General features: G+C 38.2%; 2 protein-coding genes and 1 pseudogene across 4 annotated transcripts; 2 read left to right on the top strand and 1 right to left on the bottom strand.

Moving 5' to 3' along the window:
* On the top strand, positions 4,190-8,199 carry LOC102174397 (transmembrane protein 202-like). Of its 2 annotated transcripts, XM_013966917.2 has the most exons (5): positions 4,215-4,283; positions 4,870-5,119; positions 5,729-5,875; positions 6,422-6,553; positions 7,441-8,199. In XM_013966917.2, the coding sequence occupies exons 1-5, from the start codon at positions 4,263-4,265 to the stop codon at positions 7,662-7,664; spliced, it is 774 nt and encodes a 257-aa protein (XP_013822371.1). In that variant the 5' UTR covers positions 4,215-4,262; the 3' UTR covers positions 7,665-8,199. The 2 variants fall into 2 exon arrangements, with proteins under 2 accessions (XP_013822372.1, XP_013822371.1); XM_013966918.2 differs by lacking the exon at positions 5,729-5,875 and having other exon boundaries at positions 4,190-4,283.
* Positions 30,163-131,638, top strand: ARIH1 (ariadne RBR E3 ubiquitin protein ligase 1). Of its 2 annotated transcripts, XM_018054681.1 has the most exons (15): positions 30,194-30,857; positions 57,427-57,494; positions 75,178-75,245; positions 93,548-93,692; positions 101,184-101,276; positions 101,780-101,835; positions 110,173-110,239; positions 111,526-111,632; positions 114,131-114,173; positions 114,689-114,760; positions 117,438-117,568; positions 121,022-121,079; positions 125,794-126,054; positions 127,220-127,332; positions 128,300-131,638. In XM_018054681.1, the coding sequence occupies exons 1-15, from the start codon at positions 30,827-30,829 to the stop codon at positions 128,382-128,384; spliced, it is 1,398 nt and encodes a 465-aa protein (XP_017910170.1). In that variant the 5' UTR covers positions 30,194-30,826; the 3' UTR covers positions 128,385-131,638. The 2 variants fall into 2 exon arrangements, with proteins under 2 accessions (XP_017910169.1, XP_017910170.1); XM_018054680.1 differs by lacking the exon at positions 57,427-57,494 and having other exon boundaries at positions 30,163-30,857.
* LOC102174663 lies at positions 40,660-42,972 on the bottom strand (annotated as a pseudogene).

The raw sequence follows: 135,836 nt of genomic DNA, 5'->3' as shown, positions 1-135,836 counted from the left end.
TAACTGCTCAGCCGCCAGAGAATTCCCAGACTTTCAGTGAGCCTATGCTTCTAGACTGTGAGCTTCACAAGCGGTTCTCAGTTCCCTCTTGGGTGCAATAGGCTGATCTGAACGGGCTGAAGTTGGGAATTCCACTTCTCTCACAGGTCAAAACAGGCTGGAGTTTGACATTTCCTTTCCCCTAGATTGATTAAACTCTGATAAAACCCCAGGAGTTTAGGCTCTGATCAGATAGTTTCTCCTCAGGGAAGTCCTTGTTAAGAAGAACAGAATGCTCTGGTACTTTTTTTTTAATGTATTTATTTTTAAATTGAATAATTGCTTTGCAGAATTTTTTGGTTTCTGCCAAATATCAATACAAATCAGCCATAGGTATATATATATGTCTTCTCCCTCTTGAACCTCCCTCTCATCTCCCTCCCCACCCCACCCCCCTAGGTTGTTACAGATCCTCTGAGTTCCCTGAGTTATACAGCAAATTCTCATTGGCTGTCTTTTTTACATATGGTAATGTAAGTTTCCATGTTACTCTCTCTATACATCTCACCCTCTTCTTCCTCCCCCCAACCCTGCATGTCCATAAGTCTGTTCTCTCTGTCTGTTTCTCCATTGCTGCCCTGCAAATAAATTCATCAGTACCATCTTTCTAGATTCCATATATATGCATTAGTGTATGATATTTACCTTTCTCTTTCTGACTTACTTCACACTGTGTAATAGGCTCTAGGTTCATCCACCTCATTAGAACTGACTCAGTTGAGTTACTTTTTATGGCTGAGTAATTTTCCATTGTATATATGTACCACAGCTTCTTTATCCATTCAGCTGTTGATGGACATCTAGGTTGCTTCCATGTCCTAGCTATTGTTAAATAGTGCTTCAGTGAACATTGGGGTACATGTGTCTTTTTCAGTTTTGGTTTCCTCAAGGTATATGCCTTGTAGTGGAATTGCTGGGTCATATGGTGGTTTTATTCCTAGTTTTTTTTAAGGAATCTCCATACTGTCTTCCATAGTGGCTGTATCAATTTAAATGGTTCCTTTTCCTCCCTCATGGGCCAGAAGTATGGGATTCTCTAATATTCACTGCAAGAACCTGGTTAAGTTTCTGGAGGTAAAAGTCACTGAAGTGTGAGGACTTCTCTATGACTGGGTCCCATTGTCTATTTTTTCTTTCTTTACTCATGGTTAATGATTTATTACAAAGGATAATAAAGGACAGGAATGGATAGCCAGATGAAAAGTTACCCTAAGGCGAGGTCCCGAGAATAGGGGTTTCTGTCCCTGTGGACTTCGGAGTGCATCACCCTCCCAGTATGTGGGTATGTTTTTTTAATTGATGTATAGTTGACTTACAACATTATATAGATTTCAGATGTACAACATGATGATTCACATTTTTAAAGTTCATAGTTATTTAAAAATGTTGGCTATATTTCCTGGCTATATTGCCGTGCACTATATCCCTGTACCTTATTTACTTTATACATTATAGTGTGTAAGGGGGCCATAGTTCTTAATCTGTCAGACTTGTGCACACTGAACCTTCCAGCGCAGATTTTCCTATTCTGGTACTAATTTCTGCAGACGTTTCTGTTCTAGTAAGTTTTAATTTCCTATTTTTGCCTTTCTGGCTCTCCAGTTCTGCAGGCTCACAGTTTGCTTTGGGATCTAAGAAGAGTTGTTGATTTTTTTCAGTTGTTATAATGGAGTGACAACTTCCAAGCTCCTTGCATGCCAGACAGGAAACCAGAAGTCTACTCTTTCTCTTTTACCTTTCTAATTTTCAATCAATCAAGAAACATCACCTATGGACTTCCCTGGCAGTCCAGTGGTTAAGACTCTGTGCTTCCCCTGCAGGGGACAAGGGTTCCATCCCTGATCAGGAAATGAAGATCCTGCATGCCACGTGGTGCGGCCAAAAAAGAATAATATTTTTTAAAAAGAAACAGCACCTAATCATTATGATGTTCCAAGCACTGATGTTGAGCATACACAGCTGAATAGGCTGTGTCCCTGCTGCTGAAGGAGGTTGTAGACCAGTAAGACCAATTGTGAAACTATATGATGAAGGTTACGAAAGGACAAGTACAACGTGCTGTAGGAGCACAAATTCTGGGATTGAGGGCTGAGTTCAGAGAAGGCTCCTCTCAAAAGTTAAGAGTAGAATGACTTTTTAAATTTATTTTAAAATTTTTTATTGAAGCATAGTTTCTTTAAAATATTGTATTACTTTCTACTGTACAGTAAAGTTGGAGAAGGCAATGGATTTCTGGAGAATCCCATGGACAGAGGAGCCTGGTAGGCTGCAGTCCATGGGGTCGCAAAGAGTTGGACATGACTGAGCGACTTCACTTTCACTTTTCACTTTGGTGCATTGGAGAAGGAAATGGCAACCCACTCCAGTGTTCTTGCCTGGAGAATCCCAGGGACAGGGGAGCCTGGTGGACTGCCATCTCTGGGGTCGTACAGAGTCGGACACGACTGAAGCGACTTAGCAGCAGCAGCAGTACAGTAAAGTGAATGTGTACATATAGCCCCTCTTTTTTTGGATTTCCTTTCCATTCTAGGTCACCACAGAGCACTGAGTAGAGTTCCCTGTGCTGTATAATAGGTTCTTATTAGTTATCTACTTTATAAGACAAGAATGACTCTTGACTAAAGTTAATAAAGATAGGTTGGAAAGTGTGTTAGGTACCATGTGCAAGGTAGATAACATTTGCGCCAAGTGCAAATGAAGGACCATGTTGGGTTAGGAAACTGCAAGAAGAATAAAATGATTTGGAGCACAAGGTGAGAAGGAAGGAGAGAATGAGCCTAGACATCACTAGCTTTTTTTGCTCCGTGGCATTAAGGACCATGTCCAGCAGGAAACAGATGGTTTTGCTCAAACTGAGTCTAAAAGACTTAAGGGATTATTTACAAGGACCCCTAGGACTGAAAAATATTTTGGAAAACCATCAGCGAGAAGAGTCATTACCACCCCTAAGACTGATCATGTAAATGAAAGGAACACGTGACCAGAATAGAAAAGGGTAACCCTATGGAGAGGACTAGCCTAACAGGAACTCTCCTTAGGGAAAGGGACATGGACAACCCTCATAGTACTCTGTTAAGGAGAGAAGCAGTGAAAAAACACATTGATCTCTACACCTCTGATCTTCTGCCCATGCCCGCCATTGGTCAATCTTCATCAGAGGCTGCATGGAAAGAAAAGCCCAAATTGGTCAGCTCCTTGAACAATGATGGAGAGCGGATCTGGAGGGGCATGTGGAAGATCTCCAACAAATCACTGCACCTCCCAGTACCTGACATAATACCTCACACAAATGAGCGATTGGATGACTGAATGAGGTTGAATAGTGAGCAGAAACTCCATCTGGTTGGGTTTCACTGATTCATGCTAACATAATTTTACTTCATAGCAGTGGGGAACAATCAGAGAATTTAAGCAAAAGAGAGACACAATCAGATTTGCATTAACAACACCAATCTTGGTAAATCTGTGGAGAATAAACTGAAGGAGAGCAAACCCAGGCACAAGGCCATTGCAGAAATCCAGGACTGACATGACCTATCCTAAAGAAGTGGAAACAAAAATACAGGGTGGGCTTGAGAACATTAAAGAGATAGAACTGGCAGAACACATTGTGACTGACAGGTGGGAGGTAATAAAAGGGTATGGGGGTCTTCCCTAGTGTGGTGCAGTGGCTAAGACTCTGAGTTCCCAATGCCGGGGACCCAGTTTCAAACCCTGGTCAAGGAACTAGATTCTTCATGCCGCAACTAAGATCCCACATGCTGCCAATGAAGGCTGAAGATCCTGCGTGCTGCAACTAAGATCCTGTGCAGCCAAACAGAAAGAAGAAGAAGAAGAAATATTTTAAAGAAGAAAGGAGTACAGGATGGGGGTTCAGGATGGAAAGAGGATGACTCTGTTTCTTAAAGACCTCTTAGGTGTTGATGTGTCTGTGAGAAATCTGGGGTCAGCGTGCAGATTGCTGTAGGAGTCTGGAGTTCAACAGAGATCTGGGCGGGAGTCTTGGACTGGATCAGATCTGGCAGATGAGACAGAGACCCAGTACCCATGCTTTGTGTTCTGACTCCTGCTGCTTCTGTCCCCCAGGTGGGGGAGGGGTGGGGAAGGGTGTTGGGAGGGGGTTAAGTTCTATGGCAGTTGACTAGAGCAGTGAGCCAGAAGCCAGGATGGAGAGAAGAGAAGGAAATGAAACGGCCTTCCAGAGCATTTACAACATCAGCAGAATGAGCTACCCAACCTACAGGGTGTGTGTGTGTCTGCCTGCGTGCTGAGTTGTGTCTGACTGATTGTGACCCCATGGACTGTAGCCCACCAGGCTCTTCTGTCTATGGGATTTTCTAGGCAATAATACTGGGATGGGTTGCCATTACAGGGTGGGGATAGCCTTTTGTGAGCCAGGTAGGGATTGACGTCCTTTCCGAGGCAGCAGCTTGTGTGTGTCATGGGGCAAGTGTCGAGGTAGGAGAGGCAAAACTCACTCCATTTTTTAAAAACTGGAGAGAGGTGAAACGGAATATTTTTTTAAATTAACACAGTATTGAATGGGGGATTTTTGCTGAAACAAATGCCTGTAGCAGGCGATTTGTTAGGGAAGGGAATGTTGAAACGTCTCCAGTCAATAAAGTTCAGGTCAGGAAAGATGTATTAATACACCTCGGGTCAATAAGTTGTTAACATTGAAAAACTGTTGTGGGAGGCTTGGGGTCAGAAGTGTGGAGGGAAGACGACTTCCCCCCAGCACAAGTGAGGGCTTGACTTTTCTGCGGATGGAGATGGAGACGCCTGGGTTGAGATTCCTTCCGTGATGTCTTCCTCCCTTCCACAACGCAGCCAATTCTGCCCCGCTCGCACCGCTTTTCCTCCATACCGCCCTACCTGCGCCGGCTCCTGCAGAAAAGCCGCAGCAGCGTTCGCCATCTTTGTGCTTGCTCATCGGGCTTCACCTGCGTCTTGCTGCTCTGCTTGTCCCCTTTACACTGGGTGCAGTTCGTGGTGCTGAAGGACAGGCAGAAGCTCTTGGCGGGGCTCTGGACCTTATGCCACCATGATCTCTGCTGGGGCAACACTTCGAAGGCCCCCTGTGAGTGCTTTCCAGATTCCAGCCCCCTCCTTTGGCACACCCACCCTGTCAGATCCCCCCACCGCTCACCACTCTGTTTTCTCCTGGCAACCCTGACCCACACCCCCTCACTGATTCACAAGCATGTATGGACAGCGCCTGCAAGCAGGGCGCTGCGTGAGTTTGCCTCATCCATGCTTCCTCAATGACTTAAAAGCCAAAGCCCCTTTATTATTGGAAGCTAATGCCTACTGACCTTTGCACTCACAACTTCCCTCAGAAAAAGAAATATTGGTCATTCTATGCCTTCATATGAGAGTTACTTCATAACATGCCTCCTAAGGTTATGGTTCTAATTTCAGCTTTTCCCTCCTTGTGGAGTAAATTACTTCTTTCCTCGTGAAAGGAATTCCATATGTCAATGAGGAGGTCGAAAGAGGGTCCTCATGGGTGCCTGTGAAGCACCCCCCCCAACTTGGGGGCTCCTTACTCTGACTCCATTGCATGTAAGACAAGCCCTGATTCCATCGTCCTTTGGTCCTCACCCCTTCCCAAGACCCTGTTCAGCCTTCTGTAAGGCAGGTGTCCTTCACTCCAGTCAAGCCTCTCCTTTTCCCCTTCCCCTGGCAGACTACCTCCAATTCTCCAGGGCCTTCTTCCTCATCTCTGCCTTCACCATCCTCATTATTATTATATGGCTCAGCATCTCTCTCACCAAAGGGACAGGAGACAAAACCTGCATAGATCTGGGCATATCCATCTTCTGTTTCATTTCAGGTACAACACGATGAGGTTGGAAAAGTTTGTCCCTAGAGTCCTTGTATTTCTTCCGCTCCCAGTGCCATCTCCCCTTCTTTTATCAAGTCGTTCCCAGCCTTACATGATACTGCTATCATAAGACCCTTATCTCTTCCCAAAGGAAAGACAGTTTTCAATAAACTTTTACTCCAGACAGGGCTATTACCTCTGAAAGAGGGGACCCAGAAAAGATGATGCTTAATCCAATGGAAACATTTCTAAGGGTTATCTGTGGGACCATAGGAGAGATAAAGGCTGGAGGCCCTTCTGGCACCTGGAAAATTACCATGTAGCAACTTGCTATTTATTCTGTCTATATTATCTATAGGCTCCACCTTGACAACTTTACTCCAGTCAAAGCAGAAGGCCTTTGCCAAATGGGTCTTCCCATGACCACTACCATGTAATAGGTCTCCATGGCATAATTGAGGCCATTGAGGGTGACAGCAAGTGCAAAGAGAGGGAAGAGGGTGGAGGCAGAAGGAGGGCTATCATAGGTAGTAATAGCTTTCATTCTGATCCCAGGCGCCTGCCTACTCTCCTGCCTCATCTTTTTCCTGGTGCAAGTGAAACTGTACAGTAAGAATGTCTTGGAACCCCATTTCCTGATAGTCTACCATGTCAATTGGTTGGGCAGTATCTTCTACATGGTGCTTGGTGAGTTAAAGCTCTTGTTAGATAGGGAAGGCACAGAAAATGCAATTTTACGTGATTGCTCTTCTATCTCCTCTTCCCTTTCTTTGGGTTGTTTGTTTGGTATATTAAAATCTCATAACTTGGAAGGATTCTACAAGTGTCATTTTCATGTCAATGAATAATCCTAAAGCAAGAGCTTCCAATTTATCCAAAGCTTTTTTTTCAAAAATGATCCTGGACCCTGAACAGATGTATTCGGGAAGTAGAGAAGGTAAAGATATAACTGGGCTGTTCATAGTTCTTCTCTTTCAGAAGCTAGTCCCTTAGTCCCCCTCTCCCTTTGTCCTATCAAATAAACTTTATGGATCTTTATGGATCTCCAGAATAAAGCAGAGCAATAACACTGGAGTTTGCCTGTGCGACACTTCTCCTATAATCTTTCTCAGCCACCTACTTATCTTTATTAACTGCAACAGTAGTCTCCAAACCATTGCCTCACACACTCTCTCTTCATAAGACCCTTTTTAGCAAACATTCCAAACAGGTATATGTTTGTTTATAAAATATGCACACATATTACATTACTAATATAGTCATTACATTGTAAAATACACTCAAAAACAATTTAAACATTATTTGTTAAAAATATAAAAATGAATTATTGTTTTCTTCCTGTGCCCCAGTAAGCTGGTTTGCATACCGCTGGAAAACATTGTGTTACAGAAAAACTGGGGCTAATGTTTTGAATTCCAAGCCCCTGAAGATAATGAACAGGATGTTCAGAAATGTGTTATTAATCAAATCCCATTATAATTAAGTCAGTGTTACTCTTCAGGGGTGTTTGATGACTTGAGATTTTATCTATTACTCATCCACAGTGCTGACCTTGACCTTTTCTTTTTCTCTAGGGTTCCTCTCTGTACTCAATCACTTAAGTTCTCGAGTTCCTCCTCCAGATCAAAACCTCCTCGTGATCCCTATAACAAGGATAAGGGTAGGAAATATAGCCACAGTGAAATCGAGTCTGTCTGAGGGAAGAGACTCAGGTGTTTCTTCAGGGGTGAGTAAGGCACCAGAAAGACAGTCAAGTTCAGTGGTACAATCAAGGGCCCGAGCACAAGCCGAAACATAGAGCCAGAGACACACACAGGGCCAGAGGCAGGAAGTGAGTCGGTAATATGGGATGGATTAATAGTTCAGGCAAGGCCAGCTACTGAGGCAGAACCAGCTGGCACAGCAGAGCAGAGAACACAGCAGCAACTGTGAATAGGCCAGGCAATGGACCTGACATTGTTGAAAAGAAAATGAAGACCAGGGTGATGAAGACAGACTCAGCTGAGAAAAATGATGATAACAAGACAAAAAGAAGTTAATCTTCGATCCAGGGTAGTAGAGGGCAGAGAAAGAATAAAAACAAAACAAAACCCTGCAGTGAGATTTCCCTTCAGAGCTGAAGAAGTTTGGTTGATTCTGTTTGAAGAGGAGTAGGAGTATCAGAGGTAATTCTGAGAGGAGAGTAGGGTGCCTGTTGAACCGCCCCCCCCCCACCCCGCCCACTAGATTATGCTTCACCCACTAAAGAGGTTGATATTATGCATGAAAGAGAGTCATTTGTATGGTATAGGTCAAAGATGCCAACAACCTACAAATCTCAAATAAAGCTTACTAAAAAAGTTTCCATGTAGTGCTGTATTCTGTGACTAGGAAAGGCTGCAAAAGATGGAGCACCCAATCCTCTAAAGCCTTTCCAGATTTCCATGACCACAAAATGGAACATCTCCGCAGAACGGAAAGAGCAATGCGTTCGGAAATCCAAACTCTCATTTTGGGACCTCCCTCCCCTAATGAGCTAGGCTGACTTTTGGCAAATATTTAACTTTCTTTCGCCTTGACCTGCAAGGCTCTGAAATGTCTAGTGCTATTTTGGCCATAAATGGTGGCTAATAGAGAAATGATTCCTGTTGGTACATACAACCCCAGGTTATTTTAGTAAGTAACTTTCTAGTCAGAGTAATTAAATTTAGTTTTCTACCTCCAAGGCTACTTTTGGCTAGTCACTTCTTATTTTTATTCAGATAGCTCATTTTAAAAAAAATGTAGGTGATGCCCATGTTTTTTTGACTATTTTCAGAAACTGGAAAGGAAATAAAAAGATAAAAGCAAAAGGAAAACAGACTCTGAAAGAGAGTATACTATCTAGACTCGGAATTTCAGAGAGAGTTTAAATGGTTTTGCAGAGGGGCTGTGGCCTTCAAAACCAGAAGCTAGTTTTTTTGGTTTGCAATGTGAGTAGTTCACCATGAAAAACTCACTCTTAACTCCTTTGGTCGATATTTTTACTGCTTCTGCCTGCCAGTATCTTTTGTGCATGCTCACTCGTGTCTGAGTCTTTGTGATCCTACAGACTGTAACTCACCAACCTCCTCTGTCCATGGGATTTCCCAGGCAAGAATATTGAAGTGAGTTGCCATTTTCTTCTCCAGGGGATCTTCCCAACCCAGGGATCAAACCTGTGTCTCCTGCATCTCCTGCATTGCAGGAGGATTCTTTACCATTTGAGTCACTGGGGAAGCGTGCATCTCTTATTAGCTAAATTCTATGGCCTTCAATTTCACCATTTAAATATGACCTCATTGTAAAGCAATTATCCTCCAATTTTTAAAAATGACCCCTATTTTCATACTTTTATCTGAAAAACAATATGTGTCTGGACACCAAAGCAACTGATGAAACAAATTTAACTCTAGCAAAAAAGGGGGCCTTAACAAATAGTATCACCATTCCACATAGTTTACTTTCTAGAACATTAGATAAGGGACCAGGATTGAGAATAAAGGGTGAAAAAGGGTAGGGAGTATTAAAAGTATTCCAGTATTCTTTCTGGAAAATAGGAATTAGCAGATGTCCATATGAAAGAACAGACTCTCTGTGAGGACAGTTAAAATTTTAGTCATACCTTAATTTAGATTACTTCGATCGATTAGATAATTACATAGCCAAATACTACTAAGCGGATGTTTTGATGGTTGAGAAAAATCATAGAGAACATTTAGAGATACCAAGGGAACATTTCATGCAACGATGGGCACAATAAAGGACAGAAATGGTATGAACCTAAAAGAAGCAGAAGAGATTAAGAAGCGGCAAGAATACATAGACGAACTATACAGAAAAGATCTTCAGGATCCAGATAACTGCGATGGTGTGATCACTCACCTAGAGCCAGACATCCTGGAATGCGAAGTCAAGTGGGCCTTAGGAAGCATCACTACCAACAAAGCTAGAGGAGGTGAAGGAATTCCAGCTGACCTATTTCAGATCCTAAAACAGGATGCTGTTTTAGTGCTGCACTCGATATACCAGCAAATTTGGAAACCTCAGCAGTGGCCACAGGACTGGAAAAGGTCAGTTTTCATTCTAACCTCAAAGAAAGGCAATGCCAAAGAAAGTTCAAACTTCTGCACAATTGCACTCATCTCACACGCTAGCAAAGTAACACTCAAAGTTTTCCAAGCCATGCTTCAACAGTACATGAACCAAGAACTTCCAGATGGAAGTTCAAGTTGGATTTAGAAAAGGCAGAGGAACCAGAGATCAAATTGCCAACATCCATTGGATCATAGAAAAAGCAAGAAAATTCCAGAAAAACATCTATTTCTGCTTTATTGACTATGCCAAAGCCTTTGACAATGTGGATCACACAAACTGGACAATTCTTAAAGAGATGGGAAAACCAGACCACCTTACCTGCCTCCTGAGGAATCTGTATGCAGGTCAAGAAGCAGCAGTTAAAACTAGACATTGAACAATGGACGGGTTCCAAATTGGAAAGGAGTACGACAAGGCTGTATAGTGTCACCCTCCTTATTTAACTTATATGCAGAGTACCTTATGCGAAATGCCAGGCTGGATGAAGCAGAAGCTGGAATCAAGATTGCGGCAAGAAAAGTCAATAACTTCAGATATGCAAATAACACCACCCTTATGCAGAAAGCAAAGAAGAACTAAAGAGTCTCTTGATGAAAGTGAAAGATGAGTGAAAAATCTGGCTTAAAACTCAACATTCAGAAAACTAAGATCATGGCATGCGGTGCCATCACTTCATGGCAAATAGATGGGGAAACAGTGGAAACAGTGACAGACTTTTATTTTCTTGGGCTCCAAAATTACTGCAGGTGGTGACTGCAGCCATGAAATTAAAAGACACTTACTCCTTGGAAGAAGAGTTATGGCCAACCTAGACAGCATATATATATATATTTTATAAAATATATATATTTTATATATATATAAAAGCCTCTTGATGAAAGTGAAAGAGGAGAGTGAAAAAGTTGGCTTAAAGCTCAACATTCAGAAAACGAAGATCATGGCATCTGGTCCCATCACTTCATGGGACATAGATAGGGAAACAGTGGAAACAGTGTCAGACTTTATTTTTGGGGGCTCCAAAATGACCGCAGATGGTGACTGCAGCCATGAAATTAAAATACGCTTACTCCTTGGAAGAAAAGTTATGACCAACCTAGATAGTATATTCAAAAGCAGAGACATTACTTTGCCGACTAAGGTCCGTCTAGTCAAGGCTATGGTTTTTCCTGTGGTCATGTATGGATGTGAGAGTTGGACTGTGAAGAAGGCTGAGCGCCGAAGAATTGCGTGTGAACTGTGGTGTTGGAGAAGACTCTTGAGAGTCCCCTGGACTGCAAGGAGATCCAACCAGTCCATTCTGAAGGAGATCAACCCTGGGATTTCTTTGGAAGGAATGATGCTAAAGCTGAAGCTCCAGTACTTTGGACACCTCATGTGAAGAGTTGACTCATTGGAAAAGACTCTGATGCTGGGAGGGATTGGGGGCAGGAGGAGAAGGGGATGACAGAGGATGAGATGGCTGGATGGCATCACGGACTCGATGGACATGAGTCTGAGTGACCTCCGGGAGATGGTGATGGACAGGGAGGCCTGGTGTGCTGTGATTCATGGGGTCGCAAAGAGTCGGACATGACTGAGCGACTGAACTGAACTGATATATATATATATATAAAATATATATAACTGACTATGTGTGTATATATATATATATATATATTTTTTAAAGGATTCTTTTCCCATGTAGTCCATAATGGAGTATTGAGTATAGTTCCTTGTGCTATACTGTAGGTCTTTATTAGTTGTCTATTTCATATATATTTGGTAGTGTGTATATGTCAGTCCCAATCTTCCAATTTATCCCTCCACCTGCCCCCACTACTTATAATTTTTTAAAGCCAATCTAGCACAATTTCCTGGTCAAGTATTTAGGAATCCCTGCATCAGATCTTTTTTAAGACACTTTAAATTTACAAGTGGTCAGCAGAGTGGACAGAGCATTGCACTAGAAATTAGGCAATTGCAGTTCTAGTGCCAGTTCTGCTGTTGGTCACTTTGGTACTGGGCAGGTCAGGTTATTCTGTTGAGCCTCTGTTTTTCCTTCTGTAAAATCAGGACTTGTAAAATCCCTTCCAGCTCTACATCCAGTCAGTTCTACTTGTCTGGACATTCTGAGGAACCAAAAGCAAATTGTAAAGATTCTAATTCCCAATGCTCTCTGCTGTTTATGAGAGATTATGCATATGAAGATTATGTATAAACCCATTGTAGAAGAAAAGTTCTATCTAGACGAGGTCTGTAGAACTCTTAGGAGTGCTGCTATTGTTATGGTAACTTTGAACCATAGTGGAAAAAATGGTGACAAAATGCCATAAACTCTTGGAGAAAAGCCTCTTTGTTTACCAGTGGTAAACAAGTATGCCTGCAGCTACCTACCATTCTGAAGTTGTTTTGGCTCTGACTGCAAGACAAACTTTTTGGCCTCCAACTGTTCACTAAGACTTTAAGGCTCACAATTCCAACATAGCCCAGATCTCGAAAGAGATTTGGGTCCATCATTTACTTAAAATTCTCCTATGACCCCATTTCCTTCTGCTTATCTTGCTCTAACTCACTCATACTAGTTTGTTTCCCTCCTAGCCCATGCCCTCTTCTCTTTTTCCAGCCTCGACACACAAATTCAATTTCTTTGCCTCCTTATTCTACAATTTTTCAGTCACACTCCTGATGATCATGTGATCATTTTAAAACTTTATTTACACTGAATAATACTATTATTAGTGTGTGTGTGAAGTCGCTCAGTCGTGTCCGACTCTTTGTGACCCCGTGGACTGTAGCCCGCCAGGCTCCTCTGTCCTTGGGATTCTCCAGGCAAGAATACTGGAGTGGGTTGCCATTTCCTTCTCCAGGGGATCTTCCCACCCCAGGGATCAAACCCGGGTCTCCTGCATTGCAGGCAGACACTTTATCCTCTGAGCCATCAGGGAAGCCCACTAGTATTAGATAAATTAGAACCAGACATGGAACAATGGACTGGTTCAAAATTGGGACAGGAGTAGGTCAAGGCTATATGTTGTCACCCTGCTTATTTATTTAACTTGTATGCAGAGTACATAATGTGAAATGCAAGGCTCAGTGACACACAAGCTGGAATCAAGATTGCCGGGAGAAATGTCAACACCTTAGATATGCAGATGATACCAATTTATGGCAGAAAGTGAAGAGGAACTAGAGAGCCTCTTGATGAAGGTGAAAGAAGAGAGTGAAAAAGCTGGCTTAAAACTCAACATTTAAAAAACTAAGATCATGGCATCTGGTTCCATCACTTCATGGCAAGTAGATGGGGAAAAAAATGGAAACAGTGACAGATTTTATTTTCTTGGGCTCCAAAATCACTGTGGATGGTGACTGCAGCCATGAAATTAAAAGATGCTTGCTCCTTGGAAGAAAAGGTATGACAAACCTGGACAGTGTATTAAAAAGCAGGGACATCAGTTGGATGGTTGGATGGTATCACCGACTTAAAGGACAACAGCAAACTTTGGGAGATAGTGAAGAACAGGGAAGCCTGGGTGCTGTAGTCCATGGGGTTGCAAGGAGATGGACATGATTTAGCAACTGAACAACAACAAAACTAGTAATATCACTACGGGCCAATCATAACTTTTCTGATTTTCTTATTCATAAAGAGATTGATGTAGAGATAACTAGTATCTCGTTTCACAACATCCTGTGATCCTATTGTGTGAAAAATATATTTTTAGTTTTTTTTCTGACATGGATATGCTTTGGAATTTCATCCTTCTCGCCCATATTTTCATATTTATCATAACACTGGCTTACACACTAACAGTGAAATACAGGTTTATGTTCTAGTTCTGTAAAACAAAATTAAGAAAACTTCAGAAAATTTCACATCACATTCCTATTTTTAGATCTGATTTCTCCGTGATGGCATAAGATATTTAAACATGGAAAATGATTGCAGTTTTGCCCGGGAAATCAAATGTTTATTTGGTATATACCATATATTTTCCATAGCTATAATAATTGTTAATTAGATATTGACCTTTGAAAGAGCAATCTATTCCATTATCATTTTTTGCTGATTCCATTTTCCTGTTTATTTCTTGAATTTGTTTTCCCTTATACTTATCACCCTGATTAGGTTTACTTTTAAGAATTAAAGTTGAATTAGGAATTTGGATAACTCCAAAAATAAAAGTTCTTATTCCTTTGAGCTGATATATATTAAGAGGATCAGCAAGGGTGGGGGTGGGAAGAGAGAGAGAAAAAGTAAGAGACAGAGAGGGAGAGCAGAGGGGGATAAAAGTATGTCTGTATGCTGTTTTGCACCTGTGTACAAGGTGGCTCACTTTCACTTTCCTACTTACACAGACTGAGAGCAGGTCCTTCAATCTCTATGAGTCTTTAATCCTTCCATAAGAATTAAAGTGTATTTGCTTTCTACCTTTTATGTTCTTTGGAAAATTTTTTTACCTACCATTACAGTTATTTTGGTGTTTTTGTGTCTTTTTTTGTTGTTGTTGAAATATCAGTAGTAGAAAAGGGGAAATTAAATTTTAAAAAGTTACCAGTTATACATACCTATTGTAGAAGTATAAGAAAATATAGGTAAATTAGAAAAGAAAAAAACCTCTTTACCTGAAAAGGGATGGTTGTACAACTCTGTAAATGTATTTAAAATCCTTTAATTGTACACTTAAAATGTGTGGATCTTATGATTAGTAAATGAACACTTAGTAAAGTTTTAGAAATTCCTCTGAGTCACTCATGTGAATCTGCACACAGGACACAGGACCATCCTTTAACCATGCTTTGCAGCTGCCTTTTCTTCCCAATTCAGCTGCATAGCATGACCATCTTTCCAGATCAGTTCATAGTTTCCTATTATATAATTTTAAATGGTAGCATGGCTTTTAAAAAAGGGCTCTCCCAGTGGCTCAGCAGTAAAGAATTTACCTGCAGGAGATGCGGGTTTGATCCCTGGGTGGGGAAGATCCCTTGGAGGAGGGCATGGCAACCTATCCTGGTATCCTTGACTGGAAAATCCCTTGGACAGCAGAGCCTGGAGGGCTACAGCCCATAGGGTCATAAGGAGTTGGACACGACTTAAGTGACTGAGCACACACACAGCACATGATTTATAATTTGTTTAACTAATGCATTCCTTGAACATTTGGCAGCTAGATTTTGGTATAAATTTCCTTAGGTTAGTTTGCTAGAATTATTTCTACTGCTGGATAAAGGGTATGCTCATTTTAAGATTTTTCATACTTATAAATTGCCCTCTAGAAAAGCTATACTCCTACAAAGTATCATTCTATCTCTGTTTCTCTCCCATCAAAATCAGTATTGTCTCTTCCATTCTGACGTGAAAATGAAATGTTGTTATTAATTTCTATCTCAATGACTAATAAAGTTAACCTTTTTGAATCATTTATTGGACATTTGTATTTCATTTTATGTCAGTCCATTCCTCAAACACACTAGTATGTGTATAGATGCATGTTTCTCAATAATTTATGTGAGATTTATATACATTAAAGATAAATAATGCTTTGTCAGGTATATCAAATATTTTTCTAGTTTGTATTTTTTATTTAGGATGTTGCTTTCACAGAAGGAAACTTCTAATTATATAGTCAAAACTATTAATCTTTTGCTTTATAGATATTGTTGTTGGTCCTAATTTTGTAAGGTTTTTCTCACTCTCAGATGATTAAATATTCACCAATATTTCTTCTGCTAATAGTTTTCTTTCATTATACTTAGATATTTAATTTGTCTGGATTTTATTTTGATATATGACATAGAGTAAGGATCTAATTTAGCAGAGAGAATGAATAGGAAAAATTAAGTTGGGAGCTTTATCTTATTTATTGTATGCCTTCTAAGTGTTGAAAACTGTGTTAAATATGTGGTTTGGTTTAGTCACTAGTCGTGTCTGACTCTTTACGACCCCATGGACTGTAGCCCACCAGGCTCCTCTGCCCATGGGGTTCTCCAGGCAAGAATACTGAAGTGGGTTGCCACTGCCTTCTCTAGGTGTTAAATATGTAGTTTACAGTAATAACGGCTTCCCTGGTGGCTCAGGGAAGCTTCTGCCTGCAATGTGGGAGACCTGGGTTCGATCCCTGGGTCAGAGATCCCCTGGAGAAGGAAATGGCAACCCACTCCAGTATTCTTGCCTGGAGAACCCCATGGACGGAGGGGTCTGGTGGGCTACAGTCCACGGGGTCGCAAAGAGTCGGACGTGACTGAGCAACTTAACTTTCAACTTTTACAGTAATAAACATGACAAGATTAGTCTCTGCCCAACCGTCTAACTTGGGCCTTCCCTGGTAGCTCAGTCGGTAAAGAATCTGCCTGCAGTGGACGAGACTCAGGTTTGATCCCTGGGTTGGAAGATCCGCTGGAGAAGGGAACGGCTACCCACTCCAGTATTCTTGCCTAGAGAATTCCATGGGCAGAGGAGTCTGGTGGGCTACAGTACATGGGGTCCCAAAGGATTGGACAATGACTGAGTGACTAATATTAACTATGTAATTTACCAACTCAGAGAGAAGACAAATATTATACAGATTTGATGACTGCTATAAAAAAGTGCTAAGTTCTGAGGCAGTGTATAGTATGTGTGTGTCAGTCACTCATTCGTGTCCAACTCTTGTGACTCCATGGACTGCAGACCTCCAGGCTCCTCTGTTCATGGGATTTTTCAGGCAAGGATACTGGAGTGGGTTGCCATTTCCTTCTCCAGGGGATCTTCCTGACTCAGGGATCAAATCCTGCATTACAGGCAGATTCTTTACCCTTTGAGCTACCAGGGAAGCTACTAGAGTGTAGTAGGTAGACTAACCAATTTTTCGATACCTAATAAACTGTTGATTATATAAAAAAAGAGACATTTTGATTAGAGTAAAGGGCTTCCCTTGTGGCTCACAGGGTAAAGAATCTGCCTGCAATGTGGGAGACCTGGGTTTGAACCCTGGGTGGGAAGATCTCCTGGCATAGAAAAGGGCAACCCACTCCAGTATTCTTGCCTGGAGAATCCCCATGGACAGAGAAGCCTGGTGGGCTATAGTCCATGGGGTCGCAAAGAGTTGAACACCACTGAGTGACTAAGCACAAAGGAAAGTTCAGTTTAAAACAATGACAAACCCATGATCTCAGAGTATCTGTGGGTCAAAATCTGGGTGTGACTTAGCTGGGTCCTAGGTCTCAGGATCTCTCACAAGGATTATACAAGGTGTTGACCTTGAACCCAATTGGGATTTCATTCCAATCCCAAAGAAAGGCAATGCCAAAGAATGCTCAAACTATAGCACAATTGCACTCATCTCACACGCTAGTAAAATAATGCTCAAAATTCTCCAAGCCAGGCCTCAGCAGTACGTGAACTGTGAACTTCCAGATGTTCAAGCTGGATTTAGAAAAGGCAGAGGAACCAAAGATCAAATTGCCAACATCTGATGGATCATCAAAAAAGCAAGAATTCCAGAAAAACATCTGCCTTATTGACTATGCCAAAGCCTTTGACTGTGTGGATCACAACAAACTGCGGAAAATTCTTCAAAGATGGGAATACCAGACCACCTGACCTGCCTCCTGAGAAACCTGTATGCAGGTCAGGAAGCAACAGTTAGAACTGGACTTGGAACAACGGTCATGGAACCAACAGACTGGTTCCATATCAGGAAAGGAATATGTCAAGGCTGTGTATTGTCACCCTACTTATTTGACTTATATGCAGAGTACATTATGTGAAATGCTGGGCTGGATGAAGCAGAAGCTGGAATTGCCGGGAGAAATGTCAAGAACCTCAGATATGCAAATGACACCACTCTTATGCAGAAAGCAAAGAAGAACTACAGTCTCTTGTTGAAAGCGAAAGACTGAGAGTGAAAAAGCTGGCTTAAAACTCAACATTCAGAAAACTAAGATCATGGCATCTGGTCCCATCACTTCATGGCAAATAGATGGAGAAACAGTAGAAACAGTGACAGACTTTATTTTTTGGGCTCCAAAATTACTGCAGGTGGTGACTGCAGCCATGAAATTAAAGGACATTTGTTTCTTGTAAGAAAAATTATGACCAGCCTAGACAGCATATTAAAAAGCAGAGATGTTACTTTGCTAACAAAAGTCTGTCTCGTCAAAGCTATTGTTTTTCCAATAGTCATGTATGGGTGTGAGAGTTGGACTATAAAGAAAGCTGAGTGCAGAAGAATTGATGCTTTTGAATTGTGGTGTTGGAGAAGACTCTTGAGAGTCCCTTGGACTGCAAGGAGATCAAAGCAGTCCATCCTAAAGGAAATCAGTCCTGAATATTCATTGGAAGGATTGATGCTACAGCTGAAACTCCAATACTTTGGCCACCTGATGTGAAGAGCTGACTCATTTGAAAAGACCCTGATGCTGGGAGGGTTTGAGGGCAGGAGAAGGGGACGACAGAGGATGAGATGGTTGGATGGCATCACCAACTCAATGGACATGGGTTTGGGTGGACTCTGGGAGTTGGTGATGGACAGGGAGGCCTAGTGTGCTGCGGTTCATGAGGTCGCAAAGAGTCGAACACAACTGAACAAATGAACTGAACTGAACTGATACACTATGAATTTTCTGGTTGGTATATACTTCCTGCCTATATAAAAATTAATATTATTGTGATTTAGTTATTCACCGAGGATTAATTACATTTTGCACAGGAAAAGTTGAAGATGATTAGGATGGGCTGAAGTTGAAATAATTTATAAACTTGAGTTTCTCTTTCAAACATATCATGGTTATAGCTTCAAATTGTTTTCCATTTTCTTCTTCCCTTCCCAACACACATACTACATTGTGAATATACTCTTTGGGCAGTCAAGCAATGTGGTAGCTCTGAACTTAGCCACACAAGTACTCACACACAAATACACACAATCATCTTATTATTCAAATCCAATGTTGTGAGCTTTATTTTTAACTCAGGAAATTCAATTTTTAAATTATATTTAATCTTTGGCAGATACCAAAAATCTGAAACTGGAATTTGACTGTCAATATTAGACTTTGAAAGTGATAGCCTTAGCTAAGTGCATATATTTTCATCATGGACAACATTGCCTCCAAGAGGACAGAAATTGGTTCTTTGGTGCATGTGTGTGTGAAAAAAATACTCTTTTTAAGTATGAAGTATAGGTCTAATACATTACATAAATAGATATATAGTATTTCTGTGGTTTTAAAATTTCATGAGGGAAATGTTTAGGATTAAAAGGTATGAAAAGTTTCCTTCAGTTCAGTTCAGTTCAGTTCAGTTCAGTCGCTCAGTCGTGTCTGACTCTTTGCAACTCCATGAATCGCAGCACGCCAGGCCTCCCTGTCCATCACCATCTCCCAGAGTTCACTCAGACTCATGTCCATCGAGTCTGTGATGCCATCCAGCCATCTCATCCTGGGTCGTCCCCTTCTCCTCCTGCCCCCAATCCCTCCCAGCATCAGAGTCTTTTCCAATGAGTCAACTCTTCGCATGAGGTGTCCAAAGTACTGGAGTTTCAGCTTTAGCATCATTCTTTCCAAAGAAATCCCAGGGTTGATCTCCTTCAGAATGGACTGGTTGGATCTCCTTGCAGTCCAAGGGACCCTCAAGAGTCTTCTCCAACACCACAGTTCAAACGCATCAATTCTTCGGCGCTCAGCCTTCTTCACAGTCCAACTCTCACATCCATACATGACCACAGGAAAAACCATAGCCTTGACTAGACGGACCTTAGTCAGCAAAGTAATGTCTCTGCTTTTGAATATACTATCTAGGTTGGTCATAACTTTTCTTCCAAGGAGTAAGCGTCTTTTAATTTCATGGCTGCAGTCACCATCTGCAGTGATTTTGGAGCCCAGAAAAATAAAGTCTGACACTGTTTCCACTGTTTCCCCATCTATTTCCCATGAAGCGATGGGACCAGATGCCATGATCTTTGTTTTCTGAATGTTGAGCTTTAAGACAACTTTTTTGCTCTCCTCTTTCACTTTCATCAAGAGGCTTTTTAGCTCCTCTTCACTTTCTGCCATAAGGGTGGTGTCATCTGCATATCTGACGTTATTGATATTTCTCCCAGCAATCTTGATTCCAGCTTGTGTTTCTTCCAGTCCAGCGTTTCTCATGATGTACTCTGCATATAAGTTAAATAAGCAAGGTGACAATATACAGCCTTGACGTACTCCTTTTCCTATTTGGAACCAGTCTGTTGTTCCATGTCCACTTCTAACTGTTGCTTCCTGACCTGCATACAGATTCCTCAAGATGCAGGTTAGATGGTCTGGTATTCCCATCTCTCTCAGAATTTTCCACAGTTTATTGTGATCCACACAGTCAAAGGCTTTGGCATAGTCAATAAAGCAGAAATAGATGTTTTTCTGGAACTCTCTTGCTTTTTCAATGATCCAGCGGATGCTGGCAATTTGATCTCTGGTTCATCTGCCTTTTCTAAAATCAGCTTGAACATCAGGGAGTTCACGGTTCACATAATGCTGAAGTCTGGCTTGGAGAATTTTGAGCATTACTTTACTAGCATGTGAGATGAGTGCAATTGTGCGGTAGTTTGAGCATTCTTTGGCATTGCCTTTCTTTGGAATTGGAATAAAAACTGACCTTTTCCAGTCCTGTGGCCACTGCTGAGTTTTCCAAATTTGCTGGCATATTGAGTGCAGCACTTTCACAGCATCATCTTTCAGGATTTGAAATAGCTCAACTGGAATTCCATCACCTCCACTAGCTTTGTTCGTAGTGATGCTTTCTAAGGCCCACTTGACTTCACATTCCAAGATGTCTTAAGGGATGATAATGAAGAAAGATAGTTGAGAAACACTACCTTAGTGCTAAGCTTAGCAGATAAGCTGCCATGTATGAAGTTTTCCAGTAAGTATCATTTCCCATATTAGACTGTAAGCTTCTTAGGGATAAGAAATGTAAACTGATTCGTGTTTTCAATAATGTCTAACACAATGGTTTATATCCAGTGGCATTCAGTAAATGTGTATTTAATTGAACTAGCATGGAACACATCTTCCCCTCCTTGAACCCAGCCTATTGCCCAATAGAATCCAAATGTGATGATCAAAATGAGTTTAATAAAATGAGGAACCTGACATAGTCTCACAAAAAGCTAGGAAAATAATGAGAAGCTTTGTTAAAAGAGTAAAATGTCTTCAAAGTAGCATAACAGGAATAGCATAATCTCTGGAAGTGGAGGAATTGAGGCTTTGATTTCTAGCTCTCCCATTTGCAAGCTATGGACTTTAGACATGTCACCTGTGGAGGAAGCGGGGAGAGGATGAAAAAGACTGAGAAAAGGGAAAATAATATAAGAAGGGTGCAGAGAAGGGACAAGAACATTGTCCAAACAGGCCATGATTCAAATATGCCATGTTATTTCAGACTTGTATGTATAGATGACACTCCTCCTTTCCAGAGCATCATTTATTTTTTCTCCAATTCTTAGCTCAGGCCACACCTCCCCTAGGAAGCCTTCTTTGACACTTCGTCTGCTTCCCACACTAATATGCCTTATCCTCTCGCTACCCTAACATTCAGATCATACATCATTACAGTACTTACCATGTTATAATGTAATTAGTGGTTTACACATTTCCCTCACTACTCCAGCTTTATCTTCTTATTCTCAACATCTAGCCCATTGCCTGAGATACTGCTAGTGAACAATTGTCTTGTTGAAGTACCTAATAAAAATACAAGCATATAAAGAGTACAGCAACATTTTTCAATAATTTGACAAATGAATAACGATCTATACTTTTCAAAGGACAACTGCTTTAAAATTGACTGAATAATTTTCTTTGTATATTCTCAGGTCTAAAACAAAACATTGTAAGTCTCCTATGTCCAATGATGATATTGTAAAGAGTTAAGTCAGGTAATCCTTATAATGCAAGGGGGAAAATCCTATTATTCTTCCTTTTTTTTTAAATGGGAAGACAGGCTCTTAAGTGGTTAAGTAACTAACTTGCCTAAGGTCGTATACTTAATGGGGCTTCCGAATCTGGAGCTTATGGGGCTGTCACACAATAGTGCATCTTAAAGTTAGCTGAGTAAAATTTACTCTTGTAAAACATCTGTTTGACCCTCTTTACCTGCAACCTCCCACATACAATCATCTAGAAGAAAATAGACTCATAATTCATATATGCTGTTGTTTATTGTTCACAGAAAATTGTCTGTGTATACCCAGTTTTGCTTTATGAAAAAATGTACTAATCATTAACATGGGGTAACCCTTTGGGACTATACTATTTTAATAACATTTAGAGACAATGTTATTATTTTAATTATTAATGACCTTTCAAACTCTTTAAAATGAGAACTTGTTCAGTGCTTCAGCATTTGAGTGTGTCAAAACACACAACCAATATACTAAACTGTCTTCTCATGAAAGCAAAATGTGAAGCAGCTCATAAAGAATTCTGGACATAAAGTCATGTATCACAAGCCCTCCATTATTATTTTACTGATGATGTCTGTGCGGGTACAGTCAGGAAGACCAAATTGAAAAACCGGTTCTTGGCACATTGCAACATAACTCTAACGAGTGGCATCTGGTTCCTGGAGCTGGAAGAGGTGACTATGTCTTTTAAATCACGGTATTATTTCAAACAAAACAAATGAAAAACAAACAAACAACAACAACAACAAAACCCAAGAGAGAGACAAAAAAATACAGAAGAGACAAAAGAAAATTGTTTATTCCGGAATGCTTTGGAGCCAGGTGGGCCTGTCAGATGCTACTATTTCAGGTTCCCTCAGTTACTCCAATCTTCAGCCCCTTAAGGCTTTTCCATTTGTTCCTTGCTACAGTCCTTCACCCATTCATGAATAGGCAGCATTGTATCAGTTGTGTCCAATGTGCTGAATTCCAACATCAATCCTGTCTTGCCATGAACTATTAGAAGCTGAGGTACCCCTGGGGGTGTGAGAAGTGGGTTGGGCATTTGCACTAGAGAAACCCTAGATGAGGGGTGCCATGGAGAACATGCACATCAGGTCCCCTCCTCCTCTTGCAAACACACCTTCAAGTTTTCATGGAGACCTAGAAGAATTAACAGGTAACCCCTTGGAAGGAAAGTTATGACCAACCTAGACAGCATATTAAAAAGCAGAGACACTACTTTGTCAACAAAGGTCCGTCTAGTGAAGGCTATGGTTTTTCCAGTGGTCATGTATGGATGTGAGAGTTGGACTATAAAGAAAGCTGAGTGCAGAAGAATTGATGCTTTTGAACTGTGGTGTTGGAGAAGACTCTTGAGAGTCCGGTGGACTGCAAGGAGATCCAACCAGTCCATCCTAAAGGAGATCAGTCCTGGGTGTTTATTGGAAGGCCTGATATTGAAGCTGAAACTCCAATACTTTGGCCACCTGATGAGAAGAGCTGACTCATTTGAAAAGATCCTGATGCTGGGAAAGATTGAGGGCAAGAGGAGAAGGGGAAACAGAGGATGAGATGGTTGGCTGGCATCACCAACTCAATGGACATGGGTTTGGGTGGACTATGGGAGTTGGTGATGGACAGGGAGGGCTGGTGTGCTGCGGTTCATGAGGTCGCAGAGTCGGACACAACTGAGCTACTGAACTGAACACTAATCTTGATATAATGTCAGCAAGATTCAGTCAACACATTTTGAGGTAAGAAGGCAATGTCTATTGGTTTTTAGCTTTGTTGTTGTTTAGTTGCTGAGTGGTGTCCAACTCTTTTGCGACCTCATGGACTGTGTAGCCTGCCAGGGTCGTCTGTCCATGGGAATTCTCGGGCGAGAATGTTGGAGTGGGTTGCCATATCCTTTTCTAGGGGATCTTCCCGACTTAGGTTTAAATTAATTCATTCCAACATGATCAAAAGCTTGGAAGTATGTCAGTAACGGGTGGTACATAGTAGTCTTGAAGCATATGGGTTAGTTGGGGGCAGAGTGATTGAAAAGGATGTCATGCAGAGGAAATAAGTATATGTGTGTGCTAAATCGCTTTAGTTGTGTCTGACTCTGCCCTATGGAATGTAGCCTGCCAGTCTCCTCCATGGGATTCTCCAGGCAAGATTACTGGAGTTGTCATGCCCTCCTCCAGGGTTGGGGAGGGGGAGCTGAGAGGGGGGGATATCTTCCTGATCCACAGATTGAACACGTGACTCTTGCGTCTCCTGTGAAAGTGAAGTTGCTCAGCTGTGTTCGACTCTTTGCGACCCCGTGGACTGTAGTCCTACCAGGCTCCTCCGTCCATTAGATTCTCCAGGCAAGAGTACTGGAGTGGGTTGCCATTTCCTTCTCCAGGAGATCTTCCCAACCCAGGGATTGAACCTGGGTCTCCCACATTGGAGGCAGACACTTTAACCTCTGAGCCACCAGGAAGCCCTGCGTCTCCTGTACTGCAGGCAAATTCTTTACCATTGTACCACCTGGGACGGAGAAGGCAGTGGCACCCCACTCCAGTACTCTTGCCTGGAAAATCCTATGGATGGAGGAGCCTGGTGGGCCGCAGTCCATGGGGTCACTAAGAGTCGGACATGACTGAGCGACTTCACTTTCACTTTTCACTTTCATGCATTGGAGAGGGAAATGGCAACCCACTCCAGTGTTCTTGCCTGGAGAATCCCAGCAACGGGGGAGCCTGGTGGGCTGCTGTCTATGGGGTCGCACAGAGTCGGACACGACTGAAGCAACTTAGCAGCAGCAGCAGCAGCAGTACCACCTGGGAAGCCACTGCTGTCTTAGAACAACTCAGTTTAGTGACTTCTGCCTTTGTAAACTCCTTAGCACTTAACATTTGTGCCATTCTTGTTTTGTCATAGTTACCATTTTTATCATTAAACTTTGCTTTAAATTTGTCTCTTTCCCTTAAACAATGATTTCTTAGGTGTTCTCAGGGTTCTTCCTTTTCAAGTTCTGTAGAATGATTAGGTCCTTTGCACTGAATAGTCACAAATAACTATTGTTTGACCAAAAAAAGTGCCATGTATTTTAAAACATTTTATTAAAAACAGTAAGACTGTATCTGCAAGATTAAAGTGAGACTATTTTAACTGAGGATAACACATCTGTTTATTCACTATTCCATTTTTATGAACTGTTTCCAGGGGGAAAAAACATTGTATACTGTCAATGGTTATGCTGCCAGTCTGGACAAGTAGGCTTGATAGCAATTACTCCATTACAACAAATACAAAGACATATTTTAGAAAAAGGAATAAGATCTTATTACAATTACTGAGAATCGTGTAGAAAAAACAGAGGACTTGGACTCTGAAATTTTGGCTATGAAAGCGCTGGTGAGACTTGGCAAATTACTTTTTGTCTCTTTCCTTACCAATAAAATTAAGAATCTCAACTTCTAGATGCAAACTATTTCATTTAGAATGGATAAACAGCACAGTCTATTGTATAACACAGGGAACTATGTTCAGTCTCCTGGGATGAACCATATGGAAAATATTGTTTAAAAAGAATGGATATGTGTGTAAAACTGAATCACTTTGCTGTTAACAGCAGAGATTGGCATAACATTATAAATCAACTATGCTTCAATTAAAAAAAGAATCCCAGCTTCATGAAATCATAAGGAATAAATTTAAAATATACATGCACTCACTCTAGCATACAGTAGACAATAATATATTTGCTCACGTTTTGCCCATTCATTCAAATGCATCCACAAGGCAACACAATAGATACAGTAAATCAGAGAAGCCCTTCTTTTGCAAATTTTGTTATAAAAACAGTTTATTCATCAAATGATTAAATATTAGGACAAACATATGTTCACTTCTGGGGTGGTGGTGATCATTTGCTATTTTTTTGCTGTAATAAGTACATAATTAGGTGAAATACATGTGTCTTGCAATCATGGGAAACACAGACATTTGTACATTGTAAATTTGTCTAATTGCAGGAGGGCGTGCATGTATTCTCCTCCTAGATCATCATTATCTTATCACACATTGTAGATAGTTACTTGCATAAAATCTCTGGTTCAATAATAAAATCACTAATTCTGTATGCTAGAAGAAAAAGATAAGGTAGAGAGTATATCTTAGGGTGTTGCAGTCAGAAATATCAGGTTCCATTTTTGGTTATCACTATTTCTTCCAGACTTCTAATGAGGCATACAACCTCAATTTCTCTAAGCCACCTTATATTATTTACCACATAGAACTGGTATGATAAGATCTACCTCTCAACAATGGTGTAACATTTAATTGTTGCTTGTAATAAAATACGAAGTACACAGATGGTGTTAAAGAAATGCCAAGTATTCAATTCGCTTATTAGAATCTCTTTGCATTTTTGCTAAAATTGAATTTTAAATTAAATTTATATTAAAATTTCATTTTCTTACCTCCTGCCTGGTAAAACACAGAAACAAAACATTAAAAAAAAGGGGCAAAAAATGGTACATGATAAATGGCTATTTCCATTTAGTTTTAGAAACAGTGTTTTGATTAAATCATACAAGAATTTTGGGGGAGGTGAGATTCCAATTTGTGTGAGATTTCCCAGTTTTCGCACTGAAAATCCTACATCCCAGGAAACTCCCATTTTGCGCCAACAGGGACAGTTGGTCACTCTAGTGCCCTGCCATTGCTAGGGGTTTTTCCATAGCTTACAGCTCTATTATCTGCCCTTTGAAAAAGTCCAGTGCTATTTTAATTTCTATTTATCTGAAAAGCACTTGCATATTTTTCCTGCTGGAATTTAGTTCATAACTATTTGGTATGCATATAAATATTTTTGGAGTTTTACACCATGAGTAGGATTTAATAAATATATACTAAAAAAAAAAGGACATTGGGACAATGTGAATACCTAATTATAAAACAATTATTCTATTAGCACCAAGGAAATATTAACTTGCCCATGTTTTTTTCAAGGAACTTGTTTAACCTCTTGTTTACAGACTCTTATACTTCTACCCAGTAATCACCATACCTGAGAAAGCAATGACACAGGCAATACCTTTAAGATCAAGTCACTTAAAAAAACATTGTATGTGGGTCATCCCTTGGCCAATTTGGGGCCAGAGAGAAGTTGTTATACTGGTTTGCTTTAATAGCGCTATATAATAACCTGATTCTAAGATACTTTTAAAAATGTCAATGGAGTATTGATGAAAATCTCATTATACCCATGAATAGGAGACCCCAAAATTCAGAAGCACCATGATTTTGACCAAAAAGGAGTCATCAAACTGCAGAAACAGTTTCTGAGAAAAAAGCATGCCAATTTTCTTCCTTGGAAAACAAGGATGACATAGGCCATATACATTCAGGTAAAATCAAAATAAAATCAGCTACAAGGTTATAAATCCAATTTATAGGTTTTTTCTCCCAAAGATGCAAGGTGACTTACAACACTTTTAAAAGTTCTAATTTTGTGAACATATAACTATGTGCCAGGCACTGTGTCAAGTGTTTTAAATATATTATTCCATTTGATACTTACAAATAATTCTATCAGAATAGGGAATTATCCTCCAAAGTGAAGCTTGGGCTTCCCTGGAGGCTCAGATGGTAAAGACTTTGCCTACAATGTAGAAGATGTGGGTTCAATCCCTGGGTTGGGAATATCCCCTGGAGAAGGAAATGGCAACCCACTCCAGTATTTTCACCTGGAGAATTCCACGGACAGAGCTTGGCAGGCTACAGACCTTGGGATCGCAGAGTAGGACAGGACTGAGCGACTAACTTCAAAGTGAAGCTCACAGAGGTTTAGTAATTTGCTCAAAGTTACAGACAGCAACTGGAGGGGCAGAGGTAAATTCTGCTCTATTCCTTCCTATGCTGCTTCTCAACATTGTTGATATAAAGACTGGTGAAATTCTATCTAGCCCTACCTCCTCTTGACCTTCAGTCTTGTATATTAGTATGTGGAACTGCCTTCTCAGTATCTCTACCTCAATGTCTAACAAGCAAATCCTTTTTAACTTGTTTTAGTAAACACCACCATTCACCCACTTGCTCAAACCCCAAATTTAGGAGGCATCCTCATCCTTTATCAACCTCACAGTCAGGCCATCAGCAAATCTGTTGGCTCCACTTTCAAATTACACATGACTCTGACCACTTATCAGCCCCACTGTCACAACTCTAGCCTAAGCTGTTACCATTATTCACCTCAACTTCTGAGATGACCTCCTAATTGGTCTCTGCTTTCATAGTCTATTCTCCAAAAAGCATCGTTATTTTTTTTTAAAAAGAGAGCATATTATTTCATTCTGTTTAAAATCCTTTAATGATTTCCATTGTAATAATGTAAACTTCTTAAGATACCCTACGAGGTCCTGCTGGGCCTCTACCTTGATTTGTCGTCTCTGACTTGATCCTTTAACATTCGATTTTTGCTCAGTATGCTTGTCACAGAGGTCCTTATGATTCCAAATTTCTGTGATGTAAAGTCATGTACTTTGGCAGATTTGGAAGGGCAGGGTTGGGGATTTGAAAAAAACTGGTGAAGATTTCAGAGTTGCCTAGAGTGGCAGAACAATTTAGAAAAATTTAACAGGGCTGCTGGGTGGTGTGGTAGATGACTGGAATTTAATAACAGAATGTATGTGATCATGGAAATTTCTCCAGTAGTGGTCAGCTGCTCCATATCAAAGGGGAGGATATGGATAGTAGGGTTCAGTCAAGATAGGAGTGGATGAAAAGAAAGATGGGGTAAAGGAGTTTAGGGTACTGTCAAGCTTTGCTGAAATTTTCTCTGTAGATGTGTAAGAACAGGGATGGGTGGAGAGAAGGGTTGCTAGTATACTTAGGTTGCTCCAGGTGTGGCAACTACCTAGAACTGCTAAAATAAAAACAAGAAAGGACCATGACACAAAATGTAAGTTTTAATTTGCAAATCCTTGGATTATTTTAGGAAATCTTATTATTAAAAACTTAACAAAATGGACAAATTGATAACGCTTATTTCCATTATAAAGGTATTTTTCACTTTTCAAAATCAGATTCCAATGGGAAACTGTTGAAAGGTAAGATTTATCAGTAAATTAGGGATCCAGACTTAAAAATTTTTCCAACCTGGGCCAGTCCTTCAAGTTATCCCAAGAGGAAGTTTTCTCGTGCCTCTTCTTCCTTCAGAATATTTCTCTGGCTTTTCTGTCCTATTTACAAAGATTTACGTCTACTAGAATGGCATAAAATACTCTTCCTCTCTTGTTCACAACTTGATATTTTGTCATTTACCCTCCTTGCATTTTAAGCTCCCCAAACTAAACTATTTTATGCCTACTGTGCGCTCGCTTTTGTTATTTTCTCAGGCTAGATCATCTTCCCTACCGTCTCTGTTAAACTCCTGGCCATCTATCAACTCTCAGCTCACATATTTCCAGATGGGAGACAGGCATTATCTCTCTGCTTTATTTGGTCCCTGTATCTATTTCTAGTATTGTCTGCATTGTATTATCTTACAACCCATTTTATATATAATGCTGCATATAATACATATTATGCATTTTAAATTATTTTTGATTGCTACTTAAGGTCACCCAGGTGCTAAAACATAGGACAAATGTTCCGTGGTCTTCAAGTCTCTTTCCTTTTCAGTCTCAGGTATAAAATGGGTACTGTGGCTCCATGAAGATAAGAAATATGTATGTAAAAATCTTACACAGTACTCAATTAAGGCAAGCCATGACTTGCCTTAAATAAAGTGCTTGAACCTGAGTTCAGGAAACGCTAAATGACGTCACTGTAGGCGACTTAAAAATCACAGTCCGGAGAGTATACAATCTAATTACTTAAAACGGGGTTCACCAGCAACACAGCTTAGAGGTTCTGCATAAAACAGACTCCACTGAGTAGCCCAGGCTACAGGAACAGTAGCTCCACAGCCGAGATATTCTTGGAATCACTCCCAGGCCGGCGGGAAGGGTCTCTCTGGCCCTGGGGGAAGGCCGCCATCCCCAAAGGATTGCGCGAGAAGCTGGATCTTCATGGCCTGCGGAAAAATCCACCACCTGGGCGGACCAGGCCCCTCTCGCTCTCGGCGACCAATGGCCACAGGCTCCTCCAGTACTCTGTTCGCTGCTGAGGGCCCAAACAGCGACGGCAGCCGGAACCCAGCATGCGATTCCCGCGGCGCCGCGCTCCCAGGGCAAACCGAGGCCGTGGGGTCTCCCCGCACTCCACGCAGGGGCGGCGGGGCGGGGCGCGATGACGTCAAGAGCGGTGACGCGCGACGCAGCGCGACGCGGTGACGCACGCCCCTTTGTTGGCTCAGTAGCGGTAGCAGCGGCCGTGGAGGTGGCGCTGGGGACTGTTTTCTCTCGGAGGCCTGAGCGGAGCCGCGTCTGATTGAGGCGGGCGGCAAGCGGCCCCCTCGCTCCCTCCCTCCCTCCTCCGCGCCCTCCCCGCCGCCGCTAGCCGCCAACCGCCAACCGCCGCGCCCGGGGAGGAGCCGCGGCCCGCGGGGCCGGAGCCAGGCCTGCGTCCGGACATCAGCCGGAGCCGGAGCGAGAGCCGGGGCCTCGGCGTCCCCGCCCTCTCCCCGCCTCAGGGCCAGCGTCCGCCGGGCCTCCGCGCGTCGCGCCATGGACTCGGACGAGGGCTACAACTACGAGTTCGACGAGGACGAAGAGTGCAGCGAGGAGGACAGCGGCGCCGAGGAGGAGGAGGACGAGGACGACGATGAGCCGGACGATGATAACCTGGATCTGGGCGAGGTGGAGCTGGTGGAGCCGGGGCTGGGCGTCGGCGGGGAGCGGGACGGACTGCTGTGCGGGGAGACGGGCGGCGGCGGCGGCAGCGCTCTGGGGCCCGGAGGTGGCGGCGGCGGCGGCGGCGGCGGCGGCGGGCCGGGGCATGAGCAGGAGGAGGATTACCGCTACGAGGTGCTCACGGCCGAGCAGATTCTGCAACACATGGTGGAATGTATCCGGGAGGTCAACGAGGTCATCCAGGTGAGTGTGGCCCCCGCGCCAGCTTGACCGAGCCGGACCCGGGAGCGGATTCGGGCGGTCCGCGCGGCCCGGAGGGGCAGGCCAGGGCCTGGTGCGCAGCCTAGCCTGGTGCCTCCCGGCCCTGTCTCTTCTGCTGGGGATAGAGCAGACATTCGCCGGGTGTGGGGAGGTGCGCTAGGGGCGGTGCTTTCCAGGTCCTGCTATGGCGGAGGCCTCCGGCCGCCTCAGACTTATTTTGCGGGCAATTGCTGCGGGTCCCTGGGCCCGGTGTCCTTCTTCTGGCCTCAGTAGAGCTTACAAGGGGCGGGGCGGGATGGGAGGTGGAGGAGATCTGGGCCCCTAAGACGGCTTCCCCGGCTTTCAGTCTCACTTGAGCACTTTTGGAAGGGGTTAGTAGGCCTGAGGGCTTGCTTGGTGTACAGTTGCCCCAAGTGGGCACCAGTTAATAAAGAAATGGATCTGCTTGGCAGTCTTAAGTGCCTACTTAAAAGTGGGGGAAGGGAACTGTTTCTTGGGAGAGGTGCTGATGGATCTTCTTTTCTAATGGTGAGGCTTCTGCTTGTATCTTTTTTAACGTTTGCTGTTCGTTTGGGTTTTAACTGCTACTCTTCTCAGTTGTAGCATACTTGAAGCTGTTGGCATAGTTGCTGCAACTTGCATACCCAGCCTTTGCAGCTCAAACAACAGCAAAGCGCAGTGTTATTGTGTAATATTGAACAAGACTCTTATTGTGAGTTAGCAAGTTAGAGACTTTCTGCTTCTGGACTCGTTTCTCTGATAATTTGTATTTCATTGTCGGTAAGTAGGACTCGGTTTAAATTGATAACCTCACCTCATCTAATCTTGTGGGTCATATTTTGCCTTTTGAGCTTTAGAAAATCAAAAGTTTCAGTTTATTTGGAGAAAAATGAGGGGGTCATGGGTACGACTGCAGAATAAAAATGGAGTCTTGATTCAATATAATCCTTAGAAAACACTAGTTTCATGGAAGTAAACTGTATAGGTGAGCAGCAGGTGACGATAGCCTTCTGGTATGTTATTTTTTTTTCTTCCCCCTCTTAAAATTGGTTGACTAATATTCGCTGGTAAATAAGCAGTATGTCACTGCGTGCTTGTTGAGCTTGCATGATTAATAGATTGTCTTTATTAATTTTTTATAGTATTTAGTAAAAAAGACACTTTCTTTTGAAAATGAAACCATCTATTTAGGCCTGTTTGAAGATAGTGTTTAAATAATAGTTTAAAAAAAAACTGTGATACTTAGTGCTATTACTAAACAGTGGAAATCTCAAACTTTCGTATAGATAATGTAGTCTGAAGAGGAAATTGAAGGGTTGTAAAAGAAAGATAAGTTTTATAGCTCTTTCTGATCTACAGATACAGTATTTAAGGTCTTAGGTCACTAAATGGAGAATTTTTTTTTTTTTGAGGAAAGTTGAATTTACAGTGAAACCTTGAATTCCCTTTTCATTTATTTATTTTATAAAGTATATAGTAAATCTGTATTGAATCTGATGCTTTCACACCTATCACCTGGCTTATTCGAATGTTTAATTACCTTTTAAAATTTATAGATGTTTATTACCCAACTTCTTCTAGCATGTTTTCATGTAGTTAAATCTCCTTCAGCTTTTTCAGCTCTTAGGTGTGTCCTCAATCACTGCGGCCAAACCCTACAAATTCTTTATGTCACTTCTGGAACAGAGATGTAGCTAATGCATGTGACATCATTTTTTCTTTGTTAGTTTAGAGGAAGAGAAATAAACATGGATAAACTGAACTAAGAACTACAAAATACTAGAGAATTTTTTTAGGTGTCTTACTTTAACCATGTTTTCATGCTGGATTTTTGAAACAACTCTTTTTTTTTCCTAGTTTACTACTTGTTAAGGGTGCTCTTAAGTAGGACTGCTGAAATGACTATCTTTTCCTTTGTTAAAAGTTCATATTTAGAAAGATCAGTAGATCAAAGGATAGGATTTACCCCAGATCTTCTTTCTCACATGGTATACACTGGGCAAATGATGCACTAAACTAGGGTTTGGTTATGTTATAGATTATTTATGTTAATAGATTTAAACTTAAGTTATACAGGTAACACATTACATTGTAAGAAAAAAACTGATGAGGTGAGGGGGAAGAAAAGATAAAATAATTATTTTGCCTGCTACTGAGAGAGATACACTAATTGTTCCAGATCTGTGGATGAGGTATACATGTTTAGAAAAAATGATAATTACAGAATAAAACTAAGTTCTTTTTATGTTTTTAGTAGGAAAAAAGCAGGTTGCAAAAACAGAGGGAAGGTCAACAACTTTCTCATGTCAATAAGTAACTATTTTTCAAGTGCTTACACAATTACAGATCTAAACTAATTTAGTCAATCTGTTGTTATTGGTCTTCCTTTTTATTGTCTAGTTTTCATCTTTTATAAACCTCACTAGGAATATTCTTACAGATAAATGTCTGGATGTTTTATTTTGTTAGGATAAATTGCTGAGCCAAACTTGTGCTTATTTTCAGCCATTTAATAAATACTGGCACGCTGCTTTCAGCAAGGTTATACTAGTTTTCCCTCCATGGTCCTTGATTGGTCATCATTTTTTAAATTTGTGTGTTTTTTTTTTTTTGAACTAATGAGGTTGAATTTTTAAAGAGTTTTTTGGGCAGTGGTATTTCTTTCGTAAATTGCCCTTTGCTTTTGCTCATTTTACCTCTTTTTGGGATGTTTATCTTTTTATAGATTTATGAGATCAGTTTATATTCATAGAGCCTTTAAACATCAGTTGTACAGGTTCTTCAATTAAATCTAATGTTGGTTTAATATATAGTAAGTTTTAAGTAAATTGAAAAGTGTTTTATTAACTTAGTTCACATCGGGGAGCTTGCTGTTAATTCTAAAAAATTTAAATTCCCTTCTTTCTGGTACTACTTTTCAATATGAATCATATATGTTAGTGAATTTGAAAATAAATGTGCGGGAGAAAAAGATTGAATGTAAAAACATTTGCCAAGTTAATTGAGTCTTCCCTGGGGGAATTTGATTACTTTTTCTGGGCAACAACAGATTAATAGTGTTATTTGTAGATAACTGCTGGTTAGTTCTAGTCTTCAATCGAGTTAACATTTTTTCTTTTAGAAAGCTCTTGGTTTTCTGGCTCTCTGTAACTTTTGTTTGTTTAATTTGATCTTCTTTTATTTAAACTATTTGTGGCTACTTACCTTTTGATCTTTAAGATCAGGGGTTTTCTGTAACATATCTTAAGGGTAGAGAAGTGCTTAAAGTCCTTTATTTACCTAGCTATATTTAACTAGCATTGTTAATATAAGGTGGTTAATAATGTTACAGTGGGTATCTAATGTAGTTGTCTAAACATCTAAGTAATTTATTAAACTAACACTACATAACTCTGGAATTCAAGGATGTTTTAATGTGCTGTTTTTTGTTTCCACAGCATTCTTTAGCAAATGTTGATTGTGCCTTGTGTGTGTGCTGGTCACTATAGAGGACATGATTCTTGCCTAAGAAGCACATAGAGGTGGGGAACATAGAGATTCTTGGGCTCAATTCCCAGAGATGGTTATCCATTAGTCAAGTCTAAATTGGAGCCTAAGCATCTTATATTTTTAGCCAGTCCAGTGATAGTTCTGAACGACTGGAATGTTCATAGTTCACCCAGTGTCATGATTTTGACTCAGGGAGAATGAGTAAGAAGGGCAAGTAACTCTTAGGAATACCACATTTAAAGGATATGCTGAGGAAGAGGCTCATGGAACTGTTGGATGTGAGTGATCAGAGAGCAAGCAAAGGAGAAGTGGGTGGGCTTCTTGCTATTAGAAGATTTATTATTCTTAATAACCTGTTTTAAAAGACAACAAATTTTCTGTTGGCTTGTTGATATGAAGTCTTTAATATTTTGCCCATTTTTAATTTAAAATATTTGAGATGCTTCTAAACTGAGGTTTCATGCATAAATTAGAGGCAGTATAGTCCAGTGTATTGTGTATTGGTTCAGGAGTCAGGTCTGCTGCTGCTGCTAAGTCACTTCAGTCACGTCTGACTCTGTGTGACCCCATAGACGGCAGCCCACCAGGCTCCCCCATCCCTGGGATTCTCAAGGCAAGAACACTGGAGTGGGTTGCCATTTCCTTCTCCAATGTATGAAAGTGAAAAGTGAAAGGGAAGTCGCTCCGTCGTGTCCGACTCTTTGCAACCCCATGGACTGCAGCCTACCAGGCTCCTCCATCCATGGGATTTTCCAGGCAAGAGTACTGGAGTGGGGTGCCATCGCCTTCTCCGGAGTCAGGTCTAGTCACTGCTTCTCCTAACTGGCAAGTTAATTTTTACGTCATAGAACCTTCAGTTTTTGTCTGCTTCTCCCCTCCCTCCCCCACCTTTTTTTTGTTCTGGGAAGTTAAAACAGGACTGTTGAACTACTAGATTGGTCTTTTTTACGTTAATGCTTAATTTTTCTAATATCCTTTTAAAAAAACTTCAGTGAATTGGAGGTCCTCCTTGTTTCAATGAAATTGAACTCAAGTGGGCATATCAAGATAAATTTAGATTGGTTAACTGGGTTGGGAGGGATTTTGTGTGTGTGTGTGTTGAAGCCATTGAGGTGTTTGGTGTAGTTTATTCTTCTTGAACTTTTTATTTTCCCTCCAGCTGATCTCCTTGAGTTACAAGCTTTAAGTTACGTTCTTTTTGAATCACTTATGGCATTAGTCATGAATCAGGAACTGTGGGGGTGGGATCCAGCAGTCTGTTTTAACAAGCATTCCAGGTGATGCTGATGCTAACTAAAGTTTGAGAGCTACTGGTCTAGTTGAGATTTAACAGCAATGTTTCTCCATGTGTAATGACTAGTGATGAATTACTATAGAGTGGGTTAATGATGGAAGGCAAATTGTTTAAGAAACTAATAAAAGGAAAATTTCAAGAGCCTGAACGGTTACTAGGAGAGAGAGCTAGTCTAGCTAAAGAGAGAGCCTACAAATAACAATTAACTAGGCTACTCGTGGAGGGGATTTGTTATCATTACTGTTATTCTTCAGATTAGAGTGGTCTATACGCAGTTATTTCAAACATGCAAGCCAAACCAGTGACAATCTCATATTCTAGGTTGGAACATTTGGGTTTTCTTCACCCTTTCTCACTCCCCGGCTTTTTTATTTTTATTTTTTAAAAATAAAAGTAGTTGAGAGAGTTTCTTTATTTGATACCCGGGAAGGGATATAAGGAATTGAATACTGTAAATGCAGTTGCTCGGTACTGTTCAGAATGTTGAAGAAAATGTGAGACTTACTCTTAAGGAGTTCATGGTCTCTGAATTTCTACTCTTAAAGCTGTTAGATCAGTGCTAAATGGATTGTAATAGATATTCATGGAAGAGATCTGTGAGTTTTATCTGGAAGATGTCTAGGATTTAGGTGGATAGAAGAGAGGGATAGGAAGCCATTCTAAGAAATTGAAATAAGAATGAGGAAGCTGTGTCCCAGTGATGGTGAGGTCACCTCAGGTAAAACAGTTTGTTAATTATAAGTGATAATATTGTAAAAGCTGGGAGGTTTGATACTCTGAACAAAGATAGGCAGAAGTCACCAGATCAGATTACTTTCTTGTGGGTTTGTGTGTGGCAGCTATATGTATTATTTTTAGCCCTGTATTTTCCTCAAAGCTTAGTGGCTTAAAAACAGCACACATTTATTATCTCACACTTTCTGTGGGTCACGATTCTGACTTCAACTTAGTTGGGTGCCTCTGTTTCAAGGTCTCTTATAAGGCTGCAACTCAACACACTGGCTAGATTGCAGTTATCAGGGTTTGACTAGAGGAAGATCCCCTTGCGAGCTCACTCATGTGACTCTTGGCAGGCCTCAGGATTTTTCACTGGCTCTTTTTTGGCCAGTTCCCTGCCATGTGGGCTTCACTGAAAAGTGACTTATGACACAGTAGCTTCTTTCCTTTGGGGCAGGGGGTTTCAGATAGAGAACCCCCCAGATGGAAGCCACACTCTTGTAACACCATCTCAGAAATGGCATCCTATCTCTTTGCGGTACTCTACCTGTTTTAAGTGAGGAGCTTAAGAGGAAGGGGTTACACAAAAGTGTGAAGATGAGGAGGTAGATCCTGGGGCCATTTGAGAGGCTGCTTACTATGATACATATAATCTGGCTCAGTTAAGAGACGAATGAGAACTATAGTATAATGCTTACTGTCCAGTCAATTTATATACTAATGGCAGTGTATAGTAATTTGGATTTTTTAGTTCAGAATAACTGTAAATTATTTGTGTTTGGCTTTGCAAAATATTATATCTTTAAATGATAAGTATTCCTAATTACCTTCAGTGGCTGAGATTGAAAGAATAGTTTGCAGCTTCTTGGAATTATTAATAACTGGCAGGAATCTGAGATTCTCCAGTCTGTTGGTTTTTTTTTTTTTTAACTCGCTACATAGTGGAATCACCTGGGAATTTTTTCATCACATTTAGAATTTTGAGATAATTGTAGAGTCAAATGCTGTTGCAAGAAATAATGCACAGAGATCCCCTATATCCTTTATTGATTTTTCTATGATGATAACATCTTGCAGAACTAGTATATAGTATAATCAGTATATTGATAACTGATGCAGTTTATTCATTCAGACTTCTTTATATTGGGACTCATAACCCAAGGCTAAGCAAGTGAATTTCTAGGAGTTTGGACCAGACATCATTAAACAGAAGTTTTCCCTGGTTTATTTTAATGTACAGCCAGGGTTGAAAGCAAAGTTATTGTTCTTGTCCAGTGTCTTTAATAATCCTCTCTTTGTAACATTCCAGTCTGCTTAATTATGAGTAAATGACAATAAACTAGTTTGTGATACAGCTCATTCTAACTCTTGATTTTTGAGAAAACAAAACAAAACACGGAATTAAACTGTTTACACCTTAACTTTGGTCCATTGTTCCTAGGGTGGCCCTTTGTTATTTTTAGTTGTTTTCTTTTAAAAAAAAAAAAAATTCATTCATTGGCTGCACTGGGTCTTCGTTGCTGCCCTCAGACTTTGTCTAGTTGCGGTGCAGGAGCTGCTCATCGCGGTGGCATCTCTCGTTGCAGAGCTCCCGCTCTAGGGTACAAGCACTTACTTGCCAGGTGGCATATGAAATCTGCCCTGCATTGGCAAGCAGATTCTTAAACCACTGGACCACCAGGGAAGTCCAGTTGTTTTCTTAACAGTTTTTGTTTGGAAGCATGAAGGAAAAACTTTTTCTTGAAGTTAATCAGTCCTCTTTTCTTTGTCTCTTCTATGACAGTGAACCGGTATCTCTGATTATGCATGTTGCCTACTTCTCTAAGTTTCAATTATACATTGCCTTTACTAGGTATAATATCACAGGCCCATAACTTTGTTAAGATCTTGGCTATTTATACGGTTCATCTTTTAATATTGATACTATATCAATATCAGGTTGATACTGATATCAGTAACCTTTGGTTAGTATGTAACCTTACAAATAGATTAATTATTCCCTTTAACTGATGGGATAAATAGAAGAATGAGTGGTTAGACTGACATTTGGTGATCACTTACTAGGTGAGAGAATAATCTGTAATCTGAGGCTGCTTCTAACCTGGGATCACTGAATCCTTTGGGACCCATGAGATGGTAGTGGCAGTCCTTGCCTTATTTTATTTTCAGTGTTTAAAAAAGCCTACTGTGTTTAAAACAAAGTAAATCAAAACTGCCCAAGCTAATTAAAATGTGGTCCAGTGTTGGATCTTCAGTTCCAAAAGAATGGGCATGTCTTATAGCATCAGTAGATTTCTACAGTCATGTATTTTAAGTTTCTGAAATGAAGTCGCACCCTACTATGGTCCTTCCCCACCCACACTGTTTTGTCCTGAAAAACTTGAGCCAAAGAATAGGTTTAATCAGATAAGTGAGAAGATACAAAAACAAAGGAAAACAGTCCAACGAAACTGTTGTTCAGTAGCTAAGATTCTTTGCAAGCCCATGGACTGCAGCACGGCAGGCTTCCCTGTCCTTCACCGTCTCCTGGAGTTTGCCCAGACTCATGTCCATTGACTCAGAGATGCTATCCAACCATCTTGAATGATACCTCATTTCTTAATCTTGGTCTGTGGTAGATGTCAGTTGGTGTTTGAATTAAATTAATGGGTAGTTTGGTATCTTAGAAGGCAGTTTTAAAGGGTCTTATTGAGCTAGCATCTGCTCTGGCAGATTAACGTTTCAGAGGCCCTACTTTTTGTTTTTTAAAAATGAGAATACTAGTATTAAGGTTAAATACTGTATTGGGAGCTTTTTCATGTAACTTTTTTTCCTTTATGTAAACTTGCTGGATAGCACTTTTCCCTTTTTCTTATGTTCCATTTAAAAGAAGTGTCACAAGTGACCTTATGCACTTAATACATTTTGGCAAAAATTACAGCGGATAATGAAGTATTAGGTAACATTTCCTTATTACTAAGACATTTGTTTAGACAATGCTAAGAATAGCTATAATCCCAGACACTTCTCCCCAGACTTGCTTTGCTATCTGCTTTGAAACTGTCATAGTTCTAATTCAAATATTAACTGATTCCAATTACATATTATATTCTTTCTCAGTCACAATTGTATAGTTTTTTAGGGATTAAGTATATGCTAGAGACTGAGAAGTATTTTCTGATTTTCTTAGCAAGTATAAGTAAAAACCTCTTATGTGGACTCATTGAAATCTGTGACATTTTGGACAGGTCTCTGAAACCCATTTAAAAACAAATTTATTGCCTTTTCTCTTTAAGGCTGTTCTTCCTTTGATTTATTTACTAATCAACCATTCTTGGCATTTGAAAGTCAGTGATTCTTTTCTGCCCCAGCATTTCCTGTATCCAATTAGCCCTGATGAAGTTACTCTGAAATTTGTTATTCCTCTCCTTTTAACTAAATAGGAAACACATATTTTCTTTTTTTTTTTTTTTTGCTTTTACAATATCTTTTATTGGTAAAGATGGATATGAACTAATCAACAGTTCAACTAAAGTCTGTAAAGGGTTTTTGTAGAAATGAATTCAATTTCTCATAATAAATAAATCCACATTCTGTACAGTTAGAAAAACTGATGGTGGCAAAATAGAAAGATAATAAATCTCACATTCAGAATGAAATAATTAAATCAAAGAGTGTTAAACATATTTTTGGAGTTGCCTCATTAGGGAGTCATGTAATGGGCTCCACTCCCATTCAAGGTCTCACAAATGGGTACTAGAATAATGCTGACTCTAAAGCCTTCTCCTCTAATAATCTCATCTGGTTCCGTTTTTTATTACTATGAAACAAAACCCCTTTCACATGAAGAAATAAGTGTAGATTCATTCAGATGGAATCGTTCATTTAGATCTTTTGGTGTCCTAACGATTCAAACTGATATGAAGCCTATAATCCTATAGGCTGACACTCAGAAAGATGAACCATTTTTCCTACTTCTGTAAATGTCCAAGGAATTGACAAATCAACACCTAGAAAAAAGCAAGGCATAATTCATCAGCACCAAGGAGAAATGATCTTCAGATGGAGCAGGTCTGTTAAGAGTCCTGATATCTCTGTGTTGATGAACAGGTTCTAATCTCCCCAGAGGAAAAATCCAATGCCTAAGGTTAACACCTTTAGACAAAAGGTAAAGCTCAGCAAGCGACTTGATTCTGCATGTTCATTCATCCACACTTAAAAAAAAGTTAATTTCAAGGTTCTGGCACTCCACTCTGTTAAACAGTTTTTTTTTTTTTTTTTGTTTTTGGAGGAGGAGGTTTCAGCTTAGACTGTCTTCTTTCACTACTTCATTATTTGTTAAAGTGGGAAATAGCAACTTTATTACTAGTAATTTTTCAGCTACCATTCCAAAAGCTGTACTCAGTCACATACAACAGTTTACATTTACATGACCCTCTAGTAATAGTTAAAACTGCTCGAAGGTGGCCGTTACAAAATCCTGCTTGTCTTTCTTGCTTATCAAATATGACTAAACTGTTGGTGACTGGAACTCAAGTCACATAACAGTCAACCACATTGCTGGATCCATGACCTACATCTCGGATTTGGCTAAACAGGCACACACAGCTACACCTGCTCCAGCTCTGCAGTGAGACACAGATCCAACAAGCTCTCACCTATTCAGCACTGGATCAAATGCTTCCACTGTATTTAGATATGCATTGCCATTATGACCACCAACTGCAAAGATTTTGCCCATCACTGTTTCGATCCCCACTCCACCCCTGGGAGTGGTAAGGGCTGCTACGTAATCCCATTTGTTGCTTTGAGGGTCATACCGCTCAACAGAACTCAGAGAATTATCATCAAAACAACCAACAACGTATAAGCAACCATGGAGCTCACTAACTATATTGCCTGCTCTTCGCTGACCCATCTGTCTTAACTTCTATCCACTTACTGAGATGTGGATCATACCTCCCCACACTAGACAGAGAAGCTACTCCATCATTGCCACCTACTGCATAAACATGGTTCACGAGAGCCATGGAGCCAGCACCTGCCAGGGGAGTATTCACTGGTGCCACTGTACGCCACTGATCAGATTCTATGTCGTATCTCTCCACATCGTTGAAGCAGGTGCTGTCATCTAACCCTCCAGTGGCATAAATTGGGCCTCCCAAGGAAGCCAGGGCAATTTCTCACCTCTTTGTGTTCATTGATGCCTTCATCATCCATTTATTAGTGAGAGGATCAAACATCTCCATGCTACCTAAATGTTCATTGCCATCATGTCCACCCACTGCATACACTTTACCTTCCACTGAGATTACATCCATGTCGCCTTCGACTGTTCATTTCTGGTCCAAAGAACCAACTGTTTTTGTTAGCATTCAATACTGTGGAAGGGGTCACCTGATCCACCTCCACCACCTACACAAAACAGCACTCCAGCAGTATGCTTCCTTGGGGTAGTCCGCACAGAGTATTCCAAGTCAGGTACTGCTCTGCTACTCAAGTGAAGGTGGGAATTTCTTGCTTCATCTAATAAATCTCTACATTTTAGATTTTGTTGGACAATCTGTTCTTTTGCCACAACACCCATGAGAAAGTCAACTGGCAACAGCGGCAAACGAACCTGTGCAAGTGTTTCATCCAGCCATTGGGGATGATGTTGAGGATTGGCAAGAAGCCACTTGATGGCAGCACTGTAGACCTGCTTTTCATTCTCAGTGTTGAGGTCACTGGAGGACAAAAGCTTATGGAGATGCTGAGGTGACACACTTAGGAAGTCTTCACACTCCACCACTTCAGTAAAATGCTCACAGGCATACTGATCCGCCGTGTCCATTAGGTCTATTCACTTGTGACTTTCTGCAAAGGCTCTTAGCACCAGGCAGCTGGAGGGATGAAAATGTAACTTCGTGTATTCACAACAAGCTCTAGCCACCAGTTCATCCTGTAGAATACAGGCTGCATATAAGAGAGGCTGGACATTGTCAACCGTCAAAGTGAGCCGTGAAGAATAGACAAACTTTACCAAGTCTTCTACTGCATCACTGTCAAAGTCTCTTATTTCAATCAGTGTTTGCTTGGCTTCAGCCATTTCAGAGAGAAACATGGCTTTGAAGTAGGAAATAACGCAAGCCAATGCCAGTTTGTGACAGGAGATTAGCTTTGAGCCAACCTTCAGTGTGACATCACAGTTCTCCATTTTCATAAAACTGAAGAAGAGAACCATGAAAATCTTTCCAAGCTTCATTTGCTTCAAAGAGAAAGGAGTCTTCTCCATCACCAAGTGAAGATCTGTTCTTTATTTGCTGTTGTCTTTTCCCTTTTGTGAAGCAATTCCTAGCCTGTTTGCATTCACAGCTTCTGAAGCCATTTGCAACACTCCTCTTTTAATACAATTCTCTTCTGAAACATCCCATTTATTCTTTTGTAAAGGATGGGGTGAAGGCAGAAGGTAGATGCCGTCCACCAAACTTCACATAGTTTTCGAAAACTACTCAAATGCTGCTGTCGTTTGCTCAGTCCTCGGCTGGTTCCCTCTGCTCGGTTCCCCACCCCCGCCCCTGTCCCCGGCCTCGCCAAGGATGCAGCCGCGCTGCCAGGTTCCTGCAGCCGCGGACCCATACTTTCTATCATATGTCTAGCCTAGATGCTTTAATATGGTGTTCGTGGCTTCCTCACCTTGATTTCTGGTAATTTTTTCATTCTTACTTGCTGCTGTTTCTAATTTCCTCACCATTCCCAATTGCACTACTTGTACTTTCTTACTATATAAATGCACATTTATGTTTCCCTGTTTTTGTTCATGCTGATCCCTCTTTTTGTGGTTGCTCTTTCTCTCTCTCTTTTTTACACTGTTTTATTTTTGGTAGCGCTGGGTTTGGTTGCTCTGGGTCTTCGTTGCTTCAGTCGTTGCGATGAGTAGGGGCTACTGTTCGTTGCCATGCACGGGCTTGTCATTGCAGTGGCTTCTTGTTTCACAGGCTCTAGGTGCAGGGGCTTCAGTAGTTGCAACATGCAGGCCCAGTAGTTGCGGCTTGAAGGCTGTAGAGCAATGACTCAGTAGCTACGCCACAGGGGCTTAGTTGCTCCAAGGCATGAGAAGTCTTCCCAGACTGGATATAGAACCCATGTCCCCTGGGTTGGCTGCTGTTGCTGTCCAGTCACTCAGTCGTGTCCAGCTCTTTGTGACCTTGTGGACTGTAGCCCATCAGGCTCCTTTGTCCACGGGCTTCTTCAGGCGAGAATACTGGGGTGGGTTGCCATGCCCTTCTTCATGGGATTTCCCCGACCCAGGGATCAAACCTGGGTCTCCTATATTGCATTGGCAGGCAGATTCTTATCCACTATTCCACCAGGGAAGTCTTCTTTCTAACTGCCTGATATCCTTCTACTCGTACCCTGCTCAGATATTACATACCTCTTACCAGGTCCCTCCTCCCTGCCATCGCTGCTCTTTCACCTGTGTTTGCGTAGCCCTTTATATGGATAATACAGGAGGCTGTAATATGGCCATCCCAATGCCTAAGTCACTAGCTGGCTCTGAGGGTTTTGAAAGTAAGAGCCAAGTCTTCGTCCACAGCATATGTCACACTAATAGCCGTAGCAGAAACTCAGTGAACACATGTTCTTTGAAGTTTTTCCCTTAGATTTTTAGTTCCTTGGTTTCCTTATCTGTAAACCAAAGAGAGCCGGACACGATTTTCTTCTGGCACTAATAAATTATTTTATGATTTCCAGATAATACTTCAGTAGTAGTATAAGGTGACAAGAAAAAAGTGTTTGAATTCCAAGAATGCAAGCTTTTTAAAACCTTTGAATATACAGCGACTCTTTCAGATTTTACTTTATTTGCATGTAGTTCTCTGGCACTTACATGAATTGAGAGCTACGTTAAAAACAACTGAGTCACTCTAATGCAGTAGTTCTCAAAGTGTGGTCCATGAGAGGAAAACTTTTTAGGACGTTATTTGTCTGTTAACATGCTGGGATTTGTCCTGATAGTGCAGAAGCAATGGACGGTTATGTAAAACCATGGGAACCTTAGCACAGATCAAGTCAGAGGCACTAATTATACGAGTACTAGTCATTTTATTTTTCACTGCCACACATTCATTAAAAAATGTTCATTTCACTTATTGTTCTGGGTGAAGCAGTAAAAATTATTAGTAGTATTGTATCTTATCCCTTAAGTACACAGTTTCTTAAGTACACATGTCTTATGTGGCACTTCTGCATACTCACGTACAGAGGTTGTCTTGAAGAAAAACATTTGTGCGTTTGATTGGTTTCTGAGCTGAACAAGGTGCTTGATGGAACACCAATTTTACTTGGAAAAAATGACAAACTGATTATTCAGACAAATAGCAAATAAACATATGGTAACTATTTCTCCAAATACACCTGTTATTTTAAAAAAACTGCTTATAGTATTTGTTGCCAGTGAGAAATATTTAAAGTTTTTAAGTGCAAATTAGAATTTTGGAAAACATATCTGCCACTGTGAGACTGAGGCTGACAATATCCTGGTGATGAGATCCTGTATAATATATCAACATTTGGAAGATCTGCTTTTAACATAATGAAGCAGTATTTTTCAAATGACTAATTTTCCAGAGATCAATTGTGATATTTTACAGTCATACATTGGTAAATGATCCATTCAAAGTACAAGATATGAAAAGAGTAAGAAAAGTTCTTTGATATGATTTCAGATTCTATTTTACAGCTAGCCTGTAAGAAACTACCACCTTTTGAGTGTTGGTGTAATATAAAAAAAATCCACAGTTATCTGCAAAGGCTATAAAAGTTCTCCTGCCTTTTCCAACTCTACGTGTCTTTGTGAGACTCTTTTTTTTTTAAAACAAAACAATATATTTGAGGATTGAATATAGAAGCAGATATGAGAATCCAACTGTTCTCTATTTACCCATATATTAAAGAGACTTAAGCAGTGCACTTTTTCTGTCTGTTGTTTTAGAACATACAATTTATTTTAATAAAAATGGGCTATATATTAACATAATGGGGTTAATTCTGTTATTTTTAATGAATTAATAAATATTAAAAAATTCTGTTTTGATATCTAACATAAATGCTGATAGTTATGATTCACATGAACAAAACTCTTTGGCGCCTTCAGTAGTGTTAAAGTTTAAAAAGGGTTCTGAAGCCAAACAGATTGAGAGTTGCTGCTTTGATATTCTGAAATATTTCTGAATCACTAAGGAAACATAGTATTGGCTTGCAAACAGGAGATATGACTAACCAATATATGACTAACCACGCTATGTGTTTACTTTAAATTAGTAATGGGTTATATATGACAGGTTAGGAATTACTGCTGATTAATCAGAAACATACATAAGCTATGTTAGATGCTGTGCTAATATGTGACAAATACTAGACATGTGAATCATAAAATATGACTAGTTCTGTAAAGATGTTTGGAAATGGAATGGGATGTTCAGTTTTTTCAAGGAATAGCTAGTAGAGATATCACCTGACATATTCCATTAATTTGTTTATATTCTGGCTTCTGACACTGAAATGAAAGCTCTGTGAGAGCAGTGGCTTGGTTTTATTCATTGCAGTAGTCCTGGTGCCCGGAATAGTACCTGATGCACTGAGTGCTGAGTCGCTTTAGTCGTGTCCGACTCTGTGCGACCCAGTGGATTGTAGCTTGCCAGGCTCCTCTGTCCTTGGGATTTTCCAGGCAAGAATACTGGGAGTGGATTGCCATGCCTTTCTCCAGGGGATCCTCCCAACGCAGAGATCGAACCTGGGTTGCTTATATCTCTTGCATTGGCAGGTGGGTTCTTTACCACTCTGCCACCTGGAAAGCCCACCTGACACACAGTAGTCACTTAGTAAACATTTTTTGTGTAAACACTTTTATTTTACCCCCCGTTGTTCAGTATTTTGCTATGTATATAATTCTAGATTGGTAGTTTTCTTTCAACACTTTAAAGATTCCATTGTTTTCTGGCTTCTATTGTTTGTGGTAGTAGGAGGAAGCTAAAGTGAAAGTGAAGTCGCTCAGTCGTGTTTGACTCTTTGCAGCCCCGTGGACTGTAGCCTACCAGGCTTCTCTGTCCATGGGATTCTCCAGGCAAGAATACTGGAGTGGGTTACCATTTCCTTCTCCAGGGGATCTTCCCGACCCAGGAGTTGAACCCAGGTCTCCCGCATTGGAGGCAGACGCTTTAACCTCTGAGCCACCAGGGAAGCCCAGGAGGAAGCTAAGGAACTTTTTAATCTGGGTGTTTGTAATATTTTTGACTTTGTGTCTAGTTGTGGTTTTCTTTATGTTTATTTTGCTTTGTGTTTTCAGATCCTTTTGAATCTTTGGGGGTGATGTCTTATGTGTTTCGGAAATTCTCAGTTTTGCCTTTATCCCGTTTCCTCCAGGTGCATATATATTAGAGCTTGTTATTATGTTCCATATGTGTTCGATGCTCTTTTGTGTATCTTATATCCTTTTTTCTCTGTGCTTCAATTTGATTGATTTCTACTGATTCGTTGTCTGAGTCTCTACATCTGTCTTCTCCTTTGTCTGATTTGTTATTAAACACCCCTCAATTATTTCAGGTACTATATTCTGGAGTTTCCATTTAATTCTTTTATACTGATGCTGATTTTCTAGTGATATTTTTCTTTTTCATTTGTGTTACATCTTCTGCATTATATTCTCCAGCATAGTAAGAATTTATTACTTGAAGTTTTGTTAGCTAACTTCCAACATCTGAATTATGTTAGTCTCCACATACTATTTTGTTCTCAGTCACGTGTTCTTGTCATTTGACATATTTTGCTTACATGCCAGTACCTCTATATAAAAGTATTTAAAGATTCTGAATGATGATTGATTCCTCCAGAGAGGGTTTTTATTTTTCTTTCCGCTTGACAGTGAGGGTGGCGAGTGGCTGTCTTAATCCAGTAAGGTTGAGTTCTAGCCCTGTTCAGTTCTAGTCTGTCTCTTAGCTGCCATTGGCTTTTTTTTTTTTTCCCCTTCAACTAAGAACTGATATTTTTTCAGCAGTCCCTCTCCTAAGGGCTCCCAAACTTTATTTCATTCCCAGACTGCTGGAAGCACCAATCTGTCTTTCAGAGGCTCTAGATTTTTAGTCTTGGCCCTGTGTGATCCCAGGATTCAGTAAATGTTCTGAGTGGAAGACCAGCCATTCCTCTACCCCTTCAAGTCTCAGTAGTAGCTTAATTTTGTTGTTGTAATAAGTTAACACAAAGTTAGTGACTCATTATTTTACAGTTGAGAAAGTCAGAAGTTCAAAGTGAATCTCACTGGGCTAGAATCAAGGAGTTGGCAGGCTGTGTTCCTTCTGGAGGTCCTAGGGGAGAATCTGTTCCCTTGACAGTTTCACTACTAGAGGCTGCCTGCATTCCTTGACTTATGGCTTCTTAACTCTAACCTTCAAAGTCAGAAAAGCATAGCATCTTCAGTACTTTTCTCCACTTTTGCCTCCTCCTTCTTTTAAAAAGACCCTTTGATTACGTTGAGTTGACCTGGAAAAGCTCTAAGTCAGCTAATTAGCCCCTTTAGTTACGTCTGTAACAGTAATTCCTCTCTGCCATGTATTATAAATTCGTGGGTTCCAAATATTAGGATGTGAACATCTCCAGGTGGGGAAACTACTTTTCTGCCTGTCAGTAGCATCCTTCTGTGGTAGATTATCAGTATTCTGCTTTGCTCCCAGAATTCTCAAGTGCCTCCAGGTAAAAACCCCTGAAGTTGTAAAATTACCAACTTCTTCAGTTTTTGTTGCCTTCACACCTCTCTGCTGTTTTCAGACATGATTTTGGGACATTATCCAGCTTTTCTGGTTCTGGATGGGGATGGTTGTTTACATCTTAACTATATCCTACCTGAGAATGGAATAATAAATATTTTTTAAAATTAGTCAATATCCTTAGTCTATCAGATCTGTCTTGGAGATTTTTGAAGCTTGCTTTCCATGGGTGCATACAGCCACACTGTGGGCTTTTGAACTTCAATTCCAGCTAGCAAGTATGACAATTTAAAGATTGGAGTAAGGGAATGTTTGAGATTTGGGAAATTAACAGGATAGAGGGGGAGAAAGATCTAATTTACCCATTTTTATGTAAGGAAAGATTTGTAAACATAGAAGTGGTAATAATTGCTGATATTTATGAACTATGCTAGGTGTTTTCATTCATGTTTATTAGTTTATTACAAAGTCCCAAGAAAGTAGCATTATCTCCATTATATAGATGAGTAAATTGAAGTTAGAGAAGCTGAGAAATTATTTTCTCAGGGAATCTCAGAGTTTCTCTGTTACAGACTGGTGGAGGACATTGAAACTGGGTCTTTTTGACTTAAGATAGAAATTCTTTCTGCTATACCAAACTTTTTCAGACCTTAGTTGGACTTTATGACTGAGTCAAATCCTCATACTTAAGTTTTCTTTGCTGGAAACTTTATAGTACTAAAGTAATCTTTTATTTTAGCTAATTGACTAATTTTAAATGTCTCTTGTGTTTGTTATCTATTGCTGCATAACACATTATGTAGCACTAAGGGTTTAGAACAGCAAACATTTATTATAGTTTTAGGTTGCTTAGCGGGGTGATTCTGGGTCAGGGTCTCTGATTAGGTTGTAGTCGTCCTGTCAGCCTAGGATGCATTTATCTGAAAGCTTGGTTTGTATTAAAGAACTGCTTTCAAGAGGACTCACTCACATAGTTGTTGGTAGGAGACTAGTTCTTTATCACATGGGCCTTTTCACTGGGCTACTTTAGTGTCCTTGCTACAAGTTAGCTGACTTCCAACTAGACCAAGTAGTCCAAGGAACCTAGACAGATACAGTAAATGTTTTCACGGTTTAGCCTTACTTTGTGATGTCTGCATTGTCCTATGGTTATACAGGGCTTCCCTGGTGACTCAGTAGTAAAGAATTTGCCTACCAAGCAGGAGACCTGGGTTCAATCCCTGGGTCCAAAAGGTCTCCCAGAGAAAGAAATGGCAGCCCACTCCAATGTTTCTGCCTTGGAAATCCCATGGACATAGGAGCCTGGCAGGCTGCAGTCCATGGGGTCACAGAAGTGTCATGACATGACCTAGTGACTAAACAGCAGCAGTTGATTACAAGTCAGACCTATTCACTGTGGGAGGGAACTGCACATCCCGGAGGGCAAAGATCACTGGGGGCCATCTTGGAAGCTGGCCTGCCACACATACTATGTGAAAAGGAAGGGAAAGATACAGGATTGTGGTTATGACACTTTATTTTATTAGTTCCAGGATCATGAGATTAAAAAAAATTTTTTTACATTATGCTTAGTAAATAACAAAAAGGGAACTTGAAAGCTCCCCAAACTGGGTGTATATATAAAGTTCTTAAGTACATAATAATTACTTTGTCTATTTAATTAATATTTCTTATCTTATAAAACTCATACCTTATCTAAGACTAGAGTCTGACCGACCTACATTACTGTGTGACCTTAGACTAACTTTGTTTATAGTCTGAACCTGCCCTTGCAAAAGGAAAGGTTTGGACATGATTTCTAAAGCTCCTTTCTAGGTATAAAATTCAGGTGACAAAAGATAAGTAGTGTGAATGCTTTCAAGATAGGAAGCTGAAAGACCAAAGCCTCCTTTCCATCTGATCTAATGGCCCTGTCTATCTTGAAATTGGTCCTCTTGGATTTTATAACACTATTCCTAAAAACATTATACATCTTCCTGTCATCATGTTCTGCCAAATCTGTACTGAACTTTTATGTTCATGTGCTTCCCCTTGGTGTGCTTGGGCAGTCGGTGTACAAAGATGATTGGAGAACACTTTCCCTTCCAGGGCGCCTAGTCTAGGAAAGGCAAACACATAAATAAATCCTTGACTGTAAAGGCAGTAACTAGGACCCATAATGCCTGCTTTTATCCACGTGTAGCTTAATCTCAGTTATTCCTGTTTCTTGATTTGCTCTGGCCTGGTTTTCATAGTTGAGTACCTTAGTGTATTGCCATTACCCAGAAATCCCACACCTACCAGTTTGTCTTTTGAGCTGTTATTTTTACACCAGGTCAACCCTTGATGTGTTTTCACTTTTGTTGTAGTTAGACCGCTCTTTGCTGCTTGGTTAAGGAAAGCCTTGCCTTCTGAAGACAGTAGCTGGTTTTTAGGAAAGAAGAAAAGTAGTCCTTTGGATAAGTCTTGCTAGAAGATATTAGAAGTTATTAGAAGGTTCTCATTGGCAACATCAGAAAAATTAAAAGAATGAAAAGGGTGGTATTGATGGAAAATAGGGCCTTATCAGTGTGGTATGATTACCACAGATTTTTTAGGAAATGCTGAATGTCTCCTTTTTTTCTGAGTGGTCATCCTGTTCAATTTTATGACTGTCAAAAATGTCCATACTTGGTCTGTTTATGGCCTGAGAAAGTACACTGTATCTTTACCAATCTTGATAGGCAGTGGGAGTGGGACAGGAAATGGTGCTTAGGAGGAACCTACTAAGCCTAGGGCTTCTTGAGCCTAGAGGGTTCCATTAACTAGGTTACCAGAGGATGAAGATTAGGATAAAAGATTCTTAGCCAGATAGATCAGACTTCTCATAATTTGACATTTATCTACTTTACACATCATTTCTTCACACTCATCTTGACACAACAAAATAATAGTCCCTGTGAAATGATAGTCCCTGTGAAATTTTCCTTTGTGACTGTCTTTTTTCCTTTGAAATGCTTTTCCCCTAATAAACTCATTAATACTTCAAGACTCACCTTAAACATCTTTTCATCTTTGAGTCTTTCCCTTTGAGTGGGTCTCAGAATTTTGTATATATAATACTATTATTTTAAAAATAATCTGTTATTCTCTTCCTAATGGAATTTGAAAATCCTTGGTCAGTGTGTTAACTTTGGTATTCTCATTGACTCCCACATTTCCTGAAACATGGCTAATAAACATGGATTTGAAGAGTCAAAATTAAATGTGAATGAGTTTTATTATTGATAAAAAGAAGACTTGCCCCTATGTTTTTCCTTTATGAATGGTTCACATTCCTCTTCTGTTGACTTCATTGAATTAAATCTTCTCTCATTCTCTAATATAGTTTCCATTTTTTTGTTTTGAACCAGTTGTTAAGGGAATATTAGTCATCACAACAGTTCTCTGAAGTAGATGGTATTTTTACTACTTTATGGATAAGGAAACTGAGACTTAGAGGAATTAAGTAGCTTGCCCAGGCTTTGATGGTTGGGCTCGGAACTCAGTATTTTACATCATTAAATATAAATAAAACGTATATGACTGCTCTTGTCTTACGTGCTGGGTATTTTCTGTTTGTCTCTCCAGATCTGCTCTACCTTTCTCTCTCCAACTCTCTGTGCCCCAGGAGACTAACTTGTACAGTCAGTGGGCTGTTTTATGACTTTAGTGCTGTTGCTTATGAATCCAAATAAATAATAAACCAGTGTGGGGATAGAGGCAGAAGTCTACTATGTACCCCATTTAAACTTTGCATCCTACATATGTACCATCTTCAAGAAAATTTCAAGCCAAAATTGGTATTTATAACATTTACTACTTTCCATTCTGATTTAAGCATTAAAAACAAAGTTTTAACACTAAAAATTGATGTATGTTATAGAATGCACACATGTATAATGTAAACTTTATTTGGATTTATATATGAAATTGCAAACTGAGACCAGTAGTCCGCAAAGTCTGCATTCTCCTGACAGAAACATTGAGAGGTTCTAGGTGAATAGCGTTGTGAAATTGTTATCAATGCACTAGATAACAAATGCTTCATATATTTAAAGGGATATTAGCTGATTTGACTTATTTCGTTCAATGAGAAAATGTTTCTTTTGTGAAGTTCTTAGAGGACCGTATTACTGATAACGCAGTTTAAAGTCAAATCTAAGCATGTCTTTATCTTTCAACCTTCTGTTCTTATAAAACAAAAACTTAGAGTGAGCCTCATTGTTATTTAATATGAAAGTAATAGTCCTTTGAAAAGAAAATATGTATGTGTATGTATATATAATTTTACTTAACCAGTCTGACTTTTAAAATATAATCATTACATTTCATTGGCCCTAAACATTTTGTTTATTTTGTATTACTATAATCATCTCAACTCACATTGCATTAATATAGTTACACTGGGTCCTCGGAATATATGAGTATCTGTAGCTTGATTTATAATGTTGCATTCCACTCAACTATAAAGCTGAAAGGGTGAGACTAGCACTTTAAAATTTACAAAAATCCTCTAGTCATCCTTACAAATGAAAGTATAATATATAAACAATAGTTAAAGAATGAAGGATGACAGTAAACTTGTCAGGTATTTGATATCAAAGTCAACACACTTTTTGATTCATGTAGAGTAAGATTAATAAGAATGAAGAAGATCTTAAAGGTTATGCTGGCCACCAAGTAAGTGCACTGTCTCCCTGTTAAGTGATCCCTGAGCCTATTCTTAAATGCCTACCATGACTTAAACCCCCCACAGCTGCTCTAGAAGTAAGCGCATTTCATATTTGAACAGCTCTGATTTTGAATTTTTCCATATGTTAATATCTGTTTCTTTGTAGCTTTTTTCTTGAACCTACCTGATTCTAACCCTTTCTCATGATAGCCTTTCTGTAATTTTTAAAGAGTTATTTAACATATTGGAGATTACCAATGCGTTAAACTATATTTAGGCTAATATTTTTGTGTGTGTGCAGAATCTAGAATAAAGCTTCTGCTTCACTTTTTAAAAAAAATTTGTTTTAATTGAAGGATAAATGCTTTACAGAATTTTGTTATTTTCTGTCAAACCTCAGCATGAATCAGCCGTAGGTATACATGTATCCCCTCCCTTTTGAACCCCTTCCCATCTCCCTCCCCACCCCACCCCTCTAGGTTGATACAGAGCCCCTGTTTTGAGTTTCCTGAGCCATACAGCAAATTCCTATTGGCTATCTATTTTACAGATGGTAATGTAAGTTTCCACATTACTCTTTGCATACATCTCACCCTCTCCTCTCCCCATGTCTGTAAGTCTATTTTCTATGTCTGTTTCTCCTTTGCTGCCCTGTAAATGGATTCTTCAGTACCATTTTTCTAGATTACATATATATGCATTAGAGTATGATATTTATCTTTCTCTTGCTGACTTCACTCTGTATAATAGATTCTAGGTTCGTCCACCTCATTAGAACTGATTCACGCTCTGTATGATAGATTCTAGGTTTGTCTACCTCATTAGAACTGATTCAGTTGCATTCTTTTTATGACTGAGTAGTATTCCATTGTGTATATGTACCACAACTACTTTATCCATTCATCTGTCAGTGGACATCTAGGTTGCTTCCATGTTCTAGCTGTTGTAAAGAGTACTGCAGTGAACAGTGGAATGCATGGGTCTTTTTCAGTTTTGGTTTCCTCAGGGTATATGCCTAGGAGTAGGATTGCTGGGTCATAGGGTGGTTTTATTCCTAGTCTTTTAAGGAATCTCCATACCGTCTTCCATAGTGGCTGTATCAATTTACATTCCCACCAACAGTGCAAGAGCATTCTCTTTTCTCTACACTCTCTCCAGCATGTATTGTTTGTAGACTTTTTGATGAGGTCCTTCTGACCAGTGTGATGTGATATCTCATTGTAGTTTTGATTTGCATTTCTCTGATAATGAGCGGTGTCGAGCATCTTTTCATGTGTTTGTTAGCCATCTGTATGTCTTCTTTGGAGAAATGTCTGTTTGGATCTTTTTCCTACTTTTTAATTGGGTTGTTTGTTTTTCTGGTATTGAGTTGTATGAGCTGCTTATGTATTTTGGGAATTAATCCTTTGTCAGTTGTTTCATTTGCTATTATTTTCTCCCATTTTGAGGATTGTCTTTTCACCTTGCTTATAGTGTCCTTTGCTGTGCTTCACTTTTTATGGATTGTTAAAGATTGTTATGAACTGGTATTTTGGATTCAGACCGGTCTGTGTCTGCTCAAAGTTACAGAAAGTAGGATGCTGCTGCAGCGCTTACGCATCCTGTTCTGTTAAATAAATGCCAGGCAAAGCAGAAGCAGATGTTTCTTCATACTCTCATTGCAGACATTGGCAAATTTTGCATAACAAGTGAATAGCTAACTCATCCTGATGTTACTCTTTTATTAATAGTCACTGTTGATGTTATATATTCTTTCCTTTAAGGGAAAAGGAGTTATAAGATTTGCTGACAGCCAAAATCTCATTCAGAAAAATGAAGCAGCCATACTTAGGTTTAGAACACAGATATCAGTTTGCATTTTGACCTGTTCAGTGACTGTCTTCCAACAAAGAATAGACAGTTCTTCAACATTATACACATTTTGCTAATTAGAAATCTCTTGGAGAATCTCACTGCCATTCATTTTCAACTAGCATCAGGTATTTTGGGAAAGTGTGTCTGGATATTTCAACTCTTGTTTAAACAGAATGTGGCCTTCCCTGGTGGCTCAGTGGTAAAGAATCCTTTTGCCAATGCAGGAGACATGGGTTTAGTCCCTGAGTCAGGAAGATCTGGAGAAGGAAATGGCACTCCAACATTCTTGCCTGGAAAATCTTATGGACAGAGGAGTCTGGTGGGCTGCAGTCCATGAGGTCACAAAAGAGTTAGACACGGCTTAGCAACTAAACAACAACTACTATAATATTTCCTCTGACTCTGCATTTATATAAAAGCAGTTGCTGGACAGTATTAACTGGTTGACTCTGTTTAAAATGTTTTCTACTGCCCTTTTCTACGCTTCTGAATCAGTTTAAGTGAAGACTATTATGAAATTGTGACAGAAATTTCTTATCTTTGTTAATCAGGGTTTTCTTCATTCTGTGTAACCAAAGCAAAATACAGAAATAAGTTGCATGTGTAGCCTCTGATTAAAAAAAATTTTTTTAAACAGTTTTAGTATTCTCAGACTGTTACGTTTTTTAAGGATTAGACTGTCATTTTTTTGTTTGACTGTGCATATATTTTCTTGGCTCAAAATTCAAAAAGTACAAAAGATAAAAAAGAAAATTTCCTGCCTCAATATCTTAACTACCTGATTCCCTCCCTCAGAGCTAACCACTACTATTATTATCTTTATTCTTAGTACTTTTCTTTTAAAAGTAGAACTCCCACAGTTCTCCTAACCTGATTTTTATCCTCCTTTTAATATCCTAAATATGATTATTTTATGGATTCCAAAAATAATGCTTTGGTTTAATTGAGAAAGGTATATAAGTTGAGTACTTGATTGATTTTTTACCTAATATTTTTTTAGCTACACTGTTCTGGGGGACTACAGATACTGGACAGTTGTTTTAAGGTGGTTTGTATAAATAAATTATAATACAATGACATGTCCAGCAGTAGAATTACAGGAATAAAAAAGGAATGTTTAGTGATATTTCCTGGAAAGTACCGACAGGTGGAAGTGGGTCTGAAGCTGGGTTTTGAAAAATGAATAGTAACTTAGGCAGATGGGATTGGAGATGGAATTCCAGACAGAGGAGGAAGAGCAATAGAATGTACAAAAGGTAGAAGCTGTTACTGGTCTAGATTGTTGAATGAACAGTAAGGATTGGGAAGTAGTGTGGTGAGAGCTGGAGATAGACAGGTTACGCATTTTGTGAAAGGTTTTAGCATAGTGCTAAATTAGATGAGGCCAGCTGAAACAACTGTAAACTATTAATATAGGATTAGTTGGCAGTATAGGGAGTGAATGAGAACAGGGTGACATTAGGAAGCAGGGAGAGTAGTGAGAAATGTATTATAATCTGGGCAAGAAATACATGATGAGGTTATGAAAGCGGGAATGGAGAGGTGGAAGAGGTATTCAGGTGTTAGGAGGTAGCATCAGTGAGAACTGAATTGTTTTATTAGGGGACAAAATAGTTCAGTGGTTAAGACTTTGACATTGTATAGAACTTAGTTCTGGCTTTTTTTTTTTTTTACCTTTTACAGCTCTGTGACTTTGTATCAGTTATATAATTTTAATCAATTTCTTTCCTCATCTATTATAATGTAGTTGAAGCTTTAAGCAGCCTGCATTTAACTTTCTGAATTAATAGTTCCTTTCCATTTTCCCAGTAAAGCAGGCTTATTTGATGTTCATGGCAAGCTCTCAGCTTATTAATCTTCCGAGATAAGTAAAACTAAATGATGAAATTAACCAGTTGCATGGGACTCATCATACTATATGATGCCATTTATATGAAGTGTCCAGAATAGGCAGGTCCTTGGAGACAAAAAACAGGCTGGTTGGGGAAAGAGGAGAACAGGGAGTGACTGCTAGTGAGTATGGGGTTTGTTTTGGGGATGATGAAATGTTCTAAAATTGATGGTTAACACATCTATGTGTCACAACTCTGAATGTAATCAAAACCATTGACTCACATTCTTTGAATTTTATGGTGTATGGATTTGAGGTAACAGGAAAACTCCACATCACTTTTAAAAATACAGTTGATAGTTTTGTGTGTATTTACTGTATCTTAGAAATTGGCCTAAATGGCACTAACACATTGTTTTAAGTCACCCAAGTAATCTAGGTGTGGTGTGAGCAAACATTTTTACATAGTTACGAAAATACACAATAATAAAATGCTGAAATATGACTTTCATTCAATGATTCCCACTAATAAACTTGAATCACACAGGCCTTGGCACTACAGTAGAAATTTTTGTGTGTAATAATTGCCATTTTAATATTTCATAGAAAGTCTTTGGACGTGATAGCTTCTTGTGTGTTAAAGAGCAACCTTTATTCAAAGAAATTGTGTGGCGTGGTTACAGAAATACCTGCTGTATCTGCAACTGCTGATGGTATTAAAAATACTGATTCTTTTGCCTTTGGCAATGGTACTATTTCTACTTGAAAGGGAATAATATGGAAGTCAAGAATAGTTTATTTAGTATGTGTATGGGAGAGTTGTGGATGTGAAGTTTAGGTATTTTACTATAGAATGTAGGTATGTTTTCTGGTTCCTCCCTCTCCTGTATATACTTTGATTTTAATTTTTATCAAGTCTGTCTATCTGGCCTTTGCCGCTGTGGCCCATTGATCTGTCCATCTGTCTGTTACAGTGCATATTGGGTACTTCCAGACGTATGAATTCAGTGATGCAAAGGACAGGAGGGCTGCAGCAGCAAAGGTAGGACAGAATCATTCCAAAGACAAGTTATTAAAGGATTATTAACATATGTATATGTGAGCACATATTGATAGCAGCATCTAGTTATTTAAGGGCATACCATTTATCCTATAAATTGATATGGAAAGCCTGTTCTGACATGACAATTTGACATATCTGTTTATAAAGGGCACAGTTTTACTGTTTTTTAAGCCAGAAGTTTACTTGATATTCAGGCAACAAAGTAAATTGATATTTGCCACTATCTTTTTAAAAAATGATGAATAATAGAAATGATTAAATGGAAGATATTTATGATGCTTGCTTGAGATTCATGGACCAGGTTGATTTTCAGAAACTATGACAACAGAAAATCCCATTTGTAAAACGGGGAGAAGAAGCAGGAAAGATAGATTGATCTGGCCATGCATATATATTTATGTATTAATGTTATATATCTGATCCTATTTTGATGAAAATAATTAAATCCTGGTGGTTCTTTTAACTTATGTAAGGAACCTTAAGGATTTTTACTTAAATATTGGTACCACTTACTCATATTTGTATCCATTTGTTTGCTAAATGATCACATTTGTAATAGCTGTTCCTGGCTTTTTTTGGGTAAATGTTGGATTAAAATGAGAGAGCAACAGCACTTTTATACTGAATCCTAAGAGGTAAATCACAGCCAAGTTATAAGAACTTAGGCAGTGCAGTGCAAACATTTGAAGAAGAAGACGTGAAAGGCTTATATATTGTGTAATATAGTAAAGTGTTGGATTGCTTATTTATTACTCTAGTATTGGTTGTAAAGTGAGATTTTATAGGGATAACTGAACGATGCAGATATTTGCATCATTTTCTTTGCTGTTGTGCTTCCAAAAGACAGGGGTTGTTTTTCTAGCAGGTAATTATAGCACTTCTCAAGGCTTCCTGAGTGAAAAGGCAGATAAAAAGTTGGCATTTGGATTTCAGTGAAGATTACGAGATGTTCAAACTGACTTTAAAATGAAGATCTTAGATATCGGTAGCGTAAATTTTGGCCCCCAGAGTTAATAGTTACTTTAATAAACTCTATATGCTATATTGAAGAGATCTAGTATACTGTCACTTGAATGTGAAAATGTATTTTGAAGTGACATTTCATGGTTTACTGTAGTAGAGATATCTTCAATCAGTGGTGTTGAGGTGCGTTTTAAGATCTTCCCCACACACACTGGGATTTTTTGATCTTAGAAACCTTTTTGATTAACTTTTTAAAACTTTCATACCTTTCTTTCAAATGTTTTTTAGGTATTTCGTGGTGTAAAATAAATAACAAAGTATTATTTATCTTTTTGTATGGCATGAATATTAGTCATGAATCTATAGTTTCTTCAGAATTGTCAGACCTAGTAGTCCAACTCAGTATAAAGAAAAATAGCTCTGAATTTAATGTTGACTGCCGCTATTGCCATTTCAAAAGTAACTTCTGCTTTTTGGTTTTTGCTTTTTTAAAATGCATGTTGGTAGAACCTTTACAAAATCTAGTTAATCTATGTCTGTGAAAAGGAATTCTTAGTAAGGGGGTGAAGAGGAAACTGTTTAACTGTATCTAAATCATTGCTAAGATTTGATTTTTTAAAGTTGTGCTTGTTTGTGCTTTTGTCAATAAACTTTAATCCAGAACTGACACTATTAAGAATCCTAAAATTTCCATTAGTCTGATAAAGAAAATATTATTTGGTCGTTTCAACATTTTCTTGAATTGCCATTTCATATCCTTTGTGCCTTTTCTTATTGAGTTCTTAATATGATCGTTTTTGTAGTTCTTTTCATCTGTAATTTGTGGTTTAAAGTAATACTCCCATATGATGACAGATAAGAGAGTAAAGAGCTATTATGTCTTCATTTATACACCTGTTTCTTTTCATCACTCTGACATTCTCTTTCCTCTTCCTTTTCTCACCTTTGTGGATCACAATTTATGCTAGCTAAATTTTTATATTATCAAAGTTCTTTTGTGATCGTAACCAAGTCTTAGTTTGCTCATAGCTTGATTTTTAAAATGACACCACTGAACGTTTGTTTTTATGGTTATATCACTGACAGTCCAAGTAGTCCAGTTTATACCTGGGTCATATTTACACTTCTCCAGGAGCTGTCCATTTTGCTCTTCCCAGGATGCCCTTCCCACTAGGCCTCTTGTAATAGCCATCAGCCATGAACTTTTACATTACTGTTCTGTCCCTGTTTCTTGGATCTGTCTTTTTTCCTTAATACAATCTCACTTTATTGGACTATATCCTTAATTTAACTCCGTATACCTTTTCTCCACTGACTCTTACAATGTTTTCAGTGTGTCTTTAAACTTGGTTGCTAGATTGGCTAGTCAGGAAACTTCTAGACTGGGATGTTTATGAAAGATAGTGCCTTCTACATTCATGGTTGCTAATCTAATAGTCTGCTTCCTATTTCTTGATGACTTTTTAAAAAAGTTTCAGCATTTTCTCTTTATCCTTTTGTTCTGAAGAGACATATAAATGTGAATCTTCGGAATTGGACTCTTTAAACTGAGATGCTTGTGTCCTTTTAAAACTTTAAGAAATTTTTAATATCGCTTTAGCAATTCTCTCCTCTTCTTGGAGTTCCTGTTGATTGTTAAAAATAGTGAGTAGTGACTTTTCTTAAAAAACTAAGATAAAATTATATAAGAATGATTTCAGAAAGGGTGCCTGTAAGAGTCCTGAATCTTCAACTTTCACAAGGAATGTGGTAATATCTAAAATGGAAAGATAGTAACTGAGCATAAGCATATTATTTAGGATAAATTTAAAAACAAGGAGAAACAGCTAAAATAATTTTAAATGGTTGCCTCAAAGGATTGGAAATCAGTAGCACCTGGGATATGGCCAAGATGGTTGTTAATCTTTGAGGTTACCATTAGCTTCTAAAACTGTGTACATATTCTAAAGTTAAAAAAAACAAAATAAGTGATTCAGTGCAGTCCCATGATACTTCATTCTTTAAAATCCTCTCTGCAGATATATGTAAAAATGCTTAGTCCATGCCTTCAGGAAGGAAGATTCCAGTTGTATGTATCACATGGCTCTTTTTTAATTCTTAACCATTGAGCTGTGTATTTGAGGATAATTAGCAAGAGAATGTACTGGAGATGTACATGACTTGTTACAGCTTACTTGTAAAACTTCCTTTAAATGATACAAGAGTATATATTATATATTTTTGTCTATTTCAGGATCATTTGCATTTATGATCTTTAAAGACATTTACCATCTCTTTATTTTCAGGTAAAGTTTTTTTGTAAAAAAGCATTTGTAAGATGCTTTAAAAATTTACTTAAAACTTTCACAACTCAAAGTATAAGCCCTATGATTTTCAAATAATCTCACATCTATATTCTACAAAATTTTGTGTAACACATATACATGTGTAGGCTATGAATAAGAAGTAATCAGTCAGTTGTTAATCAAAATCCTACCACTTATCAATAGCTGTTTTGAGTTGCTGTGTTGGGAACAGAAGGATATTAGTTAGAAGAAATCAGGTAAAGCACTAGGTCAGATACTATTAAAAAAAAAAACAGTAGTAGCCGGAAAAAACAAAACAGTAGTAGCCAGGAAGGTACATGTGTGTCTTTTTCTGATGCCTCCACATGGAGAAATAACTACATACAAGACTTCTTAATGAGAACCTACTGTGTAGCACAGAGAACTCTACCCAGTGCTCTGTAGTGATCTAAATGAGAAGAAAATCCAAAAGAGAAGGGATATGTGTATATGCATGGCTGATTCACTTTGCTGTATAGCAGAAATTGACACAGCAGAGTAAAGCAACTGTACGGCAATTTGAAAAACCAAAGACTTAACAATATTCAGTTTGCGTTATAGAACTAATTTTTGTATGCCATCTTTAGATAGTTTGAAGATGGCTGTTAGTGTGAGAAGTGACAGATGTTTTGTGTCTGTGTTTGGTGGAACACTTTCAGTATGTGCCACATAGCTACGTGGAATGCTAATACTTTGGGCTTGGAATCCAGAGGAGAGAATATGAGTAGATAACTCAGGGTTGCTAAATAATCTTAATGATTTCTCACAGTTTCCGAGCTATGAAAAAAATAGTAAAATAGGATAAGGTGGTTTATATATGATCTTCATTTGTGGTTTAGATTAGCTCCGTTATGCCAAGATAGTTTGGAATTGGAGTTACCTGGTTCTTGGCCTTGCCTTTTAGACTTTTTTCCCCTTGTAATGAGAATTTTTAAGATCTGTTCTCCTAGCAGCTTTCAGATATACAATATGAAATTAACTGCAGTCATCATGTTGTACATTATATCCCTGTGATTTATTTCATTTTTTGAAAACTTGGTTCTTTTATTTTTGGTGTCGATGGGTCTCTGTAACCGTGTGCAAGCTTTCTCCAGTTGGAGGGAGCAGGCTCAGAAGTTGTGGCTCCTGGGCTTAGTTGCTCTGCTGCATATGGAATCTTCCTGGACCAGGGATTGAATTCATGTCCCCTGCACTGCCAGATGGGTTCTGATCCACCGTACCACCAGGGAAGCCCTAGTTTTTCCCCTGCTCCTAACGGCAATTAGGAGACTGAGGTCCACCAAAATCTTGCTTGAATGGGGCCTCATGTAGTGGTGAAGATTTAAGAGAATTAGAAGATATAAAAAGTTTAAAAAGAGTTAAAAGATTTAAAAGATTGTTTTGTGACTTGGCTATTGTTCAGCTAGATGTGAAACTAGATAGTGCTATTAGAAGTTTTACATATTGTTTCTACTGTTCATGTAAATAATATCCCTTCCACCCAACCCGTTTGGTTTGCATTTGAATTTTTACAGAAAAATTTAAGTGATTATACACAGTTTAGTATCCTTCCATTTATAGAAACATTTCTTAGTCTGATTAAACTCTTGACATTCTCTAGAGGTGAAATCTTTGACTCTTCAAATTTGAGATGACATAGAGGTAATTTCCTTCATAAAATGCCTATACAAGGGCAAATGAAAAAGAGCAAAGTCAAATTTGAAATGTTATTGATGGGTGGTTGGCTGGGTGCATTCAGTAACAACTTTTGGTACATCAAGATTTAAGTTTATAGTTCAGATGCATGCCTCAGAAAACTTTCAAGCAAAGTATCATGGATCTACAGAATTAAAATAGTTAGTCAAAGCTTGTCAGTGTTAAATTTTTTAAAAATAATATCAAAGGGTAGTGAGTAAAGTGTGAACTTCTTGCTGAAATAATCTCCAGGAAGCACTTCAGTGGAAAAGTATCTCAAGAACATTACCCTCAACATTCCCGCCCCCCCCCTTTTTTTTAAACCTTCCTTCTCCTGATAGTCGCTTAGAAGTAAATATTCAAAACTGGAAACTTTGAGGATTAGCGTTGTTATAATTATTTTTCTATGCATATAGTGTTTCAGCCATCTGAGAATTCTGTGATGTCTTCCTCATCCTCCTAATCCTCTCCATAATTAGGAGGATGGAGTAGAAAGCCAAAAACTTTATTTCTAAGACTGTTTTGCATTTAGGGTTTTTAAGATGTGAAATAGTTGCTGCCAGTTATTTAATAGATATGTGTGTGTGAGGTTTGAAGGAAGTTCATCTTTCTTCCCTTTTCTGCCCCCCATCACTCCCTGCTGCTTTTTTCTGGGTTGTGAAAATGTGAGATTTTTCTACAGTAGCAGAAACACAGCTTCGCATTATCCGTTCTTCACCTTTCTATGTTACCAAGAGGCGTTTGTAGCAAAGGCAGCAGGTAGGCTCTTGTGAATATCACCTGTTTGATGGTTATCTGGAGGCAGTTGTTGGCAGTGTCAGTGGTGACTCTTTGATCCCTTGGATCACAGTTAGCTGCCATTCTTGAATTTAGTAGCTCTATTGGTAGCTCAGTCAGTAAAGAATCTTCTTGCAATGCTGGAAACCCAGCTTCAGTCCTTGGGTTAGGAAGATCCCTTGGAGAAGGACATGGCAAGCCACTCCAGTATTCTTGCTTGGAGAAACTCGTGGACTGAGGAGCCTGGTGGGCTACAGTCTGTAGGGTCCCAGAGAGTCAGATAGCAGTGAAGCAACTGAGCACACACATGCACATTGCTGGCTTAAGGGGAGAGAGTCCCTTTTGCTTCAGCTGGCTAGTGTTCTGGTGTCGTTCTTGTAGACAGTCATAGCCTTACAGCCCTATTCTTCCAGTCCTTGCAACTATTAAGTACCCAATTGCTCTTATTAACTCTCTCTTTCCTCAAAATATCTAGTGCTTTCTCTTCTGGCACCTAATCCTGATTGATCAAAGTCAAGAGTGTCTTTTGGTGACAGGATCCTACTCTTTAATTTTGTATATGGTACAGTGTAAGCTTTTGATACCTGGAGAATTTATTGTATGTATTTATTGTATGTCATTAACTGTTAATTGTATTGCAGTCTTTTAGTGACTCTTGGTATAAAGTACTCAGCATTCTTACATACTTTTACAGGGAAGACGTTTATACCTGAATTATACATGATAATTTCTTAGAAGGAAATCAGGTATTTAATTAAATCTGAGAATTTGGAAATGAAACTTTTTACAGTTAGTGTGACCAGCTCAGAATGTTGCTTTCTTATATAGTTTGTATCAGTGCTTCTCAATTTTTAATGTGCATACAAGTTAGTAGATGTGGATTGAGAATTAGGATTCTGCATGCCTAACTAACTTACACTGCCTGTTTTTGGGGGGATTATTTGTCTTTTATGGACATACATGTTTATTTACCTTTTATTGTAGGTGTTGCAAATATTTCTATACAGAAGTTTTTGTACTTAATGGCTTTTGGGTTTCTATGTTGCTTTAAAAGGTACATTAATAGCCTGTAAAAATTTAAATCGGCAGTAGCTGTCTTAAGGAGGTCTGACTCTTTGCGACCCCGTCAGGAGCCTGGTAGGCTCCTCAGTCCATAGGATTTTTCAGTCAAGAGTACTGGAGTGGGTTGCCATTTCTTTCTCCAGGGGGTCTTCCCGACCCAGGGATCAAACCCAGGTCTACTGCATTGCAGGTAGATGCTTCACAGTTTGAGCCACCTGGGAAGCCCTCTTAAGGAGGTCAGATTAAGCTGAATAGAAAAATAGAAGCATGAGCCCTTTCTTGTATAGGAAAATTGTCAAACTGAGTTTTGAAATGAAATCTACAACCCGTTCTATTTCAGATCAAATTTTGAGATAAAGCTAGCCTTTGTGGGGTCTTTTCTATGTATGATAATTGGTTTTTAAAAAAAATTGTTTTTGCTGTTTCATCTTAGACTACTGTTTTATATTATAAAACCCTTTCATCTGATACTTAGCTTTCCCCTAAAATAAGGATTATCTCTTGAGACTTTTCAAAAATAGTTGCTTCTCCATAGTACTAATCCTAGGAATGTCATTCAATAGCTTGGTTGATCTGCCAGGGGATTCTGTCATACTGTAGAGTGTGGGCATGTCTGCATGTATGTTCTCCACCTTGGCTGCATGTTGGAATGCCAGGAAGCTTTCAGTAAATGGTACTGCCAAGATTTTTCACTTTTGCACCCAGTCCCCTCCTCCATCTCTCCTCCCTTACTTTGCTTCTGATGTATTTAGCCTTGGATGTGGGTTGCACATCAGTTTTTTAAAGTGCTTCATATGATTCTAATGGACTACCATAGTTGAGGACCATTTGATCAAAGAATAGAGGATGATAGTGCATAGTCAGCTGGGACAGTTGTCATATTGAGACCCACTTTTTAAAAATCCAGAAATGGAACTTTGGACATACTTTGAAAGCAAGCACCATTGCTGTAACCACAGAATGTCATTTTCTTCAAATTACTAAAACACTAAGCCACTGTGTTCATATGGGAGTTCTACACATTGCACTTCAGAGCCCTTCATAGCAGGACTGTTCAGGGCATTAGTCCCTAACTCTGGCTGATACTGCTATTGTCTGGGGGAACTGCAGGTTATAGTTGGGTGAAAAGTACACATATCCATTTCCCATTCCAGACAGTTGAAACCACATTACTGGTGCTGAAGTCATGTATTGATATTTTTACATTTTCAGAGGAGATCCTAATATGTAGCCAGTAGGGGAACACCATTGTTTTAGAGCTTGTAACTAGGGATCACGTGAGATTTTAGATTGCCTTATTGTCCTAAAGGTTAAATATATTGCTGCAAGTATTAATTTTCTAATTATGGTGATTTTGCTCATTAACTGATTTTATTTGGCTTGTTTGTATCTTCTTCTTCTTCTTCTTTTTTTTTTAAAGAAACACCAATAAGAATTGGTGCTTTTGAACTGTGATGTTGGAGAAGACTCTTGAGAGTCCCTTGGACTGCAAGGAGATCCAACCAGTCTACCCTAAAGAGATCAGTCCTGAGTATTCATTGGAAGGACTGATATTGAAGCTGAAACTCTAATACTTTGGCCGCCTGATGCGAAGAGCTGACTCATTTGAAAAGACCCTGATGCTGAGAAAGATTGAAGGCAGGAGGAGAAAGGGACGACAGAGGATGAGATGGTTGGGTGGCATCACCGACTCAATGGACATGAGCTTGGGTAAACTCTGGGAGTTGGTGATGGGCAGGGAGGCCTGGTGTGCTGCAGTCCATGGGGTCGCAAAGAGTCAGACATGACTGAGGGAGTGAACTGAACTGAGTGACCTCCAAGTCTATCCACGTTGCTGCAAATGCAAAAATTCATTCCTTTTGTGCCTGAGTAATATTCCATTGCATGTATATACACCACATCTGCATCCATTCTTCTGTTGACAGATGCTTAGGTTGCTTCCATATCTTGCGAATTTCACGTACTACTACTGTGACCATTGCAGTGCACGTATGTTTTTGAATTAGTGGGTATAAAAATACCCAGGAGTAAAAAAAAAAAAAAAACAAACCCAGGAGTGTGATTGATGGGTTGTGAGGTATCATTGCACTTTTAATAGTCAGAATTCCATTATTGGTGCTCTAGTACAAGTTAATTACTCTCATAATTTATATTTTAAATTTATATTTCAATTTGCATACACTAAATTTACACTTTTCAGTTCAGTCTCTCAGTCCTGTCTGACTCTTTGGGACTGCATGGATTATAGCAGTCCCAGCTTCCCTGTCCATCACCATCAAGTCGGTGATGCCATCCAGTTGTCTCATCCTCTGTCATTCCTTCTCCTCCTGCCCTCAATCTTTCCCAGCATCAGGGTCTTTTCCAATGAGTCAGTTCTTCGCAACAGGTGGCCAAAGTATTGGAGCTTTAGCTTTAGTCCTTCCAATGAATATTCAGGACTGATTTCCTTTAGGATTGACTGGTTGGATCTCCTTGCAGTCCAAAGGACTCTCAAGAGTCTTCTCCAACACCACAGTTCAAAAGCATCAATTCTTAGGCACTCAGCTTTCTTTATGGTCCAACTCTCATATCTGTACATGACTACCGGAAAAACCATAGCTTTGACTAGAGGGACATTTGTTGGTAAAGTAATATCTCTGCTTTTTAATATGCTGTCCAGGTTGGTCATAGCTTTTCTTCCAAGGAGCAAGCTTCTTTTAATTTCATGGCTGCAGTCACCATGTGCAGTAATTTTGGAGCCTAAGGAAATAAAGTCTCACTGTTTGCATTGTTTCCCCATCTATTTGCCAGAAAGTGATGGGACCAGATGCCATGGTCTTAGTTTTTTTGAATGTTGAGTTTTAAGCCAGCTTTTTCACTCTCATCTTTCACTTTCAGCAAGAGGCTCTTTAGTTTCTCTTAGCTTTCTGCCATAAGAGTGGTATCATCTGGATCTCTGAGGTTATTGCTATAAGACAATGTACATCCTTGATGTACTCCTTTCTCAGTTTGGAACCAGTCCATTGTTCCATGTCCGGTTCTAACTCTTGCTTCTTGAGCTGCATACAGATTTCTCAGGAGGCAAGTAAGTGGTCTGATATTCCCATCTCTTGAAGAAATTTCCATAGTTTGTTGTGATCCACACAGTCAAAGGCTTTTGCGTACTTTTAGGTGTATAATTCCATGAATTTTGACAAAAGAATATAAATTCCATCTCAGCCAGCTTACAGAACAGTTCCATTATCACCCTCTAAAAGGCTCCATTCTTATATCCTGTTTGTCCAGATCATACCACCCACCAACCCCTGGCAACTAGATTTGTATACCATCCTTGTATTTTGCCTTTTCTACCTTGTCATAAAAATGGAATCTTGCAATAATATGTAGCCATTTGAGTATAGCTTCTTTAACTTGGAGAAGGAAATGGCAACCCACTCCAGTATTCTTGCCTGGAGAATCCCATGGACGGAGGTGCCTGGTAACGGAGGCGCCTGGTGGGCTACAGTTCAAGGGGTCGCAAAGAGTCGGACACGACTTTCACTTTCTTTCACTTAGAATTTGCATTTGAGATTCATATGTACTGTTGTAACAATAGTTCTTTGTTGGTGAGTAGTAGTGCATCCAGTGGCTGTACCACCATTGTTTATACATTCCCTAGTTGCAAAATGTTTAGATTGTTCTCTGTTTTTACCAGGCACGAATAAAGCTGTTTTATATATATACGTGTGTGTGTGTGTTTGTATGAGTGTGTATATATATATATAATCTGGAGAGGAAATGGCAACCCACTCCAGTACTTGCCTGGAAAATCCCATGGACAGAGGGGCCTCGCAGGCTATAGTCTGTGGGTTGCATAGGGTTGGACACGACTGAGCGTCTGACACACAGACTCACAGACGCACACACCGACACACACACACACACAGACATCTTCATACAGGTTTTGGGTGAACATAAGTGTTTGTTTCACTTGGGTAAATTCCTAATAGTCAGATTTTGGGGTTAAATATTATGTTTAGCTTTATAAGAAACTTTGAAACTTTTTCTGGTTGGCTGTATTTTACCTGTGCTGGATCTTAAGTTGCAGCATGCAGGATTTTCTAGTTGCGGCATGTGAATGAACTCTTAGGTGTTGCATGTGGGATCTAATTCCCTCATCGGGGATTGGACCTGGGTCCCCTGCATTAGGAGTACAGAGTCTTAGCCACTGGACCAGCAGAGAAGTCCCTGGTTTAGTCCTTGCTTGCATTCTGTTCATGTTTAGTACAGCTTTTGGTTTCATTTATTTTCTCTTGTTTTTCTGTCTTCAGTTTTATTGACTTCTTTTTATTAATTCTTCTGCTTGTGTTAGGTGTAGTTTGCACTTAAGAATTTTTTTTTAATCTTTCTTCATTTCTAATGTAAGCATTTAACACAATTTCTTCCTAAACAACATTAGCTACATTTCACGAATTCTGATGTTTTTTATTTTCATATTCCTCAGTTCAAGATGTTTTCTTATTTTCTTCAAGACTTCCTCATTGACCTTTGGATTACTTAATAGAAGATGATTTATTTTCTGAATCGTCCATTCAGTGGATTACTGAGAGAGGAGTTTTGAAATCTCTAAATATAATTGTGGATTTGTGTGTTTTGCTTTCATTTCTGTCAGCTTTTGCTTCATTTATTATGGGACTTTATTGTTAGGTGCATGTTTTCTTGGTGACTTGACCTTTCCACTGAGATTTCTCTTTATCCCTGGTAAATTTTCCTGTTTTGAAGTTTACTTTGAGAAAAACAGCTGCTGCAGCTTTTGCTTGATTTGTGTTTTGCATAATACATCTTTAAAAAATTTTTTTACTTTTAGTTTCTGTATATCATTATATTGGGAAATGGGTTGTTATATAAACAATATATAGTTTTTCTTAAAAAAAATTAAACTTTCTGTCTCTTGTCTTTTATTTTCATTTAGCAGCACAAAGATTTCTTTTTTTAGTTAAAGCATAATTGACATATGACATCAGTTTCAGGTATATAACATAATAATTTGGTATTTGTATAGTTACCTCTGTCTTTTAAATGTTGTTTTTTTGTTTTTGTTTTTTCCCCACTTTTCACATTTAACGTAATTACTGATGTGGTTGAATTTTGGTGTTTTAAATTATTTTCCTCTTCTGTCTTCCTTTTCTGCTTTCTTTTGGATTGAAATTTTAAAAATATTCGACTTTATATATGTATTGGTGCTTTTATCTCTCTCTAAGTGGTTGCTCTAGGCGTTATATACAAATATTTCACTTCACAGTCTACTTAGGTTAATATTTTCTCACTCCAAGTGAGACATAGAAACCTTACAGCTATATGGATAATGTTTGTGTCTGTCCCTTTGTATTGTAGCTGTCATATGTGTTACATCGGTATGCATTTAACCTTTCCCCTCACCATAACATATATAAGTTTTGGTTTATATAACATTATAATTTTTGGTTTCAGCAGTTCTGTTTATTTTCAGAAACATAAGAGGAGAAAAATAGACTAGGATATTTACTCATTCACCATTTCTGTTGCTCTTCCTCCTTTCCTGAAATTCTAGGTTACCCTCTGCTGCCGTTCCCTTTCTATTTGGAGAACTTCTTAGCAGTTCCTTTAAAACAGGTCTGCTGGCAGTAGTTCTCTCGGTTTTCTTCTCTCTGAGAATATCCTTTGCTTCGATCCTGAACTATACTTTCATTGAATATAGAATTTTAGGCTGGTAGCTTTTGATATTATCCCGCATGGCCCCAAGACTTCAGACACACCCATACACACACTCACTCACTCACTCACTCTTGTTATTGACATATCTTTGAGTTCACTGACTGCTCTCTCATCTCCTCTCTGCCCTTGAGCCCATCCAGTGATCTTAGAGTTTTTTAATTCCTAAAATTTTCCATTTGGTTCTTCTTTCTTTTCTTTCTTTTTCTTTTTTTTTTTAATAATTTGAGCTTCTGTCCTAGAATCTCTTTCATTCATTTTAAGGTGTTCACCCTTGCCTAATGTGTCATGTTTTTAACAGACGCTTCAAAAGTCTTTGATAATTCTAATATCTGGGTCATCTTGGGGTCAGACTCAAGTAATTGTCTTCTCCCTTGATAGTTGGTCAGATTTTTGTGATTGTTCTTACTTTGTTTCTGGTAGTTCTGTATTCTCTCCTGCATGTGTAGTATGTTGTGTGAGATTCTGTGTCGTCTTAAAATCCTTTCAAAAATGGTAAGGATCTTTTATTTGTTTTAGTAAACAAGTCAACCCAGTTAGGTTCCACCTGCAGCTCTTTCTCACCTTATGTACAGGTTGATCCCATTAGCTGTTCAGTTTCCTGAATCTTTGCTATGTTCACTTTGTCCCTCCCATTCCCACTAGGTTGATCTAGGATTTGGGCAGCGGTTTATATCATAGTTCTGTTCTGGAAACTTCTGTTCTTCTTTGGCTGTTCCACACGTGTATTGCTTGCATTTGCGCCTAGGACTTGGTCCATCATAGAATTAGGGATCTGCTTTTGCATCTCTCTCCTTAGTGATTTCCTCTGTCTCCCAGGGGCCCTTTTCTTCATTCCTCTAGCTGACTGTATGGAGTTCTCTCAGTTTTAGTTTTCTGCCTGTCATGCCTCGAGGTGAAGTGGCAAGAGAAAAACAGAAAATAGTAGGGATTCTCTCACACTCTCCACAACAGAGTCCTTCCTTGTTCCTCTGTTCAGAGCAGTGGGTTTTCCCTGGTAGTTCTCTGTGGTCTGCAGTAGTGTAGTTTCATGGCTGGGACTGGTCTCAGGCCAAGGCTGGGAGAAATAAATAAAGGAAAATGAAAAGTATTCTCTCTGACTTCTCCAGGGGCATTTGCCCTAGTCCTCTGACCAAGAAGGTGCGCTTGTCTGAGTTTTTGCCGATCATGCCTATTACACAGTTATGCCTATTTGGCCCACGCTTGCGTCCAAGCCAGGAGGTAAAACAAACAGGATACTCATTACCATCTTATTTGTTGTTCTTCCCTGTTCTCCCCAATCTACCTGCTGTTACTTGTTAGAGGACTCTTGTTGGTTGTATTTTGTGCAGAGTTTTTAGTTGTAATTGGTGGGAGGAGAGATGCCAGGACCAAAAGTCAGTTTGTTCTGTTTTTAAATAAAAATAAACATGATCAATGTGTAACTTTTATTTGAGTAAAGGTACCCATTTCTAAGTGTATAGTTTGAGTTTTGATAAAGATTTTCCCTCATGATTACCAACCATCACATTTTTCAGTCCCTCAAATGCCCTTGTGCCTTATAGCTTTCTGTCATCCCCTCCTCATTCTGCCTTGAATTACCCTGTTGTGGAGGATATAAAAGATATTTAAACATATGTAAGTAATGTTTTTAATATTCCTTTGGATTCTCCCACATGGAATAAATGAAGGAATATTAGATCCAGATTGTCCTAGGCTAGAATTTCCGACTATTGTACTTAATTAGAGGTATGATGGAGAAGGGGATGACACCCCACTCCAGTACTCTTTCCTGGAAAATCCCATGGACGGAGGAGCCTGGTGGGCTGCAGTCCATGGGGTCGCTAGGAGTTGGGCACAACTGAGTGGCTTCACTTTCACTTTTCACTTTCCTACATTGGAGAAGGCAATGGCAACCCACTCCAGTGTTCTTGCCTGGAGAATCCCAGGGGCGGGGGAGCCTGGTGGGCTGCCGGCTGTGGGGTCGCGCAGAGTCGGACATGGCTGAGGCGGCTTAGCAGCAGCAGCAGAGGTGGATGCTGGGTAGTTTCTGTGTGCTGCTGGAGCCTAGTCACAGTTCTCGCATATCTGAAGTGGGAAGTGGGCATGTTTCCCTCACAGAGGGCTTTGGGGATTAGATGGGGCACAGAAAGTACGGTGCTGTGCCTGTGTGCTCAGCTTCTCGTCACGTCTGACTGGTTTTTGACCCCATGGACTGTAGCCCACCAGGCTCCTCTGTCCGTGGGATTTTCTAGGCAAGAATACTGGAATGGGTTGCCATTTCCTCTCCAGGGGTTTTTCCCTACCCAGGGATCGAACTCACATCTCTTATATCTCCTGCATTGGCAGGCAGATTCTTTGCCACTGGCACCAACTGGGACGTTCTTACACAGGGTCTGGAATACAGTAGATGGACAGTAAACATTATTTTTCCATCACCTTTCCTTACATTCAGTGCACATAAATGACTTGAGCCAGCTGCACTGAGATAGTGACCCAAATATATTTATTTAGTATTGTGAAATATTCTCTGCCCTGAAGTGTAGATCACTGGCAAAATATAGCTATTTTGGCATTATGATGTGGTTTAGCCAAATTTTCCAGTATCCTTTATCCAATTTCCCCAGTATCCTTCTGGGGAAAATTTTATGGCATGCACCTAAATAAAGTATGTACATTATTTTTTAGGTCTTTATTGAATTTGTTACAGTATTGCTTCTGTTTTATGTTTTGGTTTCTTGGCCAAGAGTCATGTGGAATCTTAGCTCCCTGACCAGGGATCGAACCTGCATCCACTGCATTGGAAAGCGAAGTCTTAACCACTGTACAGCCAGGGAATTCCCTGTAATTTGGTTTTTTGGCCCTGAGGCCTGTGGTATCTTAGCTCCCCAACCAGGAATTGAACTTGCTTCCCCAGCATGAGAAGGTGAAGTCTTAACCACTGGACTGCCAGGGAGGTCCCTGTGTACATTACTAAACAAACACTTACACCTACACAGAAATTTTTGAACAGCCCAAACCAGAAAGATTGCCATGTTTTCTTCATCCTGGGGGACCACTGGCCTAATGTTCTGAATCCCTTTGGCAACAAGCAAGTTTAGGGGTGGAACCTAGGAATCTGTTTTTTTTTTTCCCTCTCTTTTTCTTAATTTTAAAATCTTTAATTCTTACATGCGTTCCCAAACATGAACCCCCCTCACACCTCCCTCCCCATAACATCTCTCTGGGTCATCCCCATGCACCAGCCCCAAGCATGCTAATAGAACATTCCATAGTTACTTTTGAAGAATCAATAAAGCAGGTTTGGAAACTCTGGACGAGACCAGTTTTTGATGTGGGATCTCAAACACAGAAAAGGCACTTAACAATATTAGGTCAAAGAGGGCATTTCCCCACCTCTCCCATTTTTCTCTTTGCAAGTTGAGACTTAACAGTTCCTGAAAAATTTTTCCCAGTGGCAGAGAATGTATAGTGTTTTGGATGTCCCAAAGTTATAGTTACAAAATCCCAGTGAGTACTACTAAATTTCCCTAATTGATGGGATTATTGCCCTTATTTTAAATATGACTGAATAACTATTTCAGTTATAGGCAAGTGAAAGTTGCTCAGTCCTAGCCGACTCTTTGTGATGCCGTGGAATTCTCCAGTCCAGAGTACTGGAGTGAGTAGCCGTTTCCTTCTCCGAGGGATCTTCCCAACCCAGGGATTGAACCCAGATCTCCTGCATTGCAGGTGGATTCTTTACCAGCTGAGTCACAAGGGAAGCCTACAGTCCTATTGTAAAAGAGCTGGATATGTGATAAAATTATATTCTGTACAAATATTATAATTTAGGGTGAGCTAATAGGTTTCTTTTTACCTATTCTTATAGACTGACAGTGTTTTTCTCAAATGGTGTGTTGAAGGAAGATTCTTACAGAAGTCTGAGTCTAAGAAGTAAGGAATACCTAGATGGATTAGCAAAATGTGCTTGGAGCAGAGGGTTGGGACTTACAATATCTGCATCTTTGGCTTTTTTGCCAAAGGTTAGTCAGACACAACTTAGCAACTAAACAACAGCAGCAATGTGGATGTCTGTGAATTTTTGTGACAAATGGTATTACTAAGAATAATTGATAGGGACTTTTTTCATGAAATTTTTATACAGGATTGCTTTTAAACTAGATCAGTAATGTGTGTTATTAATTCAGCCGTGTCCAACTCTTTTGAGACCCCGTGGACTGCAGCTTGCCATGCTTCTCTGTTCATGGAATTCTCCAGGCAAGAATACTGAAGTGGGTTGCCATTCCCTTCTCCAGGGCATCTTCCAGATCCAGGGATCAAACCCAGGTCTCCTGCATTGGCAGGTGGATTCTTTGCCGTCTGAGCCACCAGGGAAGCCCAAACACTTACTGTGCCGGAACATTGCTGTCTAACTATGGTTTATATGCAGAGACCGTTTTTGAAATGTTACTTGATGTAATAAAATCATACATAAAGTACAGATAAGCAGACTCAGGTTTGAATTTCACTTTTGACCTTGTAACTAGCTCTGGTGTCTTTGAATAAGTTGGGTTTCCTTCTTCTCCTAGGCCCCATCATCTTACTGAGGTAAAACTGTTCACTAGTTTCATGGAAAATGGGAGGGTCTGTGACATCACTGCATGATGATGGGGCAGTAGACTTTGGACTCTGTGGTTTCCTTTGAGAAATGAAATAGTGATTACAGATGATACTCTATAAAAATATTTCATAGTACAGATGTTTTGTCTTTTTCATTAAGTGTGGGCCTTTTGAATTGAAAATGGTTTGGACTGATTAGAGCTATTCAGTACATAAAATATTGGAAACTTTATTGATTTACAATGTGTTGATCTGGCAGTCTGTTAAATCTAATTGCAAAAAAGTTCACTTTATTAGTGCTTGATTTAATACAGTAGTTTTTCATTTAATTTCTTCTTGGCTTATTGCGAATTCTGCTTTAGACTCTCATAGAAACATGACATTAGTGTGACAAACTATTTGTAAATAGTCTTGCTCTTAAAATTTTGTGTTTTCTTAGGGGAGTAAAGAAATACCTTAGGAAAAGTAATTTGGGTGGGGTGTTATGGAAGAGTAAATTCAACCTAAAAAATTCACTAAATGTCAGTAAGTGCTATTACCTTAAAATGACTTTTTTTCCCCCCCTCCTTTAGAATCCAGCAACTATCACAAGAATACTCCTTAGCCACTTCAATTGGGATAAAGAGAAGCTAATGGAAAGGTAAGGAACTATATTGTGAGCTTTATACTTAGAAGTAATTATGGAAAGCCTGTTGAACTGAGTTTATGAGACACAAGTAAGGGATTGATTTATATACTTAGTGAACAAACCCATGTATGAATAGTATTTGCTTTGATATATTCCCCATGTGTAAGTTTGCAATAAACCTAGTGTTAAGGGAACTCAGGCTTGTTTCTTCTTTTACTTTGGAGGTGAGGTGTGGGGACTCTGCTTCAATATCTTCTATAATACATCCCCTTGAGTACTGAGAACTAAAAGTAGGTGTTTTGTTTTTGTTTTTTGTTTTTTTTTTCAAGGACTTAATATATTAGAACACATGATAAGATCTTCCTTTAATTACTTAAAACTTTCTTGCCCATAAACTTTCTTCTGTAGGCATAATAGTGACATTTCTTCAATAAATATAAAGAAGTTGCTCAGGGTAGCCTTACCACTAAAACAGCTGTTTGGAGTGGTTCTCTGGTTTCAGTGCAGGACTAAATCCCATTGGGCATTTTCTCTCTGGAGATGTTTCTGGTTCTAAAGGCAAGAAATTACAAGGACTAGAGAATGACAGTAATACTGCCTCCTTTTTTGTCTTTCTTAGATTGGAAATTTGGAGCACTTGGTAATAGAATGAGAGCTGTTACTTATTCTATCAGTCTAAAACCAGCAGTTCTAATTTTAATTTTAAAATTACATACAGTTTTGTTACAACCTGAGAATCCAAGTATTAGGAAAATTAATGGAAAATATTTCCTGTGTGACTTTAGAATCAAAAACGCTTTGCAAAACATGTTAATTAATACCAACAATATTATGAAGTTTCTCACATCTTGCACCCCAATACAGTTTAATAGTAACAGCAATAATTGTTAGTTATTGAGCCCTCTGTGCCAGGCATTATTTCATTTCATCTTAGTGATAGCTTTATGGAGCTACAAATTATCATCCCCACTTAATAGTTGTAAGACTTAGAGCTTCATATATTTGTATGAGTTTTGTAACACAAGGAGTTAGCACTTAAACTCAAATTTGTTGGACTCCATAGCTTATGTTCTTAGATACATACGGTCGAACTTTCCCAGGTGCTTGAAGAATAAAATGCTCCTTGACTAGTGTGGTGGGTTTTTTCCTCCTGTTTTTGCATGGATCTGACCTTTTATGAAAAAAATCAGTGGTACTTTTAATTTTGGTCAAGTTTGTTTTCAAACTTACTGTATGACAGCTCTGTTAGGAAAAAGGTAGGTTTCATTGTTTACATCTGATACTCCTCTGCTGAGCTAGACTTATTTATAGTTTGTTTCTTATCAGTGTATCTCTCTAAAGGCATTCTCAAATTTGCCCTGCAGCATTGCTGACACTGTTGAAAGCATTCTTCAATTAAATACTGTACTTAAGTATGAATTGAAATAGGTGGCTTCTGGAAACTTCTAGTATGTATGAACATTTCAGTTTCTCCTTGTAATTCCAGTTTTTGTTTTGTATATTCTGGACTTGTAAATCTTTTGTGTTTTTAAATCAGTGTGCAATACCTTTTTGTCTCACATACTGTTTCACGTTATATCCTATGTTGTCTGGTGGTAGCACTGCTATACTTTATTTTGTAATTACTAATAAGTTTAGATTTAGTTACTGATTTCCTTGATTTGTGCTTTATATTTACTATGTTTTCTGTTGGGTTATTTGGCTTGATCAAGTTTCCTTTCCCTTTGTTCCCGCCTAATAATTTCAGAGTTATATGTTTTATTTCAGTTTTTTAAATGATCACCCTTATAGTTTGTATATGCATACTTAACTATAAGTTTATAACAGTATACTATTTATATTTGTGTCCTACACAAGACAAAAACTGTAGCATAATTTTCTTCTCTGTCCTCCCCTCTTCCTCTCTCAGTTGGATAAGTTGATATTTTGAAGTTTTCATTTAATGTTAAGCATTTTTACTATTAGTATACTTAACTTTTTTTGGTTTTTGGCTAAAATTTTTGTTTCATCCCACTGTTTTCTCCATATTTACTTTTTCCACCCTCCAGAATAATACATTCTTTAGTGCTCCAAGAGAAATTCTTTTTTTTTTTTTAATTGGAAGATAATTATTTTACAATATGGTGCCGGCCTCTGCCACACATCAGCACGAATAGGATGTAGGCATACATGTGTCCCCTCCCTCAAGAGAAATTCTTAACAGTTTGAAATTGTGGAGTAAGTTTGGAAAATATAGCTAATTGCACACTTTAAGTCTGAGGACTCATGTTTTTAGTTTGGGAAATCCTTAGCTGTTATTTGTTTAATATTACCTTTTTTCCATTCTCTTGTTGCTTTCTAGAATTCCTGTTGGTTATATGTTGAAACTTCTGGATCTCTTTTCCACCTTTTTAAAAAAATGCTTCTTCTGTACTTGTCTCTTTACTTTGGTCTGTGAAAGTTCTTCAGGTTTACCTCTAATTCACTAACTTGCTTTTCTTACTGCATCAGCTGTTTAGCCGTCTTGAATTGTTTAACAGTATCCAACTTATTCATTTTAATAACTTTATTCTTGTTTTGTGGGTGCTGTCTCTCTAGGCTGGTGTCAATAAATAAACTTAGAATTTAAAATATGTATTGGTATTTGTGTATCCTTCAGAGTATATTATTTTCAAAATGGTCACATTCTGGGCTATAATACATTCCAAGAAAAATTGATACATCGCTTCTATTTTCACACTTGCAAAAAAACTCAGAATCCAAAATTGAAATTACTAAAAGTTAGAACTAAATAATGGCAGGTCAAATGTGGAATGTGGCTGAAGAGGTACAGTGAAATTTATAGTCAGTGTCTATAAAAAAAGATAATTAGGGAGAAAAACTGAACCTTTGAAACAGAAAGTTAGAAAAGTATATAAAATAAACTCAGAAAGTAGAATAGTTATTTAAGATAAAAACAGCATTAGTGAACTAAGAAACAGAAATAAACTGACCTTTGAAATGGATAAAGGGAAATAAGAGAATGAGAAAACAAGACCTATGGAGAAAATATTTGCAAAAGATAACCTGTTACCTGAAATACATAAAGAATTCTTGGAACTCAGTAGTAGGATAAAGACTCAATTTTAAAGTGGGCAAAAATCTTAATACTTACCTTATCAGAGAAGAGATATTTAACATCACATATCATCATTAGGGTACTGCTCATTAATATGGGATTGTCGAAATTACCACCACACACCTTGGTTAGAGTGACCAAAATCCAGAAAATACCACCCAGTACTGATGAGGATGTGGAGCAGCAGGAACTCTCATTCATTGCTGTTGGGAATGCAAAACGGTCCAGCCACCCTGCTTCCAGTTTGGAAGTTTCTTACCATATAATCCAGTCACGCATCTTAATAGTTACCCAAATGAGTTGAAAACTTGTGCCCACCAAAACCTGCACATGAGTATTCACAGCATCTGGATTCATACTTGCTACAACTTGGAAGCAACAGAGATGTTCTGCAGTCAGTGAATGGATGAACAGACTGTGGCACATCCAGGCAATGGAATATATCATTGCTAAAACGAAGTGAGCTGTCAAGCCATGAAAAGACATGAAGGAACCTTAAATGAGTATTGGTAAGTGGAAGAAACCAGTCTGGAAAAGTTGTATACTGTTTGATCCCAAGTGTATAACATTCTGGAAAAGGCAAAATTATGTAAATAATGAAAAGATCAGTCGTTGCCAGAGGTTAGAGGGATCCAAAAGAACCTTTTGGGCAGTGAAAGTGTTCTTTATGAAACTGTTACGATAAGTATATGTCAAGTATACATTTATCTAAATGCATTGAATGTTCAGCACCAAACCTGACACCTGATGTAAACTGTGGGTGACAATGATGTGTCAATGTAGGTTCATTGCATCAAATGTACCACTCTTACGTGAGATGTTGACGGAGGGGGTGGTTGTGTGTGTGTAGTGGCAGGGGTTATATAGGAAACCTCTGTACTTTCAACTTTGAGCTTAAAATTGCTCTTTAAAAAAGGTCAAGTTTATTTTGAAAAAGAGGGAAATAAATCATTGTAAATCATTGGCAAATGTGATTAGGGTAAGAGGAAGAGGCACAAATAAACAACATTGGAAATAATGTATAATTATGGTTAGGAAAACATATTTCAGAAGTTTTATTTAATACTGTGTATACCACCACGGGGCTTCCCTGGTCTCAGGTGGTAAAGAATCTGCCTACAATGTGGGAGACCTATGTTCCATCCCTGGGTCGGGGAGATCCCCTGGAGAAGGGAATGGCAACCCACTCTAGTATTCTTACCTGGAAAATCCAATGGACTGAGGAGCCTGGTGCATTACAGTCCATGTAGTCTCAGAGCCGGACACAACTGAGCGGCTACACACTTAGACCACTTATACCATTACATTTGAAAGCTCAGAAAGGAAATTACCCATCTCCCAAAGAAAAAAGTAGGAAGACAACTGTAGGAAAAGGTAAATACGCTAGAAGATCCCTCTACTTTCCCAAAAAGCACCAGATGATTTTATGTTCACGTTCTATCTCAATAAACCTTTAAGGAGCTACTAGTTCCTACTGAAAATTATTTTAGAATGTAAAAAAAGATAAGGCATCATTATTTCATGTTAGTCAAATCAGAATAAATCTGGTTATGATATTTGACAAAGACAGCATAAGAAAACTACATTTGTTATGAACATAGCTTTTGATTTCATGAATAAAAAATAATTGAAATAATAATGGTCTAGTAGGATTTCTCCTAAGAATGTAAGAATGGGTCACCTTTAGGGAAAAACTTGTCTGTAGCATTTACTACTTTTAACAGGTTGATGAAGAGAAGCCAAAAGGTAATTATAAATGTCAGCAATGTATTAATAATATTGTGTATTTACCCCTGAGTCAGAAAATTTTTTTTTGCAAACTAAGAAGGTAATTTTTTAGATTAATAAAGGATATCAACTAATAGCCTATAGCAAAACTATACTTAATTTTGAAATATTAGAAATGTGCCAGTTAAAATCAAACAAGGTTATTGACAGTCACCACCATTTAATTGTATTGGGAGTTCTAATACATAAAATAGTACATGGAAAATTAAATAAGTGGCATGAAGGTTGTTTTGGGGATGTGAGGATTATGGATTTTTAAAAATTCTTTGTTTTTTTGTATTCTGTGAATTTCCCTCAATAATTGCAGAAAAACTTTATAACAAAATAATTATTTAATTCAGAAAATAAACATTTATTTGTAATGAAAGCACTCTTCTGTAAGAAAGAAAGAAAGATTTCTCTGGTGGTCTAGTGGTTAAGACTCTGTGCTTCCAGTGCTAAAGGCGTGAATTTGATCCCTGATCAAAGACCTAAGATCACATGTGCTGCACAGCATGACCCAAAGAAAATAAAACATTAAAAATAATTCTTTTAATTAAAAAAGAAATTCATACAAGAGAAATTCTGTGAAGACAATATAATCATTACCTAGGAGACTCAAGACAATCAATAGGTAAACTATTAAAGTGCATAGAAATTACCCAAGAATTTTTGTAAATGCCAGTGCCCGGGCCCTTTTCCATTCTTACCTCTCCTCTCACCCCATTAATAGCCTTGAAGAATGAAAAGAAACACGGAATTATAAGGAGTGACACTGTGCGTCTCCCAGTTCTCAAGTATAAAAGTGAAAGTTACTTGTATGATAATCTTACAATATTTAGGATCCCAGGAATCACAAGCAAAGATAGATAATATGGGCAGTAAATTTTGTTACACAGCATTAAAAAAAGATCTTGTTTTCCAGTTGGTGACACAAAGTGAATTCAAGTATTATTTCTGTTCATTTTGACATACTTAAAGATGATTCTTACCTTGGTAAAAATTGTGAAGTTTTAAATTTCTTCCTCTCTCTTTTCTATACACTAAGCATATCAATATTCCTTGTGTTTATTAGTGAGCCATAATCCCTGTCCTGGAGGAGGGAATCCATAGTCCAGCAACAGCAATATAGGTATAGATAGAATCTTAACAATAATTCTTCTTACTTGCCTCCTGGACTTCCACTCCACAGCTTAAACAGATCTGTCCTGACCCTACACATGAGTGACTTATTCTTTTGAAAAATAAATTTTGGTGAAGGTGGGGAGGGGCTGGTAGACAAGGGACTGTTTTAACTTTCTGGTCTTTTTTGTGTCTTGCAGCAGCTTTCCAGACTTTTGCCATTTTCTTTCTTATCCAGCATTCTGCTTTTTAACTCTGCACATTTCTTTTCTGTTTTACAAATTAGATAGAATTTTCTTTATTCATTAGGCTTTTTCCCATGATCGTCCAGGTGAACAAATCAGAGAATCAGAAGTACAGCAATAACAAGTCTGTCTTTCTTTAAGGCCAACCTTTCCATCTGGGCTTTGAGTCTATAATAATTTTTGTGGGATGTTGCTTTCATTATTTCATTTGTTATCTTGAACTGTCTCCTTTTCTGGTATATCAGTTAGGGTTTTTAGTTGCAAGCAAACTGAGAAGTTAAGTGGAAAAGACATTACATATTGAGAATCAGCCATGAAGTCTGAGTTCAGGAAAATGCCAAACTATTTTAATGGAAGAGCTGTTGCTGGTGCCGTTGGCACAGGCATCACAGCTTGTAGCATCAAATATTGAGCGTGTGACACCATGACTAGTAATTCTGCTATTGCAGTCTTTGAAAATTGAGTATCTCCTTGCCTCTGATAGAGTAAATTTCTTGTTGAAGAACACTTGTGTCCAACTCTTCATGACCCATGTACCACAGTCCACCAGGCTCCTCTGTCCATGGGATACTGGAGTGTTTTGTCATTTCCTACTTCAGGGGATCTTCCCAACCCGTGGATCGAGCTAGAGTTCCTTGTGTAGAAAATAACTCACTAATCTTTCATTCCTAGCACTTAACACAATTCCTGACATATGTAGTGTTTAGTAAATACTTTAAATTCAGCCCTTTCTAGCTTTTGTTTTTCTTCAGTAGAACTTTTATTTAACGTATGACTTGCATATAAATCAGATTTCAGTTTGTCGGGAGTTTGAGAGAAATCTACCTACCACCACCACCCTGTGCCAAATTAAGCTTCTTTACAGTTAGTAGCAAGTAACAAGTTGGTATCTTTTCTGCAGCTCAGATTTCTTTTCTTATGTTAAATTTTATAACTCATTGTAGTCAGTAATATATAAGGTGAATGTTAATTAATAAGTTAACTGGCTTGTCTGAAGTAAGGAGCAGTACAGGTGGCTGATGACTACTTTTAATGGACAGGTGTGATCAAAGAATCGTAAAAATGGATATCAGTCTTTTCCACCCTATGTTGCAAATAGCTTTCCACTTTTCATTCTGAAACATTAACACCCATTTAGTAATTAAGTATGGGGGTTAGCCCTTGTACCTTATTGTGATAGTATGTAGCTTTCCTTAACCACATTAATAATAGTATATTGTTTCACAGTTAACTGCTAGAATGTGAAAGTAAAGTTGGTTTGTCAGATGGCAGACTTTTGTGATAGCATTAATCACTGTTCTACAGTATAGCAGAGTTTCCTCTTCAAACAACTCAGGTGTTAGTGGGGAGCAGTGTATAGAAAGCAGCAAATGTATTATCTTATTATTGCTGTTGTGGTTAAGAATTTATTGATGAGATAGCATTTGATTGGACTTAGAAGGTCAGGGGAATGTGAGAACCTGGGTATTACAGGTTCAGAAAATAGTGTTGGTATGGGGGGTGTAACATATGTTGAATGGTCATTGAGATTTACATGAAGAATAGAGAGGAAATGATTGGATGTGTTTAGTGGAAAGTACATTTTGGAAGACCTTGAATGCTTAGCAGAACTAACAGTATGAGCTGATTGAAAGCAGGAAGACCAATTGGAAGACTATTTCAATAATACAGATAAAAGAAAAATGTTGGCTTGACTTAGGTTGGTGACAGTTAATTGAAAGCAGATGGAAGAGATCCGAAGAAGTTTACCAGGAAATAAAGGAGACTGGAAAGCTTCAGGGAATCATTCTATCCACTAAGTAGAATAACAAAGAACATCTGATAATTAGTAAAATAAGAATTAGAGGGTTAAAACCCAAGAGAACATGGAAATCTAGGCAAATGAGCCAAGCACCCCGGTCTGCTGTGCCCTGGAGGCATATGCTGATCCAGAAGAGGTAGCCAGGAGACTGAACTGTGGTTTTTGTTGGCCTTTGGTTAATGGGAGGAAAGTTGGAGTTCTCATCCCACCAAGAATGAGGGTTAGGTAAACTAGCTCTCCTAAAGACTGAAGACAGTATTCAGGTCATCTGAGTGGCCCAGAAAAACCTCAGGCCTTGAAGTTGAATTAAGATGGTTCCAGACTGTTAATGTACCCAGACACCTGACAGAACCAAGTATAAATTTTTTTCTAGGGAAAAGCAGCAAGGCCTCAAACTACTTGCTCAAATTATTTTTTATAATTGAAGTATACTAACTTGAAATTCTAGATATTAGAATTAGTCACACTAAATTAGTAAACTAAAATAGGTATGCTCTCATCAGGGAATTAGAATGTATGAGCTATCATACAGATTTGGAAGGAAAAAAAGCTTATTAAAATAAGCAAAATTAATTCAGTGAATTAGTTTAACAGCTAAACAGGTTTAGTGTACTGTTAGATTGGTGCAAAAGTAATTGAAGTTTTGGATCCTGAATTTTAAATCATTGTAACTAGACTCAAACACATGTTCGTATTTATTAATCAAAATAGGAACTATTACAATCAACACGTTTTTGCCAATGAGAAATAAATTTGTTTATTCCTGTAGCATAAAACTCCATGTGTTATGAGTTGATGAACTCTTGGAAAGCATTTTCTGCTTCCTGCTGGTTGTGGAAACAGTTTCTCTGCAAAAACTTGTCGAGGTGCTTGAGGAAGTGGCTGTTGGTTGGTAAGAGGTCACGTAAATATGGCTGAGGCAAAACTGTGTACGCAGTTTGTTCTGTTTTGAAGCCTTGGTTGTACGGCGTGTGGTCAGGCATTGCCATGGAGAAGAATTGGGCCCCTTCTGTTTACCAGTGCTGGCTGCAGGCATTGCAGTTTTAGGTGCATCTCATTGATTTGCTGAGCATACATCTTAGATGTAATGGTTTCACCGGGATTCAGAAAGCTGTGGTGGACCAGACTGGCAGCAGACCATGGAGCAGTGACCATGATCTGTTTTTGGTGCAGGTTTGGCTTTGGGAAGTGTTTTGCGGCTTCTTCACTGTTCAGCCACTGGTCTCGTTGTCACCTGTTGTATAAAATCCACTTTTCATCGCACTTCGCAATCAGGTCAAGAAATGGTTTGTTATTGTGTAGAATAAGAGAAGACACTGCAAAATGATGATTTATAGTCAGCTTATGAGGCACTCAGTTACCATACTTTTTCACCTTTCCAGTTTGCTTCAAATGCCAATTGACCATAGAATGATTTGATGATGAGTTCTTTGGCAACTTATCCCATAGTTTTAAGAGGATCAGCGTCGATGATGGCGCTCTCAGTTGGTCATTGTCACCTTCCGATGGCCAGCCACTGTACTCCTTATCTTCAAGGCTTTCATTTCCTTTGCATAACTTCTTGAACCACCACAGCACTGTATATTCCTTAGCAGTTCCTGGGCCCGATGCATTGTTGATATTGTGAGTTGTAAGTTTGAACTTGAATAAAATCACGCGAATTTTGTTTTTGTCTAACATCATTTCTACAATGTAAAATACATATAAAATAAATAGCAAGCAATAAGTCATTAACAAAAAACATAAAGGAAGAACTGTGCATTAAAATGATGTATAACATAAAAAAATAAAAAAAAACATAAACACATTTATTTAAGAATGTATTCCAATATTAAATTGCAAATTTCAGCAGTGCAAAATGCAATTACTTTTGCACCAACCTATTTTTGATTTAATAGGAAATCAAAACACTGTTCAGAATTATGCACACACAGTGACTGATGGAAAATACGCAAGAGAAGAAACATAAAAGATACAACAAGAAGATCTCCATTGAATTTAGAAAAAGAAAAGAAAATAGGGCAGAGGTGATATTTGAAGGTTTAATGATTGATTTTTCTGGATTGGTAAGAAATTTTAACTGTTGCCATGCAAAATAATATTCATTGGAAGGACTAATGTTGAAGCTGAAACTCCAATACTTTGGCCACCTGATGTGAAGAGCTGACTCACTGGAAAAGACCCTGATGCTGGGAAAGGTTCAAGGCGGGAGGAGAAGGGGACAAAAGAGGATGAGATGGTTGGATGGCATCACTGACTCAATGGACACAAGTTTGAGTAAACTCCAGGAGTTGGTGATGGATAGGGAGGCCTGGCGTGCTGCAGTCCATGGGGTTGCAAAGAGTTGGACACAACTGAGCGACTGAGTTGAACTGACTGATGCATAATAAAATGCTGTTTTATTGATTCTAAGATGTAGTTTTTCACGCCTTAGATACCTGTCTGAAATCTAAACGCATCTTTCAGTTGATGGCACCTTATAGTCCAACAAGATTGATATATGACTTACGTGAAAAATTTCCCATTTTACTTTCTGGTAAGATCATTAATTTTGGTGCCAGAGCATTTTATGAAATATGGTAAAAAGAAATCTACATTTTAAAACATCATAGTAAACCTATAAACATAAACAGACAATCACAAAAGCAGTAAGGTACAAGAAAGATGACTTACAAAAAGTGAAACTGTGTGTGTATATAATGTATGTAGAGGGAAAAATTGAAATTGAAAGTATACATTACATTCTTCCAGAGGATAGCTGACTTCCCAATACTAAAAGTGGAATTGATGGTAGGATGATCCCTCAGTAGATGAAAGAAAATAATTGCTAATCTAGAATACTGTAATCATGGAAATGTGTTCAGAAACAGTGCTATCTTTTAAAATTAATATTAAAGTGGCTCTATGTTGTGCTTAGCATTTGTGTTTTTTTAAGCCAACATTTCAGATTCTATCCATGTTTATTAAAGTTTCAAATATTCATAAGTGCTATTTAAGCAACTATTAGAATGTTAAGGGAAAATAATTATAGACTGCTGCCTAATTTGTGCTAAAACATGTATAAATACATGTAAAGTGCATGTGTAAGAATAGTAATGAGCTAAGCATTCATCTTAAGTCTCAAGTTAATGAGCTAGATAGGTCAAATAGAAAAAGAACAAAATAAATTCAGAGAGAATATGTACAGGAAGAGATGCTAGGGGAGACTTTAATGAAATGGAAAAGAAACATACAGGAAAAGGGATCAAGGAGACAAAAGATGAGATTAGTCAAGAAAAGAAAGAACAAATAACCAATATACGTAATGAATGTCCCTTTGAATCCTAAGATACTTAAAAAAAAGATACTGTTAATAACTAAGTTGAAATTTACATGAAATGGATAAATTCTTAGGAATTTGCAATTTACAAAAATTTACATAAGAAAGAGAAAACCCTTATGGGGTTATAATTGTGAAGTGAAACTTTGAATAAAGTCCAAGTCCAGATTGGATACACTGGAAACTTTGACCAACATTTAATGAGACAGAAATTCTAACCTTATAATATATAACTTTATATTCTTTTAGAAAACAGAAAAAGAGTTTGCTCCACCTTCTTGAAGCTATCACAACCTTGATACTAAAGCCCAAAGGAAAATTACATGTCAGTTTCTATCATATACATAGATGCTAAGAGAAACAAAACCCCCAAATATTTGCAAATTGAATCCAGCAGTACATAAAAACAAATACTAATCTGGCACAGCCAAGATTTATCCCAGAAATGCTAGGTTGGTTTAACTTGAAACAGTTTAATAAGGTCACTTGAACAAATAAATGAGAATAATATTTCAGTAGATGCAGAGGAGCAGATGCTAAAAATTAGCAATTATTCATGATTTTTAAAAAGAAACACCATTAGCAAAGTAGGCACAAAAGGAAACTTTCTTAATCTAAAAATCTATAAAAGCATCTGTAGGAGATATAGTTCATGATGAAATGTTGAAAATATTTCCCTTTTATATGGAGTCCAAGACATGGGTGTCTGTTATCTTTGCTCATATTCAACATTATACTGAAGGAGATCCTAGCCAGTAGTATACCAATAATAATAAAGTATAGTGGTTGTAAGGCAGATACTAGACAGGTAATAATCATTGATATGAATGGTGTATATTGTAAATCCAAAGGAATCTACAGATAAGTTGTTAAATGATTTTAGAATTATAAAAATTTATTTTTCAATTAGCAGCAATACAATTGCATATCTTTGACTCAATAATTCCACTCCCAGGTATACAGGGAAAAATAAGCATGTCTAAACTGAAAGTTATATATAAGTGTGTTCATAGCATTGTTACCATATGAGCCACAAGCTACAAACAACTCAGGTGTGTATAAATAGGTAACTCTGGTATATTTATATAATTCAGGAATGAAAAGTAAAATAGCGCAACAACCGACTACACAGATGAATCTTAAAAACATTATATTTAGTGAAAGGAAAACAAATTGAACAGAATACCTAGCCTCAATATGGTTCTGTTTATATGAAATGCAAAAACAGGCAAAAATAAGTAACATTGTTTGAGGGTGGATATTTAGGTGGTAAAATGGAGTAGTGATTATCTCTTGTGGGGAGAGCTTGTTACTGAAAAAGAGGTGTTTACTGCTAAGTCACTTCAGTTGTGTCCAACTCTGTGTGACCCCATAGACAGCAGGGTTTCTAAGGTACTAGCAATGTTCTAGCTCCTGACCTGGATTGTATGATCCCCTCCTCCGTCGCCTTATTCCCTGAATTCTTACCACATTTACTGTAATAGTGGCTTTTAAGAAAAACTCATGATGACAAAATTACTGACATGGTAAACAATGATGCCAGTCATTTGGAATTCAAGAAGACTTACTAGCCAGCTATATATATACTTCTATAACCAGACTTAGTTTTTAAGCGGTAATTGTTCCTGCCTTGAAATTTAATTCATATTACTTGGTATATGTCACATATTCAAGGAAAATGAAAAATTAAGATAGAAATATTCTGGAGATTTGGCTGATTAAGTGCCAGTTTCTTAACTGTATTTCTGAAAACATATTGAATGAATTCCCTGGTGGTCCAGTGGCTAAGAGTCCCCGCTTCCAGTGCATGAGGGCACAGGTTTGATGCCTGGTTGGGGAACTCAGATCCCACACACCACACACATACTGAATGAACAGAAAGAACTATAAGGTGAGGGTTTATAATCTCTACTGAAGACCCTCTCACATTGCTCATCTAACTTATTTTGCTGCACTGCGCAGCTTGCAGAATCCTAGTTTCCCAGCCAGGGATCTAATGATGCTCCAGCATTAAGAGCATGAAGTCCTAACCCCTAGACCGTCAGGGAATCCCCAGCCCTTCTAACAATCTTAATCTGGAAAAATCTAGGCCTTGTGAGAGATGGAGTGGGGATACTGTAATCATCATGCCTTTGCCCCACTGAAGAAAGTCCGGACTGAAGGAAAAGAGCAACACTGCCATTCTATTTTTCTTTTCATCAATATGATTTTCTCAAAAGGATAGATTTTGTAGGAAAGGAAGATAGTGTTGTTTTATGATCATCTTTGCAGCTGTGTACTGGAGTCAGTGAAGCAGAGAGAAATATGTGTGTTAACTCATTAAACAAGGTACTTGAACTAAATTGCCTTACATTGAATTAGTCTCTCTTCATCTTGGTACATCCAGCAAGGATGTACGTAAAAACCAGCAAACTGAAGGAACTTTCAAATATGTAGTGACCCAGGTATACAAAGTCTGAGAAGTTAAGAATCCATGTATATTCTTGAGTGTAGAAGTGAAGTTGCTCAGTCATGTCCAACTCTTCGCCACCCCATCGACTGTAGCCTCCCAGGCTTCTCAGTCCATGGGATTTTCCAGGCAAGAGTACTGGAGTGGGTTGTCATTTCCTTCTCCAGGGGATCTTCCCGACCCAGGGATCGAACCCGGGTCTCCTGCATTGTAGACAGATGCTTTACCCTCCAGTTCAGTTCAGTTCAGTTCAGTTGCTCAGTCGTGTCCAACTCTTTGTGACCCCATGAATCGCAGCACGCCAGGCCTCCCTGTCCATCACCAACTCCCGGAGTTCATTCAGACTCAGGTCCATCGAGTCAGTGATGCCATCCAGCCATCTCATCCTCTGTCGTCCCCTTTTCCTCCTGCCCCCAATCCCTCCCAACATCAGAGTCTTTTCCAATGAGTCAAGTAGTCCTTATAAAACTGTCATGATTAGCAGGTTGAAAAAAAAGCTTCTTTGTTCTTTTAAGAAGATTAAAGTAAGCAATAGACTTTGAGATATGGGATCAAAGATAAACTGATGAAATAACAGAACAAGATAAAAGGAAGCTGACAGAACTAAGGGGTGGGGGGGGAATAGGGACAAGCAGCAAACTTGGAGAAGTTAACTCATTATTGACCAGAGACACATTAATATGACTTTTGTTACCTGAACGTTACTGACGGGAGACCTTTCAACTTGCATAACAACTTGCAGGCCACAGGTGTTTTCTGCAAAAATCCCCCGGTCAGTGTATTGAAAGCATGTTGGCAATAGCCAGAAATAGAGCAGGTACTATGGAAAAGGAAGACATGTAAGAGAAGAAAAGGACAAAGAAGGAATTAATAGATGGTAGGCAAGGAGGACAAATGAACAAAGATTGGGTGTAAATCCAGCAGGTCTTAATAGCTAAAAGCTCTTGAAATAATTACTGCCTGAATTGGCATTTCAAAAGAGAGTTAAATGCTAAGATCAACCCTATAGAACTATACTTCAAGAATGAAGAATCCTTGAATATATGTCAGTTGAAAAATGATTTGAATTATAAAATGAGTATTATTTTTACTAAAGACTTCAGTAACAGCAGGTACTAGAAGAAATGGAGGTTGTCATGGGTAGGATTTTTGCTAAAATGAGCATTTGAATACAGTTAAACATTTTAGGGACTTCCCTGGTGGTTCAGTGGTTAAGAATCCACCTTGCAACGCAGGGGACATGGATTTGATCCCTGGTCACATGCCACAGAGAGCTAAGCCCTCGTGCTGCAACCACTGACCTCTGGCACCGCGGTGAAGGATCCTGCATGACACAACAGGAGATCCACGTGCCAAAACTAAGGCCTGAGGCAGGCCAATAAATTCTTTAAAACCCAACATTTTAATTATGTTTAAGTAATTAGGGCTGTCAGGCTTAGGAAATAGAAAGCAGTTTTTACTGTTCTTGAAAGGAAAGCTATGTAATGTGAAAACAATGTAATTAGTGAAAAAATTATGTAAAATGGTAATCAACTGGGAAGAGTTCCGGGAAGTTCCAACCTAAACTACAGAGTTAAGTGTAGGGTATTATATAAGGACAATCAAATTATTATTTATAATTGGCAAAATTGGTTTAAATACCCACTTTAAGGTATGCTCTATAAAAATAAAATAAACTTCAATATCTTTCCAAATAACCATAGCAGAGTCTTTGGTGGACAGAGCATGTGATGAATAAAAATAAAAACAAATTTTAAAATGTTACATTTCTGTAAAATGGAGCTTAATTAAATGAAGAAAATTTCTTGGCCCGCCTGCTATGACCAGCAATATGAGTTGATTTTTAAATTCTCCATTCTGTTTACCTCGGCTGTATTTGAAAGTTATTTGCCTTCTAGAATGGACCGAAAACTATAAACTATAATATATTGCTATCTTTAAGAAATATTCCTAAATAAAGAAATTCAGATTTATTATTAATTATCTTTTTATTCTCTAAAAAGAAATTGAACGCTTATAGATACTAGGGCTACTATAGTAATAAAATAGTCCTCATGGGGTTTACATTCTAGTAGGAGAAACATAAAATAGTGATTACAGGAATGGCAATGCACTCCAGTATTCTTGCCTGGAGAATCCCATGGACAGAGGAGCCTGGTGAGCTATAGCTCACAGGGTCACAAAGAGCTGGACACAGCTGAGCTACTTTCACTTTATCTTTCGCAGGAAAAACATAAATAGTGATTACAGGGTTAGTAATGTGAGTACAAAATACTGTGAGGATGTAATACAAGGGAGCCTTACCTAATTTGAAGAAGAGGGACTGTCAAAGATGATTTATTTAACGAGATGAGGTTTAAATTGATAGGTAGAAGGAAGTGTTTCAGTTGAAACACCCTTCAGTAGTGGCTAGCCATTTGGCTTAAAATTAAATGGAACCCCTGCTTTCTTCTTACTGCACAAAAATAATTTCCATGTAAATCAACAGTTTTAATGGAAACAGTTTAAAGGAAAGGCCTAAATCATGAGTGAATTTCTATAGTCTTTGCATATAGAGATAATTTTTAAGAAGTTTATGAAATCCATAAATCACAACAGTGTTGCATGGTAAGTTTGCCTACAGAAAAATTAAAACTGGCAGTTAAACACCATTAAACAATATTGAGAGGCAAGTTAGAAACTGGGAAGAAAGCAGTCCATAAAACAAAGGATTACTCTTCATTTACTCGCTGAACTCATAAACTAATAGCAGTATCTTCACAGAAAAATATATTCAGCTTCACTAATAAAGAAATACAAGTATAGATTTATTCCCCTCCCCATCAGATGGGGCAGGATTTTAATCTAGGATTGTCTGTATGTGGAACATCTCTAAATATCTTTCAGTATAAGGTTGGTTAAGTATATTACAGTATATACCTACAGAGAAATATTATGCAACAGTGAAAAATAATGTAACCCCATACTCATGGACAGAGGTGTGGTTACATATGGTTTAGTGAAGAAAGCAGGTAATAAGCCTGAAATATGAGATTATATCAAATGTGCACGTTTGTTTGTATTTGCATAGAATGCTATCTAGACTGTTCATCGAAGTATTAGTTAGTTGTTAATTTTCAAGTTTTGGATGACTGGAGTTTGTGTTTTCTTGTGTCCACAAATTTTTTTTTTTAATAAAAAACAAGGGGTTAATTGGTATACTTATTCATATTTAGTATTTTCTTCATATGTTTCAACTTTTCAGATAAAACGTATCTTAGGTGTTTTTCAAAGATAACTTTTGTAGAAAAGCATTTGATATATCTGCTCTGTATATTTTGATTAGCTGAATAATCAGAGACAACTTCGTATGTGTTCCCCTTTTATATTAATAATATGTTGATATTTTGATAATATGACCATTTCATTGACCCATAATTGTAGTCAAAGCATTTATAAAAGGATATTTATTTGTCTTTAGAGAGAGATGGTAGTTCTCATGAGTGATGTTTTGGGATGCAGTAAATGCTTTGACACAATGCCTGAACAAGACTTTCATGAAAACTATTGGGAAACTCTTTTGAGTATTGATAATTTTTTATCAATCAAGAAAATTGAAGTTATTTAAGCCTGTACTTAAAAAGTAAATTGATCATATTCCATGTTAACATTTTTGCTAATTAAATTGAAAGTTTTTTCTTCAATCTGTTGCTTTTCCATTTAGAATATTAAGATATTTCAGGAGAGCAAAGACCATGTCCTAACTGGATTAATGGGAAACATTGTGCTAAGTATTTACCCCTGTCTTCTGTCAAGAAGTTTACAGTTTAGTTGAAACTCTCTAGCTAGTACTTGCAATACTATGCTGTTGATATGTTAGTGAACTACTTCTGTAAATATAGATACATACTTTATATGAAAAAAAAAACAATGTATAGATTATTTGATATAAAAACTTTTAAAGATAAACTTTTTTGTTTCCCCCTTCTTCCCCTACCCTAATAAATTAATTATTTTCAAAGAATATTTAGAAAGCAAGTCTTTTGTAGAAAGAGACACATGTAGTAGTTTAATTTTTAAATGAGTTGTGGGATAAAGTATGCCTTGTAGGTAGTTTACTTGCTAATATATTTAAACTGGTAGAACTAAAATTATTAATAAAATTAATTCATTGGTATGAAATATAGCCTAGCCTATTAAATATTAAAACACACTCTTCATAAGGTACCATTAGAGATAAAACAAATTTTATTCTTAGATTTTAGTTTTAGTTCTGTTAATATACTAATATCTTAACTTCTCAGGATAGAAACAAAGTAAAAAATGTTAAAATAGCAAAAATTCGATGTGTTTACCTATACATATACTTCTATTTGCTACAGTTTGTAGCCATACAACACATTTTCTCTGAGCAAGAAAGGATATGGTCTTGGTTTAGTTCACTTCATTGCTTTTCCCTGTAGAAAATCAGGGTTTTCAGAGCTCTAACAGTGTGCTGTTGCAGGGCTCTCATCCTTTCTGTTTAAATAATGCAGGTACTTTGATGGAAACCTGGAGAAGCTCTTTGCTGAGTGTCATGTAATTAATCCAAGTAAAAAGTCTCGAACACGCCAGATGAATACAAGGTCATCAGCACAGGATATGCCTTGTCAGATCTGCTACTTGAACTACCCTAACTCGGTGAGTATCTGGTAGTTTAAGGCCAGCACTGCTGACTCTCTACTTTAGAGGATGAATTGACTTTTCATTGTTTCAACAAAGGCAGTTCTGGGAGTCTGGGATTGTAGCAAAGCAGTAACCTATCCATATATTAGAATAAAGAGTGAGAGCTTGTCTCTCAGCCCCTCCCCATCCCCATTTGCTTTTTAAAGCTGCAATTTGTCCAAGTTATTATTACACACCTAAATCTTTTTACTTTACCTCTATGGGAGAATTGTGTAATAGGTAGGCAGCAAATAGAATTATTTTTATCCAAATTAAAACAGATTTAAAACTAAGTTTTTAGAATATCCAAAACACTTATAAAATGTCTTTAATGCTATTTAACTAGAGAGCTTTCAGGACTCTTCTTAAAAGATTTTCACACATACAGATCCATTCCAACAGCGATTCTTTAGTACGTGTATCCCTCCTAAAACCTATTGTATTTAGAGGATTTACTGTAATTATCTAGTGAAGAAGTGTTATGCTTAAATAAACACAATCTTCCTATGAAAGCACTTTATTAGTAACCATTAGAAAATTACATTTGTGGCCAAAAAAATGTATTTAGTTACTCAGAATTCACCTCTTAAAGATGTTTAAAGATATCTAAGGCTAATTTAATTCTACAACAATTATAACCATTTTGTTCATATTCTCTACTGTAACAGTTAGGCGGCTTTTTCTAGTAATTAGTATATACCAGATCTTTGTTGCCAGTATTATATATTTTAACATATTGAAGGTTTTTTGTTATCAATCTTAGAATTTGACATTTGTACCTTTAAACATTCTCATTTGAAGGAAATTAGTTTGTTCGCACACACAAACGCTTAGAAGAGTTTTAAAAGAAAGTTAGTTATATGCTCTTAGAGAGGTGGAAAATCAGAGTTAAAATTAGTAGGAGCATTTCCCTGGTGGCCCAGTGCTCAGGACTCCTCATTCCCAGTGCAGGGGGCACACACAGGTTTGATCCCTGGTCAGGGAACTGAGTTTGCATATGCCACATGATATGGCCTAAAAAATAAATCGATTGATTAAATTTAAAATTTTCAGTCAAAAAATTTCAGTAGCTAAAATACTAAATTGAATTTCCAGATTCTCAAGTCATTCTTAATTTATTTTCAGATTAAAAAAAAAAGTTTTTGGCCTTACCATGGGGCATGCAGGATCTTACTTTCCTGACCAGGGATCAAATCCTTGTCCCCGACAGTGGAAGCATGGAATTTTAACCTCTGGAGTGCCAGGGGAAGAACCCCATATTCTCAGTCATAGCTGTAACACTAGCTTTTTGGCTTTGGGTAATAAATGATTTAATCTGGCTGAGTCTCAGTTTTTTTTAACCTTTCAAATAAATTGAATAAAATATTGTTTCAGATCTCTGTCAGCCTGAAACTATATTCATTTCCCTCTACCTAAATCACAATCCTAACTTAAGTATTTAAAAAGAACAATCAGCACTACTATTGAAAATACATTAGTTTTGTGTTTTGACCATTTTATTATCTTTCTTTAACAGATTCTCTTTGCCAGTTGACATTTGTATAGTGTATGTAGTTTATAAATGGTTCTTTGAGGTAATACTAAGACTCAAAAAGTTTGTTCCGGATTATATAAGAGGTTTCCTTATTCCTTGGCATTTCCCTTCCTGCTTTCTTACAGCCAGCTCCTCTTAGTGTAAACCTTAAATGTAAGTACTGAAACTAGCTGCTCACAAATAACCGCTATAACTTTCTCAATGCCCTTGGTATTGTCTGACAGTCTGAACAAATTAGAATGGAAAATCATAAGTAGATATTTGCAGTGTGGATTGTGCTATACTTATAACTGATAGTGGAGGAAACACTCTTCATTTATTCAGCAGACTCGGCACTATTCTAAATGTTAGAAACAATGGAGAATAAAGGCATAATTTACAGGTTAACTGGGCAAATAAGTAAAATGACATAGAAAAAATGGTAAGAGCTTTGGTAGGGCATGGTACTGAGGGAACATATTGGAGAGACACCTAACCCAATTTTGGATCAGGGAGACTTCCCACTGACATTGACATTTGAATTAACCTCTGAAGGTGTGGGAGGTAGGGCAACAGGGAGTATAGCAATATAGAAACCAGAGGAAGAAAATGCAGTACCAAGAGTGGCAAACAGTGCTAGCTTCAGAGAAAGGAATTGAAAGGTGAGTTTGGAATTAGCAACAAGAAGTTGACTGATGATCCTGAAAAGTAATTTTAAGTATTATGGTAAGACGGGAAACCAAACTACATGAGCTAAAGAGTCATTGACTTGAAGGTGGGAAAGGAAGTAGAGGCAATAAACATAAATTACTCTTTCAAAGGAAGTTTGGCCATGTAAGTGACAGGGCAAGAAAGCAAACAGCAACATTGATTGGAAAGTAAGTTAAAAGTGTCATGGAAACTGTGCCAGGTGTTAGGAAAAAGTAATCATGGTGAAACTAGGACTTCTTTTCTCAGTTTTTGGGCTAATAAAGGATAATTTTATCAGTTTTGCAAGTGTCACCTGAGATTCTTTATTCAGGCTTTATTAATTGGATGAATGGTTACTTTACTTACATTATTTACCTAACTCCCATGTATCAATTTCCACTATTCTTCAAACACTGATAACTTGCCTTTTATTATTGTTTATCTTCAATACTTTTATCCTTCTAGAAAGCAACTTTGCTTTATATAGTGCCACATGAAAACAGGTTTTTAAGTAAATGCTTCTGACAGCTTAGTTTATAAACTTGATACTTTGGAGCTATTTTGGGTGGTCTCTTCTTTAAAAACAATTTCCTGAGATTTTGGAACACTCTTTTAAGTTCAGAGATTCCTCCTCTGTCCCCCTACCCACTGTGTTGTGTCCAGTTCAGGAATTTCTTAGCCTTGGCAACAGTTACTTTATATAATAATATTATTTTCAATCAAAGCATAAGATTTAGCTCTACTAGGAAATATAGCTTGAGCTATCATATCTTTTTTATGAAGTAAATCATTTTATACTTTCTAAGAATAAGGTATATTAAATAGATAAAAGCAAAATTGAAGATTGTGAGAGTTGCCACCCTCTTTTTGCTTTACCTTTGAACATGTTTGTGTGATTTATTTTTCTAATTTATGTTGTTTAGTCTTGTTATCTGTTTAATTTAAAAAGTTATTGGAAAGGGGAAAAAAACCTTTGTTTTTGTCTTTTTATGTTATCTTAAAAGCACCCTGGTGTAAAAGTCCCCCAAAGCAGAGGTGTTACCTATAGAGATCACTGAGTAACCATTGTGACCTTTAATCTGTCAGTCTTTGTAAAAAAGAGGAAAGCACATGAAGATGTGTTTTTGTTTTTAGGTTATGAATAAAACATTTTAGAATTATTGATAATGACTTTATTATATTTGTTCTTTATAGAGTGCACCCTCATTATAATATCAAAAATCAAATACTCTCCTTTAGTAATCTGACAATAGGTTAGTGCCAGATCTCCTTCATTGTTGTGAGTAGTATTAAGAATAGATTCTTTTTATTTCTCAGATCATTTGTTTTTGGATGAGAGTATTGATTTCCCAAATGTTTATCTTCACTTATTTTGTGACTCAGGTAGAATCATTGTCACTCTCTGAATAGTAACATATTTTAACCTTGATATTTTCCATGTTATTTGGTCTGTAAAACTAGTATCAGGACTCTGAACTTTTTCTTTCCCAGCTACTTTCCAAGCATATTTTATATAGTTGGTATGCTATAATATTGCATCTTATTTGCATTTATATCATAAGCAACATCAGAAATTTTGTAAGCATATTTCAAATAACAGCTAATTAGAAAAGCTTATAGAATTTAAAATGCCACTTTAATAAGAGCCACAAAATGAATAAAAGAGCTAGGAATAAACTTGGCAAGAAATATGAAAGACCTATATGAAGGAAAGGGGAGATAAATGAATGACAGGTATTTGGAAAGATAGAATATTAGTGAAGTAAAGCAAAGACTAGATTGATGAGGGTGGAGAGGAAGCTAGTCTTACCAAATTCAGAAATAGGCAGCAGTACAGTAAAGCAGAATAGAGTCAAGTACTGTTTAGTTGCTCAGTCGTGTCCGACTCTTTGCCACCCCATGGACTGTAGCCTGCCAGGCTCCTCTGTCCATGGGATTTCCCAGGCAAGAACTGGAGTGGGTTACCATTTCCTTCTCCAGGGAATCTTTGTGACCCAGGGATCAGACTTGGATCTCTTGAATTGGCAGGCGGATTCTTTATCAATGAGCCACCAGAGAAGCCAGAGTCAAGTATATTTGTGGAGAATTTAATATACAACAGAGGCGGTGTTTCCTTTAAGAAGGGTTATTTAATGAATGGTGTTGGAACAACTCAATAGCCGTCTGGAAACTTAGATTTCTGCCTTACTCCTTATATCAAAATTATTCTGGTGGTCCAGAAGTGAAGAATCTGCCTGCCAGTTTAGGGGACATGGATTTGATCCCTGGTCTGGGAAGATTCCACATGCCATGGGGCAACTAAGCCTGTGAGCTGTAACTACTGGAGCTCTCGCACCCTAGAACCTATGCTCCACAACAAGAGAAGCCACCGCACTGAAAAGTCCTTGTACTGCAACTAGAGAGTAGCCCTGGCTTGCTGCAGCTAGAGATGCCTGTGCTCAGCGACAAAGACCCAGTGCAGTACCCCCCCCCCAAAAAAAAAACACAACTGTAATTTTTTTTCCAGGTTTAAAAATTTATTTGCACATATTGAAACAAAATAATCTTTTAACTAGTTTTCCCTTTGTATGTCATTTATTTTTTTTATTGAAGGATGATTGCTTTACAGAATTTTGTTGTTTTCTGTCAAACTTCAACATGAATCAGCCACAGATATACATATATCCCCTTCCATTTGAATCTCCCTCCCATCTTCTGCCCCATCCCACCCCTCTAGATTGATACAGAGTCCCTGTTTGAGTTTCCTGAGCCATACAGCAGATTCCTGTTAGGTGTCTATTTTACGTATGGTAATGTAAGTTTCCATGTTACTCTTTCCATACATCTCTTCCTCTCCTCCCCTCCCCTCATGTCCATAAGTCTGTCACAACTTTTTTTAACTTAAGAAGAAACTAATTTAGAGGCCATGAATTCTAAAGCTGATACATTTTGCTGTGTATGAATAAAGAGGTTCTGCACAGTAGCAAAATGTATTGAAACTGGGAGAAAATATTTTCCACACTTATAAACAGTCAATTTTCTAAATAAGTAAAAACAAAACAGTAAAACATTTACAAAAAACGCCCAGAGGAAAATTTGGCAAAATAGGTGAAGAAAATACACAGAAAAATATACAGCCTTAAATCTTGTTTCAAATTTTTAAGGTTCACTCAAAAAATTAAAATCAAAACTGTTGGTAGTTCATTTTCACCTGTTATTGGCAAAAATCAAGGAGTTTTAAGTGTTTTGGCATGGGTGTGAGAAGGTTTTCTTCAATACTGTAAATTGCAACAACCTCTTTGTAATAATCGAAATGTATACTGTTAGAATTTCACTTGTACAAATTTTTCCTGATACACATTCATTTGATCGCAAAGATAATAAAGAAAACCAAGTTACAGAAGAAAGTTTGTGATACTTCTACCATATATTGGAGATAGTGATTACTTCTGGGTAGAGAAGTAGAGGACGAGGTAGAGAAAGATGGAGATAAGGGAGACTTTTTTTTTAAAACATAAACTCATATTGTTAAATAATTGTCTTTAACTATGGCCTATATTCAGAGAAGGCAGTGGCACCCCACTCTAGTACTCTTGCCTGGAAAATCCTATGGACGGAGGAGCCTGGTGTAGGCTGCAGTCCATGGGGTCGCTAGGAGTCGGATATGACTGAGCGACTTCCCTTTCACTTTTCACTTGCATGCATTGGAGAAGGAAATGGCAACCCATTCCAGTGTTCTTGCCTGGAGAATCCCAGGGATGGGGGAGCCTGGTGGGCTGCCATCTCTGGGGTCTCAGAGTTGGACACGACTGAAGCGACTTAGCAGCAGCAGCAGCAGCATAGCCTATATTATATTAATTTAAAAAGAATTAGGTAGTAAATATAGTAAAATATTTTTGAAGTAAAATATGATAACCATGTTTGTCTTTTGAAAATGTAGTCCTCTACACTCAATATTAAAGTACCTGCGTTTAATATCCCATTATAGAATATAATAAGGTTAATTTAACCAGCCATCCAATTGAAAGTATTTCAAATCATATAAGTAGTATAACAGGCCAAAATGTTAATATTATTATTATTATTCAAGTATTACTACTATTCTGAAGAAGTATTTTGGTTTCCATAAGGTTTTATTTTCTAGGTTAGGTATATTCCAGTGCAGCTCAGTGAAGTGTGGTATCCATGTGACATTTTAGAAATAACACCATTGGGAGCTCCCTGGTAGTCCAGTGGTTAAGACTTGGTGCTTTCACTGCTATGGACCTGGGTTCAATTTCTGGTCGGGGAACTAAGATCCTGCAAACCAAGCAAGCAGTATGGCCAAGAAATAATAATAAAGTAGCAGCTTTATTGAGATATAATTCACATACCATACAACTTATTTAAAATGGTCTTAAGCATAGTCACAGAGTTGTGTCGCCATCACCATAATTCATTTTCAAACATTTTAATAATCCCTCAAAGACCATTATCCTTGTATAGTCACTTCCCATTCCCCTCAAGCTTGTTAGCCTTAGGCAACCACAAATCTACAAGTGAAATCAAACAAGACGTGGTGTTTTGTGATTGGTTTATTTTACTTAGCATGTTTTCAATGTTTGTCCGCATTATAGTACATGCTTTACTGCTTTTTATGGCGGAATAATTTTCTGTTACGTGGATATTCCACTTTTTGCTTATTTATCAGTTGATGGACATTGGATTTGTTTCCACTTTGGAGTTATTGTAGCTAATGCTGCTGTGAACATTTGTGTACAAATTTTTATGTGGGTATATACCTAGCAGTGGAGTTGCTGAATCATTTGTTAATAACTTTTAATTTCTTGAGAAACTGCCAATGTTTTCCAAAATTCCTGTACATTCCCACTAGCAGTGTTTGAGGGTTCTGATTTCTCCATATCCTTGTCAGCACTTTCATTGTGTCTTTTTGATTATAACTGTCCTAGTGGGTGTGAAGTGGTGTTTCATTGTGGGTTTGATTTACCTTTCCCTGAAGATTAAGGATATTGGGCATCTTTTCATATGCTTATTGGTACAAACTTGTGTGCCTTTCCTAAAAATTATAAATATCTAATGTAGATTCATGTCTCATTGTTTTGTGTTTAATGAATTGTGTGTATAGATTTTTCCCCTTAGAAATTCGTTTTAGGAGCTCATTTAGTCCTGTCAAATTGGACATTTTAGCCACCATGAGAAACATGATCTGATTGATTCTTACTGAGTCACTATAGTGATTCTTCTGATAATTTCTTTTGAAAGTCCATATATTATTTTTGTTGCAGTATTTCACTGGCCTTGAATGTGGACATAAGTTTTGTATGCAGTGCTGGAGTGAATATTTAACTACCAAAATAATGGAAGAAGGCATGGGACAGGTAAAGATGCCAGTTTGTTCTTGAGTTTTTGTTGAATTTCTTTTAAGTGTTTAGACTGTTACACAAATATAAATGGTAAAGCATTCTGGGTTGTGAATTATATTTGGCTCTTTTTTTCTAGGTTAAAACAACTAAAAGATAATTGAGATTTTTTTTTTCCTATTTACAATATGATATTCCAGTTAAAAATCCAGTGCAGGTAATGTTTTCTTAGCAGGCATTAACATTTGTTTTTATCCGGCTAAACTTGTTGAGAACTTTTGTTGTATCTCACGCCTTTGCCAGTTAAATTTAATATTGAAAAACCAGTTGTTTGGGTTAGCAATTTTAGTTGCTTTATAGTGACAAATATTCACGTACAGGTTTCTTTTAAAAGAAAGGAAATGATTAAGGTCCTATAAATGTTAAGGTATCCTCAGAACCTAGCAAAGTTCCTGGCAGTGGTAAACGTTTAGTAAATATTTGTTGAATGAAGACATAGTTTAAATTTCGATCTTTTCCAGACTATTTCGTGTCCTGCTCATGGTTGTGATATCTTAGTGGATGACAACACAGTTATGTAAGTACTTTTGATAGATTCTGCATGTTGAATATATATTAGTTGCTTAAGCCAAATTAATTTTTGCTCAACACCACACCGGAGGTAAACATTTGAAGTCTGGAGAGACTTTCTAACCTCTATTCCTTTGTAGTATACAAGCCTGTTTGTAGCCTGGTTAAATGCCCAGTCAGTATTTTGTTAAGTAGGCAATGCATGATAGCTAGATTTCAGCGAACTTTGCAGTTGGAGAATAGGTTATGTCAGTGTGTCAGTTGATCTTCTGAGAAGCAGAGCCGGGACATAGTTAAAAGAGAAGGTGCTTTATTACGGATAGCATCTGTGTAGGATAAATAGGAATAGGAGGAGCAGACAGACATGATAACAGTTCTGACCCCTGTTGAGAAAGAAGGAAGAAGGATTCAGTAGGAAGACTAAGACTGTGTGCAGCTGTGAGAGTTTCTGTCAGGCCTGTTGGGAACTCCAGTGCGTAGATGTCCCACAGAGGAATGCTTCGGGCATCAGAAACGGCCAGGCCCTGGTACCAGTGTCAAGCCTAGCCTCTCACTGGGAGCTAAGCAAGGGGGGTGTGGCCTCATCTGGAACACTGCTACGAATCTCAAAGGCACTGCAGCTGGAGGCTGTTGGCCAACTACTGGCCTTGTGAAAGGTTCCCTTTTGAAGGAGAGAAAGAAACTTGAAGAAAGAGGTATAATCAGCTCCTGTACATGGGATAAAATCCAGAGTTGCTTAATTCCTGAGTCAGTGCTGTTTTTATAACCTCAGGCAGCCTAATTGATTTTAGTCTAGGAAGATAAATAGATTGAGGGCCTGAATGATCCACAGACAAATTTTATAATTAGTCCTGGATAATTGCCTGTATAGAAAGGTATGTCTGCATTTAAGCACTGGGATTTGAGAGTAATAAGAGTGAAAGCAGCCATGGGTTTTAGTGAGCAAATTCTTAACCTAATGAAGCCATAAATTGACCTAACCAGCACAGTGTATAAAGCCACTGATTACACTTCATTAATCCCAACCTACTTTGGTTTACTAAAATACATTTACTCTTGTCAGCTTGTCTTTCAGTAAATCTTATTTCCATTAACCATGTATGGTCTTAAAGTACCACCTTCCTTCCAGTTGTCTTTATCTTGTCCTCTGATACTTTAATTCTTTGTATTCTTTCATCAGTACAGGTCACTGTATCTTTTCATTCATTCCACAAACATTTACTGGGAGCCTGTTTTATTAGCACATATGCATAAGAGAACAAATTAAGATACAGTCCCTTTCCCCAAGAGGTCCCTAATAATAAATACATAGTTTACATTTGATGCATGCATGTTTGCCAGATCGTTTCAGTTGTGTCCGACTTTTTACGACCCTATGGACTGTACCCCCCAGGCTCCTCTGTCCATAGGGTTTCCCAGTCAAGAATACTGGAATAGGTTGCCATCCCCTTCTCCAGGGGATCTTCCCGACCCAGGAATTGAACCCCTGTCTGTTGTGTCTCCTGCATTAGCAGGCAGGTTCTTTACCACCACTGCCACCTGGGAAGCCCATTTTATGTGTAAATGTATGTATAAAGTACAGTTACAGAGAAACACATTACCTAAAGAATTAGGGCATCTTAGGGAGAGATAACAAGGATTAGAAATTTTGTGTGGAGAGTAATAGTCCATGAACTTCTCTTTTATGTATTCTGTCATGGCTAAAGCACAAAGTAGCAGATTACTAGAGATGAGGATGAAAAGAGTTTGACAGTTTGAGTTTTGTCATAAAAGGTTATTAGGACTGATGAGATTTGCATTTTAGAAATAACCTAGGTAGTTAAAAGGATAGTGTAGAGTTGGGGAGGCATTTGGGCAGTGAGATGTAGTTAGAAGATTATTGTTAATCATGCTTGGTTAAATGAATAATGTAAATCAACATTAGATATTCTGACATTAAACATCTTTTTACGTTTGTTTATGTGGCTGCATCTTAGTTGTGGCACGTGGGATCTTCGTTGCAGTGATGCGGGATCTTTCTCTGTGGCACTTGGACTCTCTAGTTGTGTGTGGCACAGGCTTAGTTGCTCCATGGCATGTGGGATCTTAGTTCCCTTACCAGGGATCGTCCCCTGCGTTGAAGGCTGATTCTTAACCACTGGACCACCAGGGAAGCCCCTTACTTATTTTTTCATTTTTTAAAAAATATTCATTTAGTTAAAATATTCATTTAGTTATTTGGCTGTGCTTGGTCTTAGTTGCACCACGTGGGATCTAGTTCCCTAACCAGGGATCAAACCTGTGTCGCCTCCATTGGAAACAATCCCAACCTACTTAGCCACTGGACCACTGGGGATGTCCCATTGTTTTTTAAATGATGTAAACTTCTCATAACATAACATTCACCTTTTTAACTAAAGTACGCAGTTCTGTGGCTTTTTGAATACTTATGTGATGTTGTGTAACCATCACCACTATCTAATTCCAGAACATTTTCATCACCCCCAAAAGAAATCCCATATCCACTAAACAGATATTCTTGATTCCCTCCTCTCCCTAGACTCTGACAACCACTCATCTTTGGTATCTGCATGGATTTGCTTACTCTGGACATTTCATTTAAATGGAGTCATACAGTATATGACCTTTTGTGAATGGCTTCCTTCCCTTAACATAATGTTTTCAAAGTTCATTCATGTTGTAGCATGTATAAGGACATCATTCCTTTTTATGGCTAAATAATGTCCCATTATACGGATATTCCATATTTTATTTCTCCGTCAGTTCTTGGACATTTGAGTTATTTTTGCTTTTTGTAGAAATCTTTTTTACTATTTGAATATTTCTGTGCAAGGCTTTTATTGAACACCTGTTTTTAATTCTCTTGAATGTATATACCTTCAAGTGGAATTAATTGTTGAGTCATATGGTAATTTTGTGTTTGGCTTTTTGAGGAACGGCATTGTGCACTAATTACTTTTATCCCTCAGTGTCAACATGTGCAAAATCTGAAGGTTTACTCATTTGAAAAGTACTTACTAAATACTTTCCACAGGCCAGGCACTGTATTGGACATGAGAGATCCTTTCATGGAGCTTATTGTTTGGTTGAGAATAGGGAATTAGGGAGGCATATATTAAAGAATGATTATATGATGGCTGTCTGTGGAAATTATGACACATTCTGTAAAGAAGTGTATAATTTGCCATGAGAACTGAAGGGGAATGGTCTATATTCTAGACTGGTATGAATTGTCAGGAAGGGCCTCCTTGAGTGAGTAACAGTACATCTTAACTGAGTGAAATAATAATGATGGTGATGAATTCAGCTTCATCTGATATTTATTGAGTGCTTACTATTTGCCAGGCACTGTGCTAGTCTCCCAGCTCTATTTCTGCTATCCATTTTACAGGTGAGTAAACTGAAAAATGGGGCTTCCTAGGTAGCTCAGTGGTAAAAGTCCATCTGTCAAGCAAGAGATTCGATTCGATCCCTGGGTTGGGAAGAGCCTCTGGAGAAGGAAATGGCAGCCCACTCCAGTATTCTTGCCTGGATAATCCCATGGTCAGAGAAGCCTGGCAGGCTATAGTCTATGGGGTATCAAAGGGCTGGACATGACTTAGTGACTCTGAAAAGTGGAAGTCAAAGGACTTACCCTCAGTTCGTAAGTTGAGAAGCCAGTATTCTAACCTAGGCTGTCCCACCTCAGAGCCCCACTAGGATAATCTTTTGTTTGCTTTCCAAGGGAGGTATCCGCAAGCAGAAGCCTTTGAGGAAGGGTGGGCTGTGTTCAGTCACTCAGTCGGGGATGACTCTTTGCGACCCCATAAATCACAGCATGCCAGGCCTCCCTGTCCATCACCAACTCACGGAGTTCAAACTCATGTCCATTGAGTCGGTGATGCCATCCAGCCATCTCATCCTCTGTCATCCCCTTCTCCTCCTGCCCCTAATCCCTCCCAGCATCAGGGTCTTTTCCAAAGAGTCAACACTTCACATGAGGTGGCCAAAGTATTGGAGTTTCAGCTTCAACGTCAGTCCTTCCAATGAACACCCAGGACTGATCTTGTTTAGGATGGACTGGTTGGATCTCCTTGCAGTCCAAGGGACTCTCAAGAGTCTTCTCCAACACCACAGTTCAAAAGCATCAAGTCTTCAGTGCTCAGCTTTCTTCACAGTCCAATTCTCACATCCATACATGACTACTGGAAAAACCATAGCCTTGACTAGACGGACCTTTGCTGGCAAAGTAATGTCTCTGCTTTTCAATATGCTATCTAGGTTGGTCACAACTTTGCTTCCAAGGAGTAAGCGTCTTTTAATTTCATGGCTGCAGTCACCATCTGCAGTGGTTTTGGAGCCCCCCAAAATAGTCTGACACTGTTTCCACTGTTTCCCCATCTATTTCCCGTGAAGTGATGGGACCAGATGCCATGATCTTCGTTTTCTGAATGTTGAGTTTTAAGCCAATTTCTTCACTCTCATCTTTTACTTTCATCAAGAGGCTTTTTAGGTCATCTTCATTTTCTGCCATAAGGGTGGTGTCATCTGCATATCTGAGGTTATTGATATTTCTCCCAGCAGTCTTGATTCCAGCTTGTGCTTCATCCAGCCCAGCGTTTCTCATGATGTACTCTGCATGTAAGTTAAATAAGCAGGGTGACAATACACAGCCTTGACGTAGTCCTTTTCCTATTTGGAACTAGTCTGTTGTTCCATGTCCAGTTCTAACTGTTGCTTCCTGACCTGCATATAGGTTTCTCAAGAGGCAGGGCAGGTGGTCTGGTATTCCCATCTCTTTCAGAATTTTCCACAGTTTATTGTGATCCACACAGTCACAGCAGAAATAGATGTTTTTCTGGAACTCTCTTGCTTTTTCGATGATCCAACAGATGTTGGCAATTTGATCTCTGGTTCCTCCGTCTTTTCTAAAACCAGCTTGAACATCTGGAAGTTCACGGTTCATGTATTGCTGAAGCCTGGCGTGGAGAATTTTGAGCATTACTTTACTAGCGTGTGAGATGAGTGCAATTGTGCAGTAGTTGGAGCATTATTTGGCATTGCCTTTCTTTGGAATTGGAATGAAAACTGACCTTTTCCAGTCTTGTGGCCACTGCTGAGTTTTCCAAATTTGCTGGCATATTGAGTGTAGCACTTTCACAGCATCATCTTTCAGGATTTGAAATAGCTCAACTGGAATTCCATCACCTCCACTAGCTTTGTTTGTAGTGATGCTTTCTAAGGCCCACTTGACTTCACATTCCAGAATGTCTGGCTCTAGGTGAGTAATCACACCATCATGATTATCTGGGTCGTGAAGCTCTTTTTTGTACAGTTCTTCCGTGTATTCTTGCCACCTCTTCTTAATATCTTCTGCTTCTGTTAGGTCCATACCATTTCTGTCCTTTATCAAGCCCATCTTTGCATGAAATGTTTCCTTGGTATCTCTAATTTTCTTGACGAGATCCCTAGTCTTTCCCACTCTATTGTTTTCCTCTATTTCTATGCAATGATCACTGAGGAGGGCTTTCTTATCTCTTCTTGCTATTCTTTGGAACTCTGCATTCAGATGCTTATATCTTTCCTTTTCGCTTCTCTTCTGTTCACAGCTATTTGTAAGGCCTCCTCAGACAGCCATTTTGCTTTTTTGCATTTCTTTCCATGGGAATGGTCTTGATCCCTGTCTCCTGTACAATATCACGAACCTCTGCCCATAGTTCATCGGGCACTCTTATCTATCAGATCTAGTCCCTTAAATCTATTTCTCACTTCCACTGTATAATCATAAGGGATTTGATTTAGGTCATACCTGAATGGTCTAGTGGTTTTCCCCACTTTCTTCAATTTGAGTCTGAATTTGGCAATAAGGAATTCATGGTCTGAGCTGCAGTCAGCTCCTGGTCTTGTTTTTGCTGACTGTATAGAGCTTCTCCATCTTATGCTGCAAAGAATATAATCAATCTGATTTCGATGTTGACCATCTGGTGATGTCCATGTGTAGAGTCTTCTCTTGTGTTGTTGGAAGAGGGTGTTTGCTATGACCAGTGCCTTCTCTTGGCAAAACTCTATTAGCCTTTGCCCTGCTTCATTCCGTCCTCCAAGGCCAAATTTGCCTGTTACTCCAGGTGTTTCTTGACTTCCTACTTTTGCATCCAGACCCCTATGATGAAAAGGACATCTTTTTTGGATGTTAGTTCTAAAAGGTCTTGTAGGTCTTCATAGAACCATTCAACTTCAGCTTCTTCAGTGTTACTGGTTTGGGCATAGGCTTGGATTACCGTGATATTGAATGGTTTGCCTTGGAAATGAACAGAGATCATTCTTTTGTTTTTGAGATTGCATCCAAGTACAGCATTTCGGACTCTTTTGTTGACCGTAGTGGCTACTCCATTTCTTCTAAGGGATTCCTGCCCACAATAGTAGATAAAATGGTCGTCTGAGTTAAATTCACCCATTCCAGTCTATTTTAGTTCGCTGATTCCTAGAATGTTGACGTTCACTCTTGCCATCTCCTGTTTGACCACTTCCGATTTGCCTTGATTCATGGACCTGACATTCCAGGTTCCTATGCAATATTGCTCTTTACAGCATCAGACCTTGCTTCTATCACCAGTCACATCTACAACTGGGTATTGTTTTTGCTTTGGCTCCATCCCTTCATTCTTTTGGAGTTATTTCTCCACTGATCTCCAGTAGCATATTGGGTACCTACCAACCCGGGGAGTTCCCTTTTCAGTATCCTATCATTTTGCCTTTTCATACTGTTTATGGTGTTCTCAAGGCAAGAATACTTCAGTGGTTTGCCATTCCCTTCTCCAGTGGACCACATTCTGTCAACCTCTCCACCATGACCCATCCATCTTGGGTGGCCCCACACTGCATGGCTTAGTTTCATTGAGTTAGACAAGGCTGTGGTCTGTTTGATCAGATTGGCTAGTTTTCTGTGATTATGGTTTCAGTGTATCTGCCTTCTGATGCCCTCTTGCAACACCTACCGTCTTACTTGGGTTTCCCTTACCTTGGACGTGGGGTATCTTCTCTTGGCCCTCCTGTGCCCACGCAACTGTCGCTCCTTGAATGTGGGGTTGCTCTTCTCAGCCGCCTCCCCTGACCTTCGGTGTGTTGTGCTTAGTTGTTGCTATGTCTGTCTCTTTGCAACCCCCTGGACTGTAGCCCCCCAGGCTCCTCTGTCCATGGGGGTTCTCCAGACAAGAATACTGAAGTGGGTTGCCATGCCCTCCTGCATGAGATCTTCCCAACCCAGGGATTGAACTGAGGTCTCCCCCATTGCAGGCAGTTTCTTTACTGTCTCAGACACCAGGGAAGCCCTGAGGAAGGGTGGGGTTTACTATTTTGAAAGAACAGAGATGTGAGAGGAGTACACTGATGAGTGCACAGGACTGGGTGGGGATCTTTTGGAAGGGGAATGAGATAAGAGAAGTGAGTGGTATAAGAAACTGAAGATGAGATTGGACTTTACATTTTTTTGATACTGTTCTTAATAGCTTCTTTGGTGGTTACTCTCTCTGCTTTAATACTGTTTTCCTATAATACCCATTTCCAAAGGAAATGGCAACCCACTCCAGTACTCTTGCCTAGAAAATCCCATGGGCAGAGGAGCCTGGCAGGCTGCAGTTCATGGGTTCGCTAGGAGTCAGACACAACTGAGCGACTTCATTTTCACTTTTCACTTTCATGCATTGGAGAAGGAAATGGCAACCCACTCCAGTGTTCTTGCCTGGAGAATCCCAGGGACGGGGGAGCCTGGTGGGCTACTGTCTATGGGGTCGCACAGAGTCGTACATGACTAAAGCGACTTAGCAGCAGCAGCAGGTGAATAAGGAAAGCCATGTTGCAATTAGTAAGCTTTTCTAATAAATTACCGAAAGATTTCAAAAGCAGGCAGCTATCAGAATTATATGTGGCAAAACCTATATCCATCTCTGAACATTCCTGTCAAGATTGTTTTATTTCAAACACTGATTTTAGGGGAGGAGATCTTAGGAAAGGTGGCCAAGAATTGCTGTCTTAATGCAAGATATGAGAGTCAGAAGACTCTGAAAGGGGCCTAAATGTGGCGATAGTTGGTAAGTCATTAGACTGTAACACAAATACCAGTTGGGTAAAAATAGAATATTTAGAGTATAAGAACCAGAGGGGAACATCTACCAAAATAACACTATTTAGAAACTTTGAGATTATTGGTTTGATTCCTACAGTTATATATGTTGACAGTTTATATATGTTTTAGTATTTTGAATTTAAAGCAGTTTTCATACCAGAGCATTGAAATTTTATTTTATGAATGTGGAAAATACCCTTAGCTGAAAACCTCCTAATAAACTATTTTTATTCTCACTTTCAGGCGCCTGATCACAGATTCAAAAGTTAAATTAAAGTATCAGCATTTAATAACAAATAGCTTTGTAGAGGTAAGTGATTTCTCATGTTTTCATTCTTTAAATAAAAGAAATTCTGTTAATTAATATAAGTAGTCCGTTTGTCTTACATAAGAAACACCTTTATGATAACTTCAGTTGCCTTTTTATGAAGCATACCAAAATACTTTTATTCTCAAAAGAATCTGACAAATCAATAAATAGATGTCTTTTCATAGATCTTAAGCTTTGATAAAATTATTTTTATAGTCTTTATCCTTAGCAGAGAACTGTAGCTCTTTCTTAGCGATGTCATGTTTAATCATGTTTGATACAGTAGCCCTGCTATATCTCTGCTTGTTTTACCTTCCTTCCATTATGAGTAAACTTTGTTAAAAATGAATTGTCATGTGGTTTTTGTTTGTTGTATCAAATATGGCTTAACAGAAAAGAAATTGTCAAACCACGGCCAGCCTGCTTTTTGTAAATAAAGGTTTATTTGAACACGCCCATGTACTCTGTGACTGCTTTTTTTGCTGCAGTGACAGAGTTGAGTATTTGCTAAAGAATGGCCCATGAAGCCAAATATATCTACTATCAGGCTCCATGTGAAAGTTTGCCAGCCCCAGTGTAAGAGCATGAGTGTAACTTGGTATTTCACTTCTAGAAAGTAATTTTAATTTTTATTAGCAGTTAAACTGAAGGTCTTCTAGAAATATCAGTTTTAAAGAATTATACATTTTTTAAAATGGTCAATAAACTTGAATTCTGATGGCGTGTTCCTTGAGCAATGTTTTGTCCCATGATAAAAATATATCAAAAGTTATATTTCTTTTGAAGAACTAAAATGCAACCATTGCTGTGGCTTAGGAACTGGTTTTTGTTTTTAGAAGAACTTTTTATGGTTAAAGAGAGAAATTCCATGTGTATTCTTTAGCTTGTTTCATGTAGCATATGAATTCCTTCCCTGAGTAGAAGCATTATTTTATTTTTTTGCATCTTATAAAATTGCCCTGAAATAGAACGATACACAAATTGATGTTTGTTAATGATCACATAATAGTGATCATTTATTTTAAAGTTTCTCAGTGGGATTTTGAAGATAGAACAAGAGATAGTTTATAATTCCAGTTACTGAAGTGATCTATAATCTTAGAAAAGCAGGACATCCAAAAGCATTGCTGTAAAGGACTATTGATAGCAGGGTTTTATATGCTTGTGACACCATCTGCACTTTATAATAGTGAGGAAGTAGTATACATAATTACATGGTGTCCTGGGAAATCTTGCATCATGATTTAATTTGCTGTCATTTTAAAATTTTCTAACTTGTATTTCAGTGCAATCGACTGTTAAAGTGGTGTCCTGCCCCAGACTGCCACCACGTTGTTAAAGTTCAATATCCTGATGCTAAACCTGTTCGCTGCAAATGTGGCCGCCAGTTTTGGTAAGCAGGTGATTTCCTAAATTGGAGTAGTGCACATAGGTTTTCTATTTATTTTTGGTAGTGAAATAAATTTTCTTTACCTCAGGTAGGTTGGTGATAACTGATTTTAAATAGCATATATTTCTTTTAAATAAAACTTAGCTTAAAAAGTCTCATATCTTAAGATAATTTTTTCTCTTTCTATGTTGCTGTAGTTTTGGATTTATTTTCTTATGGGAAAAAAAAGTGCAGCTATAATCACTTCTCCTTGTATCCTCCATTGGCACATATATAGGAGCAAACCTAAAGATCTGGGACAAGAACTTAGTTCTCATTTCTGATTAACTGCTTATTTTGTCACATTGTTTTTTGTTTCCTTATGGCTCATGATTTGTTTTCAGATTATCTCTTAGGAAATACAGAGTTAGGTGTTTTTAATTTCCTTTGTTCTGAGGAGTTTAATCTTGGTCCTAAAAAATATGTAGATAAATTTGGAAAGATAAAACTTGGTTGATTAGATGTTGATTAAATCTTTTAGTTGGTGATTAAATCTTTTTTAACTAAGAGTTTTCTCTGGGGCTTCTGGCCACAGCTTTCTTGGTAACCTGGATTCTTGAAGTAGCATAATCTTTGAATTCTAGGTTCAACTTAGCAGGGAATTTCCATTACCACACATTAGAGACCATTCCTTTATGGATCTTTTAGGGATGAGAAGCTGTTCAAGCCAAGGGGCTTTATAGCTAGCAAATACACATTTCATTGGTTTTCCATATCATTCTTTTTTTTGTTGTTTTGTTTCTGTTTTGGTCATGGGTACGCATTTTGTGGGATCCTGGTTCCCTGACCAGTGTTTGAACCCAGGCCCTTGGCGGTGAGAGGATGGAGTCCTAACCACTGGCACTCTAGGGAATTTGCTCTGTATCATTCTTTTTTCCCCCCAAACAGCAATAGATTTAGTCTTAGCATCGTTAATACTAAATATTTCCCAAAAGAATAGGTAAACTCACAGTGATTAAGTTTGTGTAAAATACATGGTATTTTGGTAAAGGTTATACATTATCATTTCAGAATTTACTTTGTAGACAGTGTGGAGTCTAATTCCTTCCCTGCTTTCGAATATATTTTGTGTATGAAGTATTTCAAATACAGATTTAGTATAGAGAATAATAGCAATACTTAAATACTTAGAAAGTTACAACCCACCTTAATGAAAGTCAGTTTGTTTTTGTCAAGAAATAAAACATGAATGATATATTTGAAGCTTTTTGATGTTCCCTTCTCTTTTCCATTTCCCGTCGTCTTTTCTAAAAGTAACCATTATCCTGGCTTCATTTAAAGTGAGAGCACTTTATTCTTCTAATTTGCAAAGGATTTTTGGCATTCCGAAAGTACTTGATTAACTAATTAATCAGCCATTCCACTGTTATTTTTTTTCACAAACATTTGTTTTTATTCTTAGTAGTAGTGTTGGTCACTCAGTCGTGTCTGATTCTTTGCGACCCCATGTACTTCAGCCTGCCATGCTCCTCTGTCTGTGGGATTTTAAGGCAAGAATACTGGAGGGGGTTGCCATTTTCTTCTCCAGGGGATCTTGCTGATTCAGGGATAGAACCAGGGTCTCCAGCATTGCAGGCAGACTCTTTACCATCTGAGCCACGAGGGGAGTGTTTATTCTTAATTTATACTTTTTAAACAAATACATATACCATGCTCTTAGAAAGCAGAAAAGAATTACCAGTTAATGTAGCCAAATAGGTAGTCATCATCTTTTGTTTTATACCTTATTTGGTACACTTTACTAGGCTGAGGTTCATTTGTTTGGATCTTGCAAAAATATGTGACCTGTTTGTTTCCCACATATTGCTTACTGTGCATTAGTACTAAAGTATAAAATTACCATACGAAATCAGACTAACTCTTCATTTGGAATGTTAAATATTTAATATATGCCTATGAAGCATTGGTTGAAATTTAAGTTCAGATTATTGAACATGATTTCATTTTAGTTCAGTTAGACAGTGGTTGCAGCAGAGAATTACACATATTAAAAACTATCAGAAAATACAACTCTAACTAAACTGATTGTATTGTCTTAACAGTTTGTTCTGGAGAAGGGCATGGCAACCTACTCCAGTATTCTAGCCTGAAGAATCCCCATGGATAGAGGAGCCTGGTGGGCTTCAGTCCGTGGGGTCGCAAAGAGTCGGACACGACTGAGTGACTAAGCACACAGCAGTTAGCTAGCTATTTAGATAGTCATTTATTCTGTAATTGTCATGATAAAATGTCTTCATCCTTCAGGTCATTTCTTCATTTCACGCACAAACAGTATATGCTGGCCCTAGTACTACATGCTAAACGAATGACTTCAGAGTAAAATAGACATGGTTCCTGTCCTTGTATTAGCCAGTCACTAGAAACTGGTGAAAGTACTGAGGTACTGTAAAGCATGAAGTTGTTTGTTTGTTTACTCACAGTAGGTAGGACTTAATTCTTTTAACTCTTGTGTCACTTAACAGCTTTAACTGTGGAGAAAATTGGCATGACCCTGTTAAATGTAAGGTGAGTTTGCCTGGCATTTTCATTTTTAAATAAGGTAGTAGAGTACTTCTAAGACTTGATGACTTTAAGTCACAGCCCACATTTTGTTATTTATTCATTAGTAGTTGGAACGTGGTATTTTGTCCTTTTTATTTCAGGTGATCTTTGCAAATATTCAGGGAACATTCACTAGGAATAAAGTCATCTGATTATCAGGGTAATGAGAGTTAAGGTACTTCCCTTGGAAAGCTTTATAATTAGCTCAGGGGAATGACATACCTTGCAGCTGGGCTCCTTGTTGAATTCTAGGTTCCTCACTTACCTGAAGCCAGAGAAAGTCCTCCTTTGGTTGATTTTTTTTTTTAATGTACCTGGACTATAAATGAGAATCACAGGATTTCTTGGTTTAAAAGGAAGTAAATCCAGTGATAATCCTATCCTTTGGTTTTTACATTTAAGCTTGACTATATTATGTTGATGTAATTTGCTATCCTTAAGTCTTCTGTTGTGCTCTAACAGTTCTTGTTTTCAAACAGTGGTTGAAGAAGTGGATTAAAAAGTGTGATGATGACAGTGAAACCTCTAATTGGATTGCAGCCAACACAAAGGTTGGTATCTTCCTTCAGTAAACCCTTGGTATTGAAACTGATAAGAATAGGTGTATCAACTTCAAAGGCAGTAAGTTTACCTACTGAAGGGCCTTGTTTTCCCTTTTATTTGATTAGTTTGCTTTTTGTTTTCAGAATGATTGCCTATTGATAATTTTCCTTTGTTTTACTGTTTGAGTTTGTTTTATTGAGTGCTTTACTGTAGTATGTGTAATACTCTTCTTTAGTTTCCTTTCATCAGAAAAGTAGTGGTTGCTTAATCAGGTTTCTACCCCAGGGTTTGATGATATCTTTCATGTAAATTCTTGGCTGCCTTCTACTGTACCAATACAGAGTTTATTGCATCTAGCCTTTTTTTTTTTTAACTAGGCTATATTTCTGCCCCTTGAAATCTCCAGGAATTTAACTGTTAAGGAGTTATTCTTTAGGGCAGTATCGAGTCAGAGTAAACGAGTAACTTTATTATGTTACTGAACTAGGCTTAACAAATTTAACGTTTTTAACATGTTAAACTTACAAAATATGAGTTACTAAAAGACTTGATTCCTGAGAAATGGAAGCTTAAGGATAACATGAATATCCTTGGTTTTGGTGGGTTTATTAATTGAATTCATTGGTCATGATATTAGTTTCAAAGTTCAGTATCTTTATGACATAAAGCACGTCTTAAACCCTAGAGGAATGTCTTACAAATGCAAATAAACTTGAAGACCCTTCTTTTCTGTCCCTAAGTGATAAGCATTTGAATCCAAACTGTGTACCCAGCCAGGTTTTTGTAGGAAATTGTATAAACATCCAATCTTACGTCCTATCTGAATAGGAAGTGGCTTTGAGTGGTGAATAATAGAGTTGTTCATGGGCTGTTTATTTTTATTATTTTCTTTCACATATGATGCTGATGCTTTAAAGAATATTGAGTTGTTTGACCAGAGTTAGTTACAACTTTGCAGTTAGTTAGTTATAACTCCTTATAAGGAGTTACAGAATAAGGAGTGCTTAAATGACAGCCAGCCCATGATTCTGTAACACTGATACCCTGCTCTACCCTAAAAGATTGAAGCATGTGTACATTTCTGTCTCCCAGAAAGCACTGGCAGTAAAACAGTCCTGTTGCATAAAAGAAATACCCACATCTTTGGGGAATGCGGTTTTGAAATTAGCATTTCTACATCTCTGAAACCAGCATGATAAACATACCTTATGGCACTTAAGAAAACCTTACTATAATATCAGAAAGTGGTTGCTTTTTTATTTTTTACAAAATTTTCTGTTATTTAAAGTCCTAGATCCTTAAATATGCTGTCAGATTAGTATTTAGAATAGAGCAGTTGTATTTTCCCTAAGTAGTTTGATTATAAACTACCCTCTTCTGCATCTGCAAAAATCCCTGCATACTCTAAATCCCCCATATATTTAAAATAGGGAGTATAGGTTTGAATATGCTTGACTTTGTTTAGAGGGTAGATTATTAAGTGAGAATGGCAATTTTTAATAATAGATTTATGTAGTTGGAAGTTTTGAGATGAAACTGAGGGTTTTTCCCTCTGGGGACATTTCAGAAGCTTATTTTTGTTACCCGCTCTTTAGATTTGCAGGTTGTTGTTATATTAAGAAGTCAATACTGTTTAGTTAACTATAGCCAAGAAATATAGAATGAAACATATTTTAGGCCTGAAATTTGCTTTTTTGGGAAGATGGTAGTATTTTTTATGTGAGTGACTTCAAAAATCTGATGGTATTGACCTCTTTTGAAATACTATAGTTTGTGGACAGTAAAATCTGTTCACTTTAGCTGAATTGTACAAATATTATGTTGGGTGATACTTTCCTCCCTTTATGGGAGTAATAGACATCAACACAAAAACATACAGCAAAAATCCAAGCTTTACATCTTTTTCATAGTTTTATTAAAAATAATGAGTAAGTTTCATTCTCTAAATTTTTCAAGAGGAAAAACATTAGATGTGCCCATAGGGTAATGACTTTGACTCATTAGCAACCAAGAAAATGATCAGACTTGAGCAGGGGGATGTAATCTCTGCAGCACTGTTGTAAAGGAACCACAATGAAAAGATTTTAACAAGGGTATTTGGCAGAAGAAAGTTGGGAAATTCAGTAACCACAAAAAGAATTATCAGTCTTGCTTGCCTGACTCTTAAGGCCAGATTGCTTGGGTTTGAATCCTAACTCTGTCGTTTGCTACTTGTATAACCTTGGATTCGTTTCTTTAAAATTTTCTCTTAGTTTATTCGGTGAATGGAAATAGGAGTAAGACCACTATAAGGATTATGAGTTAATGCATATAGAACACTGAGAACAGTGTATGGGATACAGGAAATATTCAATAATTATTTCCAGATAGCACTGGAACAGTATGTTTACAGGAACAAAATGTTTAGCCTCTCATAAAACTGTTATTACTATGTGTATGGTTGAAAGTACTTTAAATGTTTTTGTCCCCCAACCCCACTAAAACAAATCCTTAAATTGTCATGCATCTTAAAAATCCATAATAATAACTCATTTTCAATAGTACTGAAGTGTTTGACACTGTTCTAAGTGCTTTACATGTATCAATCACAATAAATCACAGAATCAGTTTAAAAAATAAACCAAATCTAGAGCTGGCTTCTCCTCAGTGTAGCATTGACACCAACTTTATAGTTTCTCTTCATAGGAATGTCCCAAATGCCATGTCACAATTGAGAAGGATGGCGGTTGTAATCACATGGTCTGTCGTAACCAGAACTGTAAAGCAGAGTTTTGCTGGGTGTGTCTTGGCCCTTGGGAACCACATGGATCTGCCTGGTAGGTTGGGAAATAAAGGGAAGAACATGTTCACATAACTGTGTGATGTATCTGCCGCATATTATGAATAAGGTTTCTGCCTCATGAAAATCACCCTCTGACTTGGGACTGGATAAATGAATACAGGGTGTGATCAGTATTAGAAGTGTATGCAAGATATCCAAGGAGAGAGTTTAATAAGGTTTATTTCGCAGAGCAGGTAACAACTGAGCTGAACTTTAAGAAAGACTAAGAGTTCCATTTGTTTGAAAAGTGGTAGGAAGAACATTCAGGGCAAAAGGAGTAGCGTGAACAAAGGTAGAAGAATGTGATAGTGCATGACGTACTCAGAAAAGAGTTGCGTTGTCTGTCTCTAGACAGTACTTAAAACTAAGAGACTTGGCGGAACCCAATCCACAGTTGTGTTTTAGTTATCCTGCATGCCATTAGACAAAAAAATTTGTCCAGACTTTAAGAACTGGAAAATTACCCAGTGAAATCCAGAGTTTTAGCATTCATTGAAACATAAGAACAGGCCTGCATTTCTGTTTGGCAAAAATCACCTGAAATTGGTTGGTTGCTTTTTAGATGGAGCCTTTACTGCGGTTTAATGTTTTCCCTGAGACCAAAGCTTATTGGCATTTGCGTGTCTTACGATGGCACATTTGGTAGTGATACATACCTTTGTTCCCTGAATGTTTCTTATCATGCATGCTGGGAAAATGCAAATTAGATTAAGGATGTCTTTGTTGCATTTTTCTCAAAACAGGAAAAATGGGAGCTAGCGCATCTGCTGGTAAATGTGAAAATATTTCTGGGTGTTATAATAATGCAGATTGCCGTTTTCACGATTTTATGTTATCTGCATTTGTCTCTTGTTGATGTTTGCGTTTGTGGCCCCTCATAAATTGTGGGGAGTAGGAAAAGAGAAAGTAGACTGGGACCTGAAGTAGTTTGGACAGTTATCAGAAGTATTTCAACGCTATATCTGTAGTTCAGATGAGATGCTCTGTATTAGGTGCTTTCCATACTTTACCTGGGCATTGTGGCTGCTTTGTAGAGAGTTGGGTGGGAGGGGAAAAATTGCGAGATCTAGACAAGATGAGGAGAATCTGAACTTAAGACAATGGCAAGCCTTCCCTTTTTGTTTCTTTGGAATTTTCATTCATTTCATTAATTAGAGGAATAGTAAGAGCGATTGTCTGGAATTGATTTGAAACTAATTAGGTAATTAGTTTTACCTAATTTAATTAGGTAAAAACTAATTGGTTAGGTGAAAAAAAGAAAGTGATTTTACTACTGTCAGAGCCAAGGAAAGATACTTGGGGTTTAGGAATGCTAACTGAGGATTAGAGTGTTCCTGGAAACTAAATTCATTTGAGTGTATATAAACAAGTTTAGTGAAGAGGAGAGGGAATGGGGGAGAAGTATTAAAGAGACTTTTGTGTGTATGTAAGGAAATCTCTGATCACAACTCAAATTTTAAATAAACTGGGTTGAAAAATGGAAGGGGTACAAAACAAATGACGACTACAGAAGAATGAAGAATGGCCCGGTCCGGGGGGTATCAGAAATGTTGCCTGTATCTTTCCTTTTCCCGTGGCTAACATTGCAGATGAATCCTTGCTGTGCTTTCTTATTTAAATCTGAAAATGTCTTAGAATCTTCAAAATAACATTCCAGATAGCACTGTCAGTAATCTCAGTTGGAAATATAGATGAGCCCTCCTTGCTTTCTTGGCCTTAAAATTCTTAATGTTGACAGAGTAAAGCTCAGAGTGAGTTGAGGCTTAAAAATACCTAACAAATATCAAAAGGAAAGTTTTTGAGGATATATCAGTTAGGAAGAAAATGTGTTGATCGTTGACCAGTAGATAGGGAGAAGAGGCATCTTTAGGCTTATTTGTGAGTAGGATAATTATTGGTAAGAGAGGATTATTAATCCAGCTGGGGGGCAGTTAATGTCTGTTGACTCAGGTGAATTATGGTCTGGGTTACTTTAAAAACTTTGAGATGCAATCAGTGAGCCACTCTTGGTTGTTTCTGAGTACTGTGGAAAATAGAAAGGCACCTAACATTGGGAGCAGACAGTGTAATTCCAAATTTCCAGAATTTCTGATTCCACAAATTGCATATGAACCATAGTTTGTTAGTTTGTTTAGTTTTTCTCTTATGTGAAATTCCAGAATCAAATGGTATTGTTAGGATGATGAATTATGGAATGTTTGGTAGATTTCAGCAAGATATTTCACTGTGGACTGAAGTTTGTAGCCTAGGCTGTGAACTACAGATGCAGATGTTTGGGAGTACAGGTAATAGATTTGTGTCTTCCTAGTGGAATGCTTTAAGGTTTGCTGAAAGGCTTTGTTCACATCTTTTTTATTCACATAAACTATATACTGCTTTTCTGTTCAGTTATACTGCTGATTTTCTTGAATTAATATAAAAATTTTGTATACATTTTGGGGTAACATCAAAGAGATATTGAATATATAAACCATTTTAATCTTAAAGGATTTGACAAGCTGGAATAATAAATTCAGTTTAACAAGATTTATATTAAGTTCAAAATTCTTCTAAAAAGGTCATCGTTAAAAAGATTCTGAAGATATGAATTCACTAGTTAAGAGCATGGGTCTCAATTGGCAGAAGGGCATCAGATTAATTTCCACCTCTGGAACTCTTCTTTTGTGATCTTAAATATGTTGCTTATCTTCTCAAAATCGGATTCTTCATCTGCTTAGTGAGGATAATGATACATATTTCATAAGGTAATTGAGGGGATTAAATGTGATAGTACAGTTAAAATCCTTAGTAAGTGGATGGAGTATAGTATATGTCCATTGTACTCAAAATGTAGGCTCCCATAAAATAAAACAGGTAATCAGAAGAAGGAGAAGTGCCCATCTTACACATCTCCACTCTGAGCTGGCTTCTCTGGGCAGGTTTCCCCTTGCTCCTCATTTTGTATATTGAGTTTTCAGGGATTCTCATAAACTATTAAGAGCATATAAAGCGTACAGCATGGCACTTGTTGCATAACAGTGTTGACAGTTGGCTCTCTTTGGTGAGAGAACAAGTGAGGATAACAAGGTGAGTAATCTGGAAAAATTGAAAATATTTGGCTAAATAACAGACCATGTAGGAGATGAGATAGTCTCTTTCTTCAAAAAGTGAATTAGAAGTTCAAACTACAGTTGGTAAATGGAAGAATAACAGTGTTTTCCAATGATTATTAGTAAACTTAATTAGTGGACTACCTCAGGGGGCGGGAAACTGCTTTTTACTGATAAGAGAACAGACACACCCTTGGAAAGGATTCAAACACCTAGGGGCTTTTTTTTTCTTCACCTCATTTTATCTTTGTAAAGGAGAATGTTGGCTCTATGTAATTGCTAAATCCAGGCTAAAATTCTGTGATTTGTTCCCTTTGCATTGATTTATGGCTTTATGGAATCCTCTTTACTTACTTCAGGTACAACTGTAACCGCTATAACGAGGATGACGCAAAGGCAGCAAGAGACGCACAGGAGGCAAGTACATTCGTTTTCAGGTGACGGGTGAACAGGAATGTGCATTATCTGTTGATTAGGGAATAATTTAGCAGAAGAGTTCAGTTCTGAAAGATTTGTTAAAGGATAGTCCAGTAAATACTGTATATCTGTGTACATGTAGAAAGGGAATCTTATGCAAAACACATATCAGGAGTATTCCTGTTGATAGATTTGTTTGCATTAAAAACAAAATCACGCTAGTCATACAGCATGCTTGCAGGCTTCAGTAGCTCTCAGTACCAAGGTTCCCCTTCCCAGCAAAGAGTCTAAGGAATAGCATTCGTTAGATGGCACTGCTGCTGTTTATATTCAGCCTCCCTTCTTTTTAATTAATTAATGACTTCATTGTTCATCAAGAAGCTCTAATGATTTTAGTTTACTTGCAATGAACTGTCTCAGGAGGTAGGGACTTCCCTATTACTGAATAAGGAAATAACCCACTTTTATAGAAGAAGAGATTCAAACCCTTGGTGTGGATTAGATTCAGTAATGCTTTGAGTTCCTTTCAGTCTGGTAAATCTGCCTTAATAGTAGAATTCTAGAATTTAGTCATCCCTTACATTCATACATTCTGCATTGAAATTCCCCATTTCTCCTCCTAGAATCTTTTAAAATGACTTGTCTTGCCAAGATGCAAGCCAGAAAACGACCTGTTTGTTATTATTTCACTTTTCAAAAGCTCCTTTAAAATTTATTTAAATTGCTGTAAATACAAAAGAATATATTTACATAACCTAGGCTGTCATATTTCAGATGTTTACAGTATCTGTGATTGTTTTAAAGGGGGGAAAAAACCACAGATTATAATGTTGGTTTACATTATATTCATTATAATATTACTATATTAACTGTGTTTAAAGTAAAACCAGCTGGACAATTTTAAGCAGCTATACAACGAAACAAACCCACAACCAGTGAAACTCAAAAAAACTAATTATACAGATAAGTTATTTGTTGAAATTAAATTACTGTTGATAGAATAAGACCCAGAATTTCTTAATTTAGTATTACTATACCACTATAAGTACCACATGATAATTTGTTCTCCCATCAGTTTTCTATATATCAACTATTGCCTTTTCACCCCTACAGTGCATCGAAATTTGATTTGATCAGAATTTATTATTAATGTATTTCCTGTCACTTATTCTCAACTCTGGTGCAGTTAAAGTAACATGGCTTGATGCCATTTTTAGCCATTTTACAAATGTAAGATCTGAAAGCATTGATTCTCATAAGTGTATTCAGGTGGTCCAGAGTGTGTGTTTTTCTTCAGGTTATTATCAGATTTTTAATATTTAAAAATTTCCATGGTCTTTTTAAACTAGATCCCCTACTCCCGTTCCCTCTAGTATCCTTAGACTATAATTTGAGAAACATCGCCCCATGAAACCTTTGTATAAAAAACTCTACAATGAGAGTGATGCCTTTCCCACCCTCCATTTTGAATTGATTCCTCTCTTTCATTTTTATTCAGCTCAGTTTGTCATTGCATCTCCTTCTGTTTCAGGTTTGTTTTAAAATCTTAGCTTCCCCACCCCCACCCCCTTCTGGCTTTCTGCTTTTGTCCTAAAAAAGGTTTCTTCTAATTTTGATATTTTTTCAATCCATAAAGAAATGCTGTTTTTCTCTTACATAGCATTATATTTTTCCTAATTACTATACTACTGTGGGCTTTTAGTTTTTGTGTGCTAAGTTGCTTCAGTCATATCCAACTCTTTGCCAAACCATGGACTGTAGTCTGCCAGGCTCCTCTGTTCATGGGGTTGTCCAATCAAGACTACTGGAGTGGGTTGCCAATTCCTTCTCCAGGGGATCTTCCCAACCCATTGATCGAATTTGGGTCTCTTACGTCTCCTGCGTTGGCAGGCAGGTTCTTTAGTAGTCTAGCTAGATCTGGCCAGAGTTTGCTGACAGTGGAAAGTGTATGGGTTATCCTTGACCTTACCTGGTAAGTGTTTGGATGCTGGTAGAATTCCTTTCTGAGATCTGCAGGGAGAGTGGATTATTGGACATAGCTTCTTAGCCCTTTAATGTGTAGATTGTAGACATTAGATTGCATTATTTTTCTAGGTCATATATATATTGGAAAAAAGTACTAGAAGGTTGGCACACAGTACAGAAAGAACATAGATGGTGCTTTTTTCTTTTCTGTGACCACACTGTGCAGCTTGTGGGATGTTAGTTTTCCAGCTAGGGATTGAACCTGGGTCCCTGGCTGTCAGAGCACAGTCCTAACTACCAGATTGCCAGGGAATTCCCTAAATTTTCTTATCTTCTAACTCGGAGTCAGTATACTTCTGTGAGTGGTCAGGTAGTAACTGTTTTCAGCTTTGCAGACTATCCAGTCTGTTAGAGTTGCTCAGTTCCATCCTTCTCCTGTGACGCTTGCTGACTCAGCCATAGACTTAAAGGAGTGGACATGGCAGCATTTCAAGTTAACTTTGAAAACAAAAATAGGCAGCAGCTGGATTGCCTACCCGTGTTATAAGCAATCACGTTATTGTTTTGTGTGTTTTTCCAAAGCGTTTTCAGGACATTGCATTTCTCAATCCAGATTCTGGCATTTGATTTAAAGATGGGTATTATTTGCAGTGGTAGTATGGGTGTTTTGGTTTTTTTTTCCATATTGAATTTGAAAATTATTTTAATGATGCAAGCTGTTTGAGAATACTTAGTCATATTAAGTCCTATAATATATATTTTAACGCATGATTTAGGTTTTCCATTTCATCCTGGGAATTCGACAGGCTTGAAAATATTAGTGCTTTGTATGGAGGTAAAATGCCAAGTAGATTATTCTCTATGTATTCTATTTTTAGAAATAATTGGCATAATTTTATTATGTATAATCATATCTAATAGCAATACTATTATTTTATCTAATAATGGATAGATATAATTGTCATAGTATTTTTAGATATGATTGGCATAATTTTCCACTGTTTAAGCGTTGATTTAATACCTGCCTGACTGCTGAAAAAATATGACTTGTATAGGTTTTTTTAGGTGTTTCCATGTTGTAAGATACTGGATCATGTGATTGGCTAGTTAGGTGGTTCAGAGTTAGTGTTTCTGAGTAAGAGACCAAGCATAAGGCCTCGTAGTATCTGTACTGTATGTAGGCCATAGGCATGAGGAGGGGAAGAGGAGAACGGTGTTGAAAGAAAAGAAATACATGTGTGTGGTAAGAAACCCTTCTATAGTAGTTACATTCAACAGTCATTTTTTAGATATTAAGTTCTAGAGTTATAACAAGATTGCTTTTTTTTAATCTTGTTATGTTTAGTACTTAATATGAAGAAAATGATTTTTTTGGCTGCTTGTGGAATCTTGCTCAAATTCACGTCCATTGAGATGGTGACGCCATCCAACCGTCTCATCCTCTGTCGTCCCCTTCTCCTGCCTTCGATCTTTCCCAGCATCAGGGTCTTCTCCAGTGAGTCACTTCTTCACATCAGGTGGCCAAAGTATTGGAGTTTCAGTGAAGCCTGGCATGCTGCAGTCCACGGGGTCGCAAAGAGTCAGACACGACTGAGCGACTGAACTGAACTGTGGAATCTTAGTTCCCTGACCAGGGATCAAATCCATTCTCTCCTGCAGCGGGAGCTCAAAGTCTTAACCACTGGACAAGTCCCAAGATTACTTTTTTAAAAGTGTATCTCCTTAATATCTACAGTATAATAAGAGAGATCCATGTGAATTATTTTTGCAGTATGATAAACAATATAAAACAAATTTAGACCTGATATCATATTTTTAAATACTTCATCATATTTTTTAATACTTCATGTACTTCAAAAGACATTTCATAAAACTGTAGTATTTATGTTTGTATATTTATTACATGTTATTTTATAACTATGCTGTATATTTATTATATATTTTTGAAGCAGTATTTTGTTAATATGTGTTCCAGTATCCGCATTTATCTCATAAACTTTCTTTTATAATTGGCTCCAATGGGGATCCATATAGGTCCACAAGTTGGATGTGATGTTATCTGTAGGTCCTTTAATGTTTTGGGGCTTTTTTTTTTTTTTTTTCCTTCCCATCTTCTTCTTTTGCCATTTATTTGTTGATGAAACTTAAGTCATTTTTGTGCTGTAGCATTTTTCATATTCTGGTTTTCCCAACTGCGACTCCCTGGTTAGGTTCTTCTATCCCTAAACTTGCTGAAACTGGTGGCTAATTCTAGATACTCCAATTCAGATGATTTGGTGAGGGATGTAGAAAGAACACAGAACACTTAACTGGTGTTAAATGTACTGTGTAGTTTCTGCTGCATTATATTAGGTGTTACATGATGTCTGGTTGCCTCTCTTTTGTTTTTTGCTTTATAATACTGGTGCACCTTATTGCACACTGCAGAACAGAGCTATCCAGTAGAATATTCACGATGATGGAAATGTTCTTAATATCACCGTCTGATTTGGTAGACACTGACTGTAACACTAAGAAACTGAATTTTTAATTTTAATAGTCATATGTGACTGCTGGCTGCTATGTTGGAAAGTACAGCTATAAGACATTCAAAAAATATTAAGTAACAGAGGTAGCAATAGATGTCTCTTTGTTCTTGATTTTAGCCTAAATTCCTATTCCATTTCATCAGTCAATATGCTATCAGGTTTTGTGTGCCTGTAATAAATTTGTTGTAATTCTGTACCCTTAATGTTTCTTAATGGGACAGAGATCCAGGGCAGCCCTGCAGAGGTACCTGTTCTACTGCAACCGCTACATGAACCACATGCAGAGTCTGCGCTTCGAGCACAAGCTCTACGCTCAGGTGAAGCAGAAGATGGAGGAGATGCAGCAGCACAACATGTCCTGGATCGAGGTGCAGTTCCTGAAGAAGGCGGTTGACGTCCTCTGCCAGTGCCGCGCCACGCTCATGTACACTTACGTGTTCGCCTTCTACCTCAGAAAGAACAACCAGTCCATTATCTTCGAGGTAGGAGTAGTGACTGAGTGGGTGAAAACCACCTGTGTGTCAAAGGACTACTCATCTTTTATAGATAAGAGTTTTAAAGATTCCTCTTTGCTCCCGAATGTGGATCAAAAGTCTATCGTTTATTAGGAAGGTACAAAAAATTCAGGTATCTTGCTGTAAACTACATTCACATGGTGTGGTTTAGCCAGCTAGTGATTTTCAGTGTGCAGGCTCTGCAGTTAGTCCTGAATTTGGATCTTGACTTCATCACTCTTTAGCTCTGTTGACTTGAAGCAAGTTACTTAACCTCTTCTATATCTCTATTTTAGAATGGGGATAATACTTTTCTAGAAATGTTAAGATGTTTAAGTGAGACAGTCCATGTATAATGCTTATGTAACACCAGGAACATCGTAAGTTCTTTCAAAAGTCTATTCAGGTAAAACTCATAACACGGTATTAGAAGTAAATATGGTGCTTGTCTTTTGTGGAGAAGCAGTGACTGAAAGGGGGCTTTCAGCAGTAAAGTTTTTTCAAGTAGAGATGCTCATTTAAAATTTATGCATGCAGTATTGATGTGGATAGATGGCTAGATAGTAACAGTGACTAGCAGATGGGAATTTAGATGGGTAAATGTACAGAACTAGCTATACTAGTAACAGATAACAAAATTTTAATCTTCCATACAGTGTTTTCTGATAAGATTAGGTATCTGTTGCTGCTACTGCTGCTACGTCGCTTCAGTCGTGTCCGACTCTGTGCGACCCCATAGACGGCAGCCCACCAGGCTCCGCCGTCCCTGGGATTCTCCAGGCAAGAACACTGGAGTCTAGCTAGATATAAAGAATAATGCATTTCTGTTTGTTCCTCAGGCTTTAGCATAATAGTTTTCAGAGCTAGACGATTTCCACAAACGTTTTCTTAAGTACTTTCAAATCGTACTTGGTGTTCTTCCAGAGGTAATGGATAAATCTTTGGTTCTTTTTATAGTTAAAAAGTTCTCCTGAGAGAAAAAAAGAGAAAACAAGTTGTTAGAGGTGGAAATAATGAAGGACTTTAGAGGTGCAGTTGACCACCTGTGAAAATTGGTGTTGAGTACAGTCTATTAAGGAAGCAGCTAAGATGGTTTATCTCTTAGCTTTCTTGTGAAGGTAGAATTTGCTATATATTCTTCTTCCTATTGCAGAATAACCAAGCAGATCTAGAGAATGCCACAGAGGTGCTCTCGGGTTACCTCGAACGAGATATTTCCCAAGACTCTCTGCAGGATATAAAGCAGAAAGTACAAGATAAGTACAGGTAAGTTTATTTCTAGTTGTTGAGCACAAATGTCTGCCACTGGTGGTCTGGTATGCTGTGAAGTTAAATGATGGTGAAACTTGAGTTTAGCATATTCAACAGCTGAACTGCTGCCATGTTTCTCACAGATTGCTTCTGTCCTTTGGGCATAAGGAGGAAGTCAGCCATTTGTCCCACTGGCTGATCCTGCTTCTTCCATGTGGCTTTATCTGTGTACTTATTGCCCTGACAGGAAGAAGGAGCCCAAAAAGGGCAAGTGACTATTAGGATGAGGGGTGAGAATAACATGCTGGCCCTGGCCTAGGGATCCTGTGGATCGTGGCTCTTGGCAAGTGAGCTACCCAGACTTTTTTAAAGATTTTTTTCTAAGATTTGATTTTCCAAGGAGAGATTTACTTTGTCCTAGGCTTAGATGATACTTTAAGAGATGTCACCTCTTAAGTAAAAGATGCAAAATGTTTGCTTTCTCACGTAGAGCTCTTTCTCCAAAAGTTGTTTTCTGGCAAAAGTTGTTTGCTCCTTAATAGTAGTAGAAACCTCTGGGAATTTGCTAGACTTGAAAATTTAGTCCTGAGTAATATGTTCACTTCCCTTAGCCAATTATAGCTACCGCTAGTACTTTAAGATTTTACAGTTGCGAATAAATCCCCCCTGAAATTACTTCTTCCTGAAACTATTTACTTACCTGTAGAATGATAAGATTGAATCAGATAATTTCTAAGGCCTGTTTATTGCTCTGGAATTAATTTCCCCAAACTAGAAACTCCGAAAAATACCTTTTGAAAATTAGAAATAGTCATGTCTTTACATCTAGACCTAAAAATATGCCTTTTAAAAACAGGTTCTATGTCTGGTTCTGTGTCTGGATAAACTATAGGGAGCCCTATAGGACAAGTAAATGCCTCTTTAAAAAAGAAAATTTATTGGAGGCTGACAACAGGTGTTTTTTTTTTCTCTTTGATTACAGATACTGTGAGAGTCGACGAAGGGTTTTGTTACAGCATGTGCATGAAGGCTATGAAAAAGATCTGTGGGAGTACATTGAGGACTGAGAATGGCCCTGCATAAAATGAACTCTGAAAACTTTACCATCTAGAGTGCTCATGCAATTAAAACAAACAAAACAAACACAAACAAGGAGGCACTAAGCCTATTCTGACACCGCTGGTCTGTAGTACCAGAATTCTGTTTTGTTAACGGAAAGTTTAAGTAAATTATATTGTAATAAAAAAAAGGTAGATAAACCATTGTACAACAGTATTCTAGGCCGCCAACAAAAGTGTGACAGACACACTAAAAGCCCTCCAACTTTAACTTGTAACGTAGCTTCATTCTCCAAGCTGACTCCTTTTTTTCATTTTCTTTTTCCTGAGTGTAGTACAGTTAAAATTTAAAACTGCTCCTTGACACTGCTTTTCATGTCCAAACCAGCCATTTTGTTGTACTTTGGTAAAGGACCTCTCCCGTTTCTCCCCTACACATACAGATATACCCACACACACAGACTGTCTCTCTCTCATACCCCAAGGTCATGAGTGAATAATGATTAGTTCCTTGTAAAGAAAATTCCTCGGGCGGGGAAGAGGGTAGGCAGAAAGAGGAATTAAAAAAACAAAAAAAACTTTGTATATGACTTTTAAAACAAGAGGACAACACAGTATTTTTCAAAATTGTATATAGTGCATATGCATGGACAAAGCAAGCGTGGCACGTGTTTGCATAATGTTTAATTACAAAAAGTATTTATTCTTTAAAAATCTTCAAGATTATGTCTATTTGCTGTGCATTTTCTTTCAGTTTGCTTTATCTTTCCAGGGTTGAGGGTTGGGATAAAAGGTGTGTTGGTTTAGCACCTCTGGAAGACCTAACTAGAGTTCTTTGATTTCCCTTTCCTGAAACTACTTTGCCCTCTCTGGTTTTGATGTATTTGTTGCTGGCCCTGGGTCTCATGCCCGGAATTGCCAGCTCCTGGTCGAGCACAGAGAGGTCAAGCTCTGACTAAATGCCGTGGCTTGATAAGGGCTGCAACAGGGAGCTTTATTGCTGCCACTGAAGCATGACCCAGTCTCCAGCCTCATCCCTCTCCGCAGCCTCCTACATCTGTGTAGGCCTTTGTGTGCCCGTGTCATACACACAGCTGAAGGCTTCCTAGGCTTCCTGTCAAATCCAGAGGACACATTTCAAAAATTTGTCCCTTTAATTGCTGCTTTGAGCCTTTTAAGATTTTAGTTATGGCTCTTCTCTCACCCCTTCTTTATGTTAGGGTGTCAAATAGGACGTTTTTGCTTTAAATATAAATATGAATAAATAGCCATTCACTTAGATTCAGATTGTGAATTAAAAATGGCAGATACTGAAATTGCTTGTGTGTGTTGCTGTGGGTTCAGTTTGAAGGCAAACATCCTAGAACTTGATATTCCCATCTAGTGCATTTAAATAGAAATCTTTGCTTCTTTTCTATTTGTCAACAGATAGGAGAATTAATAAGGCGTTTTAGCTGTGATGTCCATTTTTATGAAATTTCTACTAAGAGCTATGTTAAAAGTAAAGGATGGTGATGGTTTTATTAACTATGTATCTGTTTAGGCCATTCTGGCTGTGGTATTTTTCATCCCTAAATCTGTCAGTTTTATACAGGAGTACAGAGTGAACTAGGCAACTAGATGAGGTCTTAATACTAAATACCACTTCTGGCTGAAGGACCTCTTTGTCTTCCTCTAAATGTCTTGCGCCTAGGGAGTGTTTACCTTTTGTGAGGCAGCTTTGTCTGCTCTTGCACCGTACATCTTACTACTCCATTGGGAAGTAGGTTCACTTTCCTCTGGCCTTTTGCCTAAGTTAGGCTTTGCTAAATCAACCCTACTTTTCCTTTTAGAAAAGGTTGTTACATGAGATGTACTTGCAACTGTTCTTTTCCCATCAGAAATCAGTGAATGTTTGCTGAGTATATTATGCTGCTTTCTTAAACCACTTGTCGCTCTAGGATCAACTTTACCTATACCTTTTGTCCTCCCCTCCCTTGCCACTTCAGGTGCAAATCTGAACTCAGTGTCTGCTTCTTCCTTATTCTCTTCTCCTTCCCTTTCCCTGTCAACCATTTGATTTTATTTTAAATGACTGCATCAATCTTAAAAGACATTTATCAAAACTAAGGATTGATTTTTTTTTTTTTTTTAAGAAAGCTTGAATAAGTTCCTTTCCCTGGTAACTTTGAAAAGCAGCCAGAGTGCTATCTAGGTATATGTGGTCCCCTTAAAATGTTTTGTGTATATGTGGTGTTTTAAGAAATATCTTACATGGTTAACTACAGCATCTAGATTTGAGTGTCATAAATCCTTTTTACACGCTCCCCTTACAAGAGGTATCCAGAAACAGTGTGTGCACTTCATAATAATAGCCCCCACCCGTGGAAGAACAGTGCTTTTTAGAGCTGTTTTCTAGTTTCAATGTTGGCATCTTACCTGAGGGTATTGCAGTTGTGGGTGCATTCCCTAATATGTATGGATCAAGATGAATCGGCCTTTTCCAGTTCAAGCTTTTAACAACTGTCTCCATATCTGACAGAACTCCCATCAGTTAATCACTTTCATTGTCAGTAACTTCGGTGATCTCAGCTGGGATAGGTCTTAAGCCATATGATATGGCTTCCCTGTTTCACCTACCTAAGTGTTTCTGTCAGAGGGGTCTATTCATGGTTAGCACCAGGGTCTCCCTTGTCTTTTTGAGGTCTTCTGAAAACTGCATGCATCATTTGAGCAATTCATTGAGCAGTAGATGGACTTAAATAATTTACAATAAAATTGTTGATCCAAAGCGCAGGACTACAAACCACAGTGGTAAAATTGAGTAGCATATATCATCAGACTCTAAATTCTATGTAATCCGCTGCAACCCAGATTGTATGTGTTTTATGTGTGTTTAAATAAATACACGAAATACACGTGTATACATACACACAAATATTGCAGATCCAAGATTGACTGACTTGATTTGAAATGGTTGAATCTGCAGTGTAAAATGTGGATCAGCCATGATTAGGAACTGAAATTTAGCATAAGAGAGAAAAGGACTTGATGTACAAAAATCCCGGTATAGAGCACTTGGGGAATGGGAGGGGGCGGGTTGGTGAGACAATCAGATCGGTAAATTGATTAAATGCTCCTAACCCTGTAATTTTGTGCGTAGAGCACACTGTGCTGTGGAAATAACTGTTCTTAGATTTTCATTGTAACTGGACTGTTCAGGTTGCCTAGAGGGAAAGAACATTCCTAATTCTAATAAAATAAACTTTTATTTTGTTATTCCATTAGTTACTTATGTTTATTTTTATATTAAGAAAAAGACATTGGTGGCCTAAGAGTCACCTCTATTATGTGCCTTATTCACTGTTCCTACTTAACATAAAATGTCAAGATTTGGTTCAGTTTCTTTGCAGGGAACTGTGAATGAGACTCTCCCCAACAATAAACTTGGTTAATGAAGCCTTCAGAGCATTTTCTGGAAGCTTTCCAAGTTCTGTGTCTTGAACATTGAATTTAGGTTGCTATTCGTTTTATAACAGTGATATTAGATGCTCAGTAGATCTTTGTCAGTTTATAGAGAGAAAATATTTAAAAGTCCTTCTCAAACTTGAAACACCTTCACAATTACTTCCACTTGGTTTACTTTTAGAAGCTGATATCTCCTGCCAAAATGAGGGGAGAGTTGTCTTAAAGAAGGTCCCAAAGTTGAGATCTTTGTCATTAATATTCAAGGCCAGATTTTAGGACAGTTTAGTTTGGTCTTATTTGGATTTATAATTACCAGAGTTCATTTATCACATATCTTCAGAACACTTTAACTTGTGTCACTGTCTAAAAGAAAGGTAAGATTACTCAACAAGATTAAGCAACTTGTCCAAGATGTCACAGTTTCTCCTATCTCTAACTTAAGCTTTATTCTTCTGAGCAGCATCATGCTACCTCTTTGTATCATATTTTGTTAATCTGGTTTCAGAATGACGTAGCATTTGATACAGAGAGGTGGTTCTTGTCTAATCTGTAGTGTACTTTTGAACCTATCAAAGACTGTATAAATACCTGTTACTGTACCTGTTAGAGGAAGGTTATATGCTACATCTGATCTTTAATTTGCTCTTGCAGTATTTGAACTAATGTGGCTGTCTGTTTTGCCTCATCATAAAAATCAGCCATGGATAGAAGAATAACTCTTCCCATCTTGGTGACTGGGACTGGCATCATGAGAAGACTATCACACATGATACTTGAGAGTAGAGAGTTCAGCATCATTTGATTTGGTAAACAGTGGCCAAGTAATTTGCAGTTGTAGGTTTAATTATTTGTTAAATGAATTTCCACTGTGAAAATTTTTGCACTGTCCATTGGAACCTGTTAGAGAATTTGTTTTATAACTGAAGATGCACAGAAAAGCATATTTCCATTTGTTTCTCAGCATCTCTTCTGTGGAACCTGTGAAACTTTTCAGAAAATAAGTAGAATTAGGGGGAGACCTTGGCTCATATAGAAACAGGAAAAAGTGTGAACCCCTCATATTTTTTCAGAGTTCTTTGGGGATAAAGTTGCTGTGTTTCTGGTTCATTTTAAGGAGTTTGTTTCTCCATTTAATTACCCAAGATGAAATAGCTAACTCGGAAATGTTCAACCGGAAATAATCAGATAATGCCTACTGCAAGGAGCAGAGGCAACTGTGGTTAATCTTTTAGCAGTAGCTTTTAGAGTGGCAAAAATAATATGAGAAAAACATAAATGTTTATCAAAACATCTTTTGAAAAACAATTTTTAGACAATGATTAAACTATAGATAATGTTTGTTTAGGGCCATTTTCAGAGTGGAAGCCAGTGAGAATGTAAATCAGTCACACATTGATAATGTAGTAGCTCTAACAATGCCAAAAGCACAACTTCACTACCACAGTAATCCATGGGTCTCAAGTGATACCGATACAAGGGTCAAACTCGGATGTCTACAAGAACCAGGTAAATATTTTAATAGGCTTCCCTGGGCTAAGAGGGCTCTGAGAGGAGCCTTTCAATTTTGAAATGTTGGTTATTAAAATATTCTTAAATGTGGGTCAGAGAAGAGCTGCACGTAGACCTATCATTTTCCAACTTGTGTTGCAACTAGAAGTCATTGTTCGTTTTACACATTGAAATCACAGATACTTCAAAAGGACAAGCCAAAAAAAAGACTATGCTTGAGTCCCACCCCATATAAATTATGATTTTAATTGCTTTGGGTTGTGTCCTGAGCAGTATTAATTTTTCAAGCCACACCCAACCCTGATGCTTGTGCAGTGCCGTCTAAGACTCAAAGGCGAGGTTGAGTCCATTGATGTAGATACTTACATAGTTGCCAAGAGGAGTATAGTGGAGCACTCTATAGTCAGATGGGACAATAGGGCTTGTGGCAAATTCACAGGCTCAGGAAAGGGCTATGCTGTATGCTCTTGCTGAGTGGGTTTTGTGGAATGCTGCCTCCTAAGTGTCTAGTGTGAAGTGCCCAATTTGTTATTTTTTTTGCTACTGGTTTTTTGAGAAGTGATACACCTTGGATAAAATAAATTCACAAAACCAAAAGTACTGTAGAACTGACAACCTGAATAGAATATTCACATCAACTGGCAGTATGTTTTCTTAGAGAAAGAACCCTGTCTGGAAGTAGAGTGAGCAAAGGATGTTGGTTAAGCTATCTGTTCCAAGTCAGTGCACAATTTCATTCAAGCAGTTAAATTCAGAGCACTTGAAAGTCACAAGCTTCTTCTTGGCCATTGCTTTTTCATTCTTTTGATCAACTTGTATGTTTTAAGACAGTGTATTTTCTCTTATTTTTATTCTGAGTGTGGTTGGTGCAGTAGAAAGAATATCTGTATTCCTCAGCCACAGTTTTACCTTTGTAAAATGGGGATACTGGTGACTCAGACAGTAAGGAATCTGCCTGCAGTGTAGGAGACCTGAGTTTCATCCCTGGGTTGAGAAGATCTCCTGGAGAAGGTAATGGCAACCCACTCCACTATTCTTGCCTGGAGAATCCCATGGACAGAGGTGCCTGGCAGGCTACAGTCCATGGGGTTGCAGAGTCAGACATGAGCAGCTAACACTTTGGCTTTCAATAGGAGCTGTAATTTGAGTGCTTCTTGCCAGATGCCTTACTTAAATTATTTGTATCTTTTAGGCAGCCCTAAAACAAAGTAGGCATTGCTGTCCTATTTTATGAGAAGAAAAGTGTCAAGACTAGTAATTCAAACTTCACAGCATTTATGGTGGTGTCGTGCTTGTCTGATTCCATGTGTTCATTCCCTCATAATATTTTTTATAGGAATGTTGTGAGGATCAAAGAAAATCAATGGGAAAAGAAAGCCTAGTTACAGCTAATGAGCATACTAGTACTAATTGAGGCAAAAAATAAGGATGCAAAGTTGTCTCATAGACTCCCAAAGCAGGATGAAATTGGATCCAGGAACTAGAAAGCCATTTTGGACTCCTAAAACTCGCATTGTCTGTATAGCCTACATCATTCTAAAGGCTTCTGCTTTTCCTCTCTACTGCCGCCATAGCTCTAGGTGTGAGATGTCAACTGTCCCAGACACGTGTATAGAAAACCCAACAGACCCTTGGGACATTATGATTGGTACAAGTGTGACTTGGGGGGGCTTACCCCTGTGGATAAAGAAGCAGATCTTAGAGAGAATGTTTTGCTGGCTGTACATCACAAGTGTCCTCAACACCACCAAAATGCCCTGAAAGTTTTCTTTTTAAATAAATGTAAAGAGTTTGTATATGATAGATACTCATGTCTAACTTATTTCAAGTTTACTAAATGCTTCATGTCCGTGTTTCTGAAACTCCAAATCATACAAGATAGTTACCACCTCCATTTTATAAATAAGAAGATAGAAGCTCAAAGAAGGTGGGTTCTCTCTCAGGCCGTCTGTTTGTAAGTGGCCGAATGAAGATTGAAACCTGAGTTCCTTAAGTCAGCGCCCACAGTGTTGGGAACTGTTTTACCACGGTGAACAAAGCAGTCTGTCTGAAGCACTTAATCCTGATTCTGTGTAGAGATTCCATGGGTTGCTCAAAGTCACCTAGCTAGTTAATGGCAGGACTGCAGGCACATTTTGACTACTGAATTCATTTCATCACTCTAGCTGCTTCCCAAACAACTTTGCCAAAAGTAATTGCTAAATTTATAGACTAGCTAAGGGACTTCCAACCTCAGGAGACTCAATGACCAATTCTTTTTGACTTTTCTCTATTCAAAACATGTCTTTTTGGTGTTAACCTCAGATACTCTGAGAAGGACTCAAAGTATGCCTTTTTCTCTCATTTCAGAGCCACCCTGGCATTTTAATGAGAATTTAAAAGCGAGCCTCTTATTTCCCAACCCTCTCCAGAAAGCACATCTCTTACCTATTTTGAGCTGATGTTGTGGCTTCTTATACACAAAGTAACATTTCCTGATTTGATGTCTTATTTAGCACCAGTATA

The sequence above is a fragment of the Capra hircus genome, chromosome 10, assembly GCF_001704415.2.
Source record: "Capra hircus breed San Clemente chromosome 10, ASM170441v1, whole genome shotgun sequence".
Lineage (NCBI taxonomy): Eukaryota > Metazoa > Chordata > Mammalia > Artiodactyla > Bovidae > Capra > Capra hircus.
The sequence above is the reverse complement of the archived record's forward strand: the minus strand, read 5'-3'. Positions and strand labels throughout refer to the sequence as shown.

Excerpts from the sequence above, each read along its gene's own strand:
- LOC102174397 (XM_013966917.2), top strand. The coding sequence starts at position 4,263 with ATGAGCTACCCAACCTACAGG. Across the intron at positions 4,284-4,869 it reads TGAGCTACCCAACCTACAGG|CCAATTCTGCCCCGCTCGCA; the intron begins GTGTGTGTGTGT and ends TCCACAACGCAG. Across the intron at positions 6,554-7,440 it reads TATCTTCTACATGGTGCTTG|GGTTCCTCTCTGTACTCAAT; the intron begins GTGAGTTAAAGC and ends CTTTTTCTCTAG.
- ARIH1 (XM_018054680.1), top strand. The coding sequence starts at position 30,489 with ATGGACTCGGACGAGGGCTACAACTACGAGTTCGACGAGGACGAAGAG. Across the intron at positions 111,633-114,130 it reads AAATGTGGCCGCCAGTTTTG|CTTTAACTGTGGAGAAAATT; the intron begins GTAAGCAGGTGA and ends GTCACTTAACAG. Across the intron at positions 117,569-121,021 it reads GAACCACATGGATCTGCCTG|GTACAACTGTAACCGCTATA; the intron begins GTAGGTTGGGAA and ends TACTTACTTCAG.